Source organism: Teleopsis dalmanni, chromosome 2, assembly GCF_002237135.1.
Source record: "Teleopsis dalmanni isolate 2A chromosome 2, ASM223713v2, whole genome shotgun sequence".
Taxonomy (NCBI): Eukaryota; Metazoa; Arthropoda; class Insecta; order Diptera; family Diopsidae; genus Teleopsis; species Teleopsis dalmanni.
Window position 1 is genome coordinate 28,858,686 of NC_051847.1, and position 144,179 is coordinate 29,002,864.

General features: G+C 27.0%; 6 protein-coding genes and 1 non-coding gene across 9 annotated transcripts in view; 2 read left to right on the plus strand and 5 right to left on the minus strand.

The window, feature by feature from the left end:
- Window positions 1–2,402: 2,402 nt before the first annotated feature.
- On the minus strand, window positions 2,403–2,475 carry Trnak-cuu. Its single transcript has one exon. It is a non-coding gene; the product is annotated as a tRNA-Lys (tRNA).
- A 1,886-nt stretch (window positions 2,476–4,361) lies between these two features.
- Window positions 4,362–8,490, plus strand: LOC119674198 (acid-sensing ion channel 4-A). The gene is made up of 8 exons (XM_038085325.1): window positions 4,362–4,510; window positions 4,675–4,831; window positions 4,897–5,066; window positions 5,126–5,225; window positions 5,319–5,510; window positions 6,248–6,472; window positions 6,534–6,705; window positions 8,456–8,490. The coding sequence occupies exons 1-8, from the start codon at window positions 4,362–4,364 to the stop codon at window positions 8,488–8,490; spliced, it is 1,200 nt and encodes a 399-aa protein (XP_037941253.1).
- A 37,851-nt stretch (window positions 8,491–46,341) lies between these two features.
- On the minus strand, window positions 46,342–49,456 carry LOC119680596 (probable cytochrome P450 6u1). Its single transcript, XM_038093501.1, has 3 exons — window positions 49,309–49,456; window positions 46,864–48,154; window positions 46,342–46,796 (listed from the first exon to the last, which is right to left on the minus strand). Exons 2-3 carry the CDS (start codon window positions 47,936–47,938, stop codon window positions 46,372–46,374), a joined length of 1,500 nt encoding a protein of 499 aa, XP_037949429.1. The 5' UTR covers window positions 47,939–48,154; window positions 49,309–49,456; the 3' UTR covers window positions 46,342–46,371.
- On the minus strand, window positions 48,370–49,314 carry LOC119680598 (probable Ufm1-specific protease 1). Its single transcript, XM_038093502.1, has 3 exons — window positions 49,030–49,314; window positions 48,584–48,969; window positions 48,370–48,524 (listed from the first exon to the last, which is right to left on the minus strand). Exons 1-3 carry the CDS (start codon window positions 49,211–49,213, stop codon window positions 48,396–48,398), a joined length of 699 nt encoding a protein of 232 aa, XP_037949430.1. The 5' UTR covers window positions 49,214–49,314; the 3' UTR covers window positions 48,370–48,395.
- Window positions 49,457–54,357: 4,901 nt separating the features above from the next.
- On the minus strand, window positions 54,358–88,658 carry LOC119677154 (oxysterol-binding protein-related protein 9). Of its 2 annotated transcripts, XM_038088421.1 has the most exons (16): window positions 88,571–88,658; window positions 88,055–88,296; window positions 75,864–75,992; window positions 75,311–75,529; window positions 75,162–75,239; window positions 73,028–73,244; window positions 69,263–69,377; window positions 57,805–58,233; window positions 57,586–57,737; window positions 56,884–56,985; window positions 56,651–56,825; window positions 56,173–56,308; window positions 56,022–56,108; window positions 55,237–55,358; window positions 55,032–55,137; window positions 54,358–54,858 (listed from the first exon to the last, which is right to left on the minus strand). In XM_038088421.1, exons 2-16 carry the CDS (start codon window positions 88,175–88,177, stop codon window positions 54,772–54,774), a joined length of 2,277 nt encoding a protein of 758 aa, XP_037944349.1. In that variant the 5' UTR covers window positions 88,178–88,296; window positions 88,571–88,658; the 3' UTR covers window positions 54,358–54,771. The 2 variants fall into 2 exon arrangements, with proteins under 2 accessions (XP_037944349.1, XP_037944350.1); XM_038088422.1 differs by lacking the exons at window positions 69,263–69,377; window positions 73,028–73,244; window positions 75,162–75,239; ... (2 more) ...; window positions 88,055–88,296; window positions 88,571–88,658 and adding an exon at window positions 62,586–62,754 and having other exon boundaries at window positions 54,359–54,858.
- A 3,778-nt stretch (window positions 88,659–92,436) lies between these two features.
- On the minus strand, window positions 92,437–114,024 carry LOC119684927 (putative fatty acyl-CoA reductase CG5065). 2 transcript variants are annotated; one of them, XM_038099067.1, is made up of 7 exons: window positions 113,987–114,024; window positions 95,953–96,155; window positions 95,692–95,785; window positions 94,397–94,560; window positions 92,990–93,775; window positions 92,672–92,929; window positions 92,437–92,618 (listed from the first exon to the last, which is right to left on the minus strand). In XM_038099067.1, exons 2-7 carry the CDS (start codon window positions 96,117–96,119, stop codon window positions 92,492–92,494), a joined length of 1,596 nt encoding a protein of 531 aa, XP_037954995.1. In that variant the 5' UTR covers window positions 96,120–96,155; window positions 113,987–114,024; the 3' UTR covers window positions 92,437–92,491. The 2 variants fall into 2 exon arrangements, with proteins under 2 accessions (XP_037954995.1, XP_037954996.1); XM_038099068.1 differs by lacking the exons at window positions 95,953–96,155; window positions 113,987–114,024 and adding an exon at window positions 95,841–95,941 and having other exon boundaries at window positions 92,438–92,618.
- A 12,260-nt stretch (window positions 114,025–126,284) lies between these two features.
- Window positions 126,285–144,179, plus strand: part of LOC119679567 (FMRFamide-related peptides-like) — a 19,494-nt gene continuing 1,599 nt past the window's right edge. Inside the window, exon 1 of the mRNA XM_038092001.1 lies at window positions 126,285–126,315. The gene's annotated coding sequence lies outside the window, so the exon portion shown is untranslated. The remainder of the gene's footprint in view (window positions 126,316–144,179) is intronic.

Sequence of the window (144,179 nt, forward strand, 5' to 3'; positions counted from 1 at the left end):
AAAATTTGATAGACATTTTTGCATAGATGCCAAATATAACTAACAAGGTTTTATACAAATAGAAAGAAAACAACATTTCTTCCATCATATTATTTGATATGCTTTTAATTTAATAAAAAAAGAGCAATACACATATGACGGCAAAAGTATACATTTTGGAAAACTGCCCATTATACGACATAAAGATACACTTGATTAGCTAAGTACACATTTATTTTTTTTTGTACCACATATTTCAGTAATCTTTTTACTTAATTAGTCTACGTATTATAGAATGAGTAAAATCATGAAATCTACATATTATATCATGAGGAATAATAGTTTATATTCGAATATTTAGGTAAACACTCAACAAATAAACTTTAAGGAACATTTCATAAAGTTATTTAAAGAAATGAAATATTTCTGGTATAAATATATATATACCATTAAATATATTTATGCATTAAGTAATCGACATCCCCACCATGTCGATTACTTAATGCACTGTCAAATCAATCGTCTAACCATCGGAATGGTAGGCATGAGTCTTACTGTATAGTATACGAGCTAAAACACTCTCTCGTCTTAAATCCCATTTCATTCTTTTAGAACCGCTTTAGCATTACTTCGCGGAGAATCTCTTTTTTGGGACTCTATCTATACTGTTGGAATCTATCTAGTTGAAGAAATTGCATCTAAAATACTACTCCATTCATCATTATTTGATTTTATGAGTAGAATTCTTGCTCATGTATTTAGATTCCGCTATTGTAATTATTACTATATATTTTCTATATAGTAACAAATTCCGACCAAAGGAAATATTCATTAAGTTCTTTATTTTTAGTACACAGTATGTCTTTTATAAATGTGGAAATCAAATTTCAATTTTCGGCATTTTTTATTATTTTTAGAATGAAGTTTTCCATTACTAGTGATCCAACTCATCTCTAGACTACATTTCTTTTTCTGTTTATTCTCGACAGTTGAAGAAGGTATCATCCGCGCCGTTTATCAAACGCATTAAAAAAAATAACTGTGACTGTTGATGACGACATTTTTATTTAACTAGACCTTATATACTGTTTTTAAAAATGCAGTACCTTTTTTAACTTATTTATTTTAAATTATGTATTTCTCAATATTTTTTTTTTATTATTTATAATTTTTTTTAAAATTAAATTTATCTACTTTGGTCTGTTTTAAACCTAATTTGTTTGCAATTTCCTTTAATTGTTTTGGCCTTTGCCATATTTATAATTGGTTTTAATATCACATTTAATGTTTTTGGTTCTGTTTTGTTTACAGTTTAAATTGTTTGATACAAAAAAATTATTTAATAATAATGCCAATCATGTGTGGTTTGGTTTCATTACAAAGTAAGTTTTATGTTGACCAAAATTAAATGCGGCAAAAAAGTTATACTTAAACATCGTTTTCGGTTTTTTTGATTAAATCAAATTGTTTGACAAGAAAAACGTGCTTAGAATAATTTTAATTTGATATCCAACATATTGTTTTTTATACTACTTAAAATTTATGTATATATATATTATTAAATAAACCCAATAACATTTTTTTTTTGGTACGAAAATGGATATTGTTACAAAACCATTAATTGTTAATATTTTATAATAAAATAAAAAATATAATATTAATTATATACTAAGATTTTGGTATTGTTAAGAGAATCCCAAATAATAATAAAATAAAAATTTAATTATAGTATAATTATAATAAATATTATATAAAATATGCAATTGTATGTATATGGTAATACATAAATAACAGTAAAATATAAAAAATATAAAAAAAATATAATACAAAAAATAAAATATATTATATAAAATAAATATATATAGTAATATATATATAATATTAAATACATGATAATTATACAATAATAAAAATATAATAAAAAAATTAATTTTGTATAATTTATTATATTTAATCGACAGTTGATATAGACTATGTCATTTAATATTATATATACCTATGATTTAGAAAAGAAGTAACCTTTTCACGTAAGTATTAAACTCTTGTTTATAACATTATTTTTTTTTATGTTATCTACATTTTTTTCAAAAATAGAATTATATTTAATTGGAGAGCACACTATAATTAAGAAATAAAAAACCAAAAACCAAAAGGTCATTAAAGTTTAAATTATAACTTTAAAGATACTTAAAGAATAAAAATAAAATTAGCTTTATAATAGTTATGAAAACAAAATGTTAATAAACGTTAATGATGTTGAATTATATTTGCTTGCTCCATATTAAAGGTCATTTCTTTTCATTGTAAAATAAAATAAGCTACATTGCAAAATAAGATTCCACAATGAGTTCAAACTTCAATAGAAACTAACATTTCAAATGCAAATAGCAAAATAACACTACAATCAGAAGAAAAAATAATCACGCCCAACGTGGGGCTCGAACCCACGACCCTGAGATTAAGAGTCTCATGCTCTACCGACTGAGCTAGCCGGGCACGTTTGCATGTAAGCGCATAGAAATCTAAATTTACTATAATAAATTTGAAAGAAATCACATAACGTTGTATAAAAATTATATATAAAAAGTCTTCCATCCACACACTACATTATAAGATAATGTGAGCAGACGATTGAATATATTTAAAAAATATTCTATTTTTAATTCTTTGAGAACGAATTTTACGAATCATCTGTATCAAATGAATAGAATATATTAGTGTGCTACAATCCAAGAAAATTTTAAAAAAGCTTTAAATTTTGTATGAACCTAAGTGTTACATTAAAGATGATATTTAGAATAAATGAAAAAATTTAATTATTGAAATAAATTGTGTATAATGCTATGGTTAGATTATGGTATTTAAAGCAACAAAAGTGCAATTTTCATATAAAATCCACACCAAATCTGTAGAAATATATGCTTAAGACGTTCGATAAGTCCAAGCCTTACCGAATAATCCAGAGGATAAATCTAAATTACTATGGGACATTTTGAGTATAGCATAAAAAATTCTTTATTTACTGATAACTTCGAAGACCACAATATATAGGATATAAATATAGGTTCTTATGAAGAGACTTCTTTGATAGTTTATCAGACTGTTCATCAGTGAAGACGAAAGACATATTAAATGATCTAAATTCGGCGGAATCTCTATTCTTCTATACTAGGGTTCTTGTGAGGAATATGGTAGCAAAACGAGGAAAAATTGATAATTGAGGTATATGGAAGTTATCGGACTGCCAATGCAACCAACCAATCAACCACAATATATAGGGCATTACTATTAAGACCAATATTATCTTAAACAACTCCTTGAAGATTCATTTGCTAAAATAATGCATACTTAGAAACTATTTCTGGATAAATTTTGTTTGGCAATATAAAATAGTAATTACAGATAACAGATCGTTACAGATTTATGTGTATATTTACCATATTTACTTCTTTCGATAAATATGTTCTATACATATATAAGCACGTGCATATAAACTATTTATGAGAAATTTCGTAAAAATGAAATTTTATTAGAAAAAGTAACACCCACATTATTTCACCTGCTTGCCTATATAGCACTTATTATCCATCCGTGGGCATGATATAAAATTCAGTGGGCAATGTAAAGGGATTCGTTAATATAACAAAGAAAAATTTTCAAAAATTCCAATAACTTTTGTATTGTTAACTCTACAGTTAACAAACAGGGTTAATACAAATATGCAACAATTTTGTACAGTTTGAGTTATTAATTGTTGCTTGGTAAGATATCTAGGCAACGAAATTTATTGCCATTACTTTGTTACTGAAATACATATAAAATGTTCAAAGTTATTTAAAGAATTTTAAAAGTTATGCATAGTAAAATAAAATGCCAATACACGCTACATTCCACATTCCAGAAAATACATTTAGCAATTTTAATTCATTATTCATGTTGTACAAAATTACCATGAAAAAAAAAAATATTATTAATTTATATTACCAATTTAGGTAGATAAAAATGTTTCTATTATTTTAATTGTATATTATCACACAAAATAAATTATTTCAGCAAAACAGCAAAATGTCATTAATAAATAATATAATTTTTCGGACCCCAAAGTAAGCAGGATGAGCAGCCTATTACTATTAACTAACCAAAGCATGCATAACCGAATTACCAGAAGGCATTTAACATTTATAAATCATATCCTCGAGCTTATTTCAGACAGTCTCAATTTGAATTTTGCATAAATAATGAGTTTCAAGTATTTGGCAGAGAGAATTTGTACAGAGTCTAGTGTACATGGCTTACCGTACTTGGTCAAGAGGGAATTACATTGGACGGAACGTTTATTTTGGATTGCAGTTCTTATTTCAGCGACCTATTTCTCAATCAACATGTGCCTAAATCAATGGGAACGTTTTCGTGAAAATCCGATTGTTTATGCTATGGAATTAACTTGGGGCAAATCAGATTTTCCTTACGCTGGCATCACAATATGCTCTAATTATTACGATGAAGAAGCTTTCACGCGGCTAATTCAAGAGTTAATTAAATAATTTATTTCTATTTGCTTATTTATTTAATTTTAGCTTGTAATTTAAATTATAACAGATTGAATCAAATCCAATATTCTGTTAATGATTGATTTATAAGATTAATTATTATTATTTATTATTTATAGAAAATAAAATGTTTTTTTTCTTTCAGAAATTGGCAAGTTAAGCCAAATGATACTAAATACCAATACTATTGGCAGTTTTTGTCCGTTTTAAATAGTTTACATGTAGATAATTTAAAATCTTTAACGCCTTTTGCTAAAGACAAAAGCTTAAAGAAACTAAAATTATTAGATGTATTATTACAGGTAATTAATGTATCAAAGTTTTTATATACTTTCCTACTTTTTTAATGAAATATTTTAAATAAAAGTTGCATGCAAAACGATTCCCTACGCAATTGAATGATTCCGTTACCTTATCAAGTAGTTTGTTAATCGATCTTGACAATCGTTTCAATCTTTATGCTCCTGCTATCACAGAAGGAGGATTATGTAAAACAACATCTCAACTTTCCAAATACACAAATCCCTTTGGAAAACTGTAAGTACTTCAAGAAATTGCTCAGAAAATGTATAATGCAACTTATACAACAATTATAGTGTTTCTTTATCAGTGTCAAAAGTTATTTATTGTGGATTTCTTAATGAATGCAATACAAAAATATTGCCATTAGTTGACAGCAAAACAGACATTCGAATAGTAAGTTTATCAAATTATAATATTTTGATTTATACAATTAATTATGAAATAATTTGGTAGTAAAAAATACACAATTCTTTTTTTTAAATCCAGTATATACATAACGTATTTGATGTAGTCATGCCGGGCGATCGCAATACCATACTTCATGAAATAAAAGCTGATGGCTCTTTAACAATGGAATTACTTTTAAGTGCCACAACAGCAGAATCTGGGGTTAGAAATCTTCCCATTCAATATAGGAAATGCCGTTATCCCGATGAAAATGTTTTAAAATACTTTGAGGTATATATTGAACCAAAAACAATTTTTTTTTTAATATAAGTAAAATATTTTTATCAAAAAATTAGCCCTTATTAGCGATTAGAAATTATAAAAAAATAAAGAAATTATCGAAAAAATTGTTTTAAATAATACCAACAAATTGGTTAAAAACAAATAATATTATTTTACCATTCTTTCAATTATAAGAACTAATGATAGCGAAATTAAAATCCAAGATCCTATGTTGATCTTGACAATCGAATTATTCTTTATGCTCCTGCCGTCATAGAAGTGAATTGTGTAACACAATATATCAACTTTGCAAATACACAAATATAGTAAAATTAAACATTTAAAATAACATAACTCTTAAAAACTTTTTAAGAGTTTAATCTTAATACAATAGTTTCATATCACAACACACTTTTATAGATAAATTGCAGAAGTATGCTTAAAAACCTAATTTTACTGCTTATTATTACTTATATAAAGAAACAAAAACATAATAACCATTATTTATTAAAATTACACTACAGCTGTTATTGATATTTTATATATATGTTACTTTACGTATATATTGTTTTTAATTGTAATTTTATAAACCTTAAGTTAAGCTTTTTATTAAAAAATTAAGCACTGAAGATGTTCTAAAATAAAGAACGAAATATCTGCTTCTAAAATTTTTAAATAAAAGCGTTTTATTGTGGTTGGTCTGATAGCTGAAAAAATTTTTCAACTTAAATTGATATTTCTTCCAGATCTACAGACCAGGAGTTTGTCGTAGTGAATGTCGTATTGATGCCGCTCTTAGACTTTGTAAATGTAAGCCATATTTTTATGCTGTGGCACCGGAGGCACCGATTTGTGATGTGGATGGCATGTTGTGTTTAGATAGGAAAAATTGGACACAGACACCTTGTAATTGTGTTCCACTTTGCGAAGAGATAAACTACATTAACCTGCGCAGCACAATTCAAAAAGCTGTAATTATCTTTATCTTTAAATCAATTGTCTTAAAAATACAATTTACAAAAAATATTGCAGAAAACTTCTAAGTTCGAAAGTACAATCATCGTAATGCTAAATTTGCCCTCAATGGCTATTAAACGAAGAGTGGTTTTCAGTACAGATCAACTTGTTGTGTCTTTCGGTGGTGCTATAAATTTATTTTTGGGTGCAAGTTTTATAAGCGTTTTTAATGTTGTCTACATTTTTGGTAGGTTTGCGATATCAAAAATTCAGAATGCGTGCAAAAAAAATAATCCTCGGGTACGAATTATTACAGTAAAGAGCATTAACGTACATAAATAATTCTATAAACAAGAATATATTTGCAAATTAACAACACTTTATTTTAAAAATATATTATCTTTTGTTGCACTTTCAGCACAATAATAATTATTGCCTTATAAATGAAACTTATACCTTTTATAATGGTTTCAATATTTACTCAACTGTAAGAATTATTAACTAAAAAAGTTATAAGGCTCAATAAATATCATAAAACAAACGCAATCAATAAAAGGCTAAATTATAAAAATTATATTGAATAGTCACTCAATAGTTTCTAAAAGTCAATTTAAAAAATTTCATTCCCGTATTTCAAAGATTTATTTTGAAATAGACAGATATAAATGAATTTCTAAAATTCGATCAAATTGTTCGCTTTTTCCAGAATATGGAGATTGGACTTGATTGTGTCCAAATATTGCGATATCCACAATGTTTATATTATTGTTAGAAGAGCATACGATACATATACTTTATAGTCCTATAACTGCATTACAAACATCTCGAAAAATTTAACATATCTTCTGCCAATGAGTGAAGCGTATATTAAATATAGGAGTATAACATAAGCAACATCAATTAAAAAAGTTAGCTTTCAAAAACTTCAATATCTTTTATACATATAATTATATTGTAAACCAATTTACTCAAACAGATATACTACATTTATTATATTAAATGATATACTTCATTTTACTTTTAAATGGAGTTTTACTAAACTTTTAATTTATACATAATCACTACAGTAATTAAAAATAATTAAATGTTAACGTTTAAAGTAATAAGAATCTACATGAAAGTAAAACAGCAATTACACTACTCACTCGGACATACCTAGCTCCGATTTTATAAACCAAATCACATTTCATATAAAAGTAAATATAAACAAAATACAAAAGTTATATGTAGCATTAGGATACAATAATTTAATTAAATATTTTATATTTTTGAGTCGCAAACTTAAGTAAAAAATGAAGGAAAGAAATGATATTTTACCTTTCAAATAAAATATTATTTCATTAAATTTAAGAAAGATTATATAAAAACATGACAAGCGCAGTATTCACAACTAAAGCTATTATTATTACCAACGTTTAGCAACATTTTGGCTTTGAGGTTAGCTTTGACGAATAAATACGGATAAAGATACAAAACATTACACTTGTAAGGTACTTGGTGAGGAGTATTTTGTATGATGGTATCATAATCGTATTAAACCGTATATAATTACTGACAAAATTTGAAAGTACATTAATCAAATAATATAACTACAAGTAAGGTAAAAATAAAATGTATATATCAAATGAAGAAATAACCATTCGCACCGCCAAAAGGAAACCTACAAAGTGTTTGCCAACGAGTAGCGACAAAAAGTTTCACTTTTGCGGAAAATTATGATTTTTGCTGTAAAAGTGGTTAATCGTTTGCCTCATGCCAAGCTATTGTCATTATAGTTTTTTCTATTATTTTGTATTATTTTGTTATATTATATCTCCTAGTTAAAGTTTAAATGAAGCTTTAACAAGCAGAGCGTAAAGAAATGAAGTTAACAACCTTTTGCATTAATTCATTTTACTTTTTGTATCTTAAAATAAATCTTTGATTTTGGTTAACAAAAGTACGAGATTCTAATCTTATATTAATGTTCACACATAATATATAAAAAACATATACAGTGGACGCTCGCAAATTAGAACCACTTGGTTTTTAAGATAATTCTAATTTCTGAAAAATTCTAATTTCTGGACAATTTTTTTATTCGAATATAAATAAAAAATGTAGAAAACTTATTTAAAAAAATACAATAGATTTCTTTTTTCACTTTATTTTATTTATTAAAAATAAGAAAACGAAACTAAACAATCCCGGGGGAATACATATAACTTCTATTTTTTAACTATATGCAACAAAACATAAAGATTTACTTCGATTACATCACATGTACATATTATATTTTTTTAAATAAAAATGGATAATTAAGATAATGTTCAAAGCTAAGAAATTAATTCAAAGTTAATAGTTAACCGGCAAGTTTAAAACTAATCTTTCTGTGACATATGTTATATTCTCAGATATATTTGTTTACTTTTTTGGTTGTTTTCAATCTGAGGTAACTATATCATTGTGGAGAACTAGTAAATTGCTTATGTGCTTTGTGGAAAATAATTCACTATTGTTGCAAAATTTCGTTAAATTATAAACGTTCTCAATGGTTGTCGAGTTTGAAACAACTGTTAAGACTTCAACAATATCGCATTCGCTTCTATCTGAAGACTAAACAACACTACTGGGTTCATGTGTAGATCTTTCATCAAGCACATCTTCATTCCATCTTGCAATATGTTCTATACAGATGGTATTGTTCAGATCTATTTCTGCTAAAAGAACAGAAATAACATAGTTAAATCCATACAAAAAAAAAAAAGGCCCAAAAATTAGAATATTTAATTCTAATTTTAGAGCGTTGAATGCTTTACAAACTTCAATTCTAATTTTTGGAAGATTCGAATTTCAGAGAATTTTAATTTACAGGAGTAAATGATTTTTATTCGTGTCTTTCTTACATTCAGAAACAATTTTATTTAATAATACGAGTTATATTAGTCATATTAATATCAACTTTCACATATAATTAAACCAAATTAAGATATCGGGTGTTTTTCTAATAACTATTGATATATAAGAACTATCGATATCGATAACTATGGTTTGATAGCTGAGAATGTAAAACCTTTTTTATATTTCTGTTCAGTAACCTTTGGCGATTTATCATGAATTGTTAAACGCTTGAACAACACCTTCAAATTTGGTGGAAATTTACTTTTTGGTTAAATGGCTACGGCAATAAGCAAAATTTCCAAACCCGAATTGGATCAATCGAATCTTCGATAGCAAGTAAATTTTTAAGTTTCGATATATACAACTTTAAAGCAAAGTATGACTCGCCTTTAAAATCTTCATCCATTCCCTTAGAGGCGCATCATTTACCAACTCAAAACTCTAAAATTTTTTATTGGTGCTTTTGGCCCGCTATATTCCAGATAGTAGAGAAACCTAGTAGACTTGGATTTAGTAACCGTGGAGATCGAAAAAAAAATTTCTAACATTGTCTTTCAGCCATTAAACGAAACATGAACGCAATCAATATTGTCGTAAGTTTGAAATTGGTAACAGTTCAATAGGGCCACTTTATAGGATAATATTTAAAATTCTAAATAAAATTTTTTAAATAAATAAAAATAGAAAAGATTTTTACACTTAAATTTATTTTGAACATTCATTTAAAGAATTTTTTCTTGTTATACACTCACAGATTCTTCAAAGTTCAGTTATACATAAAAAATATATTTATGATGAACTTTTTTATATATTTAAACTCATTGTTTTAAGGCAACCTTAGGCAAACCTACAAAACTTGTTAACCTTTGAATACATTTTTTTAATTGTAAAACCACTTCAAAAAGTCTCTTAGGCGCAGACGCTCTAATATTTTGCTAACTTGCTAACTTGCTTCGTATTCGCAGTACACACAACACAATAAGGAGAAAATTTCTGCTCTAATTCCTACTAAGTCTCTATCTACCACAGCAGCGAACCAAACTAATTTCAAAGTATTTCTTTAGTAAATTTATATATGCATATGCATTTTAGTATCTTTTACTTTAGATAGATAACTAAACTGTATTGAAAAAAAAACTGTATCTTCAAGAACTTTTTAACTGGTTTTCTCGTAAATTAGCACAAAAGTTAACAGCCACGCTTTTAAAACTAGAAACTTAGAAACTGCTTAAGGCTTTATTATGGCCACATCAAACATTTTACTTTAAGTTGCAAAATGCCAAAATAGTTTTTCACCACAAACCCATGGAAAAGTTATAAATGTATATAATAAACTCTCATCTAATAAAACCAAAAATAAGATATGAACCTTTATAAATCTACTCGCAGCTTGCAGTGGGTTTCTTAAAATAGTTCTATTATAGCATGTGGTATGTTTGATAATTAATGTCTTTAAAATTTCTACTTTTAAAATTCTTTTTTTTTGTTTTTTTTTTGTTTTTTTTTTGTTTTTTTTTTTTTGTGAAATATATTTTCAGTTCTATTACTTAAATTTTCTTTTAATTTAGCACCTGCTTTACACATTTTTTCATGCAGTACACTGCAGAGCAGTAGGTTTGATGAATGCTAGAGCTAGCTGAATGCAGTCTACAGTCTCAATGTTGTTGTTGTGGAAAAGTGAGTGAATGATATATGCGTGACATTTAGGTTTAATAAGGATGTAACACATCATTTAAAACATATGTAAAATGTGATTAGTTGTTATAATAAATTATAAATATACAAGCGTAGATAAGCGCTTTGAAATTAAAACGACATTGAATTTGTTTTGGCTTTCTGTCTTTAAATCATGTCTTCATTAATTTATATGTAATTTATTTTTAACTTTAATATAGTTAAATCTGTTATATTATGTGAATATATTTTAATATGGATAAATTTCACTTAAATGAAAATCAAGGCTATCAAATTTTAAGCAAAAAGACACGATATGTTCAGTAACATAATAAATACATATGCAGAAAATAATGCATACATCATTTTTAATGAAGACCCGTTTGTAAATTTATTTAAAATGACATTTTTTTAATTATATGTTTTTTTCTTAATTATATGTTTTTTTTAATTGAGCACGTTTTTAAATTTTAAAATTTATCAAAATATTAATAAGTAAAAAAAATGTTTAAAAAATATAAAAACACAAGATTTTTATTGTAACTAAAAAAAAACGAAGCTTTAAATATACTGATAGTAATATTCAATATATATTAATTTAATAAATAAATTTCTTTGTAATACAACAAGTATAAAAACTAATAAAGCTATTAATACTACTACAAATAATGATATAAATTTTATTTATTAATAATATTGTTAAGAGCGAAGCCCTAGCAGTCAGTTTCTAATTTTTTTTCATTTTCTGCACACAAATTCATATTGTAAAAAATAATTTACTGTAAATAAAAAAAATAATTAATTAATTAATATATATAATTTAAATAAATTTTAATAATTATTCAAATCATTTTTATCATTCATAATTAAAATTATTTTTAATAATTATTTAAATCAGGGCTACCTAAAGCACGGCCCGCGGCTAATGTTTGTGTTGCCTGTGACATGTTTTAAATCTACTACAATTCCGTAAATTTTATTTTGATGCACTGGTAAAACTATATTATTTTATTTTTATAGCAAATAAATGAATTTAAATTAATAAATTTATAAAACTAAATTTAATATTATAACCATATATTTATTTTTGTCTAAAACAGTTATGAACGTATATATTTATTTCTGCGGCCCTCCAATCTGTGCAGTGGTTTCGATCGCAATTGGTTTGGACAGTCCTGATTTAAATCTTTTTAAATAAATATTACAATAGCATTATTATAAGAACAATAAAATCATTGATATAATAAATGACTACTGAGCAGAGTACAATCATAAATAATTTTTAAAATATATATGACAAATTTAATCTTATTTGTTAGTTAGTATTAAAATGCTATTAAAAAAATTTTCAATAATCCATTATTAGAAAAGTAAATAACATTTATTATACATAAAATATGTTTATTTTTAAAAACCTAATCTTCATTAATATATTTATCATATATATCAATAATTATTATTTATTTGTTTTTGTTTTTATTTAAAACTTGTTTAAAATAGAATTTTACTAACCTTACAAAATGATTGTTGTACTTTTTATTTTTAATTATTTTATTTAAAAATCTTGATAATAAAAAAAACATGAATTTACTTAAGGATGTTTATTAGTGTAATGCAACAGCAAAAATCTGCGCAATATTCTAGATTGCTGCAACACTTCTGTCAGCACTCAGAGAGAAAAAAGAAACTATACCATAACAGAATCTTTGAAAATAAGTTTACGTTAGCACCTGGAGATACATAAATAAATTAAATAAAAAAGAAATTAATGGTTTTCCTGTGCTACTTTGTAAATGCAAATCTTAAAGAAATAAAACTATATATTTTAATGTGTAAAAAACCATAATACCATAAATCTGTGAAGTCGGCCGATCGACCACACGCCTCAAAAACAACAAAAAAACTCAGCAAATTGAGTGAACAACAAGTCATGTCGACAATCAGAAACACTCTACACAATTGTTACTATTGTATAACTTCAATATGATTATATTATCATTTTACAAGTAAATATAATAACAAAAAAATTATTAAACAGGGGCGAACTCATTGACCAAGTAACGAAAAATAAAATCATATTTGTGCTAGGATAGTAAATTTAATATTAACTGAGATACAGGGTTTTAATACAAAAATTTCAAATAATACCTTCAGTTAAGAAACTCACTTTACCTCAGAAATGGTTAAACCATAAAATTTATTTCATACACCAATTTTTAATCTATTTTTTTTAATTTAATTTCTAATATGTTTGATATCGGATGAATAATTGTTATTTGTATATCATAACAAATTTATCCATTTTTGTGGAAAAGTATGTCATATGTGTAAACATATTAAACATATGCTAAACATATTAAAGTTGTATTTGATTATATTTCATATACTTATAATGTATATACTTTTAATTTTAGTAAATAATACATTTTTAATATAAAATATATCCAAATATTTACAAAAACGTATGTATCTAAAAGTTTCTACACTGAGGCAAACATCTATTTTCAACTTAAGAAAAACCTTCATAAATTTCATTTTATTTTTTCTATTTCAAGTCTAAATTATTTAATATCAAAATACCTTTTAGTAAACTAAAATATCTATAACACTCAACAGCAAATGTAGCTCAATGTAAACGCTGACGACAGCAGCACATCATTTACCTGTTAAACAAATAAATTTAAGTGATTATTTTTCGACAAAATGTCATACAATTTGCCTTAAGCGTAACATATCTTTTATCTGACATTTCAGTGTGTTGGAAATGGAAATGATATCATTTTATCTGTTGGTCTCAGGCACAGAAGCTGCTGCATCTCAAATATGCATCTGCAGATACACAACAAAACACGTTGTCATAGTGGAAGTTTAATTTAAAAAAGGCATTAAAATAATTTTGGTAACATGAAAACGTGTCTCACGTTTTGATAGACGTGCGGATGCATGTGATGTCTTTCTATTTTCACGGTTGAGATATACTATATGATATTTGACTTTAATTCTTAAGTTATTTTAGCTTTTAAGTAAAGTGGATCTACTTTTGGTATTGTTAAACAAAATACTCGTACAACACATACATTTAAATTTAGCTTATCAAAGATAAAATCTTTCAGTTCTCTTCAATTTAAAAATTGACTTAATAAAAAGATTTATGTGTTTTAGTGAATTTAGTAGAAAAAATAGCACACTAGTAATTTGAGTAGTAGAAAAAATCGTATAGCAAAATTAATTCTAACTATTACAAAATAAAAATGTATAGCCAAAGTGTAGTTAGTTTGAAAATTCATTGAAGGTCAAATGAACATAAATCAATTATTTCCAATTTATCAAACTGTGAGGAGCGAATTTAATATAACCCAATTAATGTTCGAACCCAACCATATGTTATTAATTAGACAATGATGTATGCCTAGCTATGCATAAAATCATATTATCAAAAATATGTTAATTAAAAGTTTCTTTGTTTTGTACTTAACTATAGAAGATGAAAGAAATTTGGTCAATAAGTATATGAAAATTGATATTCTGTTGTAAAATTAGCAGTGAGTTTTATATATCAAATCTTTTAACTCCTAGGAGGAACTTAGGGCCGCAGTAAGTTTTAGTATACTATAACTACGCTTGAATCCTGTTAAACATTGTCAATATAATATAGAGTGTTGTTTTAGCTGCATGAGAACTAACAATATCGATAATAATGGTCTGACAGCTGAGAATGTCAAACTATGTAGACATTTCTGTTCAGTAAGATTTGGCAATTCATCATGGTTTGTTTAACGCTAGAACAAAGCTTCCAAATTGTGGAACTTTAATTTGAAAAAAATAAATGTGATCGTGAAGTTCATAGAACAGTGAGCAAGCAATTCGTACAGTTATTGAACGTTTTTGCTCTTCTCGATTCAAAACCATCAAGCATTCATTAAAATTCATTGTTTGATGCGGTTTACACGCTAGCGGCATCCTCAGCATTTCTTTCAATCGAAATGAGAACGGAGCTGTCGTTTCGATGAATGGCGAGCGCTATCGAACCATGCTGACTAAATTTTTATTTTCAAAAATTAATCAGTTAAACATCGACGACATTTGGCATTTGGTTCCAGCAAGACGGCGTGGCGAAATCAATTTGTTTTAGCAGTTGCGCTAAAAGACTGCAATGCTTACAACCACTTTTCAAACACAACAATCTTAGCGTGAAGAACAGAAAACTGACCTATAGCCAGATAATTAGACCAGCATTACTTTATGGGTGTGTCGCGTATAGCAAAGCTGCCGACTCTACTATATAAAAGCTACAAGTCGCTCAAAGTCAGACTCTCCGAAGGCTCCTCAAAGTGCCTTGGTACATTCGAACAAACGACATGCTAAGAGACCTTAGAATAGACCCGATCAAAAAATACATAAGGGACAGAGCCCTGAAGTTATATGCGAAAATTGACAGGCTATTCTACTTACCACTATCTAATCTTAGAGTAATCACTCTCCGCACGGGGAGGTACGCTGATCTTAGATCAATCAGCATTGAAGCATTGGAAGCCAATGTTCATAACACTATTGATACCATACAGTCACATTTATTGCAAAAAAGAGTCTGATCTGAAAAATTGCAGCCGAACATAAGCCGGAAATCATATTCAAAAAATAAATGCCATTAAATTATCTACCAGATAATTATAAAAAACAATTTAATACCAACAATATTTTTGTCTTCTATTATCATTTTAAGTTCGCAAGCAGCTGAAAAAACCTCCTATACAATATTACTATTAAGGTTTAAAACATTACAGTTTGATGTAAACCAAACTTTATCTCCATCATAAGCAACTTTAGTATAATTTTCAACATTTATTATCTATAGATATTTTTCTTTTACAAACTGTCAAACAAACTTATTGATTCACGTGATAATATCGGTAAAAAGACTATTAAAGATCTAATATACAAGAAATATCAATTGTTTACTCTTATAGTACTAGTATAAATATAATTCTGAAAATCAAAAATATTGACAAAATAAAGAAAATATTAATAAAAACTTTTTAAAATAGATAGGCATGTTAAATTTTTTTATTTAGTACTTTATCTAAACAATTTTAGTTATTATCTGAGAACTTAAATTAAATTTACTTAATATTTGAAGCATTTTTTTATTGGTTGCCGAAAGTTTTGTTTACTCTTTAGTAAAATAGTAAAGGAATATTAAAGTTATATCTATTTTAATATAGATGTTTTTCGATTCGTTTTAAATATGCTTTATTAGGCAAAATCTGGAATCAGACTGGAATTTGTTAGAAATCTATTATTTTCATTACTAAACATTTTTTTGCAATTTTGTCAATATCTACGATTCTTACGTAAAAGTCTGAAATCCATTTTATTCATATAAATAAAAAAAAGCAAATATATTTATTTAAGCGCACGTCAAAAACAAAATAAACAAATGTGTCTGTGGAAGCAACTATTATTTATTTACTTTAGTGCATTTGCTTAATACAGTTTTTTTAGTCTGGTTATGTTTCAAGTTACGTTCTTTAAAACTCATATATTATTTATAATACAGAACATTGAAGTTTTTTTATTGTATCTGTGACCTTGCCTTTAATTATTATTTATATTGCTTTATATTCAGACATTGCTCAGCGCAGCGCAGTATGTGAGGTCTTGACATACTCAGAACGTTGGCTTTATTCTTTCTGTGCATCATAAATTTAATGGTCGTAAATTGGAAATTTGATATTTTTTAATTTAATTGCATGCTTCGTTTTACGCATGCGTAAATACTTCGCAGGCGTTTTCATGAAGTTTTTCAAGAAATATATTTCAGAAAAAAAGTATCTTTGATATACCATATTAGAAGCCTTTCGTTAGTAATAACAGGTGTTGTGTGAACATATTTAATTGTGACATCTGTTCAAACATAATATGTTTGTAAGCATACACATAATACATAATATGTTTGTTATAAATATACTTAGAACATTTTTAGGAGATTAAATAGATTGAATATTTAAATTTTTATTTAAAATTAAAGAAAACAACATTGCTCTGTTTTACCCTAATGTGACTATGCCGGAAGTGCACTAGTTATTTGGCGGTAGTCTTTTATATTTCTTTAATGTAAATTTCTTTATTGTTTTGATAAAAAAAAAATATAAGGAAGTCACAATAAATTTTGAAAAATATGTGGTTTATATAAAGAGGTAGTAAGTAAATGAAGTCTTCACTCAAATTTTTTTATTTTTTAAATTATTTTTTTTTAAAAATTGTACCACAAATTCATCTGCACTCTTATTCAATGGCACATTTACTTATGAAAAACAATAATAATTAATCAGCATAACACCATTAAATTACAAAGACGTGAAACACTTCACATAATTTGTCATTTCGTAATTACTTTGAGTATCAAAATATTAATTGAGTTGAAACAGAAATTTTCAAATCAACTGCAAAACAATAGCGCGTCTAGATAAACAAGGAAATACAGCGTTAGCTCTAAAATGTATCTGAGCTGTTTGTGGGAGAAGTCAATGACATTTGAGATAAGTGGAAACAACAATCGAACATCAATGCGGAGCGTGTTGTATGGAGAAATTGATATTAAATTTCGTATCATTCATAAAAAAGAAACAAGTATAAGTAATTCTTTTGATACATTCGAATTGAATTGAAATTCTAATTTCAATTTATAGTCTCTACAAATGATATGCCAAATGAAGTAAACAAAAACAATTGAGTTCAAATAAAATGCAAAAATACAAATGAAAAAAAAAGTAAGAAAAAATTAAAATGTTAAATTCTATGAATTTTAAAATTGGCACATTTTCTTAATAAAATTTTATTAATATTAATTATTAGTAATAAAATTGTAATCAAGTGTTTTTATTGCTTACCTTCATGTCATTGATGATCTGTTGAAAAAGACTGCCCAATGCAGAACTGTCACGTTCCAAACTCAAATCCATTTTGCCTATGTTTATTGTTTTGTTTTGTTGTTTTATAAATTAAATATTGGGTGGGTTATATATTGTATTGACAATTTTTATATTTTTTAAAACTGTGTGATATCATATACTATTTAATGTAAAATTTTATTTTATTTCGTTTATTTAAGATTCATTGATCACGAACATTTATTAATAAATGTTGTTAATATTCAAGGATTATTTTTTTTTGTTTCGTAGAAACTGTGCGTATGTATTGGAAGTAAAGATTTAGTATAAATTTATTATTTAAGTTACTTTTAAAATTAGAAATATTAAAAGAAATGTTAGTTTCTTTCGATTCGACATTTTTATTAGTGATTTTTAGTCAATTCGTTTATGTATATAGGTATTCGGCTTGTTTTTGTATATGTTTATAGGATACAAAACTTCAAAATTTATTTCTTGATTTTTATATTATTTTTCAATCGTTATTTCAATATTTGCCCTTCATATCTGAAAAGAAAGATAAAATGATCTAATATTAATAAAAGTGTATTTTTTATTAAAGATAAAAATCAAATGAATAATTTATTATACAAAGAACTTCCTAATACGATATTAAATTAATATAATAAAATATTATTGTTACAATACATAATTAGATAAATAAAACCGGCTGGACGTAACCACCCGTAGCGATACTAAATTAGGAGTTCTTTAAGGATATTACTGAACAACACTTAATATGTATGAGTCATAGTTTAATTATAGTTTTAAGAGATAAATCAACCCCGCATCAAAAACGAAATTAAGCAGTGTGATTTCGATTTCCCGGGTACGGTCATTTCATATCGGATTATAGGAAACTCTCAGCTGTTTCCAATAATTTTTTCTATATACACAATATGCCGATCTAGTTGACTTTTCGAGATAATGAGATTAAAAGTAATAAATTTATTTGCATATTATATACAACTTTTACGTTGATTACAAAAACAACTGATTTTATTGATGATAACTTCCATGTAAAAATGAGCAACTTTAAAATCTAATACTTTAAAAACAGAGAGACATCAACAGTATTGCTTTACTAATGGAAATCAACTCAATTGAGAATTCATTTCCATTATACTATTTTACACTCTTATTGTTGTAACCATTCTAGATGCTAAACAAGTACAAAACAACCCTAGCCTATCAAGTTAGACCGATCCCAAATGTGGTATTTGAGTATAAATGGTGGAATTTGTGGTAGGTTTGGAAAAAAATAAGCTGTTAAGTCTAACTTCTACATGGACCCACAGATCAATTGGTCTCAAGTTTGTGTATGCAGTGAACAAGTGCACGATATCATTAATGGAAAGCTTTATAGAAAAATGCCTATTAAATAACTATTTATCATGTGACTGAATTAAGTTGCCAGTATTGTTTTTATTAACATTTGTAGCCTCCTCTCCAAACTTATTTTATAAACCTATACAGTTGTTATAGTAAATGTCTGAAGAAGCTCTGTGAATAGGTTCTGTACTGAAACAATTTTGAACAGGTATCTACAAATTTTTTAATAAAATTAAATCAAATCAAGTAAATCCTGCTTGGAATGGCTATAACGTAGTATAGATAAATGGTTTCATGAATTAAAATGACAGTCCACTAAACTAAAACACTTCATAAATTCATGTTGCTCGGAATCCTATATAATCTAAACAAGATTGCATTTCGAAAACTAAACTTGAAGTTTATGACGTATTTTTACTTAACTTAAGATAAGAGTAGTTAAGAATTGCTACGTTTTAAAAACTATATGATTATGATAAAAGGCAGAATTGTTAATTAAAAATTGAATAGCTGCCACTACGAGTATATGCCATATAAGCACCACTTTGGACTAACTTCAATGAAGTTATATATATAAATATATATATAGGTATTGATATATAATAAATATCAAGTATTTGTCAATGCGACTGAAGTTATAAACTTCGAAAACCAACATTAAACTGCTACATACTTAGTTTCATAAATATTTATAGTTTTGTTTGCTTGTCAGTGGTAATGCATATATATACGTACATTATATTCAACACCCAATGCAATTAAACTGATTGAAAAGCAATTAATTGATTAATAATTCACAGCACTAATGACAGTATGAACATGTGTACTTGCGCATATGGCAGACACCAAAAGTAGCTGAGGAAGTGCAAGAGACTTCAAAGTTTTCCTAATATGTGGACACCAAATTAAAACTTATTTGACACATTTTGTTTATAGCTGTTATATATGAAAATATTATAAAAAAGTATGCAACAAATTAACATTTACACACCATAAAAGAAAATAATGTTTCAATAAAAAGTTTAGATGAAAAGCATAACGGGGAAATGCACAGTTTTCGAATGAAGTTAGAAATTCAAAATTGTTTGAGAAGTATCTGGAGTTTAATATAAAAATTGAACGATTTATGTCGAAATGAGAAACGTGTTGACCTATTTGCAATCTGAGCTTATCAACCAATATGGCAAAATAGTAATTTATTCTGGTCATAAAAAACCAATCTGTCGCGTCCAATTTTATGAGCAGTGATGTCACTGATAGTGCAAATGATAGTAGAGAGCTGCATAATTTTTAATTTGCTATGCAAAAGAAGCGTTTTATTCGATGGACAACTGATATAAAAATTAATTACCAAAGCGTTAGTAGCCCAAGTGATTATTGAAAAAAAAATTACTTGCTGATTTTAATTCACAAATGGTTTAGCTTTTAATTAAAAGTAAAATCAATTAAGCTTTAAAGGTATGTCAACAAGTAAAATATCTCCATAAATTTATTAATATATGATTTTTAATTAAATTTTTTTTTTATTTTAAAGTTAACATAAAAAAATATTGTGACAAAATCATTACAAAAAAAAATATTATTTTTTATATTTTAATTCAATTACAAAAATTTTTAAAATTAAAATTTTTGTTATTAACATTCATCTAAATATAAAAATTATACAGAAGTTGTGATTTCAACCTTCAACTTACAATGTTAAGTAAGTAAAAAAGGTGAAATAAAAGCTTTTAAGTGTTTTTAAGGCGTTAGATAATTCATTTAGGTTTTTATTTTAAAACAAAAAAGTAAAGAAAACAAACATACAAATATAAGGTAACCTAAGGTCATAAAAATGTGTCAAAATCAAAAATATCAAAATCTCTAAAATATAAAAAATTCTCGAAATTAGAGATCATTAATGTCAAAACTATTATATTTGATTTTTGTTTTTATTTATAACAAAAAAACAAAAAAAAAACTATTTCAGCCTTAATAAAAAAACCCACATACCTGACACACTATCTGAAAATATGTTACCAGTTCAGAATATACTTTATATTTGTTCAGCACTATAGATAAATTTGATTGAAATATGTGAATTTGTAAAAAACAATAAATATTTTGACAAGCAACGTTCAAGGAAAGTATTAAAAACATAATTTATTCATTAATAATCTATTGAATTTATTTATTAATAACTTAATTTATTAAATTTATTAAAATTTATTAAATCATCATTTTTATAAGTAATTTATTTTTTTATAATTTAATATATTTATTTATTTTTGCTGTTGTAGTTCACTACTATTCGAAAACCTCTTTATAAATATATTTTTTAAAAATTTATTATACTTTTTTGATAATAATTTATTTAAGTTATTTGCTAGTAATTCATTTTTTTTTATTTATAATTTTTTTTATTCACTTATCAACAATTTTTTCAATTATTTTTTGATGATATTATTATTTTTTTTATTATTAATTCGTTTCACACATTTTTAAAAAATTTAATTTATTTATTTATTTATAAATATTTTATTTAGTTTACTTATTAATAATTTATTTATTTTATATTTTAATAATCTCGTTAATTTACTTATTAAAAATTTGTTATTAATTTATTAATAATTTATTTAATTAATTTATTTATTAAACCGTAATATAATTTAATTATTAACAATTTACTAAACTTATTTATTAATAATTCATTAACTTTATTTATTAATAGTTTATATATTTAATTTTTTTTTTAATTTATTTATTATATTGTAATTTTTTTAAAAAATTATTCATGTGGTAAAAATTATTTTTTAGTTAATCACGTTTACAGTATATATATTCGTATATACTTGTTAAATAAGATATTGTTGTATAATACTACCCATAATAGTTACTGGACCCGGTAGTAACAAAACAAGAACTTCCAAGAATATTAATTCGTGAACGTGTTAGAGATAGTGTTGGAAAAATGGTTTCGATCATAATTTAGACGAACTTAAAAAAGTTTGATAAGTTTTTGGAATATTCAATTTTATTATCAAATCAAATCTAATTAAATTAAAAATTAATATTAAATTCAGAGCAGTTTTTGTTATCTTTACACATTCTATAAACTAGTATTATAAAATATTGTCTGCAATCAACTTTGTAATCCAACTTCAAAGTTCCTTGAATGTAGTTCTTCGTTCCCTAATGGTTTTTCATCTAGAGCAATGTTTTTAGTTTATATGAAAAATATAGGATAAAGTCAATCACTTATTGATCATTTACTATGTGTAAAGTCTAATAAATTTGAAACAAATTTTGTTAACCAAGATTACGTTCAAACTAAAACAAAGACAATATGATATAGCTACATCAGTTCTTTGCACTGATTTAATCAAACATATAATACTGTTATTTATTATATAGAGCAAAAGTTCCTTAACGGTGGTGTGAATCAAACTCAACACGTATGGATACATAACTTGTAGTTTGTCCACTGAGACCTAACAAAAAATTTTCAAGTAATTATATACCTATTTCAAAACCTATATAATGTACCTATGCACTTATACAATGCATTATACATTATAGCAGAGATGCACAAATCGTATTAAAATAATCATACAATTTATTACTCTCAAACTTTGTGGTCCCTACTAAAAATAAAAAAGGTTGGAAACCACTGCTATAGAGGGTCTTCAGTATCTTCTTCACGGTTTTACTCATAAATAAATTAACGTAATCCAATCTTTTCATTTAAGCTAACCTACTTAAAACTTTAATTGCAAGATATTAAATTTAACTGTTTATTTGTTACAAGTAAATTGTATTTAAGAATGTAAAACACTCTAAGTATTTCTCACACATCTATAGACTATTTGCAGTTAGAATTTGTTCACATAAACTAGCATTCACTGTATTATTATTTAGCTATTTTAGCTATTAGGTATGAAATATGTAGAATATACATATGAAGCATAAAAAGCAATGTCAGTTAAAGACAAGAGAACGCAATAAAGGAAAAAAGCTTGGTAATGGAAACAAACAAAAACTTAGCAAAAAAACTGAAGTCAACGTACAAAATAAAGTAACAAAAGCAAATGTAAACGACCTCTTGAGAAAAACTTTGCGTTCTGTTCAGGAACATAAAAATATAATAACAAAAATATAAACAGCAGCGAAAGCCACAACCGCAGAAAATATCTTAAAGTTACAGAAAAAAGTAGAATGGAAATGGAAATAGAAATAGGAAAGGAAAGGAAAAGAAAAGAAAAGAAAAGGAAAAACTCAATCATCATCATCAACAACAACTTCACACACAATAAATCATTATGCGCTACTGCAATTCTTCCTAAAAACCTGAAAGGTTTGTCTAGAAAGTGTGGAAAACTCTTCTAGAATAGAGAAGTGCATACAATTTCTTATATTCTTCAAATGTGTAAATATCAGAAGAGATCTTTTTATTAGCAATGAAACTAACACGGAAAATTAAGTAATGAATATATACCATAGGCACAAACCGCTTCCAAGATTTCGATAGAGTAAATGGTGCCAAGTGTTCCCATTAAAATAAAAATGTGTGCAATAAATTTCAAAATAGTAAATTTCTTAAAATTGCATTTTATATACATTTTAAATTAATTTTAATTACGCATGAGTTTTAAAAGTCAGCGACAAAAACAAAAACAAAAACAAAGAACTACGAATTGCAAAAATTTGATTTTTATTGACAAATTTATGGTCTACGGGTCTTATTAATTAAAATTTCACTTATTTTTAACTAATTTAGTAGAAAAATTGCTTTAAGAGAAACACTTTTTCTTTAAATTAATGAATTACAAAATTGATAAAGTCATATTGTTAAAGTTATAAATACGTAATTTGTATATCGAGAATGAACAAAATAAATCTATTCCAAAAAAATTATAAAAACACAACATTAAATCTACGTTGGATGGAAGGTTTCTTAATTGTATACGGATTTTTTTAATATATAATCTGCTATTAATTAGAGATACTTTCCTCAAAGATACTTTAATTTTTTTTAAACCACCTCCAGTTAGCGAATTTCTTTACACTTCTCAAAACATATATATTCTCTTCAATTTTTTATTTGGCAAAATTTTTTGCTCTTTGAACTAATCTTCTAAATATAGTAACAAAACATTATATTTGGGTTCCAGTTCTGCCCTAAAACATATTAAACAATTTAAACCGACTGTACACAACAACAACAAGCACCAATGCCACAATGACAATATTAGGTCTACAAAGCAATACGAAGTATTTACTGTTATTTACCACTTATTAAATAAGATTTTAAGCTCACATTTTTGATGATTTCAATATAAAGACCCAATGACAGACCTGTATGCCATGTGTGTTGATCTGTTAGCTAGTTTAAAATATTATATCTTTATACATTTATACATGTATTTATATAATTATATATTGGTAATTATCTTATGTTTACTACCTTACAATACAAAAAAGGGACGACTGCTCAATTAATTCAAAGAATAATTTATAGATTTTATCCATAGCAAAATATGAGCTATGTTCATAAAATCAAAAAATATTTGTTATAAAGCACATGCGTTTATATAAAGGAACAAAATTTTTAAACATAAAAAATTAATCTCTATATAGTTAAAGTCGGTCGATGAAAAATTTTATTAAAAATAATTTTTACTATAAAATGTTATAGTTGCATTTTTAGCATTGTTTATGGAAAAAATATTTTAGCCGTGAAGAAGCAATTACATTTTCATCTTTGCGCACAACCTACGTATTTTATAGTGCGTTCGAGCATGACAAAGTTTTGATAACACTACTCACATATATGGATTTTAAAAACTAATTTCAAATTTATTAGAAAAATAATATTATTTAGTTTTATACTGTTATGAATGCATTAAACTCTAGTTACTTATCTTAAATTTATACACTTATATACATTCTTCAAAAAGCATAACTGTTCATGTTAGTTCATGTATTTCAGTACATAGCAAGCATATCGGTTTATTGAACTCAACAAACAAATACAATTATCTGAGATATAAAGTATATCTTTTTGTTTTACTTGTAGAAAAATCTTACATTTATAAATAATAAAAAAATAATAATAATAATTAGTCAATAAGCTTTTAAAAAATATGTATATAAATCATCTATGTATGTGCTATATATAAATGCTTGAGTTAAACTAAGATTGCGTGCATTTCATATGCTTATCAGCGCATAAATACAAATTTTATACAAACATGAAAAGCAGATGCAGATATCATCTTATGTTTTGTATCTACGAGAACTGAAAATAATACTGAAGTTAAACTTAAAAAAAGATATAAACACGTTCACAAAATTTAGCTAATAAATGTAGGTTATTGCCATTATTTTCACGCTTCTGGCTAAAGTCAGTCTTTTTTTTTTAATATTATAAATTGCTGGTGAATGTGGAGAATATTTTCGGCACATAAAATATGATAGAATCAGAATAAAAAAAATTGTTGAAAAAATTGTACAAGTTTAATAAAAAAATACTTTTTGTTATAAACTCAGTTGTAGATACAGTTTCCTCACATATATATATGTGTATACTGATATTATCATAAAATTGTTAAAAAACCAAAAAAAAAAAAAACAAGGCAATAAAAAACAATAATAAATAAATATAAAAAAAATAAAAAAATTAAATCTATATAAAGAATTATATAAGAATTTAAAAAGAATATTAAACAAAAATATGAAAATTGTTTTTAATATTTATTTAAAAAGTTTTTCTACTTTTGGTATTATCCCTGTTGTGCATGGTTAACGACGCTTAGTCATCAGAATGAATGGGAATGAATGACTCCGGGACCTGGTCGGTTATGGAAACTTTTATGCTGATAAAATTTTTAAAATTAAAATTGTATGGTCCATATAATAATTTATCAATATTCTAATCAACCGACACATTTATGTAAACAACACTTCGACTATAAATGTATTATATTAAGAGTGTAATGTTATATTACACTGTGAATAGATTTTTTTTATTTTTATTTGTTAAGAGACATACAATATATATATTTATACATCTAAATAATACTACCAATTAGTAAAATGGGTTCTTCAAGTTTTTGACCGACTAATATATTTACTTTTGTAATTTTTGCTAACTAACGGATGTTTTCTTAGCTGCATGAGAACTTAAAATAATAGTACAAGACAGTTATATTATTGGAATGAAATTAAAACTCATTATATTCTGATAGATTATTATTATTATTGAAAAAAAGGGATCGTGCACTGCAACCTAAAAGATCTATTGTGCCCCTTAGTCGGATAAGAGTGTTTCTTCAAGTCCGTTTTCTATCTTTCCGAGTTTCCTAGTATGAAATACTCTCCTAGATGTTTCTTCCGCTTGTGCATCAGTACTGGGCACACTCCAAGCACATGGTATGCAGTTTCTCCCTCTTCGCTACAGTATCTGCAGTCTGAGTTGGATTGAATGCCAAACTTCCATAGGTGATTATTCAATCTACAGTGACCGGCCAATAATCCCGCAATAATACTTAGGTTATTTTTTGATTGTGCTGTGTAATCTTTGAATCGTTTTAGGTTGTACGTTCCTAAAAGCATTTTTGATTGTAATAGTCTTGGTAGCTTTTCTCAATAGAGTACTCTTTTTGCCTAGACCACAGAAGGGTTCTGGGCCTATCATTCTCGAAACCGCGTATCTTCTTGCAAGTTTGTCTGCTATTTCATTGTCTTGGATGTCAGCATGTTCCGGAATCCATATTAGGTGCATCTGATTTTTCCAGCCGAGTATGTTAAGCTTGTTAATGCACTCATACCAATTTGAATAGATAATTTCATGGCATTTATTCATGGCTACGAATTACAAGTTCGATCAGTCCAATTTTTGACTATTTTTTGCAATAAATGTGGCTGTATGGAGTCAATGGCGATACAATCCATATTTTTCAAAACAACTGTGATACAAAGTTATAATAATCTCCAGTAAATATAAAACAAAATTTGTGTAACAATTAGTTAACAAGGTAAAACAAAATAATCTGTAAAAGCTTCGCTACTCTAACAAGATTTTAAAAGAAAACTTAAAACATGCAAAAATTTAAATTCGAAGTTACTAAAAAGCGATAAAACGCATTTTAAAGGACTATCTATGCAGGAATGCATGCAAGTATCTTTCAAGTTATCTGTTGTACAGCTTGAAATCTGGAGCAAATTTAATTGATCTATTAATCAACACAGTGTAAGCTGTTAACTAAATATCGAGAGGAGTATAAAAAGAGCACTTCACATGCCACATAGCGTTGAAAATATCATGTAGATACATTTAAATTGGTGTATATTTAGTTTTATGCTTACACAAAAAAATCCTGTTTGAAGGAAATTATTTTAAATTGATTAGGAATAAAGCATTTTTGCAATTCAATTTCTGAACAATTTGTTTTTAATAGTAAACATGCATATCCGGCGTTCAGTCAAATAGTAAAATAAATGAAATATCAAGCACGACCACGACCAAGAGGCAAAACTGAATTCCATTTTATCGTATTCAACCGGAAATTATAGTAAAACTCATACATATAACTTGAGCTTAAGATACAAGAAAATTGAAATAATATAAGAAGCAATCGTGAAATATGTACATTCAATTTACTTAAATATACTGAATAAGAAATGAGTAAATAGAAATCAGTAGCAATGAAAAAGTAATACAATATAATATATCATAAAATGGAGAGGAAAAAATTTTGTCGCCTTGTAACGATTCACATTTTCCAATGCAAATTATAGAAACTGCAAAAAATTACTGAAAATATTCCATTACAAAACTGAAATGAAGCGAAAGAAGAGTTCACAGGGCTACAACAAACAGCGTATGGTTTGCAGCTGAAGCAGTAGAAGAAGATGCCTAAAGGGGTACTCCAACCATCATAGTAAGTCGGGCAACTTCACTTCACAGCGTTGAACTAATTGCAAATATTTTTCCGTTTCTATTATGAGGTCACGTAGTAAGTCGTGATGTATTTCTTAGGAGCAAAACAGATTCACACAATGAAAACTAAAACACGTTCGAAAGCGCAAGAAACTGTAGCGAAATACTAAATTTAGGTTTCAAAGGTAAGATATACAAATAGTCAAAATATATATATGAGTAAATTTCAATCGTGAAGTAACTACCATTAAATTTGTAATATGACGACAGAAGGAAGTATATATAATAAAGATAAAAAAACAAATACGTAAGCAAATTATGGATCAAAGTTTTGGTATAAATAGATTAAGATAAAAAACTAAAGATTGAAACACAAAGTTCTTAAATATTTTCGCTTTTTTAACATTTGAAAAGATAAGAGTTTTTAAAACGAAAGTGCGAAGTTTAATTTTTTCACCCTTAAGTATAAAATTCACATACGTGACAAATTAAACTGGATTTTATAGTTTAAATTTACGCAGCAGACATCCAATGTTAATCCTAAAATATTTTACGAAAAATTTTGTAGGAAATTAAACTTTAACATTTACTTCATTTTCTTTGTCGGAAGTGGTTAATGGAGACAAATGTGTATGCCTGCCTATGGGAGCTCAAATATCTGCAGCACAATTAAAAGGGTTTCCTCTTGTGGTTTGGAAAATTTGTTCAAATAGCGCGTAATAATTTGTAAAGATATGTAGACTTCATAAAAGTAAACTTTATGATAACAAGATTATAGTAAAACTTTTATTATGATTATTATAATAAATGTGTATAATCTTTCTGGTGGCACAAAAAGGAAGAGGAAGTTTATTTAGATATAAACTTATATTTTGATTAATAATATTAATAAGGATAAAAATTCGCACAATAAATACAGCTACATACCTAATAGATGACTATATATAGTTTATTTAACATAATAGATAGCATAAACATATAAAACACATAGTACGTTAAGAAAAGTCAAATATGGTATAACAGATAATCAATCTCTATAGTATATTATATACAAAGTGTAGTATATTTATAGTATATTAATATTTAGAGTTGTGATAGATTACCAGAGTATCACTTAAAATTTAAAAATGTTATTTTAAATTTATCACTGCTAAACATTTTTTAAACAATCCCATCTTGAATGTATCTAAATAATAAGAATATCAGTAAAGTACATAAAATAAAAGTTAAAATTTAAAACCATTATGTAATTTTAGAAGGGTTCGAACAGTAATGAGAAAACAACAACAAAAATTTGTTTAATTTATTAAAATTTGGCTGACCATACAACGCTGTTTTGATTACTACCAAGATCATCATCAATGATCTTAGAAAATATTCGAGTATTTATTTAATTAATTTATAGTACATATATGATTTGTTGGACTCCAAGTGCCAGGCTTAGAACTTCTGCCTATCAAATTATAAACGATGACTAATCGTGTTGCCAATGCTGCATAAACTTTCAATGCTCAAGTTCCAAAGTTAGTGTCACTTTATTTGTGACACTAACTAAAGCACTTATCTGATTTTTACTAGAAACATTTATTTTGATATTAAGACAGGGAATCTAATTGTTGTAAGCCATTCGATGAAATATTATCGCCCAAAAAACATTGCTAAATTTGTTTTCTTTTGCTATTAGAAGTTAATCGTAAAATACTTTTAGAAAGTTTATAGTTTGAAAAAATGTTAAGGGCTTTTTAATTTTTAAGATATTTCAAAACAAGTAGATTATTATCTCTAGCAATCATATACATTTATATGTGTATATCAAATCAGCTATGCAGTTGAGTAAAGATAGTTCATCTTTAACAGACAGTAAGGGCTAACTTCCACTAAAATAAAATCAAATTGACCTACTAAAAAATCTATATAATATTTTGAAGCCCAAAAACTCACAACTGAGGGTAAAAACAAAAATCGTTTAATCATTAACTATGCCAAATAAATAAGTGACCATTATCATAGCAAAAACTCATCACAACATGACATGTTATTGAAACAGTCAGACATTATTTTAAAATAAAATTTTTTATTGTAAACTTTTACAATATAGCTATTCAAAATGCATAAAGTCAATGTAAAAATATTGTTAATGATGCATTATTATCAAATGTCAATATTAAGTGGAACAAAAGTAAAAAAGTTCAAATAATTTACATAAAGCAACAAATAACAAACACCTTTTATTGTAATTTTTGTTTCCATATAAAATTGATATGTGAAGCCTCTCACATTTTGTACATATAGATTTTATACACATATATGTATACATATATATATATATATATTTATGTTTAAAATATTGACACTTGATTGGAAAAAAAATTTTGAGATAATAGCTTACACTTTCACCGCAATTTAAAAAGAAGTAGAGAGAGCATATAAATAATGCATCACTCAAAATGTTCTTAAAAGAAAAGAAAAATCATGAATGGATTATATATTTCTACTTAGAAGAAAATAATTAAATTCAATTACTGATAGATGATATTTGCATTAAAACATATACTTGAATTTTTTTTAGATTCTGCTACAACAATAGAAGATACTAGAATTGTATGGACCTATCAAAAGAAAAACTAAGAATAATCTTAAGAATCTTAACAGGACACTGTAAACTAAAACACCACTTTACGAGACTAGGTATATATAAAGTCTGCAAATTCTAGATTCTGCGAAGAGAATGAAAAGTCGTCCAAACAATAAAACTAAAGTAGTAAAGTAGGTTCTATACTACATTTTATCGATGCAACAGGACTTGGCTTGGCTTAGACCCTTACTCTAAATCAAAAAGGGGGCACAATAGACCCGATGGTCGGATTGCCACATCCTATGTCAATAATAACCATAATAATATACTTAAAATTTAATAGAAAATATTATTATAAAGAATAAATTAAATAAATTTAAAAAAATATTAACTTAGATTTTTTCCTAAGCATCGCAAACTTTACTAAAAACAAGCAAACTCATATATTAGAGTGAAAAACTTAATACCTCTGGACACCCAAAGTACAACAAAACGGCTATAGTAATATATATCAATATATTATCAATTGTTTATATGAGTTAAATAAAATTTGTTGAACATAAAGAATTTTTTAATAGAAAGTCAAAATAATGAATAATCTTAACTTTATAACTATTATTTGTTATAATGGATCACTACTATGTTCTATCTAATATGTTTAGCCAATTTTATCCAATTGTTGCTCTTCGATAAACCCAAAAACCCACAGATTTCTTAATCGATATCCACGCATTTTAACAAGACTGAACTAAATTAGCATCTACAAAATATACTCTCAGTTTAAGAAGTGGCCGGAATTATTAATTTAGGCAACGTATACTTGAGATGTATTTCAATTAAAGAGAATGTCAGTTAATAAACCGACGAGGCTAAATGAATTTGTGTTGTCCTGCTAATCAACAATAGAACCCGATATTTCCTTTGCTATCTGTATAACATATTGACAAAATTAGTATTAGTATTAAAATTAGTAGCAAGTAGTATTAGTAAAATTTCATACTTGTGTGAAGTTTATAACAATTTAAATAAATTAATATAATTTATATAAAAAATGTTTCACTTTGAATAGAGATTTCAATACAAGTGCAAAAAAATGTCTATTAATACAAATAGTAGAAAGCTGTCATGATAATACTTAAATACTTAGGCTACTCAATTAAATTATTTATTTAGTGTAGATTCCATTAAAGCATTTTATAAATAGCTTATTGTACAATTTGTTGTATTTTCTTGCTTCTTGTTTGCAGACCAGTGTAAAAGATTGAATAGACTATAACAAAGAGAGCACTCCCGGAATAGAATACTAATCGATAATTATTATGCTGTTATCTTATCAATAATAATAGAACTATAACTAAAACTAAAAACAGGGTAAATGCGTTGTACGAGTAGTTTACATATTACAAATCGATACATATTGAAAATATTTTATCTTATCTTCAAGTAATTTATATGGTAAATGTGGAACAAACTATATTTCGCAATTTAATTGTTACAAAATAGCACGTTTCTATAAAATTTAGATTTCATACCATTTACAAAACCATTTGTTTAGAATTACCAAATTTGTGATTTTCAATTTTTCTCACACTTGTTTAATCAACAAATTTTTGGGTTAACAAAGATAGATACAAAGATACAGAGAAAAATATGAACTGTGAAATGCGTTGTTGATTTAACCACAGTCAGAAGCCCAAAACACTTTGACGTTATCGTTTCGACTTGCTAATTTGCTATGCATTAAATAAGCATAAACAATACAAATGTGTACATAATTAGATAGTTAAATAAAGATGTAGGTTAGTGAGTGTATTGTATCTGAGAGATATGTATGTGAAATTTATTCATGTATATTGACGTTATACCATATCTATTCGTATTCTACATTCTAGCATATTGAACACATTGTTCTCATACACACAATAGAGAACCTAATACGATTATTCGCCAAAAATATACGTGCCTTGTTATGCCGGCAACTGAAGTATATACGATTGTGCTATATATTATGGTTTTGCAAATTATATATTCTTTCCATATATATGTACATGTGTGTAATTATATACAATACTTATCATATACATTTAACGAATTAATATACTTTTATATGCATATCATGCTTATACTTACATGAAGTGTAAATTTATTTTTACACATTTCAGATAAGTAGGCCTTTTGTTGGTTAAAAGGTTCAAAAGAATGATTATGAATGATAGGTTACAGAGCTTTTAAAACTTGGTAAAAAAAATTTAAAAGAAATTTAATAAATGGTTTTGTTATTTACTTTAAATGTGATAATAAACAACTAATTTAAGTAAATGCATATAAAAAATATTTACTAAGCTCATATATCATTCATTATATTATAGATACTATGTTATTGTATATTATATTATTTACATAAAAAGGTAAAATTTTAATATATGGAATAATAGTAACAACACTCACATATTTATATTGCATTTCAAATATAGTCCTTATTTATTTGTCATTCGAAGACCCTTGAGATGACTTAAAAAATAATAAAAATAACAAAAAATAACAAAAAATAACTGGCAGTAGTGATCAGATCCAAATTGATTAAAATATACTTACTGCATTTAACAAACTATATTCAAAAATTGTGTAAAGTGTGAACTAATATTGTGCATATTAAGCCAAAATGCAATTTATAGAAATAAAGTAGTGAATAAACCAATTCAAAAAGGCATTTAAAACAGCAAGTTTTGTTTCAAAAGCATTTTGTGAAATCAGCAAGGAATTAATAATAAAACTATTTTTAAAATTATATATTACAATGATAGATTAAACCAAGTCTAAGTCAACTGGATTCATTATTCAGTACATTATAAACTGGACACTCATAAAGAATTTATAAAAAATTCTAATTTACTTATTCTATTATAATAATAAGACACTTTATAATCCGAGCTTGTCCAGATGCCGATATTATCGTTCCTGTTTTTGACTAACAGGAAATGCCGCAATGGGTACAAATAGAACTGAGTGATTTAGTATATGCTTATTAGAACCAAAAGGGTGCACAGACGTAAACAACTAAGAGTTAGCTAAGTTTTATTAATAGACTAAATTGAGATATGGAACTTTGAGCAATAATTTATAGGTTTAAATTAAAAGCAATAAAAATCAAACCATATGTTGTTTATTTAAATCATAATACTCTGATATGACGGATTCTGACAGAAACTATGACAGAATATATACAGGCGCTACTGATTACATATACTGATTATAACCGCAAAAGCATATAGGCGTCAACAATTGAATGGATGGATTTGGTTAAAAATATTGAACTAAAACCTATTCTGTACATACAATGAACAGTCAAATATAGTTTCAATTCCAAAGCAAAACTGATGTGTGATTCAAAATTTTTTGATGTAGTGAATCAGAGTACAGACCTACAGTATTATTTTTAACTTTTAATTCTAGTATTTAAATGAAAATTTATGTAAATAAAAATGGCACGAATTAAAATTGTTTGCACACATAATATAATAATAATATACTCAAAGCTAAAGAAAAGTACATTATAATTAGTAGTAGTAGAAAAAGTGGAGGAAATATAATACTTCAATCTCACCAATTTTCTAGAGAATATAATTAGTAATAAAATAAATTATCCGGTTCTATATATAAAAATAGTAAGTAGGCTTATTTGACTCTTATATTATGAATAATATGCGTGATGGAAGAAAAATTATTTAGCAAAAAGTATTCATAAGGTAATAATATATCGATGTTCTAAAAATTAAAACAATAAAATTTATAAAAATATTGAGGTCACTGAGGTTTTTAGCAGAAATGATTGAATGATTTTTGAAGTACATTTTCTTTTTTACAACTTATATGTCTTATAACTTATATCTTGGTAAATATTGAATAAATGATTTTTTCATTTATTATGTCAAGAAATCGTCACCGGATTTTATAAAACATTTCTAAGAAACACCCTATCTGAATTTGTATATTTGTGTATCCAAACCGCCTTCATCGTGTCCGGCTATTGTCATTACGCAATACAGCGTGGGCATAGGTCGATAACCGTGAAAACCGGAGCTATGACAAAGCTCCAGTTAGTAGATAACTGGAGGTTTGGACACACAAATTCAGATACATATAATTAATAGATATTACTTTTACTAAATTCCATTAAAATTATTTAAATATAACTGTCATATATACTGATGGTTGAGATTTAAATATTATTATAATAAATTTTTCAATTTGTTAATACATTTTTTACAAATTCGGTTGCTGGACAAGTTTAACTATAATCACAATATGAAAAAAATACACACATATTTTCAAAAATTATTTATTAATCAAAATTATTTCATCTCACATAAGATAAATAGATAGATTTTAAACGGGTTAGAAACTTGTCACCAAATCACTGCATCCTTTGAGGATTATTGTGACAAACCCACTCTAGTTTCATAGACAAGTAGCAGTTAAAAACGCCATTATGTCCTTTGGAAAGATGTTGCCTAATCACCTCATATAATCTTGACAAAATATTAAACATTTTTCTAAATAAATAGATTAATAGATAGATAGATTTTAAACGGGTTAGAAACTAGTCACCAAGTCACTGCATCCATTGAGGATTATTGTGACAAATCCACTTAAGTTCTATAGACAAGTAGCAATTAAAAAATGCTATTATGTCCTTTGTAGAGATGTTGCTTAATCACATCATATAATCTTGACAAAATCTTAAATATTTTTCTATATTTCTACCTTATTTACCTTAAGTAAATCACATTTGAGTTTAAAACAATTAGACATATAAAAACATACCCAAATAATCTATTATTTAAATAACAAAGGCGCTAAAAATATTCATGAATATTATTATCACAATTTGTAAATAAGAAAACAAAACGAACATATTAATTAAATTACCAAATTTTCATACTTTTTGGAGATAAAAATATGTAAATTAACTTGAATTAAAAGCAGACAAAAATACGTAATTAAAATGCAAATCACATCAAATATGAAAACATAAAAGAATAATGAATATTTCTAATTTCATAATGAAGCACAGAATCATTTCTATGTATAAATGAAATAAATAAAAAAACATAAATAAAAATACAGAAAATTTAGAAGAGATAACAAAATAATAATATTAAAGATGTATTTTTTATTATTTTTTTTTTTTATTGGGGCAAAAAGATTTTTATTTAGCGCGCGAGACAAACAAAATCTATATTGAAAAGAACGCTGAATGCTGAAATAAAAACGAAAGTTAATTTCAGATACAGAAAAGCTTTAGTAAACAAAACGGCAGATATACAAAATATATAAACATATGTAGATATATATGTGCTTGTATGAATGTGCATATTACGCATATTAAAAAAAAAAAATATGTATAAATCTCATTTAAAAATGATTGCAGCTTTACGTTCATATAGTATAGCAGCAGTGCCAGCAAAACCCATGATATAAAAGATGAAATAATTTTAAAGTGGGTGCCAATGGCAGACTAAACAGAATGCAGAGGAAAATCAGTGATAAATCCACCGACCCAACGACTAATCGGACGCTTGCCAGATACTTTTTGACAGATCGACATAGATTTTTTAACACAATACTACTTCAACTTTTAAAACTTATATAGTGCTTTTTTTACATTTTCGTATATATCATATACATATACACATATACATATATATATATATATGAGTATATATGATACACAGCTGTTTGAGTTTTATTTTTATTTTTCGAAAAAGTGGGCGGACATGGTTTGTTTGGGTTATATTGGGTGCGTTTCGTCAGTTAGGGAATTTGCATTTTTATACACTTTTCATAACACATTTTGGTTTTTGATGCTCAGAACAAAAAGATAAATTTGTTAGCAAAATATTTTAGTAAAAATACTAAAAAATTTTATTTTGTTTATACATAGCCAATAACATATAAACTATATACTTACGAGTATATTTTTAGATAAACACATGAAAGGAATACACTGACAGGTGCTTAAATTTCAGGACTTTGCACACAAATCAAAATTTTTGTCAGGTATTAACATATTTATAACTTAACAGAAAGCCGAAAAATGCCACTGCGGTATGTGTCAAAAGTTTTAGATAAAGTTAGAAAGTTTTACAACACGCAATAATCTTTTTTATGTAGACAAAACGAGAGGATTACCTTTCACCTTGAGTAAGAGATAAGACCAATATAAAAACAATGTAAAATTCTTTAGTTTTTTAAACACAAAATATTAAAAAAAAAAATATTTTTAAATATCTTTTATATATATATTTGATATAAAAAAAAATTTGATTTACATTATATAAACATAAAAAATTAATTTTAATTTATGTATACCTGAACTTAAACTTTAGATTATTACAGGCGGAGATAAATACATATAAATGCATTATTATGATTAAATTATGATTACAAAAAGTTACAATTTTCATAGATTAAACGATGGATAACAGTTGGTAAATTGGTATAATCTGTAAAAATTTAAATAAAATAACTTTATCAAGAGCACTTTTCTAAATTCACATAAAAAATAATATTTGTTAAGTTTAACATATTGAACAGAAACTATATATATATATACAGTGCCGAACATAATTATTGGCACAGCAAACATATTGAACTTAAGCACTGTTAGCCAATAATTTTGTTCAGCCTAATTTAGTACTTTTAATTGATTTTTTAATTGTAAGAAATTAAATATTAGACATAATATAATGAAATAAACTGAAAATAATAGTATATTAAGCATTTTATCTAAAAAAAATTTTTGTTGATTAAAAATTGCATCATCAACACGTTAAAAACAATGCTAAAATTTAATATGGTTCTGTGCCAATAATTATATTCAGCACTGTATATATGTATATATAATAAAAATTATATAATAAAAATTATTAACTAAGAAGTCGTGGTTTTTTTTCTTAATTTTTATTTTTAACAACAATAAAATATTTGACCAATTAACCTGTAAAATCACTATATTCAAATACAGGAATATAAACGCTTGATTATTTTTAACAAGTTATTTTTGACATAATAAATAATGCTCTATATAGGAACGCTGTATATTAGTATAGTGCCAAGTATAGAACCCAAATCAGATTTTATTTTATAGAGATTTTACTACAATCCTACTTATAGCTCTGCAGATTCTACCGATGTCAACGTTAACCAACTACCGCATACTAAATCTATACAGATTTTATTGTTCACTTGGAACTTGATTATTATGAGTTTTTAAAACTCGATAATACTTTAACAATACTTTATCGGTAAGTATCATTAAAATTAAAAAAGAAAGAAATAAATACTTCTACTTAACATAAATTAAATTTAGAAGTTTTTGAAGTAAGAACATTTTATATGACTTATATGTTATAAGTCATGAGAAGTGAGGTGATACTATTTTATTTTTGATGTCTCCTTTTCAACACATTTTAAATTTACTTTGTTAGAACACTAATTAATTGCGCTTTTTTTACTATTAGTTATCTCTTAATTATATTTTAAACAAATATTTTTTTAAGTACTAAACTAATAGTTTGTAGACAGTTCTACTACGAGTAAGTATATTAATCATTAAAAAAAACATTTTAAACAAATATAAATCAGATAAGAATATATGTATAGTAAGTACATAGTGTATTTTAAGAAGTTCACTTGCAAATTTCAAAAAATAATTCAAAATATATTTTATTTATATATTAAAAAAAAAAAACTGAGGACTGACAACTGCTAGGTAACAGTAGGGTACATTATATGAAGCCTTATCAAAACCCCTTCTCTAACTAAAACAAAATCACGTGTCTACATTTGGCTTTTCATGTGATTGCATATTGTTGTTTAATTTCAAATTTTCCCTTATAAATACAATTTAATAATACTTCTTGATTATATTATATATAGTATAATATAACGCAACAAAATATAAGTCAATGAACTGGTAAATTTGCGCCAAGGGAGTTTTGTACGTACTTCCTATTTAGACATTATTTCTATTTTGATTTCACATTTTTACATTCATATTTGTACACATGCCCTGTGTATCTTTCGTATTATTTGCCTTTCCCTTTGAGATTTTCACGATTTTTCGTTATTTATTTGTATTTTTTATACCGCGTGAGCGACTTTTTTACTTATACATTATACGACGTGTAAATGTCGCTTAGAAGGGGAGGCTCACTAATTTGATATTCGAAATGGGAGCATACACACCCCAAAAGAAAAGTAAAAACTAATTTTGTAAAAGTTTTTCCTTTGAAATATGAAAATATTTTTAACTTAAAAACATAAACAAAACGCTTATACATCCTCTGACAAGTATATTTTTGTATTACTAATAAAATATTATATTCTTTACTTTAAAAGTCGCGATCTAATTTATATAACATACCCATATATCTATTCAAACGAAATTGTTAACAAAACTTTTTTTAAAAAAATCATATTAAACTAATAATTAAAATAATTAGTAAAAAAGCTATAGTTATCAATAATCTACTCAGATTCATCTGATTTCTTCTCAAAACACAGGAACAAAGTTTTGGAAAGTTTACAAATATGGCATGAGTATTGAGTTCTTGAACATTGGAATATCAAAGGGAACAAACTAGCAGATGAGATAACCAGTAGATGTGCTGAAATGAATATACACGCGGCTAACACCTCAATTGAAATTCCAAACTGTGTAGAAACATTGATGAAATCACCATTGCGGTGACGAACAACTTATGGTATAATCGTGTATACTGTGAGTTCGCTAGAATCTGCATAATCTGCAGAACCTGCATATTATATGCTTACTGGAGTAGTAAGAAGTTGCTGTGATATTGCGACAATGGTTTGTAGTTGACGCATTTCAACAATTAGATTGTGCAAAGATTAACCCGGTGAAGAGGAAGTTTAATCTCTCAATTGCTTTCTATATCTATGCCCGGAACTATAGACAAAGCAGCTTCAATTGGTAGGACAACAAAAAAAAAAGACATCGGACTTGTTTAATTTAATGTGAAAAATCAAATGGCTTAACAAAGAGAACGCAAAGTGCCTGTTGATAACAATGGTCAATTGTTATCTCCAAGTTTAACTGTTGATATTCTATTCTATTTTACCGATTTCTCAGTACTTACTCAGTACTCAGACTGCAAACAGCTGATTCAACTATCTGAAGGATATTACTAAACACGTTAAATTAAATAATAACCGATTTTTAATAAAAATTTAAGAGAATATTTCTACCCATTTATGTAGAAAAACTGTACATTCTTGTCAACACTTATGGAAGAATTTAAGGATATTTAGAAGAACATTAAAGAAGTGAGGAATTTTCTTACCTTAGCTTGATGAAGAATTACCCTGCTTTGACTAATAGAAGAAACAGGCTTTTAAAGAGGTGCTATTTCAACAATCTGTCATCAGGTGAAAAACAATCTAACTATAAAAAAAATAAATAACTATACTAAAAAAATCTAACTATATTAAAGGTTATATGGGATAAACAAATAAATTTATAATGAATATTTTTAATATTTAAAATGTAGATTTAAAATGAAACTAATATTTTGTTTCTAAATATCTGAGTATATAGAAGAGACAAAAAAGTTTTAATGTAAGAAAATATACTTAGATCTTACTTAGGAATTAAATTTTTTGGTTTTTTTTTCTAATATAGAAAAACTTTAATATGTCCCCTTAAGTGAATTACAATTTCAAACCAAACAAAAATAATACAATAAAAATTTATTTAATGAAAACACCCAAAACACTGCACTTGCGCATACAAAAACTCCACTTCAGCATAGACGAAGAGAAGTTTTCAAACAAACAAAAATCTGATGAAAGGGAGTAGTAACTTCCTGATTGGAAATGTTTGGAATAAAATTGAAGTTGAAGTTGAAGTTTACGTTCACATTTTTTTATTTGTTTGTTATGCTTTTTTATACTGGAATTGGTTATATAAAATATTGAAACTAAAACGGAAATCGAATATTTGTTAAAAAATAGAAAGGACAGATTTATTTAAAAGTAGGAAGACAAAATGATATATATACTATACCCACCATAAAAACAATTAAACTGTACGTAATAATAAATATCTCTGATAATTTATTAAAGTAAAAAAGAATTAAATTGATATTTATACAAGTTTAAAAGATTTATAAATGTATACATGTACGAGCTAAAAAATGAATTTCTGAAATCGGTTGCTTTTATAATAATTAATGAAACTATTATATATACTTAGAATAAGAAACTGTATGTTTGTAGTTCTATATTTACTTTATAAATATTTTAAAGATTTTACGATGATCATGACTAAGTAAGTTCATTGTATACACTGAGGAATATATGTAGAGTAGATATTGGGTAAAACAGCCTGTTTAAGTCTCTAGGTCATAACCAATAAGATAGGAAATCTTCATACCGCCAGTTCGACAAAATCTATTAAAGTGTGCTTTAACATTTTTACACTAACTACAAGAAGATAACTAAGAACATGTACCTTGCTATATAAATATTTCTCTATAAGATATATTTCAGAAAATTTTCAAGTATAGTTACCCTGCTAAAGCAATGGAGCTAACTTTGAGTCAGAAAAAAAATTTATGATAAAAGCTCTGTTTAAGCTATGGAGCCGAATGATAGGGATGAAAGCATTAAAAGTTCATATTGCCAAATTAAACATATCACAAATTTTGTATCAATCAAACAAAATTTAATGAAAGAAAATTTATATTTCAAAAAAAAAGTTATGGTTTTAGAAATAACTGGACCTGTATCCTGAAACCAGTCATTAATAACAACCACGTGCCATGCACAATTCTAGTTGATACTTCAACGTCTTCAATAAAAATACACAAAAAACAAAGGAACTACTTTAAGCAACGACCTCGGTTACTAAAATAAGAAGATTCAATAGTTTGAAGACAAAATAGGCATTAATTATTTTAAAAAAGTTCTTTCAGTAAAAAGAACATGGATTTGTCTTTTAAACAACTTATTGGAACGTTCCAAAAAAAGGTCATTATCTTAAAGATAAAACTAACACTATAGATCAGCAATTATATATCCCACCAGTAATATCCCGCTAATATAGTAAGCTATATTAGAACAACAGCATACAAATCTATTAATCTTTAGTAAATATTCTGTACACAAAAGCCCTACTCCAACCTAAACTAGTAATAGTTCTAAGAAAACGAAAAACTGTAATCCATAGAGAGATATTAGAAACTAAATTATATACTGAAACCGGATCTAGTATCGTGCAAAATTTTACTTAAAAATTTTAAAAGACTTATGTTATATCTTTAAAATATATAATATTTATCATATATTTTTTTATTAATTAATTTTTTATTAATTGATTTGATATAATAAACAATAAATTTTACTTAAAAGGCTTTCAAAAGAATTAAAAATCCAAAAAATGTAAAGGTAATCTGAGAAAAATATCTTCAAAATATTTAGTTAATCACATTTAAAACAACTGTCCTTAATCAATTATACTTTGCATATCCTTTAAGCATATTTTCTCAGAAACAAATAAGAAAAAAACATGCTATAATTAGCCCACTTAGCTTAAGCGTTTTTTGTATAAAAGCCGACAAAACGAAGTTTAAAGCATACTTACGTGCAGCACTTTTTGACAGTTGTCAATTCCTCTTCGCTCTTCCAAAGGTGAAAAAAAATACAAAACACAAAATAAACGCAATCAATCCACGAGCAAAAATGCAACGGCTGCAATAGAATTGAGTGTTTCTTCTTCCCTTTTTACCGTTTGCCGCTTATCGTTTCCAAGCTAGTCAACGCAATTCATATATTCCAGGCGGCAAAAGGACACAAAGGAGCTACAACAGCAACGGGGGGACAGCACTCAAAGCAAACGTATGAAAACAACCCTGAATGCTGTGACTACTACTATATGCCAGTTAGTTCTCCCGCCGTACTGTTTCGCCACTGAATTGTTTTGTTGTTGATGCTGAATGTTGTTTTTTCAAAGGCGAAGGTAAGAAATATTGTGAAAAAAAAACAACAACAATGCTACACAAAGCCAAAGAACGTAAACTAGAGGTCGGTCCAACTCCTTTAGCTTGCTTTTGTTGTGATGTGATGTGTTGTTTCTATTGCAGACATAGGCGCAGAATTAAAAATGAAAAATGCGGAAAATTTGTTGTTTGCAGAAAACTTGATTATCAAAGTCTAGAGTTTTTGTTATTAATATGATATGCTTTTATTTATTTATTTTGATTATATGATAAACACTTTATAATAAAATTAAACTCTTTTATGTAAAAGTAAGCTTTTTAATAAGAATTTTTGTTTATACGGTAATAATTTTTTTAGAATTTTTTATTACGGCAATTTTTCTTATTTTATTTTCATATATTTATTCTTTTATATACCATATAATATATGTTTACAGCTATGTATAACCGTATAATTGTAATTAAATTTTCTTGTTAGAAAAATTTTGGATTATTTCCATTCAACTTCACACAATTTGGCCGCAGATTTGAAAATTTGCTTTTAGCACAGTTACAGACGCTTTTTGTAATCACCTTCGTTAGACTTTTTGTTTTATTTAAATTTCGGTATTTCGAAACACTTATTAAATTTAATTTTAAAACAATGCAACTTGGAATTAAAAAAAATTCTGTTTTCTCAGTTGCAATTTTTTTTTATGATCACACAAAAACTCGTTTGGCATCACAAACTCAAAAACTTTATAACTTAATTTGTATCTTCACTTTTTTTCAAAGAAAATTAATGCGCGTTAACCGACATCCCATCACCACGGCAAATAACGAAATGATTTTAAAGAGAGAAATAATATGGAAGTGGTGTGTTGAGTTACTTTAACAGTGTTAGAAATCGTATGAATTTAGATTGTTTTAATAAAGAGCAAACTTTTATTATCCTTTAGCACATTCAAATAGAAATTTGTAACATAACAAATGTGATTTAATTTCATAGAATTTGATATGATATAAATTGCATAAATTCAAAGAAAATGTTATTGTAATCAAATAACAATACTAGATATATTGCAAACGTGCAGTTGTATTCGGGTTTTGCATTAGAATTCTTCTTGATTTACATATAAGATAAATTAATTTTGGTCATGTGTAGTTTATCATAAAAACATAACTTATATTATATATATATGCACAATATTTATAAATATATAATATAAATATTAATAATAAATCAAATGATCGCCATATCTATGAAAATAGTTAACTCAGTTTAATTTTGTATGATAAGAAACCATCTTCGACAATTAATTCAAATTAAATTAAAATATAAATTAATAGTTGAAACTATTAATATAATTTTAAATACCTGGTAATAGCGCCGCTCTTGTGCTTACATAAAGATGATCATTACATAAATATAAGAAGAAAAAGGTCGAACACTTATCATGGGTGACAGAAATATATTATTACTGGGTAACAGTAAAAGCTTTTGATATGTGAAACGGCTTTAAAAATATGGTTTCAAAAAAATTTTTAAGAGGTTTTAGCTAATATTAGATAAGAATAATGATTTTTCCGTAATCTGTTTCAAATGCAATTTATTGCATCGCATTTTTTTGGAAGTACCTCCGTGTACTGAGAATTCTAACAAGTTAATGTAATACTAATGAAGATATATCATGTGGTAATACCTTGCATACAATACTACAGATGCAGTTATCACCGAACTGAATAAACAGATAGCAGTGTTGAATTTAGTGCCTGCGTGCCTTTTTTAAGAACAGAATACACAGGAATTTAAGAATTAGCAAAATTCCAACAGTAAATAATAATTAATAAGATTGAGCGAATAAAAAATATCCCATACTTTCATGAAAATACGCAATTCTTCATTCGGAAAGATGCTTTACATAAATCAAAAACAATATAAAATACATTAAGAAACATTTATTTTCAATTATATATATTATATCATATATTTATTCAATATATATGTACTCATAACATAGGATATGATCGAGTATAATAAATTATATATATAAAGCTATAAAAAGCAATTGAAATAAAATAAGAAAGCTTTAACGTTTTAACCAATTGCTGGCCACCGAAGGGTTAATGCGAATGTTTAAACACTGATGAATAAAATATTTATACCTATACCAAATGTGATGGTAAGATAATATATAACATAATAAAAATTGTTTAGTTCAAATTGCAATGAACTATTAATAATATTAGCACTAATATTTTAATATTTCAGAATAAATAATTTAATATTAAGAAGTTATGCTGTACTCTTCGTGGTGAATTTTATTGTGATTGAACATACGTTAAAGTTTAGGTAGTGTTGTACAGTGTTTAAATTATGTGATATTTAAATTTAATTTATAACGAATGGTTATTGTTAATAGACCAAGCAACATTTAATAATGATTTTAAGTTTAACTTATTTAATTTCATAGTTTTGTCTATAATGAAAAAGGGACAGCATACACTTACCAAATGATATCTTATAACTTCATTTCCTTATCGGAGAATACGAAATATAATTATCACACATATTATAGTATAAGTATAGCGTCATCCGATTAAATTGAGGGAATACAAAGAATATACATATATACTTACTCAATCAAGTGACTAGTCTTGCTCGTCACTCACTGTCCATTATCATTGTGGTTTTTATTGCGCATACATGTCGAACAGTTAAGTGCTCTTATCAATACCTACTACCATAACTGTAGCTTATATGGAAACTATAATCCTTATTTTTACATACATTTACTTAATGTCTGTGCGATATTACCACTTTAAACATTAAATACATTATCAGTTTAATTCAAATAACACAGCGAGATTTCCTTCATCACAATAAGAATATCTACTGTGCAACTATACTTCCTTAAAGGCACTAGCTTTTCCAAAACCGTGTTATCACAATTGACTTACTTTTTAGGGCCCAAGTAAAGCACACCCCTTGAGAGTAGATACACAGGTATCTACTATTACTATTTCTATACCTTCATATATAGCTCGTTAAAGCTAATAGGAAATCGTAGTATTACGATAGGCTTACTTTGTAGAGCCTTAGTAAGGATCGCATCTTAAGAGATATGCTGTCACTGATATCTATTATTAACTATATAGCTTCTATTTAAATAATTAATTCTGCTTTAATTATATTATTATAATTTTTATGCTAATTTTTTTAACAAAAAATATTAATAAAAACAATTTCAATATAATTGCAGAAAAATAGTTTATTGTTTCAAAATAAAAAAAAAAAATCTTACTTTTAATAAAATCTTTTTGTATGCCATATAATTTCCCTATACTTCATAGAATATAATAATAAAGTGCATACCTTTCTTAGTCGATAAACTCCAAGTGACGATAATTAAAATAATATATAAGTTTTATCACAATACATATATACATTGACACATATTTGGATGTCTTAACAAAAACTATAAAAATATCTTAAACATTTATATTTGTACATTTGCAAAATACGTTAAATAATAAAAATACAAAACCAATCAACAACAAAAAACAAAACAATATATATAAAATAATTGTAAGAAGTAAATTAATGTTCTACTCTCTCTACACATAAGTTTATATCTAACTTAGGACGTAGAATAAATAAATTTGTATTGTCATAATCAATCGGTGTGAATACTTCAGTACTCGAACTATATTTGTAGTCTTGCAGAAGTGTTATCAGACCCACAAGAATCTGTATTTTCGCAAATTCCTGAGCGATACACTCTCTAGGACCAAAACCAAATGGTATCCAAGTAAATGGATGTCGTTTTTGTACTTCACTTGGTAAAAAGCGATCCGGATCAAATCTACCAGGTTCTGGATATATGTCTGGATCATGATGTATAGCTGAAATAGGTACGACTAAATAGTTGTCTTCTTTGAACATAAAAACCGAATCAGGGATTTCATAGTCTTTTGTAGTTTTGCGTAGAAGGAATGGATAGGGACTATGTTTGCGTAGAGTTTCTGCAAATTAACAAAAAATAAAATTTTATTATTCAATTACAAATGAAATGTATTGTAGAAAACTTACCGCAAACAATTTGATTAAGATATTGCATATCAGAAATACTTTTCATGTTTATTTGGTTGTTGTGTTTTTTAAGTACATCGTTAATTTCTGCTCTTGCCTTGTCTTGCATTTGTGGATGCACTGAGAGTTCATAGAGACAATAGATCATAGTGGTATTACAAGTCTGTAGACCGGCTAGCACAAATGAAAAGGCTTGCGCTGTTAATTCATTAAAGCTGAAGCCACCTTGTGAGTTGTCTTCATATTTTAATTTAGCAAATATTTCTAAGAAATCGTTATGTGGTTGCGAGTGTTGTTTTTTGCGTTCTATTACTTTATTTTTTACCAAATTGCAATAATAATTTGTGACTAATTCATCATAGCTACGGTATCCTAAAATACGTGCTATTATTGGAAAATACGTAGCTAAATAAGCTTTGATCATACTAAAGCTCTTCATGTACGTTTGCGTCATTGCACGAAACTCGGTGTTGGGATGCAGCAGAGAGTCACTATTCATATTAAACACTAAATTTGCAATCACATCTACATTAAAGGAGTCCACTAGATCATTTATTACAAATATCTTGCGCGAACTTAGTCTCTCATTTAAGGAACGTTTAAAAACTGTTGAAATATTTAGCAAAGCTGGTACGATTGATTCCAATTTTTCTTTTGAAAATACTATGCGAAGTTTGTTGTGTAATTCTTCCCATTTGTGTCCATCTAATTGAAAGAGATTTTGAGACAACGGATCGCTTTCCACGTTATTATACAAGCCTCGTGCTTTAAATATGTGTGCATCAGTTTGGAGTACATATTTTATAACATCCAAATCAAGTAGTAGAATTACAGGCTTTACATAAGCATAGAAACCGATGAATGGCGCTTTCGCTTTATATTTATTGTAGTGCTCTTGCAGTGCAGTTTGTATGTGTTTCTTGCTGCCCACACCTTTCAGGTTACCCCATAAAAATTTAGGTTTCTCATGTAATATGCCACGCTTCTTCCAATGCGACAAACTGTACTTTACCAAGAGATAAAAGATTGACAATGCACCTATTGTAGTGTACAGCAGACGGTGCAACAAATCCATTGTTGTATATTTTAAAAATAATTTTATTTCTTTACTTTCTAATGCGATCAACTATTTTTGCCATAACATTTTTGTCTTCACGCTTTCTGCATTAAAGTTTACCCGCACTGTCTTCGAACACTTTGAACTCTAATCGATTTTAACACTACTGGCAGCACACGGCTTATCAACAATTTTCCATTGATAACGAAATTTTTTATCGTTTGTAAAAATTTTCTATAGAAAAAAATAACACAAATTATAAATACAAACAATATTATTAAATATAATCAATATGTAATAAAACTGTTAATAGCCCCTTCTACTGTGTAAAATTGTAGTTTCAGATTAGCAATGAAATTATTTTTTTTTCCATATAAAATGAAATCCACAAATAAGTTAATTATAAGTGCAATTAATTGTGTATTATTATTTCATTTAAATAAATGTACTGCTTGAATATTTATTAACACTTTTTTTATTTTAACTGTGGTAAACACAAATTATAAAAGGAACTATCAACAAATTCAGTTGTCTTTTTCCATGATATATATCCACAATCAACGAGTTCTTTTATCGATATCGGAATGCCAACAAAGTGTGGATCCTATAAAAATACATTAATAACATACTACACATTTTAATATAATTAAATGAACCACTTACAATCACTAATAAATAAACATCTTCTTTAGCGATATGTATACCAGCTATTCCTTTAGAAGCAGCATCCATATCCCCACCCATCATTACAAAACCGCCAATGTTTTCAAAATAATCTTTTAGCGCGCACATATGATTTTTAAATTCATCACGACTTGGTATATGTAATATTTTGCAAGAAACATCATATAAATCATTTACAACATAAAAAACTTCTAAAGCACCAATCCAAGCGCGAGACCCTATGAAATCCTTTGGTTTATCTTCAATTCTTACAAGTGTTTCCTGTATCTCACGTAAACCAGGCACGTGCAATGTGCCCACTTTATCTTGTTTATATAAAATCCATGTGCACATAGACTGCAGAGTGCGATATGCACAACCCCAACCTTAAAGGTGTAAAAAAAATATTATAACTAATAGTTACAATTTAATTGCAAGCTACCTACCTTGGTCGTTGAAGCCATCACAGCCGTAGTGAAAATATTGAAAATCACCACGGGTCAGAAACGTTGTACCTGGACATGGTGGCTTTAAGCCCAGTATATTGGTCAATAATTTATATTTGTATACCTTTGAAGTAATTGCTAACGCTGATACCGAGTCTGGTGCTTCATAATTTTGATTTTTCATGATATTTTAATTAAGTTTGACTTTTGAAAACTTTGGCGGTTTGCAAAAAAAATATACTTAACGAAAAATGTATAAAAATTATATAATAAATTTACGGTCGATTGCTGCAAAATTCCAGAGCTGTTGCACAAGTGAATTATGTAGTGCAATTAAAACAAGAGTGAAATTGCAGCTTGAATTGTTTACTGAAATCGCAGTGCGTATAATTGCGTCAAAACAACCAACAACCTTCGGAGTTGCCAACGATGCTAAAAATAACCTTGTTCTATATACAAAAATAATTCATTATAAATTGTGATAATTTGTGTTTTTAACTTAATAACCGTTTAATATGTTCTTTGTTTGATTAACAAATCTTTTACGTCTTTTCAAAGATAATTTTTTATAAATATATATACATTAATAACAGGTGCGAAATTCACAAATATAAGCTGTGTACTGGCCTTGCAGTGTACAGTATAAAAAAAAATTATACACAATAATTTGATATGTACTATACAGCGTTGTTTAAAAATGTTTAAATGTTTAAATACTACAAAGTTGGAATACATATATGTATGCATATTTTAGTTTATATTATAAACTACATTTTTTTACAATATGTGAAAATAATATTGACTATACGTGTAATATAAATATTTTAATGTAATTATATTTTATTTATGTTATTTTATAGCAGTAAAATTACGTATCAACAAACAGCTTTGATGAAGCAATAAAAGCGTGGTTAACTAGCAGTTATACTGATGTGCTGTCTGGTTCAATGTGGAACATATATGCTAAATAAAAGTAGAACATTATTAATAGAAAATTTCACTGACAATGAAACTTTTTAATATAATTACGTACAAAAACAATAAAAAGCATGCAAAAATACATATTATAGAGTCACAAACAAATAAATAAAACCACATTTTATAAACAAATTAACAGCAAGTATGTGTAATGCGTTGCCAATTATTTTCATTTGTCATCCGTACCATACAGCAGTGATGACCTATATCATCATTTACTGAAACATTTACTGTCGGCATTTTCTAATGTTTACCTAATTATTTTATTTAACTGTAATATACAGTAGAAATATTTTTTTTGTTGTAATTTAACGTCAGTTATGACGGAAGTGACTATTTTACTTAATAGAAACTATTGTATTTGGTTTTTTATATTAAAACCAAATTAAATTATTTTTATATTATTTAAATTAATTGAACTTTTAGCTGATCATATTGTAGAAATATTCAAAAAAAAAAAAATTGAAACAGAGAAAACAGTTGTTTATTATAAATTAACTTAAATAGCTTTTTAATATAATTTTAAATCGCTTCAACTTATAGAAATAACTCTGGCTTCGTATTTTTTAAATATAAATTTAATTCATTAATTGTTAGAAAAAAACAGTTAAGAATCATTCGTCAATATATTTAAAAGCATGCATTAAATAAAACTGCTGATAAATATTGTCTAGTGTTGCCAATTAACATAATAAATAAATGAATTTTATAAATGAACAGGCTGTTATCCATATTGGTTCCGATCTTTGCTAAAAAGTTGTGCAAACATTTATTTTACAATATACGATAAACAGTTGTGTGATAATTTAAATTTTGTAGCTTTTAATAATGTTATCCAAAGTAATAATGTGTTAATGCATTTTTTAAAAGAAAACAAGTTTTTGAAATTTTATATTAGCGGCTTTTAATCTTTTTAAAGTATTTTCCATGGCTCCTTATATACCACTACTTAAAATTTTGAATGAAATCAGTTTCTTGACTTTTATACGGAACAAAATCGTTGCTTTACAGCTACGATCATTTATAATTTTTGGCTTTAAAAACTGCTAAACATTTCTTAATTTATAAATATATAATTTATATATAATTTTCTTCCTTACATTCTTCCTAACATTACAGCCTTCCGTCTTACTAGAACGTCTTTCACAATTACTAGTCTTTTTAATAACAGTCATGGAACTAAACTTAACTCTTACCATATTATTTGAATCTATACATATCCTTCCTAATTTAATATTCACTTCATCTCTTCATATTTATAGGTTCGTTGAAAAATATCAAGAGTTGCAATAACAAAAATGGTATATGATTTGGACCTAAGAATATTGCTCATCAATAATTATGATTTTTTTTTAGAAATTGCGACATAGATTCTGTATGTTACGAAGTATTATTTTCTCTTTTATAATAATATATACAGTTCTATACATCTCTCCTTCTTCCGCACTGTGAACTGCCTTCATGTTTGCGTTTGATATGCTGATGTAATCTTCCAGGTAATCATATAAGGATTTTAAATACTCACACATAGATAATTGTATTCACATTTTGTTTGTTAATAACCTTCTACCTATGATATTTCAAGAGAGAAAACGTCTATATAATGTTACCTCACCATAGGTCTTTAATTGCATTCACTTTTGGTTTGATTGGTTTCTTGGTGACTGTATAGATCGCAACACATCTGTTTTTTTTTAAAACATATCATATTAAAGTAGGATTGGTGGATAGAACGGCTCATATATAACTTATAAGCATTTCTTTTGTTACGAAAAAAGTAAATATTTTCAGTAAACTGCATTTATTTAATTTTTTTAAAGTATATAATAAAATATACTTTTATATATATAATATAATATATATATGTACATGATATTTTTATTTTAACCTGACTCAAAATTTGTGTAATTTTTAATAGTGCAATTAATAATAAATTTGCAAAAAAAAATATTTTTAATTTAATTTCGTTTTATTTATTTTCTAAATAAATATTATTATTAATTAAATTATTTAAATGATTGCAAGATTTGACTTATTTTTCATTTCTGCCAGTAACAAAATTGCAAAAGATTTTTATACTTTCCACAAACATTTCAATTTTAATTTTGTCTTTATTGATCGAATATTAATTTTAATTATATTTTGTTTTTAATATAAATAGTACATATATGTTTGTTTAATATATTTTTAGTAGGTTGTTAATTTTTAATTATTTTTGGATATAGTTTTTTTTTTGTTATTAATATTTATATATTTTTTCTAAAAGAAATAATATAAAATTTTTTTTAAAGTAAGGTTATAAATGTTTAGATTTATATGTTTATATTTTTAATTGCATTGTATAAATTTAAAATTGTGTATAATTTGCAGTATTTTTATAATATACATATTTGTCCTATTTGTGTCTTTTTCTTTTAATTTTATAAATATTGATTGGTGTTAGTTGGCATTTATAAGTTCCAGTTTCAGTAACAAAATTATAAATAAGCATATAGCAACTTTTGGTGGTAAGAAGTATACGTTAACTTTATTATAATATGAAATTTATTTAACATAAAAAGATACATTTCGAATGCTTATGAATATGTAAATTATATTTATCATTTTAAAATTTATATTAAAAAAATTTGGTAATTGCACCATTAAGTTTCAATAAAATTCAAATACCTTAGGTAAAGAGTATACATAAGTTAAATTAATTATAATTGTTTCAATCTAATTTTATAGCACTACATATTGTTTAAAATATATTTTACTTAATTTATTTGTTGCAAATCGGCTTTTCTAGTTTTGTCTTTTAAGTTAAACACGACATTCAAAGAATATTAAAAATATATACAAAAAAAATACTATATTAAATGTTGTTAAAACATGCATTTATAAAATTAGTAGGTTTTAATATAAAATTTATTGCTTTCGTTAATTTAATTTTAGAACTATAATTTAAATAATTTATTGTTATAATGACCAAATATTTTTAATTATAATTTTTAAAATTTCAAAATTTATTTTTTAAATAAACAATATTAAAATTAATCAATAATATTTTTAAAATGATCAATAATAATCATTAAAATAAATAAAAGAAATTTTTTAACTTAATATTTACATAATACATAATATTTATTCAAAAGATATATTTTTAATAAAAATATGTTCAAACAAAAATATGTTAGAAGTTGAAAAACTAAATTATGCAAAATATTGTTAAATAATTTATATTAATTGATTTAATAAACATTAAATTTATTTTATTAAAATTCAAATATAAACTTTTTATAAGTTATAAAAACAATAAAAAGTAATTCAAATTTTTAATTCAATTAATTTTAATATTATTAAACTTGAAAATAATTATTAATTATAATTTAATTTAATGCTGGGACGCTTCTTCTTTTTTATATGTTCAATTTTTTTTTTCGAAATGTATTAACAATAAAAATAATATAATATTTAAATAATTATGAAATATATTGATATATAATATAATTAATGAAAAATTAAAAAGCAATAAAGAAAAATGTATTATGGGAAACTAATTAATTTTCTACTGCATGCAACCTATTAATTTTATTTAGTTATAAAATTATCATAGTATAATTTTAATATAAATGTTTAAAAATTAAATAAACAATAATTAAAATAAATCCTTCATTTAAAGAAGCATATTAGAGTCAGTGTTGTAATATGTTGGCTTATAATTTATAATTTCAAGACAATATATTATAATAAATAACAGTTAAATTTAAAATAATAATAACAATTGTAGTGCTTAAATGTTTATTGTATATAAATTTAAAAAAATATAAAAAAAAATCCGAATTTAATTACAACTTTTAAAGCTTTCATATGTGCATGTATTTGTTATATGTAATATATATTTTTTAAAAAATTAAATAATAAAATATATATTAGCATAAAATTTAAAGCTTCATATTTGTGACAAATTTTTATTTTAAAAAACAAAAAAACATAATAAAGAATTTAGTTTATATTTTGTTTTTTATTGTTAGTTATATCACTGAACCTTAATAAGAAACATATACATATAAGCATAATACAATAAAATTAATTTTTAAAATAACGATATTTATTTTTCAAAGCTATATTAAATAAATCATAAAAAAATTTAACAAAATTTAATATATATATGCATAACTATAATAAAACATAAGTTTACTATAAATTTAATTAAATTATATTAATAAAGGTTATTTGCTTATTAAAAGTACAATAAAATGATTAGTAAATATTAATATTTTTTTGCTATAATTAAGCATTGATAGTTTTATGAAAAATATATATCTTTCTTAGTTTACTACTTAATAGTATCTCGTCAATTAGAGTATAATATACTTAAATATTTATATGTTTTAAATATTTTAAATATTCTGTGAACTATATTTTATCGATTGCATTTGAAACTCTAGAATATAAACTATTGTGAATCTTATTAAAACTTGTGTTATTACATATATGCAAATTGCTTTCGATATTTATTTTATAATACATTATTAATTTATTGCCTAACCCACATATTTTACTTAGTTTTATACACATAACTCCATTTCAACTATATAAGAACTTTTGTTTTTGTTATTTTAGTATTGAAAGTGTTAAAGTAATTCTACTATTAAAATTTCTATAGTAAGTTTCGTTCGTTTAATTTTTATCGTCATGCTTTGATATTGTGCACCGTTAAAGTAATAGCAGGCATTTCGATTTTTTCACATAAAGTCCAAGGATATATAGCAGTTTTTTTTATTATCTTTTGTTTTCCTTATCTTGTTGATAAACACGATTGCAGAGTGGAGTTTTATAAATCCAATTTTCAGCGACTGGTTTAAAATACTATTTATTAAAAAAAAAATATGTATTAATATTAAATATGTAATTTTATTTATTTATTATGTATATTATTTTTAATATGAAAATATGTTATATGTAATTTTATATATATGCAGTAAGATATACATTTAACTACTATATGTGCGAAATCAAAAGAAGTAGATAAGCTCACATACCTTATGTTCCCATTGTTGGTCCATTTCCTTACGCGCCTTTGCCTGTTCACGTTGTTTCTGCTCTATTTCACACTTTGCATTTGTTGCCTTTTCGATATCATTAAATCTAACAAAATATGTAATATATTAGTGAATTATAAAATATAAATATAAAAACAAATTTTAATTCAATTTATTTAGCAAAAAACAATTAATAATTTTTTACTTGAGTCCTGCAGTTACTTCCTTCCAAACGCGTCTTGATTCATGTTCTTCTTGTTCAATGATTGGTCTTACTTGTTTCTTAAATATTGGAATACGATTTACGTCGACGAATACCTCAGTTTTCTAGAAAATTAAAAATGACACAAATTCTTTCATTTAATGAATTATTATACTACATTATAAAGCGATAGTACAAATGCTACACACAAGCAAACATCAACATTTACATTTTATTTAAACAAAATATATATATATTATTATATTTAATTTTCTAGATAAACAAAGTAAACAGAAATTTATCCAAAATATTTAAGAGATAAGTACTGCAATCGTTAACCGACGATCAGGTTAGACAGTCAATATCGATCACGATTACGATTACGATTACGATTACGACAGTAAAAAAAGAGTGTAGTATAAGCTTATTTTATATATTTAAGCAGATCGTATAAAGTATAGTAGGAGTGTTTAGGAGACATTTATTAGATGTAATAGCAAATATAGTGTACATCATCGTTTCAGTTGTAGTAATGTTTATGGTTTATGAAGGATGGGAATAAAGTTGGCATTGCATGTGTAGTAAAGTTGGCATTTAAAATATAGTAAACATATAGTATATATATATCAAACATTAATTAATATAATATATGTAACAATAATATATAATAAAATATGGAAAATTAAATTTACTGAAACATAAAATAGCATTACGTTAACAATATTAATACAAAAACACAATTATTACATAAAAAAATATTTGAATATAATTAGAATTATTGAAATTACATTTTTATCATGCCATTTAGCTTCCATAAGTCCACTCCATTCGCCAGCGATAGAGAGAAAAGGTTTCTTTTCGTTTGGTGCATAAATCTAATAAAAATAAATTTTGTTAATAAATATTTTGATTTTGTTTATAACAATTTTAAATATTTACTTCGGCTGTTACTTTATTCCTTTTGCCACCATAAAATGGTTTTGTTAAAAACTCAACATTAGCATAGTAATTGGTTTGTGGACAACGTATTTCAACAGAGCCACCTAGCTCAATCCAAGGTACTGTTAATATGGATCTAGAAACGTAGACATTTATTATTTTTAAAATGATTCCAATTTTAGGATTAAGGAAAAAAAGGAACACTTTTGGTACACTGTGACCAATGAAATATTTTGTCGTATTTCTGGAGACAAAATCGTAGGGCATTTTATGAGTATTATAAATCTAACAATATATCTTGGTTGAAAAACCTTGACTTCATTCGTTTCAACGGAAACTATATAGAGGTATTGGACTCGTTTACTGACAGAATAACTTGTCAAGTTATTATTATTTATAGTTACAGTTATTATTATTTATTACCATTAAATAAATAAAAATCAGCTAAAAACTTTTATCATTCGTATCCATTTTTTACCTGCCGTATCCATTTGGAAAGTTAACATAATACTGTTCGCTACGTTCTATTAAGGTAACAATACCTTCACCAATGTTATGTACACCAACCGATAGTCCCAAAAATTTCGACTTTGTCCATACGTGCGCACAAAACTGTATTTTTTTGTTGACATGCTCAGCATAGAAAGCAGATACTGTAAAAAATAACAAAATAATTTTAAAAATTATTTATGTAACTTATTAATGACATACTTGGAGGATGATGCGAAACTTGCTCAGCCAGAAAAGTCAATTGATTTTGACGACACCACGGTACAGGCCCATCCGATACTTCTGTACATTCTGTAGACTCACCTATATGAATATTAAAACGATTATTATTATTATTTTATAAAAAGCGTGTGATAAACATTTTTAAGATATATTTATAACAGAAATACAGATAATGTCTGCTTAACCTAAGATAATAGCCGTACTCGTGTAAAGACCGCGTCTGTCAACTCTAATACGTGAACTTCTTACTCATTTGTGATGTAAATTATTTTACAATATTAATATCAGTTATATTAACTACACCATTTCGATACGCGATATTACTTATTCGTACGCGAATTTATTTATAAAATTTATTTGGATAGATCTAAGTAAGATATTACAGATACCATTTTGATATATGGATACATTAAAACTAATTTCAATAAATATAAATAAGTTGAAATATTTTGAAAGGCAATGTTGGAAATATGTTACAGATACGTATCCGATATGTGTTCTTGATTACTTTTACTTTTATTTAAGTAGATATAATAAGTTTCCATTCAGGCTTTCTTTGCCAACACATAATTCATGACTTATTAGTACGTATTAGCATTATTAAATGAGATATAGTTTTGTAAGGTTCCCTAACTGAATAACTAAATATTTATACAACAATTTAAAGTATATCTGTCATACCTGGTATATCCCAATAGCATTGAAAGATTTCTCCTAAAATTGGATTGTAAGGTTTCTTTGCTACCGCACTCTTGCGGCCGGCATGATAGGCACTCAAATACCAACGGCAAACTTGTACTATACGATCGCGCGGACTATCAAGTTCCGCAATTCTGTAAGTTAACAAAATTTCAATTAAAACCATACCAAAAACACAACTCATTTAAGATAAAGCCTTACTTTAAGAATAAATCAGGATGTGCAAAATAATCGGCATACATTTCCAGTAATGAACGTCGTTCCAATATAAAAGTTGGCAATACTACTTTTGTTAAATCCATGCCAATTTTTACCTGAGACAATAAATGAGAAATCATAGAACCATGCGCCTCCATACTAATGCTAGTATCCTCCTCCTCTTCATATAGTGCATCATAATCTATCGAACCATCATAACTACGATATGCTCTACTTTCACTCGTGCGTGGGGAGTCAAAATCATTTTGATAGTTTGACAAAGTGCTCGAAGCAGTTTGAAACTCATCGATTTCACTTAAAGCTGGCGGAACTTTTTTGTTTACCGTTGCTGTGGCTGTAGTTGTGGTCATCTGCGATTCTGGTGGATTTTCATTTGTGGGTGATGTCTCCACTGAGAAGCCACGCGTTGCGCTGGAAGCACACAATAATACAATTACATAAATTATGATAAATGCGTTAATAGATAAAATCTGATCTGTATGACGATGTTAATAACTATGTACGCAACAGGAAACGGAAAGTGATGTGCTAATAGCTGGTATCTAGTAACACATTAGCAAATACCATTTATACTTGTTATAGCCACACAATATTCATAACAATTTCCTTGCTTTTGTCATTTTTTTTTTTTTGTTGACTTCTCTGAGGGCTTCTCTATGTAAAGTAGGACAAAATCTGTGCAAAATATGAACAACGCATCAAACTACTGAGAGGGCGCGATTGTGGGAAGTGTAGGGGCTTGCATATGAAATTAGGTGGTACGCATGAAAATGTTGTTAATAATCCTAGGCGATCCAGCAGCAAACGCACATGGATTTACATAGATTTCATATCTAATTTGCATAAAAGGCTTACAATGAATTTCTTGGACAGAAACTTTGATTGCTGAGGGCATTGCTTTGGATAGTTTTAGTTGGATTTGCTGGCAAGTAGGCACTTGCTTTATATTTCTCCCAAAACGGATTATGAATTTTAAACAAATCTACAATTCTTTTTTGTTCAACTTTTCTGAGCTTCCTTCCACAGTTCAAGTGAAATGAATTTTTTATCTTTCTTAAATGCTTGAAGTGAGTGTGAGCTGTATTATGAATGCGGGTTAAACTACACATTTCTATTTAGAAAAATTATGAAATGCCGACACGCTTAAACAAAAGCAAAATAGTGCCATTAGTGTTCAAGGCTTTCAGGACGGCACAAAAGAATTATGTGATGCTGCAGCAGCGCCATGGGAATTGTAAATTAGGATGTGTCATAAAAAGTCAATGAGATGGAGATGGAGAGTTTGTTTGCTAGTTTAACCGCCTATCCGTCTTCTCGTCTATTCTGTACGTAATATATTATAGTATATTGTGTATGAGTATGAACGATGGGAGAATGCGTTGAAATACTTGAAGTGGCAAGGGTGCAGTTGAGGTTACACCTATTTTTCTATCTATCATGATTTTAAATGGTACACATTTTTTTCAAACTTTAAAAATAATTATATAAATTTATTTTTGTGTTTTTTCTCTTAAATTTTACACAAAATTGTGCACACTTTTTAAAATTAAATAAATATTTACTTATATACATTTTTATTTATAAATAAATGTATATGTTCTTCTATATAAACATTTATGTAAATACTTTTTATTTTAATATAATGAGGATGTATCAATTAATAGAGTAATTAAGCAACTAATACCTAAGCACATAAAGATTATAAAATATTTTATTTAATCATTTATATATAAATAAATTTGTTCGGTTAGGGTCAGATGTAGCACAAAAGATCAATCTGGTGGCAGTGGTCTGCTCCGGTCGGAGCTAGTACCATGTTTATTTTTATTTTATCTTTAAATAAATATGTTTGTTCTTTATATATATTCATTTATTTTTATATATTGAATATATATTTTAATTACTTGAACATTAATAGAGTAATAAACAATATAATACCTAAAGTTTAATTAAACTTTTTAATATAAATTTTTATTTAATCATTTATATATTTATTTATTAATAAAAGTGTAAAGTCTTATATGTATAAAGTCATAAAGCCATATATGTATATATATTTATATATATAGTCCCCATATAACGCGATAGATTGGTTCCGCGTTATAGGAAAACGCGTTATAGGGGTATTCCCGTATACCCCTTATACAAACACGTGCAAAGGTATGCGAACCTAATTATGAACTGTACAAATCCCCGCGTTACATGAGGGAATGCCTTGTTCAACTGGGGATTGAAATCGCGTAATATGAAAACGCTTTATAAGGGTATCGCGTTATAGAGGGGATTACTGTATATTCATTGTGTTTACTATAATGAATAAATATTAAATTGTAAATGAATAGAGTAATATAACGTAAAGCCTGATACCTAAACGTTAAACTAAATTTATTTGTATAATTTTTTATTTAATCAACTGTCAAAACAAAGTATTGGGTTTATTATAAGTAATACATTCATAATGTACATTAAGACTGAAAAGTTTTCGGAAATTCTCATTTAAAATTCGCGCGCTGTATATTTTTCGATATTTTAAGTTTATGTAGTTTGGCAGCAATTAAGGACAATTACTATGCCAAAAATGAGCGCGATCTGTCAGACAGTTCGTTTACGGCAGCTGTTGAAACCAGTTCACCTCAGTAGTGCGTTGCGAAATGTCTTCGACGGTCGTACGACCGTCCTGAAAGGCTTTGTACCACTCATAAACTTGAGTTTTCGATAAAACTGATTCCCCATAAGCCTTTTGTAGCATTCGCAACGATTCTGCACACGAAATTTCGTTCGAAACACAAAATTTGATGCAAACTCTTTGTTCAATATTTTTTTCCATTGTTTTTTTCGCAACGCACTACTGAGGTGAACTGGTTTCAACAGCTGCCGTAAACGAACTGTCTGACAGATCGCGCTCATTTTTGGCATAGTAATTAAGGACAGTGCTGCCAAACTACATAAACTTAAAATATCGAAAAATATACAGCGCGCGAATTTTAAATGAGAATTTCCGAAAACTTTTCGGTCTTAATGTATGTAAACGTCTATTATTTGAATTATTAACTAGTAAAAGGTAACGAGTTGGAATCACAATAATATTTAAATATTACAATAATATAATATTTAACAATATTACAATAATAATAATAATTACAATAATATTTAAAGTTCATATTAATGATTCATATTAATAGAGATTAAGATATATTGCGACAAAATAGATTTCCTGTGACGACATTTTCTCAGATATATTTCGATGGTGATCTATCATGGAAATTGATTTAATATAAAACAAAAAAACAAATATTTTATATAGAATTATCTGCGAAGCTGATTTCAGAAAGCAGCTATATAAATAGTATTGTAAACTATTTATAGCTTTCAGATTAAAAATAATAGATAACTCACTACCTATACTTATTTTTAATAATTGATTTCAGTTCAGTGTTGGCATAAATCAGAATTTATATATTTTTTGAATGAAAGACTGCGAAAAGTGATCTTCATTATTGATTTTTAAAATTATCTAATACCATAAGTCAAGTTTTAAGTCAAGTCATAATGACAAACATCTTTTTTTATCAATTCTGGTCTAGGTGACTGTTGGTTATAACAAATGATACCAAACAAGATATATAAGCCCAGTCAGGGACAGCTTGTCTTAAGCTATCAAAGATGTGTGTGGTTTAGTATTGCGATGGAAGACCAAATGGTTTAACAAGGTTAACAAAGGTTAGCAACTCTCATCTACCGCATAATTTTTGAGGGCATCACAATGGACAATATATATTTCCGAGTGGAAATACTGACAAATGTCAGTCTTTTAAACCTAACTTAATCTAGTATTGTGATGATGAAATACAACAGCTCTCGCATTTAGCAATCCGGTCGATGTTAGTTGTCGTTTACAACAAATGATATCCTTACAATCTCATCAAACAGTATGTTTATTTGTAGATTGTCACATATAAGTTTAGCAGAGATATTGGTAGGCCTCACTCCTTACCAAGGAGGAAATTATGTACAAAACACATAACTTCATTGGAACTGGCGGAAATTCATTAGAATTTTCAATGGGTCGTTTATCGGCGCATTATCTTGATATATGTGTTCGTAGAGGTCTTAAGCCTTCATGGCAGGTACCCACGATAAACAACACTGTTATTGTCACATATAAGTAGTATTATTAAATATAATGAGTTTAATTAATGTAAGATTATTAAGGATCAAAATAATGAATGTATATGCTATTCAAGCACAATTGGGTGTTCACCTTAGTACATTTTAACTCTTACCGACTTACAGATGATGATATTTTATTTTTGAAGTTATGGATTAAATTTTTGTTTTGCTTAAGTCTCATATTTAAAATGTTTAACCTTTAACTGTTTTAATTAATTAATTGTGTTGTATATTAAAACTTGTACTAAATAAATTTTCATAAATAAATTTTTAAAATTCAATTGAAAGTTAAATCATAGCAAATGTTGAATGTGTACATGATTGATTGAATCTAACTTTCGCTTCACTAATACATCGAAGTGAAAGCACATACTCGTATAAAAACGAAAGTATCTTAGATTAAAAGTTACACAAATAGCAAACTATTTAAGTGCCAAAGGACATAGTGCTTAATATCTAGATTGCTCTGCGTTCAGATGCTGATCCTTGTTCTTACAAATGTCAAGCAAACGCTGCACAAAACAAAAACTCAAATACTTACGCACACTTAAAATCAATTTATGAACTGAGGTTCTACTTGAAGTGGTGCTTACCTTAAACTTACACGACGTACCCATTTCTTAAACATTTTTAAACTTAAATTCGTATTTCTACTTGAACGGGTAGAAGGCAGAAATGTGTGTAGCTTTGACTACACGAGGATACGAGGATATATTGAATTCAATATACAGCAGCCGGTTGGACACACATTTAATCAAATAAAATTGAAAATCGAAAATCGAATTTAATTAAAAAGTTGGCATCCTAGAAATTTATATACTTCAATTTAAGTTATGAAATGAATTTTTTAATTGCAGAAATGCTTTCGTGGCCACTCATACCAGCGATCCGCAATCGACAATAGAAGATACTTTTGCATAATTTTCGGTAAAGCAATTGAAATTTTTAATGCGGCAGAATGATTAAATATTAAAAAAGATTGGCAGTAGTCCGGGTTGCCTGACAGCGTGGAGGACGGGAGCATGTCACACGAGACGTCATAGGTTACTGCGTCACAACACAACAAAATCAAACGATGAAACTCGTGGAAGTTTGTAACTTTAAAGATATTTATAATTTTCAACTTCACCGTAAACTCAAAATATTATTTTATAGCATCGATTTTATTAGATTATTTTTCTATTTAAATTGCCGTAAAAACGTGGGTATATTTATTAAAATGGAAGCACTTTATTGCACTACAAATATTTATATGCATTTTACGTATATATTCGAATTAAATCAAAACCGAAACTGTCAGGCGATGTTTGAAGAATGCACTGCAGGATTTCACTCTTGGTTACAAGTAAACATTATTCTAAATTATTTGCATATTTTAGGGAGCAGAGATGGAAAAATGAGTAACCGCATTTATTGACTGCTTTTAAGAGAACTGGTGTTGTGCACTACTTTCGGTATTTAAGTTTTCACAAAACACTATTACATCTAGACAGGGTTTTAAATAGGAAATTTTTTCGAAACGGTTAAAGTTAAAAAAAATATAATGGAACGGTTCCGGTTTTGCACTACTTTCGGTATTTGTGTTATTACAAAACATTATTACATTTAGACAGGGTTTTAAATCGGAAATTTTTTTGTTACGATTAAAGTAAAAAAAAAATATAATGGAAAAAATATTACAAAACATTATTACATCAAAATAGGGTCTTGAATCGGATCGGCTAAAGCGAAATAAACCGATATACTTTTATGTGTCGGTTCTAGTTTTAACTTTCATTTATTAAAATTTAAATAACAGATGAAAATAATTTCTAGGTGCAGTGCCAAACTGTCTGTATAAGATGACATTGAATTATCTGTATCTATGCTTAGGCTTTGAAAAAAATGTTCAGACAATATTCTCGTCAAGAAAAGAATGGAAAAGAATAAACTTTCAAACAAATTACAATATCTTAATCTATACGAATGGCTAAGAAATGAATTACGGAATAACAGCGTAGCAGTACTGTGGCAGCACCATAAACGAATTAAGCGACAAATATGACAAAATAATAAAGATAATTAGTAAAATATTATTTTAAAGAAAGATATAAATAAAGACGCTAGTTTCTGTATACATTAAGACTGAAAAGTTTTCGGAAATTCTCATTTAAAATTCGCGCGCTGTATATTTTTCGATATTTTAAGTTTATGTAGTTTGGCAGCACTGTCATTAATTACTATGCCAAAAATGAGCGCGATCTGTCAGACAGTTCGTTTACGGCAGCTGTTGAAACCAGTTCACCTCAGTAGTGCGTTGCGAAATGTCTTCGACGGTCGTACGACCGTCCTGAAAAGGCTTTGTACCACTCATAAACTTGAGTTTTCGATAAAACTGATTCCCCATAAGCCTTTTGTAGCATTCGCAACGATTCTGCACACGAAATTTCGTTCGAAACACAAAATTTGATGCAAACTCTTTGTTCAATATTTTTTTCCATTGTTTTTTCGCAACGCACTACTGAGGTGAACTGGTTTCAACAGCTGCCGTAAACGAACTGTCTGACAGATCGCTCTCATTTTTTGCATAGTAATTGTCCTTAATTGCTGCCAAACTACATAAACTTAAAATATCGAAAAATATACAGCGCGCGAATTTTAAATGAGAATTTCCGAAAACTTTTCGGTCTTAATGTATAAAAGTGTTTTATTTTGCTTTATTTATGAATTGCAATTAAAAATAACGCTTATAGTACCACAAGAGTAGGAATTTTCGCACCATAAAGAGACCACGGTTTTTAATATATAAAAATATAAAGAATATAAATATAAAGAATTAATCGACGAGAAAATATCGCCTTTATATGGGTTCCTGGACATAGGAACATCGAAGGGAACGAGAAAGCTGGCTCTGACCCGCTCTGGTGCTTCTCTGAATGCGTCTCAAGCGGTACCGATTTATGTTACCCTTGAGACCATTAAGAGAAGTACTTACCTCTATTTTCTTTAGCTTGCCAATAACAAATGAAAGGCACTAACTACAAGTGCAACTTTGCGATTAATATGGCCCACCTATAATAAAACTGCATCTCGGGAACTCATCAAAAGGGATAACTTTTGATGAGTTATCCATTTACTGCAGTTCCCTCTGGTCATTGGTGTAAAGGAATCCACGCAGAAAATTTGCGCATTCCTAAAAATACTTACTGCAAAAGTTGTGAAAACCTGCAGGAAAAATAAACCATTAAACACTTTTTCTGTGGATGCCCTGCTTTGGCTTTCAGAAGAAATAGATTTTTAGGAAGTTATTTCTTTCACAGCTGATATCAGACTGTTCATCGATAAGGAGGAAAGATCTATTAAATTATCTAAATTCGGGATGGATTTAATCTATATTCTCTTATCTTAGAGGTTTTTGCGAATAATGTGGTAACAAAACGATAAAAAATCGCTAATTGAGGTACATGGAAAGTTATTTGATAGCCTGCTACTGCAACCAACCAATGAGGAATTCACGTGAATAAACAAATATAGAACTACAGGGTTGTAAACCTAAATAAATCGATATATTGTTTTTGTTCGATGCCGTTTTTACTCTAACAAAGTGATCGGTTTTTTTTCGGTTTTCGGCTTACGGTTCAGTCTAGTTTAAAATCCCCATTTCTTAGTATAAGCATATAGATGTGTAGATTCAGTTTAATGATTAACTCACTTAGTAAGTTCCATGAAAATTTACTTATTGAATTATTATTCAATATATAAACTTATTGCTGATTAAGATTAAAAGGTATCTAATAAATAGCTTAATAAGGAGAGTAAATAAAGAAAGAGAGCAAAATCCGTTTTGGTAATTTGTGAGTATTTCGAATTGGAAGTATACAAGAAATTTTCACATTTGCAGAGGACTTATTCCACACTGAAAGGTATTATTATATACAGACACTGCATCGGTGTGGAGTGCCCATCTGTTTTCTTGCCCCAACACACACAAGAATTTAAGTCCAATCGACCTTTGGACTCGTCCCCTTGAAGTGGCTAGGTTTCTTCGACTGGATCCTGGTTAGTTTCAAATTACTCCCACCCCTCCCCTTTCCCTCATCCCAACACTCACTCCCACCTTTTCCATTAATTATCCCATGTATTCGTCTTGTAATCCTTTCATGTTATCTGCTTTCAGGTCCCGGCGGGTTACAACAACAACATTATATACAGATATTAGGCGGGGCTTTAATTAAGTTAATAACAATTCAGCAACACGATGTCCGCTTTGTAAATAGTCTTTCAAATGGCTTAATGCCCATTTGCCTTCGGAATAATGACTTCTTTTGAACATTCAGAGCATTCAATGTCAACGATTTCTATTCAATAATGTTTAAATTTAGTTTACAAATAAATAATAACTTGATTTTGATGAAGAAGGGTTTCTATAAAATTTATCAAGCTATACTTTGACTTCAAAAACAAATGTTTCTAAGAAAACTGAAAGTTAAATAGTTAACTCAAATATTAATAGCTTTTCATAATCACTAATACATATCAATTAAAAAATATCTTATGAACTTTGGAACTCTGAAACGTCATAATTACCTATACTCGAGTATATTCGAACACTTTGAAGCACTATATTATATAGTGTACCATATACTTTTTAACGGTTAAGTATTGTATATCCTTATTTGCTAAAACTAACATTATACATCGCTAGCAAATTATACATTCTCTAGAGCATTGAAAGCATCCTTTGAGAATTTTAATTTTATTTTGAAAGATATAAAAATTTTTAATTAGCATGACATGACGCGTAATGTTATATATAAAAAAGCCGATAGTAAATATTGAAGATCATTATACGTTAGAACAACTAATTATTAACATAAGCAAAATAAAATATATAATAATATTTCTATTATACCATATATAAAAATAATTCAAATTATTATGAAATGAATGAACCTTCTGTTATTTTTATAGCTCAGTAAAGAGAAATATACTCTTTATAAGTATCTTGAAGGCGCATGTCTATTTCACGCAAAATACAAATCAACAAAGAAGACTCTTAGACTCTTAAAGTAGGAAAATGTGCAAATTATTCCATAAAAGCCGCAAATAATCCAAAACAAAACAATATTTTTTTAAGGAACAAAACAGATGGAAACATTGTCGTATGCTTTTCAGTTTACGTTGTTTACAATTTCTTCCTAAGTTGAGATAAAAATTAGCCGGCAGTGTTGTCTAACATGTGTAGGTGTTCGACAATAATGAGGAGTAATTTTTATATTAAAGTCCCATCAAGCATGAATCCAAAGGACAATGAAACATAATAGGAATTCGTATGAGGCATGGGCTTTTGTTATTTCGATTAATTTTATGACATGGCAATGTTAAACGCGCTGACGACGTTCTTCTCTCAATGTATGTCATATATAATTTATGACTCAAGTGCCACTTTCACAAAATGAAATTTAATTTATTTAATTGACATTAGAATCACACAAAAATAACAAATATTTTTTATCTTTAGGATAAATTTTTATATACATACAGTCAGTATTGCAGCAAATTTAGTTGAATTTTGCTTTAACAACGAATTACTTTAAGATAACACCACTTTAAGTAATATTACTTTTTAAATTATTTAATTAATTATTTAAATTTCATGAAAGAAATTAAATAAATTTTGGCAACCGCACACTTTCATTTAAATATTTATGAAATGGTGAGAAATTTGCGACGCACTAGAAAATTTTATTTCACATATTCAGCATTAAAATGGATTGAAAACATCTTTTCAAAACCCCACATGAGAGCATAGAAAGACGAAAACTAATTTTAGAATTAATAATAAAGAAAAGAATAAAGAATTAATAAAGAAAATATCGTAAAAATTGAAAAATTAAACATATTTGTATATAATTCTAAATATAAATCGAAACGTAAAGTATAGAAAAATATTAAACAATAACAGTGCACATACCGAATCATACAGGTTGGATTGTAAGTTTTGTTGTTAAAACAATCGCATATGGAAAGTGATGGTGAGTAGGTAAAGAATACTCCCCATAGCAGGTGAACCTACTTATGAGGTGTCCACTTATCAGATTGATTTAGTGTTTAGAAATATCAATCATAAGCTGTTGGAGAAGACAGTCCAAAAGCTCATACGATTCATTAACAAATATGTTAGGTTTTTAATCTTAACAGATTAGAACTCAGATTAATCACTGATTTCTTAACTGGATATGATCTTGTTCTTTAAAGATGGTGTACCAGTCCCTAAGATTCTGCGAAAAGAAAAGTAAAACTTTCGCACACCATATTTGCTCATACCTTGCGATTGCTCGAAAACGAAATAAGTACCTCAATTCAACTTAGAATATACCGAATGATGTCTCGAATGTGGAACATTGCTAAGTTTAGCAATAGTCTTGATTTATCCAGACTAGATCACAAAACTCTCTAGAGACAGCACAATGGATTGAAGTGAACCGTTGTTGCTTTTAATAATAACAAAATGTAAAAGTATACGAATATTAAGCATCTAGGTCTAGGTAAAGGGGTTAAGTTTGAGTGTGCTGACAGATTTATTTATGGATCAAAAGTAAATGCTTAACACGTGACTATAATATGCAGATCCAAACTTGGTTTTGCCAATACTTGATGCACGATGAAAAGTTTTCTAGAAGATTTTAAGCAAAGATCTGATAAAAATTTTGTAGTAAACCAACTTTTTTAAGAGGTTGTAAGAATTGCCGGGTTTGGCCCCCAGAACCGCTCGTTTTCACAGACGATTAAGCGCCGTTCACCTCTCTGAACATGTATAGAAACATGTTGAGGAGTTAACGTGGTTGTCACATAGTTATATGTATTAGAAGACATTTTGCTTCCCTTACCGTGAAAACATGTAAAAAGTATTAGTAAAATCTGCAAAAAACTTAATACTTAATTTGACAGAAACTAATATCTCTTAAATATGTACATTATCATGTCAGAAATATATTTAATTCTATTTTAATTAAGATAAACAAAATTGGATTTTAAGAGTTCTGTTTGTTTTCTGTTTAAAGTTAACAAAACTGAGATAAAATAGTATTTCGAGATGATTACAGGAGCAGTCGAAAGTGTGTTCTACTACTGATTGTAGGTCCGTTCACCAATGCCAACCCATGTTAATAACAAAAGCAACTATTGGATTATAGGATAGAAATAATACATTAAATATATTATAAATTTATAATATATGTATATCAAATTCAATGATTTAACTCTTCAAAATTTATAAAAAAATACTTACCAGCTAACAGGCGAATTTGTGAATGGATCATCGTTTGCATCGTAAAAGTCGTCCTCGCCTTCACTGCTGGAATAAGATGTTTCTGGTACCACAAATGCAAGGGGTGCTGTCGTAACTAAATAAGAAAAACATTAATGTGTTAATTATATGTATTTAATTTAATTTAAAACAATAAAATTAATATAAGAAATATATAAAATATTAAGAATAAATGAAATAAAAATAACTAAAACGTGAAATTTGAATTAGTAACTGTTAAAATTGAGATTATAATTACAGATAATTTTATTTAATTTAGAATATTTATTATACATATTGAAGATATAAGAAATAGATTTAATTTTTAAGTAAAAGATATTTTAGATTTTCTCATTAAGCCTAGAATTAACATCAATTTCGCACGAAAAATTGATATAAAATACCATGACATGAGTGTCATGTCAATTTTTCGTGCAAAATGAATGTTAGTCCTGATTTTTAAGTTAAATAAAAAAAAAAACTAATTGGATTTATATACATATATATGTACTTTATGTACGCATTATTAATTTCTAAAACATGGATACTAATTAAATTGATTATTATTGCATAGATTTGAAATTGGAATATTGCTCACATCTAGAGAGACCTGAACTACGATACGAACGATATTTACGACCTCAGCTATTATTCGTGGATAGTCATTTTTCGTGAATTCCAAAAAACTGTAAGAAACTGATGTGAAATGTTTAACAAACATATATTACAAACACCAGATAGGAAAATTAAATCACTAAGAGAAGGGAAATCTCAAAAAAAAATTGTTAGGGTAACGATATTCTCAAACCTTGCCATTTTATTAGGAAACTAGGCGTTATCGTTAGGTAAAGCTAAAGAGCAATTGGGTTAAGAATACTGCTCGTAGTATGAACATAAAAATAATTTCAAAAATTGAGGATATCTTAATGATTGGAGTTGAAGTTTTCGACAAGTTTGAAATAGGTGAATGTTTGCATTATAAACTGAAGATTTTTCAACTCTTCAACATGTAACGGAACCATGCCTTTAGTAAGGTATATACCTATAGTTTTTGCTGTTCTAAGTTTTTGTTCGCAGACTTTATTAGAAGAGAATAGCTATAAAAATGCCGTCGAGAACAGAATCATGAAACAATGAATATTGAAGGTTCTTATTGTATGTTATTAGCGTTTAAAAACGCGATTTGAAACATAATCGGTATCACTATGAGTATGTAGTAAGCCAGGCTGCTCTTAAAGCTCTTTCTTCTTGAAGTTTCAAATCAAAACAGGTCCTAGAGTGTTACGAGCTTCTGCAATCACTTGCAGCTCGGAATAATGTAAGCCTTTACTGGGTTCCGGGCCAGAAGAGAGTTTTGGGAAATGAAAAAGTTGATGAGCTAGCCAGAACTGCATCAAAAACTGTTTTTATAGGCCCTCAATCCTTTTGTGGAATAAACTGGGCCAGTACAAAACAGATTATCAAGGAAATGGAAAATCATATGCGGCTGGAGTACTGTGTAAACTTTCCAGGACTCAGGTAAAGCAAAGCACTGATAACACCGTACTCCTACAAAGACATTTTTAAATTCTCAAAATGTAATTTAAGGTTGATAACGGGTTTCATTACAGGTCATTATGGTTTGAAATATCACCTTCATAAACTATAATTATCTGTTAACTCGGAATGCAGATTATGCCTCAAAGATGAGAAACGACCATGCACATTCTTTGTGACTATCCAGCTTTAATAACGCACAGAAGAAACCTGTTTCATAAAGAATTTCTATCACCAGAGCAGATTAAGAACTCTTCTCTAGATTTAGTTCTAGACTTTATACACAAAGCTTTAAGGGGCTTTGTTTAATCAATAGTGAAACTGGTACAATAGGACTCTTCTGGCCGCAGTACCGGCTGTTGGGCAAGTTTCACGTCTATTCTTTATTATTATTATGCAGGAGTGAAGGTGCTTATCGCAAGTTAATACTGCCGAAAAATTCCGCTAATTATTTAGGAAGCGAGGCCCAACCAGTTCCATATTTAGCTATCATACAAGTTAGGTTCTAGGAAAGAAAATTGAGTTATTATCAAAATATTTGCATTGAAAAGGGACTAAACTAATTGAACTATAAATTACAACTAACATTTTTCAATTGAACTATATATTACAATCTACATTTTTTGGTTTTAAAGTAGATAACATTTAGGCTAGTCTATTTTTTTACTCGAAATCATAAAGTTAAAATTATAATTAAATAATACTAACTACTTGGTATTAGTTGTATATGAGGTAAATCTAACATATTTATTTTTCTTTTAGTTAGTGATTAACTTCAAATATTTTTTACTAAAAGTATAAATCTGTTTTTCTCATACTTTTAATGCAGCATATATACAACAATAGTGTATTATTTTTTTATAAATTCAATGATATTCAATTTCTTATCAATTTTTTATTGCAAATCTTGATGCAAAACACTACAACCACCTAATGTTACCTACTTACCATCGGATATGATAGATGGTAAGTGTCTAAGGTCTTCGAATTGAACTATTTCGACATCACAAACAATGCCATATTCAATACCGTCCATTACAGAATCGAAAACATCTTCATAAGTTGACTGAATATCTTTGAAGTTTAGAGAGTTTTTTATTAATAAAACATTGACTTCGAAAAATAAGTGGGCATAAGAATATAACATTTCAATGATGTTGTACAAGCGGATATTTTGAGAAAAAATAATAAATAAATAAAAAGAGTTATTAAAAATACTTACAAAAAATAAAAATTACAAAAAATAATTTAAGCAGTGAAAAACTATCATTTTGAAGCTTTGTGCATATGAAAGTATAAGTTCAAAATTATTTTTATCTATTTATGAAATAGCAACAATTTTACTGATAAAGTAATTTTTTATGTTTAATTTATTTCATTATTTAAGTTCGTTTTAATGCATTATATATACACCACATTATATGAACTGTTTAAGCAGATTTAACAAGACAGCAGAACTAAAATATTCTTCATTTTTATTTTATACGATAAAGCATATATATGTATTTAAACTGTAATTTTAGAACACCACGCCTTTAGACGAGTACAGGTATGTTAAATAAACTACTTATATGAAGTTATATATAATGATATAAGATAATGAATATAACAATTATTCATAATTACCATTATTATAATAATAATTCATAACTATTATTATAATAATAATAATTATTATTATATTATTACTATAGATTATTATATATATATATATATATTATTATTATTATTATTATTATTATTATTATTATTATAGATTATTATATATATGTATATATATGTATATATTATTATTATTATTATTATTATTATTATTATTATTATTATTATTATTATTTGTTATTATTGTTATAATAATTAATTATTATTATTATTATAATTTAGAACTCATAATTATTATTATTAGAATAATAATTCTTAACTATTATTATTATAATAATATAAAAGTAATAATATATATAATAATGAATTACAGAATAAAATATACAGTGAAAGTTTTCTTAAGTGGAAACTGACGGGAGTATCATTTCCTCTGGTTAAGAGAACTCACCGTTTAAAATTACGTACATATACATACTACACAAAATGAAATCTGGACACTAACAATATTGCACGATTAAGAGAGATCTTTGTTTATGAAAGTGTCTATTTACCAGAGCTTTTAATATACTATGATTATAATTAATTACATATGTTTTCAAGTTAGTTTACCGTTTTCCGTTGTTGAGTCTTCTTCATCGTCACAAATATTTTCCAATTTTAAACTTTTGATTTTTGTTGGTGTTTGTGGTAAAATTGTCGTTGAAGATGATATTGTTGGCAAGTTTGTCGTATTGATAGGACCATTGTAGATCCCATTGATTGGATGTGCCATATTTTTGGCAATTTGTAAATTGACAATTGAATGTTTGATATGATCTAACATAGCCTGAAATAAAAGAAATTAGAGTTTATTTTCAGTATGACAAAATATAATAATTATTTGTATTAACAATATTTAATAAATAAAAAACAAAAGTCAATGAGGAATGATTTTAGCACGAGATTCGGCCGATTCTACTATTACGACTCTATTGTGACTAAATGATACATTCAACGTTTCTGAATGCTAGTAATGTTTGTATATATAACTGTATTTATGTGGATTATGTTTGTTATAATGTTTTATATTGTACGTATGCAATTCCGGTTACTTATTATTTCTTTAGAAGAATATTAACTATTTAATGCTAGTATAAAAGCAATTTTTATTTAAAATACATGTGTAAAAATTCACAATTTTTTATTAAGTATCTGAAGTTATTTTCCATCATATGGGCCTTAATTATTTTATATTTTATAAATAAAAATGTGTTACTTAACTTTTGTTTAGTAATATAATTTAACATAATTTTTACTTAAAAATAATATTGTTAAGAAAATAACTTTATCCGCAATGGTTGTTAATTTATGAACGGTAAAAAATGATATATTACTTCAATAGGTTTAAATTTGTTTCCGAACTAAATGAATACTTAAGTGTTTAATTTATTGATTGTTTTGTGTAAAAATGCAAAAGTTAAAAACTTGTTTTTGCATTTGTTGTCCCCAAAGAAGTTCCCAGCACAACACAATACTAATGTTTTTTACCTGGGCTCACCTGGGCTATTAATGGACGTCAAATGTATTCACGCTTACAGGTGTCATGACTCACAAAATGACAATTTTTCGACGCCCATTTTTTACTCAATTTTCATTTACTTATACCGGTCTTTAAGGAATTTAAGTTTCCGTATTATTTTTAACAAGCTCACACGTGTGACATTGAAAAAGTAAATAAAATATATATAGTACAACCCTGAACTTGAAATTCCATTGGAAACAATTTTGCGCAATTTTAAACTTTAAAAATATAATTATAAAAAATTGCTTAATCCGCACAGTATTTTATAACGTTAGTATGTTATTAATCTTAAGAAATTACTAAAACATTTTAATTATTTAACTAATTAATTTATTATTAACTACAATTATTGATTATAAAATTGATAAAGTATAATTATAACTATACAATTTTTGAGGTTTCAACAAATCATTATATAAGAAAGGCGCTGTGGATATGTCATCATACAGGAATATACGAGGTCATATATCATATAGGATATATATATATATAGGATAAAAAAATATTGATAAGTCAAATGCGGCTACAATAAGTTGTTTATATATGCCAAACCAAACAAAGCCACATTTTTTAGCCCGCATATTACATGGTGATATAGTACATAATCAAATAAAGAATATATATTATATATATTATTAATATATAGATTTTCGTCATCTGACATATACTATTAATTTATATGTAATATTTTATTTATACTTATATGTGAAATATTCTTTATATAAGTGATTTATATATGTGATTATTTTACACGATTTAAGATTTTTATGCGATACTTATTGGATTTTATAATAAACTTTAGTTTTGATGTGAAAAGGAATTTTGTACTAATATTAAAATAAAAATCATATATTATAGAATAAAAATTAGAATAATTAACACATATATACACTTATAAAAAAGAAAAAAAATGTCTAAAAGAATTTAAATATTATGAAACAAATATATTTATAATATAGAAGGGGTCGAATAGAAAAGAAAAGACAAGAACACAAATTTAGTTAATTTATTGGAATTTGGCTGACCATACAACCAAAAAAAAAAAAATAAATAAATAGTTTTTTTTTTTCGTCTTAAGAAGTGTAGCTTTCGGCAAAAAAAATTAACTTTATATTTATAATAATCTAATTTAAAAGTAAAAAAATAATCAAAAAAAAAAAAATTATAAGATAAGAAACTTACACTTGTGCTATCCTGTAGCGCTTTACATTTCTCCTTTTCATCTGGATCACTAATATTTGATATACGCTCATCTATTTTCTATATATTTCAAAAAAATATTTGATTATTAACACAAAAACTTTATTAATAAATAATAAATAAAAAGTTACATTTGTTTGGTCGATTATTAATTGCAAGTAAGCATCTGCTTCTGATATGCGCCGACCTAATAGTTCCAGATGGTTTGCGCGTTTGTTGCTTAAATCCCTGTTGTAACCGCTGAGGTAAAATATGCTTTGATTATCCATAAAACGTGAGCGATTTGCATGGCGACGAATTGTGTCCTCAAGCCGTCTCACCCATTTTTCGCGCTCTTCGCTATGTTGTGCCTGTGAGTAATTTTATTATTAACTTGAATGCAAAAAATGGAGAAATTGCATATGCAACTACTATAAATACTATGGGAACAGAATTTTTTTTATAAAATTTTGAATAAAAGAGAAATTTTTTACATTATTTTTTTGGTGGTTGTTTGAAGAATTCGTTTTTAATATTTTACATTTGACATGCAAACTTTCGTAATTATTATTCTTGGTAAGTAAATTGCATGATTAATTGTATAATTTGCATAACAAATGTAAAGAGGTAAAAAATTATATATAAAAACTGAAAACTATGACGTCATTTGTAAATAGATAAAATCATTTTTATATTTTAGCCCACCTGAAAGTGAAATGTTTTATGGTCCACTGTAATTGTAAAAGTGTTATCCTCCTGATCATCAATACCAATTACAGCATCTTTCAGTCGTACACAACCTCGTCGTACACCTTTCATCATTTTTTCCTTCGACTGCAAGTAAAAAAAATTTATTATTGTTATGAATAAAATAATTCCCAAGTTTTTATTTAGAAAAGATTCATTTTCTTGGAAAGTTTTCCTTAAATATATACAAGTATGTATCCATGTACATACCATACATGTTAAATGAAAATGAATTGCTAATATCATATAAATTAGAAAATAAAATATAGTGTAACTACTTCTATAACTATCAAATATATATATGAATAAATCAGGTTTCCCCAAATTAATATATCCTTATAGAAGTCCTTTATCAATATTACCGAGCACCAACTGTTATGATTGCCAAATGGAATATTTTACTCTCTATACATTTTTATCGCTGACCAGGAATTATGCAGCGAGGAATAAAAAAATATATTTTTTTCGATTAGGTTTAGTAGAAATAATGAATATTTTGTTATAATCACTCGATCGAACCCTAGACCATCTATGAGGGCTATAATTGGCATTACAAAGTCAACGCACCTAAAATAAATGTTTTAAATTCTTTAAGATAATTAAAATTCTTTAAGATAAAATTAGCTAATATCGTTTTTGTTACTGCCATCCTTAGGAACTAAAATAATTCACTTTTATTTCTTTTAAATACTTACTATTTTCTTGACCTGAGTTATATATAGTCACTAATCTGCTAGGCCCATTTTAAATGAACAGACAAAAGTTAAGTGGAATTTTTAAAGTGAGAAATCTAGGTAATAGGTAGAAATTGTGATGGGAAATTAAGTTAGTAAGAAAGGAATGGAGTGTGGGGAATGTTAGGATTTAAAGTAAACATTTACCTAAATTCGGTCAACCATCAAATTGGGGTGAGGCATGAGATAATAGAACGGTTGGACAACATAAGTGGTTGTACTTCAGGAATGAAAGGAATAAATCGTGAGAAGTAACTTTTTAACATCTGATTATATATGTTAAACTAAATTGAGTCGGATTACTGAAGATTTAGACTTTAAGTAATACTACATCAATCTGAATAGTAGATCTGAAAGCTTTCGCCAATAGTAAACGTCAGTAATGGTTTCACTATTATGCGAAAATGTTTAATTTATTTAGGTTTTGCATATGTGGATTGACGCATTTGACAGGCTAAGGAATTATTTGATTGGATCATGCATTATATATGATTTCTAGTGCTAGTGCTAGTGGTGGAGAAATGTATGGAATTAAAAAAGAACTAAGGAATGCTGGCTTTATGTATTGCTTTGAAAATATAAATAATATTAACATTATCAACATAAAAACAAAATATATAAATTTCAAAATAGTCCCGTTATATCTAAACTGTAACGATTGGGAAAATAATTTCCAACAACTGGCAAATCATCTGGTGGAGGAAAACGTTGAAAATACAATTTTAATTGGCGATTTAAATGTCAGAATAGGAAATATACAGCAAAACATTGAAGAAATATTTTTAAATGAATTTAAATCAGGCGTTGAGTGTAGACAATCAAAAGACGTAGTCGCTAACAGCAGAGGAAAAAAGTTTATTGAGCTGTGCTGTGATTATGGCCAAATAGTGCTTAATGGAAGAACGGCAGGAGACATAGAAGGCAACGTCACATATATAAGTAGTAATGGTTCTGCGGTAAATGATTTATGCACAGTTTCACAAGAAATGCTGACATATGTAGAAACCTTTACGGTAGAAGAAAGAGAATGGTCCGATCATATGCCTTTGGTGATAAGTTTAAAATTGCAATGTGAAATACAACAAAACACGGAACGAAAACTGCTTCCGACCCTCAAATGGAAAGATGCAAATAGGGTTCAATATAGCAAAAAACTTAAGGAAAATATAAGGACAAAGCTGCAAAATAAAACACATCTAGACTTATCAGATTTAACTGATGTTATACTAAAATCTACTCCCAAAATACGAAAATGTAAGGGATTCTATACCAAAAAATCAAAATGGTATAACTTCCGATGCTTTGTCGCGAAGAAAAAAGCTAAACACTTGTTGAGAAAATATAGAAGAACAGAGAGCAGCGCTACTAGAGCAAATTACTTAGAAGCAAATAAGAAATATAAAGATGTATGTCTGAAAAGTAAAGCTGAATATTATAGAAATCTAGAGACACGTATAAACACAATTAAAAATGGCAAAGAATGGTGGAAGCTAGTTAAAGAGCTAAGAAATAGGCCTTTAATAAATGAGGTACGAATTGCACCAAATGAGTTTAAGACACACTTTGAAAATCTTCTTAATCACACGCAAACGGCGAAAGATGTGCATTATGCTCCAAACTTTATAGAAATAGACGAGCTCGACAAACCTATAATGGTGGGTGAGATATTGCAGGTCTTGAAAAAAGCGAAAGACGGAAAAGCACCAGGTTTAGATAGAATCCCTTACGAATTTTACAAAAATGCAAATACGGAATTTTTAGAGCAACTCGCGAAGGCATACAACCAGATGTACGACTCAGGAAGGGCAGATTCAAGTTCTGAACCGAGTATAATATTTCCAATACACAAGAAGGGAGATAGTTCAGTTGTAACCAATTATAGGGGTGTGGCATTTATGAACACAAAAGCAAAAATATTGATGGGTGTGCTCAATGAAAGATTATCCAGTTGGGTTGAAAACAATAACATCATGTCTGAATACCAAGCAGGATTTCGTAAAAACTATTCCACGGTTGACAACCTATACAATCTAACATCCATCGTAAAGTTGAAATTTAATGAAAAAAAGAAAGTATACGCTGTGTTTATAGATCTAAAGGCGGCTTTTGATAAAATCGCTAGAAAATTACTTATGTACAAACTGAGGAGCATAGGCGTTTCAAGCAAATTTGTAGATTTTATTGAGCAGATTTACGAGACGACAAATTCGGTAGTTTGGAACGGAAGCGAAGTATCTGACAGTTTTAGCACAATTTCTGGTGTCAAACAAGGTTGTTTGCTTTCCCCCCTTCTGTTTGCGTTATATCTCAACGACTTACACGATTATTTGGACGGTGGTTTGCAGGTGGAAGAACTGAATATAAGGCTGTTGTTATATGCAGATGATATAGTCATCTTGTCCGATGATGCAGAAACGCTACAGAAAATGATATGGAATCTTGAAACATACTGCGACAGTTGGAATTTAGAGGTAAATTTAGCCAAATCGGCAGTCATGGTGTTTAGAAAAGGCGGTAGGCTGTCTAGTAGAGAAAGGTGGACATACAAAGGGGAAGTGCTTAAAATAGTCGCTGAATATACATATTTAGGGGTAACGCTCACGCCAAAAATGATATTTAAAAAACACCTGGAAAACAGGAATATATCTGCAAAATCAAGCATAAATGCCACTTGGAGTACGTATTTAAATAACGATAAAATTTCAATCAGGGCAAAGTGGCAAATGTTCAATGCTATTTGTAGAGCCATACAAGGCTATGCGGCGCAAATTTGGGGGAGTGACATGTTTAGCGAAATAGACAAATTACAATGCTACTTCTTCAAAAGAATTTACAGGCTTCCCAATTTCACTCCAACCTACGCCATAATGCTGGAATCAAATATGGAAAGCGGGCATTTGTACACAATGGACTTGCATTTAAGATACGTCTACAAGACTTTGTTTGAATATAATGAAAGGAGATTGGCAAGAATATTGTCACAAAAAGTTCTGCAAAAAAATGTATTTTGGGCAGAGAGACTAAACGTTTTGGGAAATGAGTCAAGCCTAGTTTGGAATGATGAAACAACAAGCCAAGAATGGAAGAACAATAATTTCGTATTATTAAATCACTTAAAAGTGGAAAACAGAGTAAAAATGTGGCGAAAAGCATTGAGAAGTGAAAGCCGAATTTATAAGTACCTAGACCATAACTTGGGGGCTCAATATTTTACAGAAAGCTTCAGTCGTGCGCACATAATGTGGATTTTTAAGGCGAGATGCGACTTAATTCATTTAGATGGCAAATACAATAGAAACTGTACACTGTGCAATCTCAATGAAACGGAAAGCATACAGCACTTCTTAGGCCGCTGTCCTATATTAAGGCCGTTTAGACGAATTTGTTTTGAGAGAGAAACGTTAGTGGAAGAGGAAGTAATCAATGTGCTTAATGGGGAAAATGATCCTAACTGGAAAAAATTGATTAACTATATTACTAGTGCTTTAAAATACAGAAAACTAATTATAAATGAATTTAATACTTTTTAATTAATATTTAAAAGCATATACAATTAATTTAAATTCTGTATAATTCCTTTTTGTATTGTAAATATAAATTAAGTTTGTAAATTTAAATTTTGTAAATTCTTAATTTTAATTTTGTAAATTTTAAATTTTAATTTTCTAAACGTTATGCAAGAAAGTAAATTTATTTTAAACCAACATCTCCGACAGACGACTATAAGTCATTGTCGTATTCTTTGTTTGTTCAATTCAATATTTTTAAGTAACTATAATGTTTTTAGACTTAAGGCTTATTACTTATTTATGTTAAAAAATTTTTTTTTGAAATTGAATAATAAAGAATCTAATCTAATCTAATCTAATATGATTTCATTGAAATTATTATTGTGTGCATATTATATAGGTGATAATGTATATGGTAAATATGCGCTAGAAATTATCTACCATATAAATACAGCAAAGTTATTAATAGAATTCTTAATTATATAAGTTTTTTTTTCTTGATACATCGATCATCAACTGTGTATTAAGAAACAAACTTCGATGTTAAATGATCGTAGAAGGGATATACAATACTGGAAATGAAAGATAATAAAGAAGAAAATACTCTTGAGTAATTTTATGTCTTAAAATGTTCCTGCAGTTATAATTATTACTTATTTTAATATAACTAGAATTAAGATATAAATATATATTAGAGTAGTGTTAATTTAAACTGTTTTAATAAATAATAATGAAGAAACAGCAGAGGAATGTTTTGCGTCATAAAGATACAATGTAAGGTGCTTTCTATTACATTTTCAAATCTATGCTGATAATAAATTAAGCTTCGTTTATTAAAATATACAGATATATATACAAAATTATGTGCATTAATTATTTTTTTAATTTCATTTTCAATAATTGAAAGCGTTACTTTTTAATCGATTTCAAAAAAATAATTGAGAAAACTTTAGAAGAGAGCTTTGTTAATACTGAGTTTTGTTATGTTTTAGTTTTCCATAAAAATTAAATCAACTTCTATTTATTGTATACGTGAGTATATAATTTAAATTTATATATTTAAGTTTAAAAGCTATTATATTAACATAAGTGACAATTTAAAAGTTTTGTTTTTAATCGAGTCAGTGAGTTCCTCGTGTGCTGTTCTATCATTCCCCAATCGGTTCTTGCGGGATAAAATAAATATATTAAAGATCGAGTGGTGTCTCCATTAAATCCTGTTTAAAATGGAGAACTTTGATTACAGCAAAACATGTTAGTGTTAATATATATTTTATTAATATTATAACCTTCGTTATTTAATTTGTATAATGGCATCTTGTAGCGACGGAACTTAAGGACTGGTTTGGAGTACAAAATGTATACTTTGTGTTAACAGTTATTATTTTATATTTATTGACTGTTTTAAAAATTTTGCCAAGGTAAGGATATATGTTTCAATTATAGTCAAATATTTGAAAACTTAAAATATAGTAGTGAAATGTATATATAGTTTAGGATAAACATATACACAATAATAATATAAACAAGATTTATATGGTTTATTATTTCTGAACTTATTAAAATTATAACCATGATTTCAATGATGCAGACTTATCTTAATGTAATAATAATCTTAAAATTATCAAAAGATGATGTTAATAATTTTCGCCATTAAAGGAAACAATTTTTTTTTATTATAAATCTCTAATTTGAACATAGGTAAGCTTGGGGTGAACTTAGGCTTGGTTAATATAACTCCTTTATAATCCTCTATCTTTGGCAGTATTTATATAGTTTTTCTTATACTCCACTGATCATTAAAAATTGAGACCACTTATAAGAGACAATCTTTCGCTTCAATCTTTTATGCTCTCAAAGTTCGACATTTCCAACACTCCGTCAAATTTCGAATGATCAACGTCTTCGGTGTTTGAATTAACTAAGCATAGAAAACTGGGATAAGAAGATAACAGAAATAGAAGAAGAATCATTGGCATTGTTAATATTTCCGACAAATAGTTAATCTTCAAGAAATATTTCACATAATTTATAAGTGATTGAATGTTAAAACAAAGTTTACGACGACAGATTTATTCAAATTTGGCAGATCAAGACCATGGAGTAGTTCTGTTTATGAAAAACATCGCATCAAATTATTCATTTCCATTTTAATATATTTTTTATTTAAATCAGTGTTTTTCATAAGCTATCTGAAAACTTTGATATATACGCCATTCTAGAAAACTTTATTTTAAAAATATTTCATAAGATATCAATGGCATGTCCAAACAGAATGGGGGGTCTATGGAGAGGATTTCCCATTAAAAATATAATCTAGTACACTGTCAAAAAATATTTTCTAGTAATTCATACCCACCTAGACACAATCCTGTCTATGTAACTGATTAATATAATCAAATTATAAGTACATATAATATAAGTTTATAAAGTATTTAGTATTTCATTACCATATGAACTCTAATTTGATTTTTAATGAACCTTTTATGGTTTCTAATTCATTGAAAATTTTTTCGAAATAATTAACCCGAAAGTTAAAAATTTGTAGAAAAAAACAAAAATTAGTATTTCAAAGAGATTTTTTTTCGAGTGAAAGCCACAATTTATATATATCCATAAATATGTATAATACATACATATGAATAGAATGGAAATGTTAGAAACTATGAATTGTTGGGTAACATTGACCTATTAAATAAAAACAAGAAATATAATTAGTTCTGATTTTTTTCAAAACTTTAATACCTTTCACAATAATAATTTTGTAGTAAATTAATTTGAACTATATAAATATTAATTGAAATGTTTTCTTTTTATTATTCATACAAATATTTTGACGTAAAGGCCAATGTATGAAAATAATTTAAACCATAAGTTCATTTTGCGAAATATTTTATATGATAAAAACATGATCTACTTTGATTCATAAGAAGTCCATAGAGAAATTTCCATTCAATTAGATAAAGGAAAACATTTGTACACTCACATTAAGAAACAGGCAAACGAAAAGACGGTGTAGGACATATACTAACATTATCAAAATTATTAATTTTATAATATTGATTAATTTTAATTTTTGATCATTAATGTCAGTTAAAACTAAAATCAAACAATTAAAAACAACTATAAATAATTAACTAAATTATTCTTTAGCTAATTTATGATAACACAAAAAAAGTTAGTAAATACAAGTCCAGTCAGTTGGCTAATGAACACTGACTCTGAACAATAAATTTGGCAGGGTAGAAGTTCAATACTTAGTACTTGTAGTTTAAAAACATATTTACGAATAATGAAATAAAAAAAATATTTCCAAAAATATCACTGATCATGGATATTTGGCAATACTCAAAATAGCTGTATGGTCAGTCAAAAATTCAATTAAATAAAAAATAATAAAATTTTGTTGTTGCGATTCACTACTGCCCGAAAATTCCCGTATACCATATACATATACTTTCATTAAATATTTGTTAGAGATATAAGCATTTTAACATAAGTTTTATTTTATTAAAAGTATTTATATAATTCATATATATTTTATTTATTCTTACAGTTATATGAAAAACAGAGATGCTTATAAACTGAAGATATTTATAACAATCTACAATGTATCCCAATTAATAGCATGTGCTTACGTTATTAAAATGGTAAGCATTCGGTGAAAATTATAAATTGATAAAAATTTTTACTCAATTCCTAATTCCTCTTAAATTATTAACTTTTTTTAAATATTAATACAGAAATAATAAATTTTTAACATTAAATAAATTTATACAGTTATTTCCTAATAAAGTTTTCGTGAATTTATTACGTTATTTAGTGCAGTTAGCTGATACTTTGGTTACGGTATTGGCGTTCAAGTTTTAATGGCTCTAAAACAATTTATAAATACATTGACGCATACCTGCTTTCTCAGTTTTCAAGTAAGCTACGGAATACATGTATCCGTCCCAATGCGTTAATATACTATATACACTTAAGTTCAGTTGAGCACTAACTGCTTGCGTGAGTGAAGTCAATCACTTAATAATTAAGTTTTTAAATTAAGTTTATTTAAAAGTAATCAGAACATTTGGAATGTCTGATTTAATTGCTATAAATCCTCTATGATGTTGAGAAATTGTTTTTTAATTACTAACTTTACAGAAGTAATAACAGTTAAGATTAAATAGACATTTTATTTTGAATTAAAACATTTCTTTTCAGTCTTACGAAATAACATCATTTAAAATTTATCAATTTTGGGAATGTATGTCAGTTCCATCGAATAGTCCCAAAGAGTATGCATTTAATCGTCTTATGTATTTTGTATTTTGGCTTAAAATTTGTGAACTATCAGAAACGATCGTTTTTGTTCTACGTAAAAACCAGAGACAAGTATCATTTTTGCATGTTTTTCACCATTGCAATACAGTCTCCTTGATATATGTGCTGATTGCGTATTATAGAGGTGAGTACGAATTATTAAGAATAAAAGGGAATTTTATAAGAAAATTTTTATTTTTCAGGTGTATCCGCATTATATCCTATTTTCTTGAATTCTCATGTCCATATTTTAATGTACACGTATTATTTAGCATCTGCATTATGTAGTAAAGATATTGTAAAACTTTTATTGCCATTCAAAAAATTCATTACAATAACTCAAATGGTGCAATTTACATTAATTTTAATGCAGGTTGTAGTTTTATATTATAAATGTCAAATACATCCTATAATTGTTGGCTATTATACAATTGTAGTAATTGTAATATATCACGGTTTCTATAATTTCTATAAAAAATCTTATAATAAAAAATGATATCACATCAATGTATAAGAATATATAACATATATAATTATTGAGAATTAAAATTTAGTATTAAATTTGTTATAAATAAAAACTAATTTTAAAATTCTAAATAAATATTATTTCAAGAAATATAATTTATATTTAGAAGGGTTCGAATAGAAATGAAAAGACAACAACAAAAATTTTAGTTATATTATTTAAATTTCGCTGGTCATACAACGCTGTGTTGAGTATTGCTAAGTACTCATCATCAGTGGTCTTAGGAAACATTCAAATTTTTTTTAATTAGTTTTTAGTCCGTATATAATTTGTTTGGACTGCAAGGCACTATACTCGTGTTTTTCCACAAATAGTCAAGTCAAGACTGCTTTCAATACTCAAATTCAAAATTTTTTATCACTCTTTTTTTATTTTTTAAGTGGCACTAATCAAAGCACTTATCGTGCTTTAAATTAGATCGAGCTTATAAACCAGATCTTTACACGGAAACACAAGTTCAACGAATTAAAAGTTAATTCTTGAGGTTGCCTATTTTTATTTCAAAGCTATTCTTTTTTCAGATACATCTGTTCTAATTTTTAAATAGTTTTTTTTCGCGTCACTTTCGACGAAAAAACTGACATTACAGTTTATATTGTTTTGCTTTTAGTTCTAAAAAAAACTTAACTAAAACAAGCATATATATGACAAAGCTTTAACTTACTATATCGTACGATCCTACTGAAAACTTATATATTATTAGTCACCAATTTAATGATGGAATAAAACCTTTATACGACTTATTCATTTTTGTACGACTTAATTAACATATTCAGAGTTTTTCGTCTGTAAAATTATTTAGTAGACTTTTCTTTGAGGTCCAGTATATAGGTATGTATTCCATTGTAAGATAGACGTAAGAAATCTATTTCGCTCAGTAGAACTTCATATTATTCAGATAATAAGGAATGAGATCCGCGTTAATGTTGAGGAAAGAAGAGAAATGGGTTAAGTGATTATTTTTTTTCGAACACGATACGATTTTTTGTCCATTAGTTTTGAAGACGACACTATTTTACTTAAACTGTATAAGGTATTAGAGATATTGTTAGGTTTCTCGATAAACTTAAACTATCCGTGTTCGGTTAGACACTCTCTTCAGGGAGAACACATTACCTCTCTTAAGTCGCAGTGTCCCATTATTGATTCTAACATATATTCATGCACATTGAATGAATTTTTAACCCCTGCAAAATTTTTCGAAATCTAAGTAATTAGACTTCGACCGTTTTAGGTGCAAATGATGACGAAGATTTAAAGATATTTACAGAATTGCAACTATTAAGTGTTTTTATTTGGATATGAATTAATTTATATTACGAAAGTCTGGTTTACAAACCAGACGACTATTAATTAAGAAATTAAATAAATAGAAACTAAACGAATATATTGTCATCAGCTAAAGGTCTCTGTTGTTCTTATATGCCAATAATATAGTGTTTTTTTAGCTGCATGATAATTATCAATATTGATAACTATGGTTTGACAGCTGAGAATGTTAAACTGTGTCGACATTTCTGTAAAGTAAGGTTTGCCAATTCATTATGAATCATTTAATGTTAGAACAACGCTTTCAAATTTTGGAAATTTATTTTGAAAAAAAATTAATCTGTTCGCGAAGATTATAGAGCACTTCTTCGAAGAATTGTGTTTACTGATAAAGCTCGTTTGTGATTAAATGGCTATGTCAATAAACAAAATTGCCATATATGGGTTGAAGATAATCCTCAAGCCGTTAACGATTACCATGACATCTATTAAAATTGTTTTTTTCAAGTGATTTACACGCTGGCAGCAGCATCGGTCCTTATTTCTTTCGAAATGAGGAAAGAGCTGCCGTTATGATGAATTGCGTGCGCTATCGAGCTATGATGACTGAATTTTTGTTTTCTAAAATTAAGCAGTTAAATATCGACGATATTTAGTTCCAACAAAACGGTGCAACATACTATACAGCGCACTTAACATTCGATTTATTGCAAAATCAATTTGATAAGAACTTTATTTACAGAAGTGGTCCTGTTAACTGGTCTCTTCGCATTGATTTGTACGATTTAACACCTCTCGATTACTTTTTATGGGCTTATAACATATATAATATAAATCGCATTTAATATTGGAAAGAGGCTTGGAGAGGCAAAATTGTATAAGCAATTCAAAAATTGCACGAAGTTTTGTATTTAAGTTAAGCTTTAAAGCACTGACGTATACTATGATTTTTTATATAAGATTCACTTTCTGATTAGAGGTCAATACTACCAAAAAACGATATCATAGCAAATGATTAAATTATTTTGTATTAAAATTGTGTACACCACAAATTTTTTATCTGCTTGTCTATTTTAAAATTAAATTTCCTTTCTATTTAATAATATTTGGAAGAACTTAATCCCGTTTGAACGAAGGCCTGCATTAAATGAAAAAAAGTTGACTTGCAATTATTGTGCGCTTAAGACATTTTTACTGTCTTGTGTAGAAACTTAATCTAATTAGCAAAAATAAAATGAATAATTTGATACTAAAATAATTTGAATTTAAATAAAAGAAATAAAACACAAGTCATAAGAAAGAAGAAACGAAGTATCTCATGAAGCATATTTTTTTCCAGGGACAGATAAATAAACAAATGTGATAATTGATATCAGTTTTTGGTTGACGAATATTTTAAAAATAATTTCAGTTTTCTTTTATAGATAAGAAAATATTGCAGAACTGAATATTCATTCGTTTGTGTAATTAAAGAAAGAATATGTTTGTTCTATATAATTATAAGATGATTATTTACAGAGTCTCAGATGATTACTAAATAAGATTGAAACTTTTTTTAAGACTACGAGTCGAATTTTTTTAAAGTACACGAGAATTAGAATTTTTATTGTAAATTATATAAATAAACAATTTGTTTCATATATAAAAAACAAAAAATGAATTTTATTCACATTTGAAGATACTAATTTGTTAGAAAAACGACAATACAATAGTTTGATATTAGTTTGTTGTGTAGTGTAAAAAGGTTAATAAAACATAGGCAATGTTAAAGCAATTGGAAAGAAGTTTTCAAGGTCAACTTACCGTATAGTACGACAACAATCCGGCATTCTCATCCAAGACGAAGAACCGATATTGCCAACCTTTCATGACATTGGTCCACTTGCTCAGTGTACCCTCCAATGTACCAGCACCCATGGTAGCCATGTTTTTTAATTAATTGTAATATTAATGATATTGATATTTGTGTAAAATAATTGCTTGATTTATTTTAACGTTTTCGTTGGGCGATTAAAACGCATATAAACTTCTATTTTATTTTTTTTCTGAAATTTAAAATTATATCAACTACAAAAAAATCAGATAATTTACACCGAAATTTCCTAATAAAATTCGAACATACGAAAACAATATTTTGTTATAAAAAAAAAATTTATTTAAACGCTTCTAAATGAAATTAAAGTTATATATGCCGCATACTCATTTCTTATTAATTTTGCACATAAATTAGTTTAAATATAAATTTTATTCACATAATTTTTGCACGCGATATTTTCGTTGTTTTTTAAAGTTTCTACTTATAATGCTATTTAAACCCACATGTTGATTTGTTTTTATTTAATTTGTATTAAAAGATATAATCATTTTCATAACTATAATTTTGTCTTCTGAAAGATCAAAAGAATAAAATAATTTTCTAGTCTTTCACAGTTTTTTGATTAAATGATTTTATTTTCTTTTTTGCAAACAGATGAGTGTCATATTTTTGTAGTAGATTAGCAGGCAGTTTGACATTTTGAAATGTTCGTAAATTTTGTAAGAAGAAGACAGCAATGCAAATTTTAAACATTATTCTTCGAAAGTTAAATTTTAATATTCTTTAAAGATTTTTTAAAAAATTATTATATACAATCAAATAACTTAATTTCTGTGTTTTTAGTTATTTTTAATAAATAAATTTAAAATGCATAAGCTGAATTATAATGCAACAAATAAAATAACATACATTACTATCTTGAAAGGGGTTAGAGAGGTCAAAGGGGATAGGCGTATTTCATTATTATTATATAATAATGATATAATATATAATAATTATATAATAAAAAATATATAAATATAAAATATATAATAATTATATACAATCAAATAACTTAATTTCTGTGTTTTTAGTTATTTTTAATAAATAAATTTAAAATGTATATGCTGAATTATAATGCAACAAATAAAATAACATACATTACTATCTTGAAAAGGGTTAGAGAGGTCAAAGGGGATAGGCGTATTTCATTATTTCATTAAAAAGTCAACAATAGCTGAAAATGATTTATGTTTTAAATCAATTTCATTAAACATTTCTTGTTTAAGCTTATGTTAAAATTTTATTAATATGTTATATATGCAATAAAAAAAAATTAATTTTTATTTTAAAAATTTCTTGTCGGCTATTAAATCAATTTTATTTTTATTTTAAAAACTAAACAGTTTGGTTTTATTGTTTATAACCTAAAAATCAAACAATATTTTCGTTATATACGAATTAATATACGAATTATTTAAAAATATATAACTTTTGTATAACATTACCAACTTTTTCAAATTTTTGCTGTGACCCCGCATTAAAAAATAAAAGAATGCTGTACAGTCTAATAGTATGATAAAACTATTGTAATTAAAATTTATTTAGTTAATTATTTAAAAATTAATTATTTAATTTTTTTATTAATTTTGAATATTTTGAAAAAAATTAGTTTCAATTTTTATACAAAAATGTTAGAAATAATTGTGTTCAAACCTCACATATATTGACTAAGCAATTATGTGTGTGGGTTAATTTAATTTAACAGTAGTTTAATTTGACAGTTAATTTGATCTGGTTGATCAATTTAGACTTCGCGGGTCTGTTGTGATACCAGAGCTTAACTAAGCAAACAAATACTAATCAAAATATGTCGAAAATATAATTGTATTGAATATAAAATTTTAAATAATATATAATATAATACACTTTTGGAAACAATGAAAAATATTAAATAATTCTATTTTTAGAATTAGATTTAATTTAATATTGTATTTAATAATATGTTTGTAATATTTAATATTATATATTATTTTTTTAAAAACTTATTTCAATTAATTTATATCTTACTTACAATTTTTTTGTAATATATTAGAAACTGTTTTTTGTTTCTTAACATTTTGAGTTGTTTCATAATTTATTGCCTTTTGTAAACGCATCGTTTTTAATTGTGCAATTATTATTAATTGAGCTCAATTTATTATGAAGCTTAACTAACACAACTATTATAAAAACTATCAAGCTTTTTGAAATTGAAATAAATTATTTCTGTTTATATAACGCTTCTAACATTTAGAATAATTATGAGGTTAAATGGCTTTCAGGTCAAAGCCTTTTATGGATGCATTGCGTTTCATAAAGCAGCGGAAATCAGTCTCAATGGCATAATAACGGTCAATTGGTATTTCAGAAATAATGACGATGGCGAAGAGTAAAGAAAACAATCTATCATAAAATACATAAAGGATAGATCTACGAAACTATTTACTAAAATATATTAATATAGCAACCTATTAGATTTACTTAAGATTTAAAGGATTTCATTGAAAGAAGATAGATAGTCTCATTTGCAAGACCTCATGGTGTGAAGCTAGAAAAATTGATAGACCCAAGTGATAGCAGTGACGTTATCACGCACAGACTGGATTAAAATTGTTGAATGACACCAAATTTATGATGGAATTACACATACATACTTCGCGTTCCTTATTAATAAGATGTTGATCTATCTAGATGTTTTGCCTTTAATAAAGCGATGGATAAAATTAATATAATATTAGTATTAATAATAATATGTTTAATATGTATAAAAACTACTTGGTATATAAGAAATAGTTTTTTTTACTTTACAATAATTTATTGAATATTTCAATTATAAACTGACAATAATTTTTAAAGTGTTTTAACTAACATATGGTTTTCAACTCAAAGAAATCGCTAGTAGGGCGACATTTTAGGTAATCGTCAGGTTAAAGAACTGATTCATCCATACAGTTGCGATAAGGTATCCTACTTCAGCAGAACAGAGTTGAGGTTGCTGGCGGGATATTTAACGGGTCACCATGGACTGCGTTATCGCCTTAACAAAATGGGTCTGCACGAAGAGATAGATTATTCACTTTGCTTAGAAGCAGACAAGATTTCCAGTCATATACACTCTGACTGTCCAGCCTTGACCTGGCCCAGGAGGAGACCACTGGGTCGAGAATTACTTTCCTCTTCTAATATTAAGAGGTCTTCAACGGCTGAGATTTTGTCTTTTATTCGATTAGCGGAATGTTTTCTGTTCGGTTAGGGTCTGTAGCAGCACAAAAAATCAACTATGATCACGGTGCTCCACCCTGCAAGAAGACGGCACATTGTTTATTTCTATTCTATTCTAACATATTATTTATTTTCTGTTCCTTAAGTTAAATATATATTAGTAATGTTCTTTATAAGATTGACAACTTTTCAACTTGATTGTTGAAATAAGAATAGATTTATTATTTTAAATTATTATTACAATACGTGTATTTTACAAGAAAATCAGGGCACTTTACTGTTTCTATAAATTTGGAGTAAACTAGCACCAACAATTTAAAGGGCGATGGGTTGATCATGCCATTTAACTGTTTCTCCAAATTTCTAGAAGCAGTATACAATTCTTGCATATAGACGGGGGCAGATTCATATGATTATGTTACTGGTGTTAATAAAGTAATTAAACAATTTGCTTAAATAGATGGTTTTAGTAATCTCTAATTAGGTTTAACAAAAACTCAAAGGACTTCATTTAAAAAGGAACGTATGCTCACGTACAAAACCTTAAAACATTAAGCTAGATAGAATGACGGTATAGGGTAATACTGCAGTACGGTACCATATACAGCATAAAGATAAACTGCTGAAATCTACTTCCTTATTCTGGAAAAGCACTAACTGTCAGTCAAAGTTTGTTTGTCGTCATTGTGCTACGACGTGTCTACCTCCATGAAGAAGCCATGTATCTGATAAAAACAAGCTGGATAGGTAGACGTCAATGGTAAATCACATATAGTCTACTGCCAATTCTTTATTTATTATGTTGTGTCACGTGTATAAATACCGATTAAAACAATAAAATTTTACCTCCAAACAATATTTATTTCTACAATATATATAAATAAGAAAAATTTACATAGAAATTTAGATCACACTATAATTTTTAGAGATGCCCTCGTACATATTAGGACGTCACAATATTGCAATAAAATTGTATTAAACTAAAGTACAGTGAGTATCTTTACTGTTACGTATGCTATGCTTTGGATCGAAAAACTTTGAATTATGTATAATTACACTATGTACAATTTTCAATTAAATACAATTAAAATTTACAACTAATTTAAATACAAAGTATGTACAAAAGTAAATACTTATATTAGAGTTTATCAATATATATACATTATCTGCCATTTAATAGATTATAGATTATCTATAGATTTTGCAATTGTTGTGTGACCAACGAAATGGATTAGAAAATATTTATAAATTAGGTATCCTAGTCCAAATAGCCACAAGAATTTGACGAATTTATCAACAGCATACATTCTATAAATAAATATAATATAATTAAATATTATTTCATCCTAACAATTACTTACACTTTCATATGTCTTTTTGCTGCTGGTATAGTGTCGTCCGTTTCCTTTAAAATAATTCGCCTCGAGCAAAGAATAGAATGCGTAAAATAATCAATCAGATCAAGATCAATTTTCTCAATAATATAATTAAAACGTTCCGTTTTATTCATCACTTTTCGAATATTCACCGCTACCGAATTATCAAAATTCCATACATTATTTGCGTAATATTCAAAGACCTCGAAACCTTTTGTAATACGTTTTTGTACATGACATAGACTGCAAAAATAATCATTTTAATTAAATTGATTCGAAAATTTGATAAATTATAAATCTTACACTGGTGGATAACGAAATATCCAGAGTAGGGCATCAACAAATAAAGCAGGCAGCCAATGGAATAGTAACATACAGACGAAATGCACATAATAATTTGATTTCATAGAACCACCAGGATACCAAGCAACACCATTAAATGGCACTTTATTCTCAATAACCCAGCGCCCCAATTCGATTATCTCTTGCCAAGACACCTTAATGTCATTTGAGCTTGTCATATGTATTACCCGTACCAATTGTTCATTAAATTTATTTAAATTATACCAACTCGACACCAAAAGTCCATTAACTGCAATATCGACTGGTAAAAAGTCACCATTACCATTTGATTTACAGTACATTGTACGTAGTACACCTTTTCCGGCACCAATAAGTAAGCCGGTTGGTCCGTTAATATTATCAGTCCAACCGGGTAAAGGTTCTTTCCATATTGGTATAACAATTGATGGTCTCAGTATAATTGCGGGTAGTTCGTTAAATTTCTCTACCACTAAAGCTTCGGCTAATGATTTGGTATAAGCATATGTGTTCGGTATATCACCTAAAATTTTCTTCTCAATTAATTCTACATCTTCATCTTTTAACCATTCACAGGCCTTTATTACACTATGAGGGTCTGCAGGTGGATCATAGGGTTTTTCATACAGTGTTTTTACATGTAAGTGACAATATGATGTTGAGATGTAGGCAAATAAATCTAAGTGTTTAAATGTAACAGCGATATCTAACATATATTTAGTTCCACGGGTATTAATGAATACCGCTTTACGTAGAGGTTCGTCGAAACTTTTGAAATTAAAAAAAAAATTTAAAAATTTTAATCACTATTTAATCGAAATATTGATGCGAATCTAATTTAACGAGCACGTCGACTTTACAACGGATTGTAGTAAAGTCAGCCTTTTTGAACAACATTTTCCACTATAATATATGCCGATATGGCTACTTTTAGAGGTATTAAAACGTAAGTTTCTTAAATTGCTTACATTAAAAAAATACACTCATCATTTAGGACGTGTGCGAGTTAGGCTAAATTGATGCTAAATCAAATGGGAGATTTTTTGGGACTTTTTGCACTGCACACATTTAGCCATTTATCAACACGTATCGACACATCACTACATTATCGGCACAACTTAGAATTCCCTCATTTAGAACGCCACTTAGCCTAACTCGCACACGTCCCTAGCGTTAAATAGTAATTGCAATTTTAACATTAGTCGCACTGGGTTGTATACTTTTTGTTACCGATATCTATTTTGAACCTAAAAACTCGATATATCGACATATAAGCTTATTGATATAAACATAGTGGAAAAAATTTCTCAAAATTGCTGTCCATTATCAAATGGGCGTGCCCAGAAAATCGAGATCTAGTCGAGGTTTTATGTCAATATAACTACTTACCGTATTGTTGCGGCACAATGATAAATTATAGAAACTTCATTTTGTAACAACTCCAAATCTTTTTCGGAAATGCCTAAATTAGGCATTAATACATCACCATAAACCGCCTGTACTTGGTTATAAATGAACTGCTCCCCACGCTGCTCCTTAACTTTATCAAAAAGCTGCAAATTTAGAAAAAAAGTAACAAATAAACACATTTCTTTATAATTTAACTTGATAAAAAAAATATTGTGCAGTGGGTTGTATGAAAAGTATTAAGCGATTTTTCGTAGGTAGTCTAATAGAAAATTACGATTATAATTCAAAAAATTGCTGCAAATAGAAGGCTCTCAAGGACTAAGAGAATAAAAAAATTTATTCCAAAGAATATTTTGATTTTTAATCAAAACTATTTCTGTGAAATGTCTTTTGATATATCGAAATAATGGAAAAATTAGTTACATACATTGAATTAAGTATTGTACGGTCGAAAATATTAGTTTAAATTTAAAACTCATATATTTTTATATGTTTTTATATTTATCCAACTTGAATGAGTTAACTAGACTCTAGGGTCTAAAAACTCAACCTTAATGGCTTTAAAATAAAACTTGCGGATTATATTATCAATTAATGTATTTTATTTTCTACGATTTAAATTTTAAAGTTTAAGCTTTCAACTCCGAGAATTTACTTTCGTATATATTACGGATTATCAACTTCAGTGGCTTTAAAAACCTCAACCTCAGAGTTTAAAACTCCGATTTAGGGTTCAGAATTTAAACTAAAATTTCCGTCCGCAAAATAATGGTTAAAAGCAATGTAGTGGTTTACACCCACTCTGCACCATAACAGTCAGACAATATTTTTGTTATGGGTTACGATTCCACAGTCTCAACTTAATCTTAACACTGACTTAAGTTATACTTAAGTTTTCAAATTTGCTGACCAAATACACACTTAAGTTTACTTGGAGACTTAAGTTGCGAATGTGAAATCGGCCCTAGTCTAATTTAAAATATAGGATTGATTGCTTTGGCTGTTAGTGTTTACTTATTTATAATATAGAATTATAAATATTAATATTGCAAATAAATAATAAAAAATGTTTTTATTTGTTTTAAAATAGAATATTTTTTCCCGTAGGTGTTACATTGTGATAAGATCTCATAAAATAAATGTTACTTTAGTTTTATGGAAATGTTCATATTTGGTATGAAAAAGCATATGCTATAATTTATCACACGTTAAACTAATTTATCTTCATGCATAGTTCCATTGCCAGCACAACCACGCAACAATAATGAACTCACCACATTGCTGAGCATATCCTTGATGCGCTCCTCCGGGCTTTTTCCCTTTTTCGGTCTTATTAATAGGTAAATTTTTTTCAATTCGAAACATGATCTGCAAAGAAAAATTGTTTAAATGTAAGCAGTAAGCAGTAGTAAATAAACTGAACCGTTAAATTGCAATTAATTGTTTGCACGTAGTCATAATCATTACTAACTGCTTTGTGTAACGTACAAGGGATGGCAGCAAAGTTTTTTTTTTTTTTTGCAATACTGACGTACCTTAGTAGTTTCTCAACAAGTACTTTGCCTAAAAATCCTGTACCTCCAGTAATGAAGAAACTGCGTCCTGCAAAACACTTCGCTATGCGGTCCTCTTCGTTTTCATCCTCCTTAGCAATGATGACGAGGGGGTCCTTTTCAAAGTCACATTTTGGAGTGGCAGTCATACTGAATTCAATGTGTTTAAATTTGGCGCTGCAAACCTTACAAATTAAATAAAAAGAATTAAATTTGCTTATTATGTTAATTTGTTAAGAAGTTGCATGAAAAGTTTGAATAAAAAATTTAAAAAATTTTTTTTTATATAAATCAATTAAATATTCACAGATTTGTAGTTGTATTTTAATGTATGTCTGTGTAAATGGAGGCTTATAAAAAAAACCAATATTTATTTCATCTTATCGATCTGAACTATTTCGTACTGAACTCTTACATATAATTAAATATTGTTAACTCATTAGCAATACTTACTTAATTACTTAATAGAATTAAATACATACATTAAGCACATTAAGTGTTAAGGGAACAGGTTTAATTTTATTTTTTAATTATTAGATTTATTTTATTGTTCAATTAAATGGAAAGAATAAAGTTAGGTTTCATGCCGGTTTAGAAAATTATCGCCCTTATATTTTGACTAAATAGAATAGAACTTCGAAATTTCTACAATGCGTCACAACTCTTCGTTTCTTTTACCCTTAAGATGTTAGGGTAAAATTTTAAATAATTATAGATATATGTTTATATTATTGACTCTGTGTATCAATTTTTGGCATTCTTTACCTGTCATACCTTTAACACGGTTGTCAAATCAACTTTGTTCTACAGATGCGAAACTTGGAAAAACGTGGCTTCTATTCAATCGCACATCCAAGTATTCATAAACTAATGCTTAAAAAGAATACTGAAAATATACTAATCTATGGGACCTAAGAAATAAATACAAGCTGCCACTGAAATCAAAAGAAGAAAATTGAAGTGGGTTGGCCACACACTTAGGAAGCAGCATTCCGTATAACAAACAAGCACTACGGTGAAATTTACAAGGTAGCCATCGGTGTAGAGTTCCAACTAAGACATGACGAAAAACCTAGACCAGGAACTTAAAGACAGTACTCTTGGAATAAAACTACAAGAGAAGCAGGCAACAGAATAAGTTTTAGAGGAATCGCTGATGCCCTATGCTCCACTAGTAGAGAAGGACATCAGTAAATAAGTAAATAATTATTTGAAAAGTTTTACCTCTTCTCGGAATTTCAATTATAGTGGTTGTATCACATTATTGTATAGAGCAATCTTGTTAGAATGTCTATAGTTTCAGTTTGTGATTCTATAATTATTAATAATAATGAATAATAACTAATTTCTTTTAAAAAGATTGTTGAACTGTTTAACTTTAATTTACAGTGCCTTTATACTATGATAATTTACTCGACTAATGTCCAACAAAAAAGTGCTAATATGTTGAGTGTCCGGATATGTGCACTTATTGAACTAGCTGATTGAACTATTAAGTGTTCACAAAATACCATTCATATAATACCGGGATCGTCAGCAATGCCAAAGTAAAAGTTTGCTTTAGAGCGCCCCTTCACTCATAGCTTTACCATGGGTCTTTGAAATATGAAGTATTAAATAGTCGCTGGTACAAGAACTTCTAGTTCGAACATACAAGCCAATTACTACTTTTGGTCAGGTACGGCTTTGGGTTACTTAACACTGACTCTGAGCTTCAAATTTGGCAGAGCATGAGTTCGATTCCTGGTACTTGCAGTCTCAAAAAATTAATAACGAATAATTAAATAATTTTGACTAATTAGTATATCTAAAATGACACTTAATTGATTGATAAAGATCATTATTAGTGATTAATGATTACTAAAATAAACTTCGAATTTTTTTCTTATACTAAACATTAAATAATTGGAATATTTTAAAATATATTATTTCTATATTGGTATTTAAGAAAACTGACAGGCTTACCAAAACCGCGTTATTGAATCTTAGAATGATTACAGGCTCCTCGAGGAGGTATGCAGATCTGAGGTCAGTTATTGCTTAGTTGTATGAAGTGATAAACAATCTATGTATTGTAATTTGTTTTAAATTATATATACCAACCTTTAATTATTTTAAATAATTATTGTTTTTCATATATATTTAATATTTTCGTAAAAGTAGTTTTCCGATATCCGATGTAACCTTCCAGAAACTAAAAACTTGATAATAGTAATTTAGAGACTCATTACCACTAAACTACACTATATTGCTCAATCTATCCTCCATATATGCTATAATTTAAATATATTTAAGAAATGTTACTAAATACCAAAAATATTTAATTACTATAATTAAGGAATTAAATTGAAATTATTACACGCCACTTGATTAATAATAATAATTATGTTAATTCAAGCCTCTGCAAATTGTACAGTTTAGTCAGTACGAGTAGCTAAGATATCAGTGAAGTGTATCTGGTCATAAAAACTATTTTCACAGTCAATGCAGTTATATTTAAATTAAATGCTAAATACTTTTCAGATACGTGCTCCACTATTATTACAACTAAGCATTCACGCGTGGACATATTTTGTAACGGCACTTTTAATACCTATAATTATATCTAAAATTTTACAAATACTGTAAATACTGTAATATTTTTTGCATCCTTGAAAGTCAAGGAATAGTTTCGAAATATTGAAAAAAAAAAACAAAATTATTTAATTTTGGTTGATTGCATATATGATAACCACTGCATACTCGTTTAATCTAAGTTCAAATCAAATTATTTTACCAGTTCAGTGTTTCAAGAGTAAACCAATCATATTTTTCAAAATCGGCCTTTAGTAATACGCGCTGATTTTGAACTGATTTTTAGCTGTTAAACTAGTTGTGGAAATGTTTCGGATGTTAGCTTTTAGTGCTCGTGGTTACTTAGTCTTTCATGTGTCAACAGACTTGAGCTTGGACTTGTCTTAAGTAACTATTTTTTAATTAAGCCTTGCGCGACCAGTTGACTTAATGCGTACTCTATTACAAAATTTTTTGAAATTAACTACATATTTTAAAAATTAAAATAATTGAAAAAAATGTTAAAACTATTTAAGTAGGTTAAAAGTAGCATTGTTTTTAAAACACGTCTTTAGGTTAAGCACTTCTGACTTTATAATAATTGCTCATAGATGTCTCAATTTTTTAAGAAAAACTATATTTTTTATTTTATTTCGTTATAATACCTACATATGTCACTTTTTAAATTTTTTAAATATTAAACATTAAAATGCAGTGATTAAGCTATTAAAACTTAAATATTATTCAATTAAATTCAGTTAAGAGTGTTATTAATGTGAGAAAAAAACCAGTTGACACTTATACTTTATTATACATGAAGCAATTTATGTTAATACATATTTCTGGTAAAAATATTTATTGAAAATAATTATATGAATAAATTATTTTTTTATAAATACATTTTTTCCTACACCCATGATCACTAATATTAAGTTATGCATTTCATAGTTCTCATTAGGCAGTACTGCTTCAGTGACATATACAATATAGAATTGGGTCTCAAACCACAATAGGTTTAAAATAACTCTTATTTAAAGTTAAGATTTAAAAACGCTATGTATCACTTAATAACTACTGTATGAGTGAGAACTCAAGTTGTGAGATCTCAAGATCTCAATTTGTGAGATCTCAAGATCTCAATTTGTGAGATCTCAAGATCTCAATTTGTGAGATCTCAAGATCTCAAGTTGTGAGATCTCAAGATCCCAAATTGTGAGATCTCAAGATCTCAAATTGTGAGATCTCAAGATCTCAAATTGTGAGATCTCAAGATGTCAAGTTGTGAGATCTCAAGACCTCAAGTTGTGAGATCTCAAGTTGTGAGATGTCACTAGAGAAATGATGATTTTGTAGAATGTATATATTGCATCAAGTTGTCTTCAATAATGAGATTGATTTTTTTCTCAATAAATGTTAACAACAAACAAAATTGTCAGATCTGGGAAAATAAGATTTTAAAAGTAATAATTAAAAGACAACTAAATTGACAAAATATCACTGAGTGATCTGACATTTGGTAAGTAGGGGTATCAAATTATAATTGTATAATGGTTGGATATTATTTGTTAATGTTTGTTAATATTTAGTTAATATTGAGCTTGATAACAGTATTAGAATAGACACTTGTACCCATGACCTATAAAATCGATTATTAACAGTCGTTTGATTCTCTACTTTCTCCAGCATTAGAACACTTTATTTAATTGCTTCGAAATATGTAGACATAAGTTTTTCTAAGTGCGTAAACGAAATTTGATAGATCAGTTTTATGAATTTTGAATTATAACTATTTTACACTGTATGGCCAGTTTAAAATTTAAATTCTAGACCACACTTAAAAAAATCGATTTATTTCGTTAAACCTATTATTTCTGGCAGCTGGATCTGGAGGTATATTACACTTTTATCAAAAATGATAACAAGAAAAACAACGATCAAAATGAGAAAAGAGTGATACAAACAGTTAATTCTTCACTACAACAACAGAATTAACAATTTTTCTTTAACAAAAATTAAAGATATATTTAGATATGATAGATTTGTGGTTCTTCAAGAATAGTTCAACAAACTATACAATAACTACTGCTTTAGCATCGTTGTGCGCGAAATTACCAGGCTTTGTAATTTCAGGTCCTAGCAAAGTCATTCGACTTGAAATCGTTAGTCTGATCTATAAGGCTATACAAAGGATTGTGTTAGCACAATCTCCATACTCTCCACACTCTCAATACTCTCCACACTTTGAAAACGAACATCTGTTATGTTTCGAAGGCTTCATTTGGATGTTCCGTAGTGATCAAATGAATAATGACGTATTTTATAGCTAAAATAACAAACTCTAAATACAATATTTAAATATTTAATGAAAATTTCATCAAAATCTAAATAATAAGTGTGTTTTATTTATGTTTATTTTCGGAACTAAGAAATAACTAACACTTTACACAAATCAATTGATAAGGGAATAAAAAAATGATTCCTTTTTAAATTATTTCTTTTCTAAGATCATGATCGAAAATATGGCAAAACAAGATATTGAAGTTTGCTAAAAAATTCAACTCTCATATACCAAATAGTAGTTGTTCTATAAATAAATAATTAATTATATTTCATTTATCAAATACTTAACATAATTTACAAAATTCCATACTGAATACTATTCCTTTTAATAGTAAAACTAAAGCATAGACACCATTTAAAGATATTGCGCCAGAACCAGAAATGATCGAAAAATACAGATATGGTTTTGGGAAACCGTTTGTTGACCAAAAGAGTAGCAGTTGTAGGCAACTCATTAGGTGTAGTGAATAATATTTTATGTCAAGTTTTTGGATTTTATAAAACTGTATATACTCGTACATTGAATATCTCATACTTGTGGGCATATTGTGTTGCTGATTATAGTCAACAACTGCTGACCACATCTATAGCATTTCAGAAAGCATAAAGACGATTTCATCACTATAGACGAGTTTTATGTTTGCTACTATGATCTTGACGTAAGACAAATGTAGCACAAAAGTGTTAGCATTCATTTTCTGGAATGCAAAAAAAATTTTATTGATAGACTAACTCCAAACTGGTAAATCAATAAACCCAAGTTATTATTGCCTACTTTTATGCCAATTGGATGGATACCAAAATTGATTAAAAAATTTACTTTGCAGAAAAAAAAAATTATTTTCCAAAAAGATATTCTGCTTAATTAGCTTAGCGAATAAAAACATGAATTTTTGAAATAACAATCTAATTCATTAGTTCTCTATGACTTCTACCACTTCTCACATATCAACAAATTCTTTTGTACAAAAGGATTATCGTTAAATGAAGAGATAATCTTTAAAAAGTTGCGCTAAAAACACTGAATAAATGTATGAATTTTTGCAATAAATAGATGATTCATTAGATTTAGTTCTCTCTGACTTGTATCTCTTCTCACATATCAACAAATTCTTTTGTATAAAAGGATTCTCATCAAATGAAGAGATTATCTTATAGCGTTTTCAATTGGTAAATCTGGAGTAACTTTTTTAATCAAGGTTCAAGAAATCAAAAAAATTTTCATTTCATTTTCATAAATTTCTAGCGAAATGTAGGTATAGCACTCGAGATTAATTTATAACACTCTAGATATTTTGTAAGATTATAAGACCCCCATGAAATTAATAGTTGTTTTATATGATTTGACTGATACGATTTGTTTTGATTCGATTACGATTAATTACGATTACTCTAAAAATGTTTGATTGAACAACAAAATTTGGCAGATCTAGTGTAAATCTAGATTGAATCTAGACTTATCAATCACTTGCCAATGCTTTTCAGACCTTCCGAAAAATCAGAAGATATATAGAAATCATCATATGTACATCCGAAAATCGTTGAAATAAATGTATTGAAATTGAACAAGATAATATTGAAAAATAATCTGCTTATTCTGACTAAAAGGCCATTCTGAATTCGAATTTTCTAAAGCCGAACTTCCTCTATCTTCTGATAAATCCATGAAAACCATGACAATTTTTCATTATGTGTAGTTGCGAAACTTGAGAGTATCTTACAGTTGCATTACTCATGCTATGAATTGAGACATACTTTATGTTTATGATTTTATTAACATTGCGATCAAAATCGAGAGTAAACGTCTTTTCACAAAAATCTGGTAATGGCACAAATGCTATGTATAGTATATTAACTTGACTTGCGGCATAAGTTAGACGACATGAGACTTCTTATTTGATTTTAGATTTCTTGCGGCAACATTGATTGCGACTGAAGTTGTTGCAAAAATTTGAAAAAAAGTTTCATATATAAATTACATGATAAAAACGAGTGATTTATTAAATTTTTTAAACCAATCATGCACAAATTTTAAAACGTTGCAATAGACAGATATTAATTTACTTTAAATTAATATTTCAATTTTCATTTTCATTCAATGAAAATAAATTGAATGCGAAATGAAGGAAATTGAGCATGTTAAAATTAAATTAAATTAAGAAACAGTTAAATTAAGAGTTATGAGTTATGAGTTTATGAGTCATAAATAGCAAATTAAATTAAAAAAATGTCTATTTCAATTAAGAAGTAGCTATTTTTTTATACGTATTCATTATATGGATGTTTTTTCAGCTGCTTGAGAACTATCGATATCGATAACTATGGTTTGAAAACTAAGAATGTCAAACTGTGTTGATATTTCTGTTCTATATGAATCGTTTAATGCTTGAACAATGCTTTCAAATTGTGGAAATTAACTTTTAAAAAAATATATCTGTTCTCAAAATTCATAGAGTATTTAGTGATGAAGTGACGCAGATCACTTCTTGTCACTTCTTGTTTCCGTATATGGACCAAAAACAATCCTCAAGCCAGTATCGAATCACTATTACATCCATTAAAATTGACTGTTTGATGTGGTTTACGCGTTGGCGCCACCAACGGTCCTTATTTCTTTCGAAATACAGAAGGAGCTGTCGTTACGTTGAATGGCAAGTGCTATCGAGCCATACTGACTGAATTTTTGTTTCCAAAAATTAATCAATTAAACAACGACTACATTTGGTTCCCACAAATTGATTAATTGTGAAATCAATTTGCTTATAATTTTATTTTGAGAAGTGGTCCTGTTAACTGGCCTCCTCGCTCTGGTTTGCGTGATTTAACGCCTCTCGTTTACTTATTATGGGGCTATGTTAAGTCATTGGTTTATGCCGACAAACCAGCAATTCTTGTAATATTTACAGTCAATGTTCATGACACCATGGCGTCAACATACTGCCACATTCATTGCAAAAAATATTTTGACTATTTTTAAAAAATGCTAAAAATAGGCAAAAATTTGACTTATAGAATGAACCGTGTAACTCGTAGCCGCGACGGACATATGCCGGAAATCATATTCAAGAAATAAAGGCCATGAAATTATCTACCAGATTATAATAAAAAAAAATTTCATTCCAATAATATAACTGTTTGGTATTATCATTTTAAGTACTCATGCAGATATAATATGCGATATAAAAAATATCCTATATTAGCATAGCAAATTGATCTGCAACACATCGTTTTGCTACAGTCACAAGTGGGATGTTTTTATAGGTAGTATAATTGGCTAATTATTTGGAATTTTATTATAATACTTTTTAATCTTTCAAGTGCATTCGGAAGATATTAAAATTTTATCACCTACTAAAAACAACAAAGTAATACTACAACATATAAAATGCCAATAAATGTGTGGCTACTAAAATTTATGGTTCTTTGACGTTTGCATCTATTAACTTTGTAAACCGTGAGTTCACGATTATTCCACATTTTAAACAAATACTCGTTTTTATAAAGCAAAAATTTAAAAAAAAAATTTAAATAAAACAACAAACAAGTAAAAAACAAACTTATGCAATAAAATGCATTTATAGGTAAAAAACAACAACAACAACAACAACAACAACAATCGTATCTGCAATTGAAACAAGTAACGAGAAAAGCATTTGTCTGGTCTTTGCAAAGTGACAATGCCTTAAAGATAATCATTAAATTTGCGGTGGCTGGTTATTTTTTGGATATTATTTTTAATACCATAAAATTTTTATTTAAATACACGTTTGTTACTCTTTTTAGTTTTGCTACTTTGCTACTATTGAACTTTTAATAATTAACTGTCTAATAATAAAAATATTTAACTAAAAAAACTTAAATGTATCTGAAAGGAAAATAAAAGATACAAATATAAGTAATTGCAAAATATCTACTATTGAATTTTTTATTGAAAAGTATAAATAAATTTAGAATGTTGATTAACACATTATAATTAGTTTTAATAAATGCATTAATTATTAAACCGATTTAATCTATCATACTACTGTATATATTATAAATATAGGGTTATCTCTTTCCGGGTTCTGGAAGTATATGTAAATAAAATACACTTGTAATTAAATTTTCATTTGTTATTTAAAAATATTATGAGGACCTTTCTAGTAAAACTAAAATACAACATCATTTAAATACCATCTATGGGGCAATTTAAAGTACTGGATGCTTTAGAAGTAATCTTTAATGTCTTTGATTTAAGCACATAGCTAAGAATAGCTCATTCCTTATTTCATGGTTGTACAATTTTAAAACATTGAGAGTTTGTTAATTGTTCATAAAACATAAAATAAATCCAATGGTGAAAAATAGTATAATACTAGTATTGATGGATAATACATAACATTGATGGGATCCTATAAACCAAAATGGATTCGAACCCTATTTAAAAGTACAATAAGATCTGCATAATACGAATAGTATTATGTACCTTCTGCTCAAAAAGTATTTTTTTGTTTGTAAACTACTCCTTAAGTAATAGACCTTTTTCAAAATTTTTTTTTTGTTATGGTACATCCTTTCTAGACATATGATACAAATTTGAGCGCCATCTGTCAATTAGTTTGTTTACAGCAGCTGTTAATGTGAGAATACGTCAAGTGCATTTAGTGACTTTAACTATGGAAAATTCTTGTTGTACGCGATTTTTTGACCAAACATGGCATCACTGTCATCGCTCAGGCACCATATTCGCCAGATCTGGATCTTTACGACTTTTTCCTGTTCCCGAAACTCAAATTGCCCCTTCGTGGGAAGCGTTTTGAGTCAATTGAATCGGTAAAAGAGAATTCGCTTAAGGAACTAAAAGCCATACCTACACGGGCCTACGAAAAGTGTATGAAAGATTGGGTTAAGATTGGGTTTGAAGGAGATAAAATAAATTTGGAATAAAATTTAAATTTATGTGTTTTATTTACAAAATCCGTGTACTTTTTGAGCAGAAGGTATTTTTGTTACCTAGCTACGGAATATGAAAATAAGTTTCTCTTTTAATGGTCACTGAGAAATATATACCACTACCATTAAAGAGACGTTCTTGAAAGCACCAATCGTGTTAAATCATATGCGTTAGGGAGAGTGATATGCATAAGTTGATATCACTCACCGTTTTATGCGTTACATTCTTTGACTAGTTTTGATTAAATCGTGAAGGCTTGAAGAGCTTTAAATGCAGCTTGGCGGTCAATTAAGAAATAATGTAAACATAAATCTTATAATAGATTTAGATTTTAAATAAAAAAAACATTTAATAAAACGTTTTTTTTAAAAATCGAAATAAATTCTTTAGATGCAGATAAATAACAAAAATTAATCTTAATGTCCATTGCAGTTGCAAAGATCGTATATTAAAAATATGCCTTTTTAAAATTAGATTATTAAAAGTAGTTGGTTGTCCCTAATAGTTACAATTTTAATATGTAAGAATTTCTTTTTATTTAAGAAATCTTGTAAACCTTATTATTAGCCAAAATAGCCTAATGGTTCTTGTATGTTTATGTTGAGTAATTCGGTTAACTGCGATAAGATTCATTTAGACAAGATACCTGACGAAACGATATAGAATAAATTTATTCTTTATACTTATAAATTCGGCTGTAATTCGGCTGGCGTATTACAGCGTATTGTGCCATAAAACCTCAGTTATTTTTATATAGAAAAAAAACATTATTGTTTAAAGTATCTTGTATCTGGAACTACAATTTTTTCTCACTTCACAAACAGCATGCTAAATCCGTTTCAAAAAAAATTGCCATTAATCAACTTCTTCAAAATAACTAAACCGTTCCCCGTGTAGTACAAGTGGTTTTATTGATTGGTACAAGTGGAAATCTTATGAAGCAATGTCTAGAGAATAAAATAAGTGTAATACTCATACTGAGTGTAGAGTTTCTTAATGTATTTTGGATTAAATAATTTTTAACGTTGTGCTCTGACGGTATGAGGTTAAAAGGTTAATTTATTATGCCCCTTTTCATGTTCCTATTGCACAATTGAATTTAATTGAATTGCAATTGATAGTCGTAGTCAGTTATAAAAGCGAAACTTTTTGACTTTTTGATTCTTATTATACAGTCATGGGTGTAGAAGGACACAGTATGTGTTAGATATGGCCTATTTAATTTCAATGTTTGTCTCTACATACTGAACTGACCATTTCACTAATAATATTTTAGAAATATGCTTCTTTGAAAATTTCTTTTAGCATTAATATATGATAAGTACTAATATAATTATAAATATTCTTATATCTTATGACTTGCAAACAGATTTCCATAGTCTTAAGCAATAGATCAGAATCATGTTGCTATATCAATTGGGGTAAAAAAATATTTACCAATATTATGCATACTATTATTTCATCTATGGATTATAATAAATAATTTAATAACTTTTCTTATTAAAAATAATTCCTATCCCCGCTTGTTAATTAATGTAAAAATTAATTTTCATTTTTTGTTAGATTAGTTAAACACACTTCCCTTTTATGCTTATAAACAATTTAAAACATCATGTCTTTAAGATTTTTCTCATAATATTATAAAAACAAGTTTTAGATTAAAATCGTGCAAAATTTAAAATCAATATTAAAATCAAGCAACTAATGTGACCATCCATGGATGTGCAGTCCATCTAGTAATCTGGACAAAGAGAATTCAAACTAATTTTTTAATTAAAATGTTTTCGTTAAATATGCAATTAATCAATTTTTCACATACTATTTTTTAAATTTTTCTAATAATATTAAAAAAACAAGTTTTAAATTAAAATCGTGCAAAATTGATTAAAACCAAGCATCTTATGTGACAATCCATTCGATGGACCCATTAGCTTAGCTAGTAGAATTCAAACTATGTTTTTAATGAAAATATTTTCGTTAAATAAACGTTACTAAGTTTTAATAATAATAACAAGAAGTCCTAAAAAAAGATTCAGTCATCAAATTCTTTTTTTTATTTTCACTGTTTTGATATCACTTACTCACAAAAAAGTCTTGCCCGTTTACCCCCCTCGTTGACGCGTGTGAATAATACTAACTAAGCTCAACTTAGTGCAATTATAGATACAACATAGTTTTAATATATGCATATTTCGCACATTAATCATTTAGTTGCAAATGCACTATGCAATTAATATGTTTTTCAAATAAATTATTAATCCTGCTACACTTGAACGTTTAGTTTTTAAGAGATTTACTAAAAGCTTAATTTTTTGATTTATTTACATACAATATTTACATATCAAATAAAAAAAGTAGCAATATTTATGTAGCAACTTTAAAAAGTTGCTCTATTTGTTAATTCATACATGAAATAAAAAAGCAATTTTCAAGTTTCAGTTTAAATTGATTTAACTATCCGTTAAAATGATTTGTCAACATTTAAGTTTATTATTAAATCATCCAATATTTATGATTAATCATATTTATTTGATAATCGATTAATCAATAAAATCATTAAAAATATGGTTAAATATTTTCATTACATGTTACAAAATTTTTGCAATTAATTTTTAAATAATTAATAACTATTTATAATTTAATAGCTTAAATTGCTATAAGGACAATAGGAGAAAAAGAGGATAACAGAAGAAGAAGAATAAGGACAATAGGACTATAATAAATAATTTCCATAGAAGTTCATCTAAAGCTATTAAATTAAATTTATTCAATCACTTCAAATAAAATAATTGTTATTGTTATAATTGTTATAATTTTTCTCTACCATTCTGTTCTAAATTTGGAAATGTTATAAAAATATAGGTTATTAGACTTTTCATCGGCGAAGACGAAAGACCTATTAAAATATCTAAATTCGGCGGAATGGATTTAGTCTCTACTATACTCTACTTTCGGTAGCTCAAACGGAAAAAAATCCATCATTGCGATACATGGAAGTTATCTAATCGTTTACCACTGCAACTAACCAAATAACCATCATATTTCAAATTACGAATAAATTATAATTTATTACCAATATATTATAATCTATATTTATTAGTAGTTATTAATTTGTTATGCCTAATTAATCTCATAGTAAATTAGATTTATTATTACAAACAATTATTAATTTATTACGAATAAATAACCTACTAAAAATTGATTAAAATCATTATAATCTATTAAAAATAGATTGTTGTCTGCTATTAATAATTTATTTATAATATATTGTAATAATTAAAAACAATTTAACTATCCTTATAAAATCTATTCGTAATATATTATAATCTATAATATTTAATAATATTTTAATTATATTTTGCAGTATTCAAAGCAAATATTGCAATACCAGAAAAATTATAATTAAGTAGATGACTTCAAATCTAAAATCCATCAATTTTTGTCGGATCCTGATGATGTATGTAGCCGACCCTCATGAAATACTACATATTTGTTTTTTTAATAATTTTAATTTTTTTTTTTTTTAGAGTAATGGCTGTCAGAGCAAGAAATCAATTTTTTAGCCATGCGATAGTAGTTGACAGTAGATAACTCCTTTGAAACTTTGCCAATCGTACAACAAAACCTTCCATATAGTCAACCGGTATATTAAAATTTACTACGTATATTTTTTCACTATTGAGATTAATTGATATAACATGCTAAAGAATTCATGACAAATCGCTCAAAAGCCAAAACTTGGCAGCTGCTAATGCTGAACAGGAAAGTCATTCGACTTATCACAGGGCTCCTCACTGGATATTGTGGAGTTAAGAAGCATCTATCGAATCTAGGTATCATAAAAGATAATAGCTGCAAACTTTGTCATGATTTAGAGGAAACAGCAGAATACATTCTACGTCACTGTGAAAGTCTCGTTAGACTTTGACTTCGGCACTTATCAACTACCTATTCACTTGTTACAGCAATGGGCAACATTCCTCCAAGGCATATACATAATTGCATTTTTATCTGCTATGCGCCTATGGAACTAAAATAGGTATGTTGCAATAATCCTCAAAGATGCAGTGACGTAGTAATCCAATCTAATTTAATCTACCACATGCAATTTCGATCAATTTTTATAATAATTCCCGGAAAAAAATTTGACCTATTAAATTATTACCTATTCACTTAATTCAAAGTGATCTTAAGTACTAAGCATCGAGTTTCAAAATATTTTAGCTGCAGTTTCTTAATGATGTTGCCACTATTTAGAACGGACATTTTAAAGTAATTGTAGATTACAGTGAGATGTATCCTTTAAATTTTGTGCCAGTTAAATACCATAGTTTATCTTCACTTTAATGTTATCAATCTTTCACGTGTTATCGTAAAATAGTAAATATTTTTTAAAATATATATATATAATATTGCATACATTTTTTTTTTGCAATAACTTTCAACACTTAAATCTCAATGAAATATTTAAGGAAAATACACTAAACTGTCAACTGTCAAATAAAAAAAATAACAAATTGCCCAATGCATTAACTTTTTCAAAATCATAGTAATTTAAAGTTGCAGTTTATTACAGTGCAGCAACCAGAAAAACTTTAAATATTTTCTCCTTAATTTACATAATTATATTATTAAGTAAGCTGCAAGCATAAGTAGTGTTCCATTGCATTTAAAATGAAAAAAGAAATTATGCTTTATCTGTATTTAACAAGAAAATATGGCAATGTGTCAAATCTATGTTTGGCTTAAAAGCTAAGCTAAAATAAATTTGAAGTAATCGAATTTTATCACTTGTAAACCCTAATGGCTTACTTGTTGTTGCGTGTCTATGTTGAATAATTCACTTGACCGATATAAAATTCGTCTTGCCGATATTATTGACCAATAGCCCGCAGGAATTGTAAACGATATAATTGTAAACTCAACGATATAATTATAAACTCAACGATATAATTATGTAGTTTATATTATGATGATATTTTTATGTCTGTCTATTTTAATGTCTCTATTTTTGATATAAACATGACTAATAGCAAAATAATTTGATGATAGATAATAAAAAAATTTAATTTTTTATTTAACGAATTTTTTACTAATATAAAGTACCTGATATATATTATGTATATATTATATGTTATATATTATTAACCTTATGATAAGTATTATACTTTACTTATCATTATCCATTATCAGTAGTCTTTAAAAGAACTAGTTGGTTTTATAAATTATTTCTGTTATACATTTAAAGAAATAAATACTACATATATATATACTAGGTTACTACATGCAATAATAAAAATAAAATTAAAATAAAGACTTTATCTTTTATAGATTAACTTTAATAAATATAATGTAATTTGGTATAAATTTGATTTTTTAATTTAAAAAAAGCAATATTAATTCTCTGACAAATTGTGTTAGAATAGAAATAAAATTTTATATAAATGTTTTTATATTTATAATAGAAATAATTTTATAATATTTAACATAATCAGTTATGATCAGTTATTGATATTTTTACCACTAAAAAGTTATTATTATAATAAGTTATTATTATAAAATTTAATTTTTATGTTTCATTTTAATTTTTTATAGAAATACTTTTATTGATTTTTAAACATTATTATAATTATATTTTATCAATATTCAAATATATACTTATAGATGTTTATAGGTTTGATACTTGGCTCTTATTAATTTTAGTTGCTATTTTATTTTATTTATTTATTTGTGAGTTACATTAAAATTAATTTTACAGTTAACTAAGAATAAGGGACTGGACTACCAGGTCCTTCGCCCTATAGCTGTTTTATTACGTAGCTGACAACTGTCTTTTTATTTAAATATTTTATATTTGTTATAAATTTATGATAATTTTTGCATAAGTATTTTGTTGTGTAATGGTTATAAACGTATATATGTTTAAAAATTTAACCCCATAGGTCCATACATATATCTCCTAGAAAAAAATTCCAAAATTTTTTCCTGAGATAGGGGCCTTGTTATTTTATGAAAGAAAAAAATATAAAAAAATTTCAACCAAATCAGACGTGATGAGGTCATTTTTTTGCCAAAATCCATCCGATTTGTAAAAGAATGTCCGATATATATTAACGGTAATTGTATACACTGATAATAATACGTGATAATATGTACATAGCATTTTGCTACTTATTTAAATGTATTAATTATATTGTTATATTTGGTAGTTATATTATATTATTATTATATATTTATTATATGTTATATGTATATATTATATGTTATATAAGCTCTTTTTTATTTAATTATTTTCTTAAAATAAATATTATTTATGAAAAATAAATATATATTTATTTTTAAATTTGAAATTATTATTGCATATGTGTTTTGTTTTTAATGATATAATTTTTTAATATATATATTAGTATTCTAAGTAGATTTGTGTTTATTTTTATTTATTTATTACGTAATAACTTTTATTTTTTATAAATTAAAAAGACATATATATACATTTTCATTTTAGAAATCATTATTGCAATTATACTATATTTTTTAATGATATAATTTCATAATACGGCAATGTTGTTTTGGTTTGTTTTTAAAACGATTTACTCATAAATAAAAGACTAAGTATATATGGAAAAAAGCATATATATATACTTTTTTTTTAGATTACTAATTTTCTCCTCATTAATATTTTTTTTTTGTTTTAATGCATATAAATTTTAACATTTTTCTCTACACTCGTTCATTCATAAAAGTACTTATGTTATTTAAATTTTGTCTCAAATTTCCAAAATTAAGTTTACTCGAATGTAGTAAGAGTATTCAATGTAGCGTTTCAATGGAAGCAAATAAAATTTAATTATAAAAACGAAAATAATTTTAGTATTACGAAAAGCTTTTGAACCTGTTTATATGTACAAGTTTACAGAAAGTAGCACATGCAAGATTGTAAAACAATATTTAAACATTTCATTACAAAAACTCCAAAAAAATTTTTTTTGTCAAATACTAAAAAAAGACAAATTCGACTTTTAAAATGAACCATTCGACATATATAAGCGAATGTATATAAAAATATGTATATATGTATCTCAGGCATTAAGCCAGGTTGTAAATAGCAAAAATTGTAATTATTCTTAGAATGGAATTAATTAATATTATTTGCATTAAAAATAGTCCACGTACAGACAAAGAGATAACAGTGAATTTTAGTAGGTTTCCAGTCGATTTAAGCATTGCAGTCTACAGTAGTAAATTTTGTTCTACTCCACAAATACCAACTGTGGTGACTGAAGTGAGTTATACTAATAGTTGCATACATAATGGGAGCGGCTGCTGATTGTGGATAGATACACTACGATTTAGGCATATCCTTCATACTGTTGTGCTAATGGTATCGGTGGTAATTTAAGTGAGACTGCGGTCAAAGTAGGTGTTTTGTATTATTTCAACGGTAGTAACACTCGTATTTAAAATCAGTGGTACTAAGAGATGTACATATACATAACAGGAGCAGCTTCTTTTAGTGAATCGGTACACTAAGAATACTACTGTACCTATTTTTTGTATTATTTCACTGAAAGTAACACTAGTAATAAAAATTAATGTCACTAGTTGTGTAGACACTTAACAGAGACATATAGTCTTAGTTGATCAGTGCACCGCAATCACAGTAGGTCTTTTGTATTATTTCACTAACATTAGTAATTAATTTCCCTAACTAACACTAGTAATTAAAATTAATGTCACTAGTAGTGTAGAAACTTAATAGAGGCATATGATCCTAGTTGATCGGTACACTGTAAACACTAGTAATTAAAATTAGCTTCGCTAACAGATACATACTTAACAGAGCATTTGGTCCTTTCGATCAAGGTACACTGTGATCCCAGTAGATCTTCTACGCTATTCCACTGATAAGGACACTTGCAATTAAAATGAGGCTCATCAACAAATAAATACATAAGAGTAGGAGCTGTTCTTAGTAGATTTTTTGTATTATTTCAGCAATAGTAACACTAGCAAATAAAATGAGGATAATTTTGCTATCCATGCATTCACATAGAAGAGCTCACTATTGATCTCTAATACATAATTCACTGAATTCAGAATTTTTATACAAACTTTCAATATTTATTGTAATATAATTATTTTTAAAATGTCTTTTATATTAAATATGAGATTAAAATAATTAATATTTACCTGAAAGGAATTGTATTATTAATTTTAGTATTTTATTTATTTTATTGCACAGTTTTTCGATCGTGAAAATGTAGTTACAAAATTTATTTTTAAATATTTTTAAAAGTAAAGAAAAATTTATATAATTCTTTAATTTTTAGATGGAAGGGTTGAAAGGTTTATTTGTTCATAAATTTTTCTGTTAATAAAATATGATTTATCTCATAACAATATATATAAACTAAACTTTATTTTTATATTAATTATAAAAAATTTGTAGCAAATTATACATTTCTAAAATTTTTGATTTAATTTTTATTATATTGAAAATAAAAAATAAAAAATTAAAATAAAATTTTCTGTTAATAAAATATGATTAGAATATTTATCTCATATTATGTAGACAATTAAAAATATATATAAATTAAATTTTATTTTTTTATTAATTATAAAAAATTTATAGCAAATTATAAATTTATAAAATTTTTGATTTAATTTTTATTATATTGATTATTCGCGCTAAAATTGATCGAATTAAAATTTTTAAAATTTTTTAAATTAAATTTCAAAATATTTAAACATTGCATATGCAACTAAAAACACTCTTACTTTTTTCTTAATATATTTTTTTCTTAATAATATATTTATTTTATTATTTTGATTTCAGTTTTTAAAAAATATTTAACATCCTTTATTAATTAAAAAAAAAAAGAAAAAAATAGGCGAAATCAAAATTTGTTTGAAAGATCGATGCTAACAAAGTATTTCCGCACGCAACAAAGGTTTATTTGAAACTGAGTTAAGCAAATTTGCCGACACATCTGAACAAACGAAATAAAGCTGCGGTTCAGTTTCAGTTTCCGTTCCAACTAACAAGCGTTAAAAGATTTTGGCTTGAATGGAGAAGGAGCACGTGCAAATACTGAAGCAGACGTAGACTCATATATAATCTGAACTCTGGAACTATTGAGGTGACGACATCGTTTGAGTTCACTCGCAAGTCAAAACAAAAAATTTCTATGGTCTTGGAGAAATACAGTGGAACGGACGTATGCACATGGATAAACAGCTCTTACCAAATGTTGTTGTTTTTTTTGTGTTTTAATTTTTGCAATCAATTGGTTTTTACTTAGCAGTTTATCTAGTTAGTAAGTTGACTACTAGTATCTACTCTTGCTATCTGAAAATAAAAAAACAACTGAGCATTTATTGCAGATGCATATGCGTTTCGCTCTTTTAATTTTATAGTTTCATTTCATATATTATTTTAATACAATCTAAATATAATTTTCAATTCTATACATCAAGGTGGATATTTTGTAATTGATGTTTACTTCAAGTACTGCTTTAAATTAATCTTTCCGTATTAGATATTATTATTTTGAGACGCAAATTAGGTATTTCGAAAAATAAGTACAGTAAAGTCACTATTATTTTATTATTTGCTTAAATCATCAATTGCTTAAAGTTTATTTTTAAAAGAAGTCATTATTTTTGTTATTTAGTAATCGAGCTTATAAGTATGAAAAACAAATAATTTTCAATGAATTTGTATTCAATTTAAGCATTCATATAAAGAGATTTTTTTACATGGTATTTTTCAGCATATAAAAATATTCATGATTAAAATTATATATATAATAGAACAGGACTGTCCAAAGCACGGCCCGCGGGTCGCATGTTAATACTCGTGCGACCCACAATATGTTTTTAATCTACTACAATTACGCAAATTATCTTTTGGCGTACTGTTAAAACCACATTATTTATTTTTATGGCATACCCAATAAATTAATTTATATTGATAAATTAATAAAACTAAATTTAACATTATAACCGTATTTTTATTTTTGTCGAAAACAACTATGTATGTAGTTGTTTCTGCGGCCCTTCAATCTGTACAGTGATTTATATTGACCCGCGATCGCATCTGATCTGAACAGAAATATTTTTTTAAAATTGTTTAAAAATATATCATTATATACGATTTGACATTTGAATTTAAAAGTTTAATTTTGATTCTTGGAAAATACCTTGAAAAGTCCGCTTGGAAAGTATGGTAAATAGATTTTGTAATTTAGATATACCTATAAACAAAATTTTTGGCACAGCAGACAGTCAATATAGACCCAATATCATTTGGGTACTTTAGAGAAAACGTTGATTACATTGCCATTGACAGGCTAGATAGGCAAAAAATAATGCCACAATATTTTAATATTATACAGCATTTTAGATAGAACTTTGATGACAAACGGTCACATTTGTGAAAACCCATTTCATAGATTTATGCATCAAAATCTTAAGCCATGTACAACCACTTATGCAGCACAATGTATAGGATCATCTCGGTATTAACTCAATATAAGCTTTAAAACTTTTATTGTGTATTTTACTTAATGTTAGAACATATATCTTAATCATATATCTTATATCTTAATAAAAAAAAATTTAAATAAGGCAAAATAAAATAAAATAAATGAGACAAAATTAAATAAAATAAAATAAAGTAAAATAAAATAAGATAAAGTAAAGTAAAATAAAATAAAATAAAATAAAATAAACTAAAATATAATAAAATAATATAAAATAAAATTAAAATAAAACAATTCACATAAGACAGTCCTATTATTTGGATTTAGTACTTATTTAATCTTTATTTGGTAATAGTTTAAACCTTTCAACGATAGCAATAATTATAGCAGAACCTTAACATATAACCAAATTATAAACTGTTATCAATTTTATTTAAATTTTAATATATATTTTTAGCCGATTCATAAAATCTGTACACTTTTCAGCGAATGCCTTTAAATGCAGAAGAAGTAAAATTATTTCATGTTCAACTATATGAGTTTGCACTGTACCTACAAAACTTAATCTATTTTAATAGATTTCAAGAGAATTTAACGTCAACGTTTAATAGTTAAAATTGACGGATCTTTTTGAGAGGTCAACGCTAATACACAAGTTCAGTCTTATCAAAATAAGTTAAAAACAATATAATTATACTAAAAATTTTATATAATATAAAACACTAAAGGTAATCTCTTTTTAATAAAATGGCTTAAAATACGGAATACAATTGTTAAAATATGAAATTAATAAATAAAATAAAAATAAGATAAATTCATGGTATCAAGTTTATGATTAAGATTAGATTCCTTTTAGGAATAATGAATTTATAAAATAGGAAATATTACCTATTATAGGAAATTATATAATATATATTATATATATTACTATATATATATATATATAATATATATAGGAAATATAAGAACTATAGGAAATATTCCTATAAAATAGAAAATGTTACCTATTTTATGTTATATATAAAATTAAATAATATATACTATATTTTATTATATATACATAATATAATAATTATAATATTATAATAATTATAATTATAATAACTATAATATTATAATAAAATTATAATTATTATTAATTATAATTTTATTAATATTATTAATTATAATATAATGATTATATATATTAATATATATATAATAATATGTAATTACAATAATAATAACATAAATAATAATGTGTTGACTATATTAAAGATTATGTTTCTGATACTACATAGTTATATGATTAAATTTATTTATTTTTTAAATTAATTTTACAAATAAACACAAACGTATAATCAAAAGTTAGGTGTAGAGTAAAAAAGTTTGATATATCAGCAACTTAACCATACTATTGTCTTTTCCTTAAACCGCATTGCTGCTGTTTAATTCGTTGTTAAGCGTGTAATATTCACGAGCCCACCTAGACGCCTACTGATCTTAATTCGATTAAAACTTTATGGGTGGATGCAAAACGTGCAGTATAAGTTAAAACCACAAGATAAAATGATGCTTAATAAAAATGATTAAAAACAAGAAATCAATGAATGAAGTGTCAGAAAATGATCAGCTTTGAGTCAAAACGTTGGGTAAACCTAATTGCCAATAAATAAGTAACCGCTAGCAAATGCAGACTCGATAGTATCTACTATAATTATTTAATAAAATGGTTATTTTTTTAAATTAATAAAGTTTCAGCAATTTTGATTTTTTATGTTACATTCTATTAACGATGGCAAAATTTTGATTATATTAATTTTATTTTTTATTTAAATAAAAGTGTTTTAAGACAGATTCGATTTTATTTAATTTATTGAAATTTGGCTGACCATACAACGCCAAATTTTAATAAATTAAATAAAATTTTTGTGCTTGTATTTTCTTTACTATTCAAATCCCTATAACTTTTAAATAATTTCTTTTCGTCATAAAGACGCGTCACTCTCTGCCAAAAAAAAATTAACAAAAGTGTTTTAATTTAAAACTTAAACTGATTTAAGTAGCTATATTTTTAATATATAAAACACACTAAAATATTTTATCACCACCCAAAAATAGATGTGTTCAAACATTTTTCAACTAAGTCAAAATCAGTAACTTAATTAAACGATGTTTAAGATTTTTTAAAAAATAGATGTATACTTTATTCAACAAATGTCGATTTTTTTACCTAACACTACATAACCCAATATATATCTTATTTATTGTAGTTTTTTAGCGTGTAAAGTAATATGATACCTTTATTAAAATTTTCTATTAATAAATACATATATATGTATATTAGAGGTAATCCGACAAACGTTGTTCTGCCATATAAATTATTTCTAATGATTATTTTTTTTTATATAAAAGATAACGAATGTTTTGTAAGTGTGTAGGAATGGGTTCTATGATAGAAAGCGGAATTGAGCGCTGTAGACTATGACCGCCGATAAAAACAAAAAAAAACACCGTCTATTCGTTTTCTTAATTCAATCTATTTCATTAAAGTAACGGTCTTTAAGGAGGAGTTTAAACACGAAGGAGGAGTTTAAACACGAATTTTAGATTTTTTTATATTAAATTAATATCTATAAATATATATTAATACATAATATGTGCATATACTATATATTGTATTAATATATATATTGCATTTAAATAAAATAGAAAATTTAATATCTTATCGCAAGAAATTTTCTTCAAATACAAAATAGGGTAATACTGAGGATATATTCAATTCCTAAATAAAAAATTTCGATTAGATGAATTCTTTTAAGTGAAGTTTTATATTGTTATTCAAACAATATAAATTTTTATATTATCATATGTGTTAAAATATAAAAGTATTAACCTGTGGTATTACCAACTACCATCTGTTGACTGCTGAATTGGTGCAAGAATATTATAGATCAAGTTGGCAAAGCAAATTTATCTTAATTTAAAAATATTTATTTGCCAATCTTTTTGATCGAAAAATAAAATTTTTTGAAGTTTATTCGATAATGCTGCGAAAACCGGGCTAAGTTTATACGGACTGAAAGATTAAAATGACCGATAATAAATAAACCTCATGAGAACTGAGAAATTGCATTTTCATTGCTCAAAACTTTTTGGTATCAACATCCTAATTTTATCTGTAGAATAACAATCTTTACAATTTATATGATATTGTAAGAAATTTTTTTTAAGAATAATTGAGTAGGTATGCAGGTCTGAGGTCGCTTATTGCTTAGTCTGATGTAGTGATTAACAATAATCCAGTCAAGGCGTAGAGATGGGTTATGAAAAAACCTCGCAGTTAATAGAGAGTAAAAATGCTTAAGTACACTGACTCATTTAGCCTCAACTAGCCTCAACATAATAATAATATTAAAAAATAAAATATTCACAATATCTGTATATTTATTCTGGAATCTTGTAACTTTTTTCTAAGATTTAAATTAAAAAAATTTTTCAAGAGAAAATTAAAAAGAAGGTTAGTAACATGTTTGCATAACTGTCTGTCTGTCTGGCTGTATCTTATATTTAACCGAAAAGTCAAAGCTTTTTACAACTTCATCATCAACGTTTCTTTGTTTACACTTCGACAATTTTAGTGATTTCAGTTGGTTTTGGGCCATAGCCGCTGTTTTTGTATAAGGAGTTTTCACCTAAAACCGTGAAATATTTACGAAACACGATGACGGAGCGGCATGTTATCACCTGGCGGACCGCGAACAGCACACATTAATCATTCATGCATTTTTCGTAAGTGTAAAATTGTTGTTTACATTATTTTTCAAACCTCTTCTTGGTCAGAGACCTATTCAAATAAAATGGCTATAAAATAAATACAACATAGTTTTTTAGCTAAAATTAAATTTTATTGTTACTAAAAAAGAACTTACTCAGATATTTATAATTATATATGGCGAAGGCTTTGCTTCAGTTTTATTTATTATTTATTATACAAAATAATAAATCGTATCTTTGAAATATATTATAGTGAAATCATATAAATTATGGACTTAATAATATATAAATACATATAAAAAATAATAAATATATAAATATATATACATATATATATATATTACTTATTTTTTTTTACTAATTCAGTTAAATTAATTCAATAATTATCATAAAAATTTTTCATATTACCATTTGTTAATTTATAATGCAATTAACAAATAAATTATTTCTAAAAAATAAAAAAATAATCACTGTAAATTCTGTAAATTGTAAATTGTAAATTAACAATGGTGACTCTAGTATCATTTAATTTGACACTTGATGTTATATATTGTAACTAAATATAATAGATAAATTAAATATATATATATTATGTATTATATATATTGTGAAAGACTATAACCTTTTATTATTAATTGCAACGTTCGATTCGTCAAATTTATACATGCTTCAAAAAACTATAACTCCTTGAATCTTTAGAAAGTTCTTTAGAAATTAAAGTAAAGTGTATGCAGCAAGTATTAATTGACTTACATTTTATTTAAAATTAAAATGTTAAATTTAATACGCATGTAACACGAAAACCTGGGAATGATATCTTGGCTAAGGAGATAAACCAATATAATACTGGGTTTAAACATAGCCATAATGGCTTAGTTGATATTACATGCTTATGTTAAATAATTCGTCCATCCAATCATAATTGAATCATTGCGTAATAGTGACTATATCTGATATCTATTGTTATTTTTTCTTATATTAAAACAAACATTTAATAAAATGCAAACATTACATGACCCTTTACACCCCTCATCCTTTTCTTTAACCATTCTCCTTACTTCATTATTGATTACTTTTTGCATAATTAATATACCTAATCTTGCAATATATTAAGCCTCTCCAACTCTCTCTCTCCCTCTCTCCCTTCCTGTATCTATCCACGGTTGCCACTTGAAAATTTTTTTCTGTACCAAAATTGGTTTAAAAAGGTACCATTTCTGTAAAAAAAGGTCCAAAATTTTTTTGGACCTTTTTGATTTCTCGTTCTGTGTTTTTTATAGTGTTATAAATGAACAAAATATAAAATAGTGCAAAGTTGCATTTATAAAAAAAATTAATTGGAAATATCCACAATAAAGTTGGGTCGTCAAAAATGTACCAGTTTTTGAACATGAGTACCAAAAACGAAAAAACGAAAAAAAAAGTACCAATTTTGGTACTAAAGTACCATAAGTGGCAACCGTGCCTCTAACTCACACTCACTCTCCCTTGCTCTCTTTCTTTCTCAATTTTTTTCTCTCTCTCTCTTTGTGTTTTTGGATAGGTAATGCAAACATCATGAATCTCTTCTCCAAACCCATCCCTGACGTCTTTTTTAATGAAGTAAAAACTCAAACAACTAAAAAATTAATAAAATAATTGCAAATCCTTGGTAAAAACTATTTGTCTTAACTTTGAAAAGGTTATTTTTCCAACTTTTTAGTGCTGTTATTTGTTTTATTTACCATATTTGGTGTTATTAGCTGACACTTCTTTTATTTTCGCTGTTAGCTGACATTTTTAATTTTTGCATACATGGGTGAAAAGGTTTAGGTAAGATTAGATTAGCAGCGCACGCGATATTATCGTACTGTAGTGATTTTAATATTTCCACTTGAAAACAAATACTGCCTACTGTTATAATTTCAAATTTTGCAAGGGAGAGCCAACCTATGGAAAAATTTTTTTTTTAATTATAACTTTTTGTACTCTGACTATTACATTATTTGATCTCTTATATGACTTTAAGCTAATAATTCTAGTTTCGTAAATTCTACTAGGTTAGTGAATAAAAGACCTTTTAAATATTGAAAACGCTTAATCTATAGTCGTAGCCAAAGACACAGGAAGTGATTAAGTACAGGGGCTTATTACTTAGTTGATGTAAATCCATTCTGTAGAGCAATACATAACATATGCAGTAGGCAATTTTCAATGTATGACTTAAATACTTTAATAAGGCAATACTTAAATATTAAATACTTAAGTAAACGATATTGAGAAGTTTTAACTGTATTAAAATGTCTATATATTAAACAATTAACATAAGTTTGGGTTAACTTTTATTACTTAAAGGTGATTTGAGAAAATTACTCCAATAATCAATTAGTAGTTGATTATTATTGCAACGTGTTATTCGATAAACATATAATAAAAAAAAATTTTGTTACTATAACTAAGGTATTAGCGTTAAATAAATAATAATAAACTTTAAACGTTGAGTTTAAAGTTTAATTATTATTCAATTAAATTTGGATCAAATATCTAATTTAGTATAGTTAGTAATGAAACGTTAAACCAATATATGAACTTTATTAGTCTTAATTATGTATTCTCATATTTAAAGGTTAAACGGATATTAAAAATTGTTTAGTAATTATTAAATATTAAAGCATTTTGTAGTAAATAATAAAGCATTAAATAGTAAATATAAACAATTATTTTATTTAAAAGAATTTACCTTTCTTAAGCAGTTCAAGAACAGCATTTTTATGATTGGTTCTAAGAGCCTAATATTTCTAAGTAAATAATTTAATTTTTATAAAAAATATAAATGCTATTTAAAATTTTATTTTAATTTGTAACAAAATTAAAGAATAGAAAATAATTACAGAGTATTTAAAATTCACTATAGAAAAAATACCATTTTGCAAATTTTATGCAGTCGCAATTATAAATAAAAATAACTGCGATGAGATAAATTTGTGATCAACCCTCAAGGATAAAAGTGTGAAAGAAAGGAGTTCCTTGAAAATTACGTTCGCATAGACATTTAAAGTTACAACATAATATTAAAGGCGACAATATGTATCCGATTTCGAGTCTATAAAAGTCCATAAATGTTGTGCTAACGTAAACTTGAGTGAAGAAAAGTTTCAAAACCACAAATTATATAAACAAACGCACACAGTCACACAAATAGCTGAAGCACTGAGCATTGAGGTTCTCACGTAGGCAGTAACTAGCCATCCAACTAATTTAGCGAAGAGGACACCACTTTACAAGGAAACTCATTATTAAATATAAGTTAAGAATTTTCAAAAAGTAACACAAAAAATAAGCACTAAAATGGGCGGTATTTATTGTTGTCAATTAGCATATTACCATTGCAAGTATAGCAATGTGGCGTCATAATGTTGCCAAGCATTCAGCAACTTGTTGCGTATGCTCAACCTTTTGAGCAACATTAACCAATTTAAAATATCTTGTGTAGAAGGTAAAATTGCAAACGTGATGCAGTTTTCTTACGTTTTTTGAATTTTTTTTTTACTCAACTTTTTTCTATGCATAATTTTTGTCTTAGAAAAAATAAATAACAGAGAAAATTATTTTGTGGCCATGTTGTATTTATTTATGATGACAAAATGTACTTGTCACTCATTGTTACACGCGTTCCTATTCTTCTGTTAGGATTCCTTTTGTATGTGGTTTCCTAATAAAACCTACATACGTGCACTTTTGCAATTTCTGTCATGCATTTCTGTTGGCATGTAATGCTTTTCTTTATTTAATTTTTTTTTTTTTGTTTTATTAGAAAAATATATGAAAGTATATGAATTTGAGTGATTCAATTTTCAAACTCATATATTTCTTCTTTATGCACCTATGTGCTGAATATAAAGATTTGTAAAAATTATTGTAAGATATATTTAGTTTATTAAACATTAGACAAAACAATGCACTGATAAAATCGTACCCCTATAAAAACATTCTTCATTTCTCAAACTGTAATTCAAGGTTGATAACAGGTTTTATTACAGGTCATTATGGTCTGAAATATCACCTTCATAAACTACAATTATCTGCTAATTCGAGGCAGATTATGCCTCGAAGATGAGGAAACTACTATGGATATTCTTTGTGACTGTCGAGCTTTAATAACGCACAGAAGATACTTGTTTTATAAAGCTTTGAAGGGCTATGTGTAATAAATAGTGAAATTGGTACAATAGGACTCTTCTGGCCGTAGTACCAGCTGTTGGGCGTATTCGCATCAAAGCTTTAATAATAATACAAATAAAGAGTTATCCATTCCGTGGCTCCATAAAGAGTTATCCATTCTGTTTTATATGTCAAACACCACTGTGTTCCAACAGTACTGTATGTTTAGTTTAGAGCCACTTTTGTGTATTATTTTAAATACGAGTATAATTTTTGGCTCACATACCTTAATACATAACGAAAAAAACTAGCAGAACATTTACTTTCATATCTCTTCGTTTGGAAAACCGATGAGTGAGATTTCCAATCACCTCTTAATTTCAAAATACACATTACATCACGAAGCAAGACCATGTAAACTGCTACTTTTGTTCCCATATAAAAATGTTGGATATATAATAAGTACTGGTTTTATACCAAAAATGCTGCAACAAACATAAAAATAAATTTTTCCCGCCATATCTTTTACCAATGCGTTCTTAAATGCAAGGGAACTACTGACTTATTGGAGTATGAAAATATGTTTTATGTATTCTGTGTTCCCGGTTACAGACGTGTAAAGGTGAATAAGCTATTAAATGAGGTAGTTAAGATGGGAGCACGTCTCTTACTAGACAATCAAAATGTCATTGACATGCCAATCCTCATAGACTCTAATCTCTGTAGAGTATAAAAAAACAAATAAATAATTATTAACAAGGAAAGATTATTTTGGTCTTGAGTCTTAATTCATTTTTCTTTACTTTAATAATTATCGATATATTTTCATAATAAGAGTAATTAATTAAATAATGGCAAAGAGACTAAAAACTAAACTTTTATAATATATAGCTATAACAAAAGGTGAGTAAAACTTACACTTTGGTTGATTAGTTAGTCAGCTAGCTTGCAAGGTCCTTTAGCTTCAAATGTAATGGAATCAATGGAAAATATTTTGATTGTCTTTTGAAGCGTTTGTAATAGTCCATTTCTTTTAGGAAATATAAAGTCCACCAAATAGCAACAATTTATATATTACAAAAAATGCTGATAATTGTTGCTTCACTGTCTTTCTATAATGAAATTTACTACTATAGTACTAGTGATATCTGAAATCTTAGTGATTTCTTTCTTAATTAGGAGGAGTACTATGTTAATTTGATTTTATAATTTTATTAATTATATAATTTTAATAAGATAATATATGTAATTAAATCTTAATGAGAAACTATAATATTAAATACTATTATAATAGTTATTATTAGTCATAAATATATGTAATTATGTATTTAATTTTATCATAGTTTTAGTGCCTTCTTACATTAAGAGGAGTACTATGTTAATTTCAATTTATAATTTTATTAATTTTATAGTTTTAATAAGTTTATATATGTAATTAAATCTTAATAAAATAATATAATATGAAATACATCTATAATAGTTATTATTAGTTCATTATTCATTTAAGCATATAAAAAATACTTCTAATAAACGTTTTTTCCGTATAAAAATGTAGTTTTTTCGACCATAATCCGCAACATGTTGGTAAGTATGAAATATTCAAAGTTAATCTGCATCATTTACACCAACACATTCACATGTTAGCTTTTCAATATGTTGCTTGATAAACTGTTGCTTCCCACTAGCAGTTCAGCTTATGACGCATCCTTAAACATAACTGCTTAAGCTACAATGTTCTTTTGTTCCTGTTACTGCTGCTGCTCCTACTGTTCACTGTTCACTGTTGCTGTTGCTGTTGCTTTTTTTCATTGCCATTGAAACATTGGTCCATGGCGAAGGATGCTGCATATAAAACACGAAGTTACAACCACGTAGCAAACAGAAGTGTAGTGATCCTAAAACGTGCAGCAAGTGATAAAGAAAATATTTTGTTAATAAAATAAATAAAATAAAAATTATATTCGAAAAAGTTTAAATATATTTGGAATTTATTTTGCTTATGAAATTTATAGATTTGGTTTCTTAACTTAACATTATAAAATGTCTAAATAAAATATGAAAATTCATTGAATTAAAATTAAAATTCTAACTAAATTAAGTTGTTTGAAAAAGGATTTAATAAATTTTAATAATTAAAAGGTGAGTTTAAAGTGTTTGGAAAATTAATATTAAAATACAATAAAAAATTGATAGAATTTTATATTTAAATAAAAAATAATTAGTTTATAAGTATCAGTAAATAAATAAATTATATAGAAATATTTGTAATTAATAGTTAAAATTCAATCTTGCGAAAAAAAATTTTGTTCTTGGTATAATTGAACAAATTAAATATAGTTTTCAGCAATTAAATTGTTTATAAATATATTTTTTATACATTAATTTTTATGTATATGAAACTTGGAAATTACGAATTCTTTTTGTGAAAAATACAATTTAAAAAAATAATATGAAATAGTTCAAAATCTTAAGATAATTATATTAATATATATACATTAAAAAATTATTTTATAATTAACAATAAATAAACTGTTGAGAAAAAGAATAATAATAATTAAAAAAAATATGAATTATGAAATATAATATGATTATAATATATAATTTAATAAAAATTAATAAAAATTTATAATTATCAAATATAATATAATTAGAATCATAATAATAAAATTAATTACTAATAAATCATATATATGTAGTTAGTAGAAAGTGAAAAAAAAATATTCCTATAATACTGATTTCTTATAAGAGACTTTTATTTTAAAAGTGATCCAAGTCCACTTCATTTTAAATTGAAATATTTAAGGGTCTCCATCCTAATAAAATTAAAAATACAGGTGATTGAAAACATAGTAGGGTTTAACTTCTAGTTGGAACTCTTCTATTGTGACATTTATTAATCTAGTTAGCATAAATAACGTTATTTAAGAAATATATATTTAATGAACATAAATGAACCACGCCACTTTCTTTGTTAAAAAATTAGTCGGCGTGACTCCATTTTAATTAAAATCACTTATTTTACGCAATTCTTCCTACCACGCTTTATGCCTATGTGGGTTACTTCAAGAGCTATATGATACATGCTTGATATTGTGAACTTACTTTTTCGATAACACTAACGAACTAACGATATATGCCAACTAACGACAAGTAGTAAACTCAATTGATTAGATGTACAATTGGTTATAAGTTAACGTATACTTGTTATTCGTGATTTCCATGTAAAAAGGTCCAATATTAAAAAGGAATTCTATATCCAACCAATATCGCAATCTATTGCTCATAACGTTCAGTATGTTTGAAAAAATATGAGCCAATAATTTCAGCAGGTCATAAAGCATATCAAATTCAATTGGTGCTGAATATAAATCAGACACGGAAAATAAAGGTGTCAACTTTCACATATAGATATAATATATATTCACAAATAGATATTTAAGAATATATATTTAGAACAGTGGTGTAGCCAAGATTGCGCCAAGGGGCATATAAAATATATATAGATATATATTTTTTAACAATATTTTTGCAATTCATTTGCATTGAAATTTAATATTATTTATTAAATTTTCAATGCGCCACTGATATAAAATGTTATAATAACAAAATAGTTTTTAATTATATGCTATTAAAAATTAATTAGTCATTAACACTTAGTGACATGTGAAGCACCTTTAAAATATTAATAATTGCATATATTTTAAAATATATATATAGTATTAATTTAAATATTTTAATAATAATAGTTGATAACGTGATAGTTGTTTATAGTTCGAATAGGAGAGGTTAAGTTAGGTTAGGGGAAGTAGTGGGAGAAACAAAACATTTTCAATTAGCTAAAAAAGGTGTTTTGATTCCACAATTCATCGTAATAATGGGTAGAATAATGGTCATGACAGGACCAGCTGGAAGCAGTGATAAATGCGAGTGTCATATTTTGCCTATTCTTTATAATTTACATAAATGAATTATTAAATCTTTATTTATTGGTACTTTTTTTGAAAACTTAAAACTTTCTGCAACTGAAAAAATAAATATTTTGTCGCATAAATTACGTTCAATTATAAATTTTCTTCGAAATTTTTAATTAGCCGTCACGAATATAATTGCATTTATATTGTAGTTTACTACACTAATAATTTTAACTTTTTATTTCGTATAAATAGAATAGTTATGACCCTTCGGTAAATACAAATCATCAAATTTTTTTATCTGAATTTGTTATGAAACAATTGTTTATTTATATGAAATAGAATTAATAAATATAATGAAAATAGGAATGAGATAATTATAAAAAGTACAATTATAAATAAATAAGTGACACATTTTACTGCAACAAATATAAACAGTAAATTACAGCGGTGGGAAGACGTAGACTCGATTACCTTGGTAGCGGGATCCTGGTCCCAAATCAAATAGGTAAAATTAAGCCCACTGCAATTATTAGATTTATAAATAGTCTAAAATTGTCCTAGTTGGGCCTATAGGCGCACAATAGATCTTTTAGGTCGGGGTGCACAAATAGCCTATTTAAAAAAAAAAAAATAGTAAATTATTGAAAAAATCCTAACAACCATACTTATACAACTTTATATATAACACTTTTTAATATTTAATGGAATGAGTAATAAAACAATAACCTTATTCAGGAACATAGTCCTCTTCAAGAGTACCACATTCATTTCAATACTTCTGCAACATTTCTCCTAATATTTCTTGTGGAATGATTTAACATCAAAAAACGTTGCTTCAGTTTCTGCAATCGTTTCTTCAATGCAGCTAAATCACTTAATCTCTATTTTTTGTGTAGGTCTCCAATCAGATAATAGTCAGTTGGAACTAAATCCAGAGAATATGGAAAAGCAACTCAAAGTACACATTATTATTTATTGAGACAAAAATAAATTAAGATACGAAAATCTTGATGGAAGAGGGTTTTTTCAGCGTCATTTCTTTAATGTCTTTTTCCAAATACACTAATATGCCACATAATATTGGCTGTTGATTGTTTCTTCTCACTCAAAGTAATTAATGGATAGATTATTGTGCGCATATCAAAATATGAAAACCGAAGTCTTACCAGTGTAAATTTACGTTTCGGTTGTTCTACGATGCTTTCATTGATTGCTATTAATTCTGCTAACTGCCAATTTATCTTTAGAGTCGAGTTGTTGACCTATATGTCATCCATTATTAACATCTTCATGTAAAAATCCTACATGTACATTTACTGTATAGTCGCGGTTCTAAACAGAGCATGGAATTTGTTGTTTGGCGACATTTCGTCCACTGTGACCAAATGTGATACTTTCCATTTGCATTATCGAATATTCGTGTGAAATAAAACTAACACTTAGCTCTGAAACAATATCATTAAGATATCTTCTATTTCCTCAAACCGTAACTATCTTTTAGTAGTTAAATAGAATTATATCGACTTCTTTGATGTTTTCTGGTAAAGTAACTGAATTTAAGCGTGTTTAGCATTATCAGCCCCCAACTGGAGATTTATCAACAAACTTTCCATAAATAATTGATTTCCATAGAGCAGGGTCTTTATAAAACTTTTCAACTCAGTCAGTATTTGTTTCTTTTTAAAAGTAACTTAGTAAACTTAATATCATTGCTTAGTATTCATACTGTTAACTAAACATCAAATTGTAGTAAAATTTTGATGAATACCTTTTGAAGATTATCACTTTCCAAGAAAAATTAATGAAATAATAAAGACATCATTTATATGTTTTCGTTTCCAAACCTTTTTTTAATTTTTTTAATAATTTTTTTAATAATTTTTTTAATAATTTTTTTAATAATTAACCCAAATGACACATAGTACAGTAACTTTTTGGGAATACAATAGTCTTTCGTTAGTTTTTTGTACATTTTCACTGTCCAAAATGCCACAATTTGGGATAACCAAATGTAATTGCTATATAATCATTATTTTTACAGTTAAATTCTATAAAACATTATATGGACCCCACTTGCAAATGAGCTAATATTAGTGAGGTCGAATACAGACATGGATTCATAGCCCTCCGCACAGATACAGTATTCTCTTAGAGACCTATGACTTACAACAAGGTTTTCAATAGAACTCCGCCTAATATCTCCTAGGAAGAACGGCGTCTTTCCTGTGCAGCACGAACTGTTCTATCTTGATATCAAGGTATAGGCAAGTGTTAAACATTTACTAGTCACGCATAAGCATGTCTATTCCTTATATGTGCCCAAACTGCAGCTCTACCCTTCATTATTTCGCCCATTTCCTTTTGTCCCTTTTCGTATACAAAGCATAGTCAAATTGACATTTGGACCTACTTTCCTGAAGTAGTCAGGCTTTTTCAACTGGATCCAGGTTGATCCAGGAAAAGTAACATTCTTCGTAAGATATTTAAAACTAAATTTAGGTGTTCGGTATGCATTTAAAGTTGATTTAAATTAAAATTAAATTTTAATAATGCACAAAAAAATAAAATAGAAGCAGTTGTGAACTAAAGAAATAATATTTTAACACTTTTTAACAATTTTGTTTTTCTCTTAATAACTTTTATTTCAGTTAATAAATGAAATGATTATGCAAAATAATAACATTTTTGTTCATACGCTCAAGGGCCCACACGTACACCACACACGCCTATTTGAGCCCATCAATTATGTAATTTTATTTTATGTTAACACCTTCGTCGTGTTAAAAATTCATTTAAGCCAAATTTTTTCAGATTTGTATACCAAATCTGTTGACTTTGTGCTGCTCACTTTACTTAATATTCATGTTTCGCCATTAAAACCACATTTTTATCAGTTAATTGAGGCTGCGGCATCCTCATAAAAACGCTCGGTTGTGGCTGGATGAAAGCAAATTGCTGGTAATTGCTGTTTACTTGCTGTGTTTATTGCAGTCTTTTTAGTTTTTAATTTGATATTGTTTTTTAATCGCTACTATTTACGGTTTTTCCAATATATAACATCTCAAACATTATTGATTCACATTTAATATAATTACTTAAGAATAAATAATTATATAGCCAGTCATGATAGTAATTTTTTTTTTTTAATAAATTTAAATAATTTTAATAAGAATTTTACTAAAAAAACAATAAACTTGAAGTATCAAAGACAGAATAAATAAATTTCACTAATTAATGTTAATAAATACAAATATAATACATTAGAGATATAGATTCGCATCCATTATCGGTAAGAATACCGGGCTTGCCACCGTGCCAAGTAATATCAGCGCACACCTCACATAAAATTAGGATACGTATCAATTGAGTTATCTTTATAAATATATCACTAGATTGCTCTTTTGTTATTTAAACAATTAATGATTTATTTTTGTTCATAAGATCAGGACGTAATAGAGTAATTTCCCTGATTGAAACATTTTTTATAACACTTTTGTAACAGTTTAGGTAATTTTAAGGACTTAACGGATCTGGACGATGATAAATCAATACATGTACAAATTTTATCTTCATTCATTTTTTACATACATTTTTATTTTCGCACCCACCTTACACTACTCTTAACACGATTCTTGATAAATTTTAATTTAGCGTACCCTTTAGCAAAAATTGATCTACCAAGAACAAATGTGAAACATTTAGTTATACTGGTTGCAATGGCAGGCCATTAGATAACTTCCATGTACCTCAATTAGAGATTTTTTGCCGTTTTGCTATTATATTCCTCGCAAGAATCTCTAGTATAAAAGAGTAGAGACTAAATCCACTATATCAATTGATTGTTCTGATAGTGTGAGGCATCTGTACCAGAACCATGCCATGTAAGATCTATGTTTAAATCTAATTTAAGTGTAAGATATGCTTTAAAACAAATCTTTTAAAGAAGTTTGGAAACTGTGTCTAAAGAAAAGAGGTTAAAGTACTCCCTAAATTTCTAAAAACTCCGCATAGGATATAGTCACAAATCTCACTGAAGTTTAGGTCTCGCTTTAAAAGAAGTCTTTAAAAAAAGTGAGTTTCAAAAAGTCCTTAATTTTTCAAAAACGCTTACTATTAAATTTACATAGATTTTTAATACAGCTATTGTCGGTACGGGACAATAGGTCTTAAACTAAATTGTGCGAATAGATAAAAACAGTTGTTGTCGTCTTAAATTTAATATAAACTTCCATAGAAAAAGAGACAAAATAATTACCAACAAAATGATTATAATCACTAAAATTATATATAATCCTAAATCAATTCACTGAAGATCAATCGATGGGACATTGGATAATGAGAGCACATCCCATATATATACATACACATGTATTCGCTTCTGCCGCACACAAATTTGAAGCTCCAAAAATCATTAACCCGATTATAATGAATAGGCAGAACTTATCGCTAATGACTGATTTTGTTCTGGATTTCTGAATACTCTTCATGTTCATGGAAAAACTTTAGAGGTCACTAACAATCATTAAAATCATAAATAATCCGAAACCAATTCTCACGGAAACAATTAAATAAACAATAAATAGCATTAATTAAATTAAAATTTAATTAAAATCTAATTAAATCATTTTAGTAAACCTAGTTGCATTAATAGAAATATTATTACCGCGTACTTACGTTTAAATATACATATCCGACTAAACCCCACACAAATTTGGAGCCACCCAAGAACACCATTAAAGGTCACTAACAATACGCGGTTATAATGGCCAAGTACAAGTACAACAACTAAAAATAATTCGTGTTCATTTAACAATTTGACTACAACAATCTATAACAATTATTTAAACTATAAATAACTGCAATTATTCCTTCACAGTGCAATGATTTTGTTTTTTCAATAATAATTTTGTTTTTTAACGTCCTAATGGGTCAGTATTTAAATCATACACTTTTTTTGGAGGAGGTTAAAAAAGGGGTTGTGGCTTAATCAAGACGGATCTAGATTCTGCTACATGACACCAATACTAGACTTCAAAATGAGAATTCCTATACTCTATCTAACCAGAGATAGCTGAAAAGCCTTTAGGGCTTCAGCAAACCTGCAGTTCAAATACTTACTGGAATATGGTACTAACGGGGTACTATGCCAATGCGGCTATGCTTCAACGGCGGCAAGTTCCACCAAAAGAATTATGTAGGAGGAGGAGGAGGAGAATGAAGAGGAGGTAGAATCTGGCGATCACTTCCTGTATTTCTGTCCAGGACCGCAGACAAGGCGATTTCAATGACTTGTGGATCGCTTTTCCACTGGCCTGGAATAGATAACGAAAGCAAATTGATCGGATCTCCTCAACTTCATCTAGAAAACATAATTGGTTTAACGAGGATAGTACACGAAGATAATAAAGGTTAACAACTCGCCTCTCGGCAAAATCTTTGAGGGCATCACATTGCACAATGTATACCTCCGAGGAAAAGTGCTGATAACTGTCAGCACGCGCCTTCTTAATCTAACCTAACCTGACACTAGTATAACGGAATTTCATTTACGCAGATATATCTGTCTAAGCCACACCAAAATCTGAAGTCCCCTAAAAACACTATCGACAATGACCGATTATAACATATACATAACAGAACTGTATCTATGTTTTGGAAACTTAAAAGTTCTATATAGCTAAAAACATTCCAATGTTATAAGAAACCAAATACGTTAAATAAATTAAAAAATTATATATAGCAAAATTTTATTACTAAAATACATTAGCTAAGCTTATTATTAATTTCTTATTAAAAACTATTTATTCTAAAATTACTTATAATAATATAAGAATTTCGGAATTATTTTTAAGTTTATTTTTGAAATAATACGAAACCAAATGTTGTGTTTTAGCTTCAATAGAAAAGTATTAGTTACATTTAATACCTACAAGCAAGATTAAAAGCTTAAAATATTAACTTAAATTTTGGTTAAACAAAATTTATTTCATTCAAGCTAATAATGCAACTAAGTGCAGAAACCTCCCACCTGATGTTGAACCAAAACCTATTTTGTATATTAAGAATAACAATTTTTGCAAACCACAAAAACTCATAGCGCTTCGCACATTCACCTGTGCATTCAGGCGTAAATATCTTTTTTTTTTTTTTAATGAGTATGTGGCGTTGTGGCATTTATGCAGACAATATATGAATGTGCAAATTTTTGAATGATTGTTGAAACATCAACACTACATCACGGTTATGATGCAACAGGCATAAGGGGAGTAAATCAAAATGCCACACGGCAAATAAACTTCAAACTTTTGTTAGAGAAGCGACCATAAATGACTTTTGCGGTTTAGCTTATAACGAACAATAAATTGTTACTGGATTTTTTTTTCTTCTGATATAAATTAGTTTAGTCAACAGAAACTAAATTTAATAAAAAAAGTCTTGGTTGCAGTGGCAGGCCATTAGATAACTTCCATGTACCTCAATTAGCGATTTTTCGCCGTTTCGCTACCACATTCCTCGCAAGAACCGCTAGTATAGAAGAGTAGAGACTAAATCCAACCCGTCGAACTTAAATAATTTAATAGGTCTTTTGTTTTCAGCGATGAACAGTCTGATAAACTATCAAAGAAGTGTCTTCGTAAGAACCTATATCTTCTGGAAGCTAAAACCGGGCATTCACAGAGAAAATGTGATATGGTTTGTTATGCCTGCGGGCTTCTACAACTTCTGCAGTGAGGAGTATTAGGAATGCGCAGTTTCTCTGCATGGGTTCCTATACACCAATGACCATTAAGAACTGCAGTAAGCCTTATAGTGTTCACGCGGTCTCTTTTGATGAGTTCCGAGAATCTATTTTTATTATAGGTGGGACTTAGTTTTCTAGTCATAGTAAGTCTTAGTATTTTTATTTAATTTTGAAAATATATTGTTTTTAACAATGCCTTAATATAATGGCTGTGTACGAATTCAAGTAAATTGTTGATAAATTAAAGGAAATAGTAAATTATGTCGGTATGGCAGCAAATGTTGGTATTTAACAAAATTTTGAGTCGAGTAAATAAGATAAAAAATTAAGTAAATTATGTGTTAACATTGTGAAAATTTTATAAAATGTGTAATAAATAAATTTTAAAACTTTTAACCTGAAATAATGAATAAGTGCAATAAATAAATAAATAAATAAATATTTACATATTAGCAGTGCAAAAAATCCCTAGAAAATTTTAATTTACCTTACTTAAATTTTAATTTACTCGAACTCGCACAAGGCCTAAATTTACTATTATATTTTATTTAAGATTTTATTGCAAATTCATTTTAGAAACCAATTTATAGCAATGTATCTCAACAAAAAATGTTGCTGCAACAAAATGAATGACTGGTCAAAATGTTTCAGCAACACTTCAATGTCTTGCAATTGCATTAATAGTGTTTGCTAAGATCTTCAATGTATAGCAAAGGTTAATTATTTAATTATTGAATATTAAGACAAAATATTTCTATGGAATATAGAATTTTATATACATGATTGCATTATTGCTTAATTTGATTTTTGTATCCACTTAATTAACTTTTCTTACTCAATACTTTGTACTTTCAAAATCTAATTGATTAAAAAAAATATTGCATATTTTTTCATATATAATTAAATTGTGTAATATTATTCTAACCAATTAAACAAAATACAAAAAACTACACACATATTAGTCAAATGAAGCAACATTCACCAAAAAATTTGCTACATCACTCATACGCCACACTTCTGTTTTGTCTTGCAAGACATTGAGGGCCATCGGAGAAGCAAAACACTACAGTTATCGTGTTTGGCTTAAATTTAGATGTTAGATGTTAGCTAAATGATTTGTTAAATAAATGAATGGATAAGTGAGTGGACTTTATGATTGCTTTAACAGATTTTAATCCACAAATTGAAAAAAACATTTTGTTTGACTATTTGTTTAATACTAATATTTAATGAATTGATGGAGAAGCTTAAGTGTTGCTTTGATTGTTGTGACAACTGTTAGTACCAAACAACTAAACAGAAATAAAATCAGTTATACAAACAACTAAAAAATATAAAGTTGCAGAATTATTGTACTCTACACCACCATATATATATTTTAAAAAAAAAACTAATCTTAAATTATTTTTTTTTTTTGGTTCCATGTAAAAAAATCTATTTTAAACAAGTTTTTAATTTCAACCAAGTAAATTTCTAGACTAACCATACAGCTGTTTCGTATATCTCTAAATGATTTTGGAAATATCTAGTGGTTTAATGCTCTTTATATACCTTTTAGACTGCAAGTGACAGGAATGAAACACTGTCAAATTTGAAGTGTGAACCCTCGTGAACCAGGACATGATTTTGTAAGATCGTGTATTGACCAAGAGAGATCTTGCAAGACATAAAAAGAAATATTTTATGACAGCAATAATCACTCACTTCTGCTCAGAGTAAGTTCATATCCAGTGTACTAGTCTTTTTGATATGCAGAAGAAGTTTACTTACAAACTAACAAACTCAGGTTGGTTACTTGAATAATTTAGTGATTCTATTCTAGACAACACGATTATATCTATCTGTGTATTAGTTTAAGAACCTCTGAAGTAATTTAATATTTAATGGAGCTACCTCCACAATACTATAAACTCAGCTTAGGTTAGGTTGGATAAGGAGTAAATCAAAATACCACACGACAATTAAACTTCAAAGTTTTGTTAGAAAAGCGACCATAAATTACCATCTCCCGAATGCTTTAAACTTAAGTTAGATTAGGTTGGACAAGGTTGTAGTAGCAGTCTTGAGCACCAAAGCCCATGATACCACGGATGAGCCACACTACATCTGCCAAACCTAAAAGACCACCTTTAACATAAAAGTCTGAAAGTATCTAGCGCACAAATAACGTCTCTTTAAGAAAGCTTGACGCTAATCGAGTAGAAGTAAACCAAACTGACAAGTCTACAAATTTAGTTGGGTAAATCAATTTTAAATGAAAATAGGTCAGAAAAAAAGCTCCAAAGATTTTGAAACATCTTTCTGAAACCAGCGTGGACACATGAGATGAAGTACGGTTTCTGTCTTATACGCAGAGCCACAACTCCGACAAGAGTCAATAAAAAATAGACCTTAAGAGCTATAGAAAATAGTTACGAAGTCTGATTGAAAAAAGATTCTTAAGCCTATAATAATAATGTACATTCCAATATTTATGAAATCAACTTGAGAGTTTTTTTAATCATCATATATGTACAAGAGTATACACTCAGAAAAATATGCTCAAACCACATACTAATATAGTTAAATTGACTTGATCATTTTGTTGGACAAATTTCAGCTCATCTGGTAAAGAATATATTAAAACCAACATATGGTATGGTTGAACTAATATAATGCTTCGAGTAAAAATATTTTGACCTGAGGTGTAGTTACTCTGTTTAAATCAACCAAATTATTTTTTTGAGTGTAGTTTCGAGCAAGATAGAGCTTCAAATATGTTTATAGTATATCTTTTTTTTTAAATTTTAGAGTTTTAATTATTTTCAGTAGTGGCGTTTATGTACAAAGTAATTGAAAGTTTTTTTATGACGTTTTATGTCTTTATGTAAATTTGTATTTATTATGACACACTTATCACGACTTTTGTTTATTAAACTTTTAGGTTTATTAAAAACCTAAAACAGAAAGGTCAATACTTGTCAAGATTTTATTAATATTTTTTATTTCTATCTTTAATAATAGTAGCTTGAGTTTTGTTTTCGAAAATTGCTGTATCTGATGATCTGAGTTACCAAATATACGACATGCATCTATAAATTTTATTATTGCCATTGTATTAACTAAAAGTCAGTTTCATAACTTCGTACTTCAAACTTTAAAGAAATTATTTCCACATTGCAACACTAAAGCTAACTAAAGTTAATTAAAGTACATTAATTTTTGTAGTAAAATCAAAAAATCTAAGAGAAAAAAATAAAAAAGAAAATTTTCAAATTAATATATTTTATTTATTTTTTGTTTATTTAAATTTTAAGTTGCTTGCTTCAAGAGAACAATAAATTTTAATAAATATTATTGTAGAACTCATTATTTTATATTTTTCATCACTGATCTTGGAAATAATTATTGTATTTAATTATTCGTAAATAGTTTTTTGAGACTGCAAGTACCAGGAATCGAACTCATGCCCTGCCAAATTTGAAGCTTAGAGTCAGCGCACCTTAATCAACTGACCCAAAGCCGCACTTGATATTTATGTTCGCACATTTTTCTGCAGTTTTGTTACTTTACTGTGAAAGGTTTATGTTAAAAAAATAGTAAATAATAATAAAGAGTAATAATAGAGTAATCACAACAATAAATCTTAAATTTAAATAAATCTTAAATTTAAAAAAATAAAGAATTAAATTTAAAACTAAATTTAAATGAAATTTGAAATTAAATTTAAATTGTAATAGTTTTAAACTTATGGTGACATAAGTTTATAAATTTAAATAAACATTATTGCAGATATAATTATTTTGTCTATTTAGGTTGTGACTATTGATTTATATTTTAAAATAATAAAATATTTACATTTTAATAAATAATATATTAAGCAGTTTTTAATTGAAGGACAAATTACAAGTAAATGTCTGGTATTCTGTAAATATTTATCTAGAATTAAAAAATAAATTATATATTAAGAATAACATTTTAATTTTACTAAAGGAAATTTAAATAATATCTTTTAACAACATATATTTATATACCTTGAATATACATATACAAGTATTTCATTAAATTATTTTTAAACTCTTTTAATTGTATGTTATTGATTAAATCATAAAACAGTGGAGAAAAAATGCCAATTTTCTGTAATTAATTGTGATTAAAGACAATTCACATAACAAGGCTCTACAGTATTTGATTACTACAATTAATCTAAAAAGTTATTTAAATCGCCTTCTTTTATATATAACGAGTTTAAAAATATTATATAAAAATTTAATTCTAACCTGAAATACTAGTAATAAATTGATTCACTATAAACTGGTCGTTCTAACCTCAAAGATTTTTAATGAATTGTTAACTAAAGATCAGCTTTTCTGATCCCAAATATTATACAAAGATTTGCTTAATATAGACTGACCTCTCTGATCTAAAATATAATTATTATATTGTATAATATTATATTATAGAGAGATTTGCGTTATATATACTGGTCTCTCTGATCCCAAATATTATTGAAAAATTTGTTTAATATAGACTGATCTCAATGATCCCAAATATTATTAAAAAATTTGTCTTATACAGACTGGTGTCTCAGATCCTAAATCCTAATTGAAAGATTTGTTTAATATAGACTGGTTTTCTTGATCCCAAGTATTATTACTGCTGATGACTTTGTAATTTGGCCAACAATTCTTTAAGAATTTTTGTAGTACCCCAATGTAAGTTCACTAAATGATCGCTGGTAAGAAACAATCTATAGGTTATTATAACTAAATGAGCAATGAATTGATATAGTTGCTTAATTAGCATTATTCTTAAAATATCCACCAACATAATAATAATATCATTAGATTTTGGACACAATAGATCTCTTGATCGCAGTGCTAAAGTTTTCAATATAATAATAACAATAGTATATAATCTTCACCTACAAACACTTACTAGAAACAATAAAATTGTAATTCATTTCTATACCTGGATCTAAAATAGTGCTATATAAACGATAATAGTTATTCATTATATTGTGTTAAATTGTCGGACCCAACAGACTTTGCTCTTAGTATATTACTTGTTTTATATGGTATAATACGGCACTTAAAAGATTCATAACTGCAATATTTTAAAAAAAAACTTTTACTGCTCTATTTAAAATAGACTAAAAAGTTGAAAGGTCTGTCAATTTCATAAGTTTTTAATTTTTTTATGTTTCTAAAATAAAATGCAATGAAATAAAATAAAATAAAATAACATAAAAAACAATTTTCAGATTACTAATCGAATTAAGCAATAATAATAACATATAATATATATAATAATTGTTATTATTAAATCTCTATTCATATCTATAGAGTTATAATCGAATTATAATAGAGTTATAATAGTTATCTATATATAACTATTATTAATAATTTTACTATGAAATTATCATTATTTTTGAAAAATTTCTATTTAAATTTAAATTATTTAAATTTATTATAATATATGAAAAATAAAATTTTGATAATATAAATTTTCTAAAAGAAAATAGTTCTAAGTGATCTATTGTGCCCTATAATTAGTGGGTTTTTTTTAATTCTATGTCTTTAATATATTGTTTGACACACTTTCTTTCCTTTAATTTCTTCAACCGATTCAAATATTTCCGTTAGTATTAGTACCTGTCGTAAGAGGCGACCAAAATCCTGGTGCTAGGCCGACACTTGTGCAGGAAGTGTGCATCGTAGTAAGTGCTCCACTTGCGCCACTTGACCAGAAGTGTAAATCTGGTCAGTGATCCCCAGCTTCGGTTGTGCTGACCAGTTGAGGTTAGACTCGTTGTGGCTATGGTTAATATCTAAACTTACGCGGGAAAAATGATCAGGCATTTGTTTATCATTCAATCGGCGTAGAGTTGCGCATACACCACCGGGTGTTATGACCCAAAGATCAGCAGAGGTTGTAGGGAGGCCTCGCATCAAACCAAGATCGAAGTTATGTCTTGCACATATTTCTTTATTGATATCGACGGAAATTCTTTGAACTTCCAATGGGGCGTTGATTAAAGCCTTGGATTAATACGTGTTATCTCTACGTGTTAAACACCGTAGAGATCTAACCTTCCAAATTAAAATGTTTATGATTATGAACTATTTTATTAGAATTAGAACTACATTAAATCTTCGAAAATTATTTTAGCATCCATAAAATTTAAAAAATTAAATATACTATAAACTCCCAACCCTAATTTACCCTTGTGTATCTCTCATACATATAGAACCTAATTCTTACTTATTACCAAAATTAAAAAATTCCTTATATTATATATTATTGTGCTGCAATAAGTCACTTTAATTGCAGCAAGGATAAGACATATTTTGTTGCCACTTTAACATGGGTATAAAAAAATGATATGGAAGACTGGAATGCTTATTTTAAAATTTACTTTTATTTATATTTATTTTTTTGTGCTTTCATTACAATGATATCTACACTAATAACAACATAACATCAAAGGTTCAAGTAAATATTGTATGAATGTATGATATCCTGCGTATTGTTCCCGGGAACAATTCAATTAGTTTGCACAGAAGTTTGGTTGTTACTTCGGAAGCGATATTTGATATTTTTGATACTCGTATCAGGCAGTTTTGTTGTAATATGTGAGATAAAAATAACACATTTCAATCAGGCTACAAAATTTGCATAATCATGTGATATTTAATATTTGAAATTATCACACGTGTCGATATATGAGTATTTGAAGGAATCCCACAAAAAATACTTTGCATGTGGGCTGTTCACAAATTTTTTTCTGGTCTAAAAGTTTACTTATTTGTCTGAATATTTTTTGTTATTTTTTGATATTTAAATCTATGCATTAACATAAATCTATACACATTATCATAAAAGTAACAAGCATTTTTAGCTGTGGAGAGCCAACGTAAAAGAGTTGACAAAATCATAAAAACACAAACTCAATCCTCGGAGAAATCACAGCAGTAAAATGCGTTTTGTTGACACCACAAGCACATTAAAAATGCCATTACTTCGGTGTTTCAATTACCTTTGATGCCTTTGATGATGCACAGCTCTGGAGTTATGATCCGCCTAATGTCATGCTGCAGAATTATGTTAACAAATTCATAAATATTTACTTCGCACAATGTTATCTACAGAGCTTCTGTATATTCATGTGGCGGGTACATATTTCCAAACCATGTGAACGCAAGATGCAGTGCCTCCGAAGAGTATCACAGCACCACAGCACATAAATTAGTGTTATAGTAATATGAAGCTTTATAGTGTACGCTATGCAGAAATTAGCCAATAAAATGATTTTAATAATACCTTTGTGGCGGTTATGAGTAATACGAGGTATGCTTCATAATTTCTGTTATGCTTGAAAACTTTCAGGAAAGACTATTATATTGCAATATTTCTGAATTAGTTAAAAATTAGTTAAAAATATTTGAGTCTATGGTCCTTGAAGGATCAATGTTATCCAATAAATTAAGATTATTATTAGTTACGTCTATAGTAACGTCAGTAGCAACCATTTTTCTCTTTAAATGGAAAGTATCGAAAGCTACAGTGTGAGAATTAAATCCACTAAACCCACTTCTAAAGAGTTAATTAAAAAGATTTCAGTCTATGGTCCGTGAAAGATCAATGTTATCCAATAAATTAAGATTATTATTAGTTAAGTGTATAGTAACGTCAATAGCATCCTTTTTTTTCTCTCTAGATGTAAAGTATCGAAAGCCACATAGTTAAAAAGATTTCAGCCTATGGTCCGTGAAAAGTTAATGTCATCCAATAAATTAAGATTATTATTAGTTAAGTCTATAGTAACATCAGTAGCAACCTTTTTTCTCTCTAGATGGAAAATATCGAAAGCCACAGTGCGACAATTAAATCCACTAAACTCACTTCTAAAGAGTTAGTTAAAAAGATTTCAGCCTGTGATCCGTGAAGGATCATGGGCATACAATAAATTACAATTATATTAGTGAATTTTAATTAATATTTCAAAAAATTTAGATATAGGTTTATTTCATCATTAGTATCAGTTAGTACATTTTGTTATTAAATTAAACTCCAAATCGGAAATCATTAATCGATATTAAGCAGATATACAATTGAAATATAATGGAATATAAATAATTCAAAAATAGATCATACTAAGTTTCCATTTGTCTCATATATGCAATTTTGCGCATTTCTTCTTTGTTCCATTAACTCCCAGTGGAGCATAGGGCCTCAACAATTCCTCTGGAACGTGTTATATTTGGAGCTGCCGTGCAGATGTTGTTCTATGAGTAGCGTGCTGATGTTAGTTCTACATCAATTGTCCTTAACTATGTTCTTGAAGGAACGCCAGGCCGGAGCATTAAAGCCATTAAATCCTAATAATAATTTACCATATAAAGAGCTTTCATATAAATGTGTTCATTATAAATAAATCTACTGATTTAAGGTAAAAAATGTAGTATGCAACCCTTAATAACAAATGTCCCACAAGGGAAATTAACAAAATTTGAATAATTTGAATAATTTCATTAAGATAAGTAGTTAATAGTTAAGTAGTTTTAGCTGTAGTGGAAACATGATATTAGAAATACATTAGAAATAAAATAAAAATAAAATAGAAATGTAATAGAAAATAAAATAGAATTGGGCCTTATGTGGCCAATTCTATGTAGAAATAAAATAGTATTAAAATAAAAATGAAAAGAAAATGGAATGAAAATAGAAATAGAATGCAAATTGAATAGAAATATAATAAAAATTTTAAAGTAAATCTTAAACAGTTACATCATTGGTACTTGTAACATAAATTTTGATTATCAAATATGTTATTTAGAATAAAATTAACTCTAGTCACCCGTAAACTATTTTTAATCTACCCCATATACATACTGTATATATATTTAGAAAACTATTTTTTGAAAATTTATTTCATTATTTTTCTCAACTTATCAATGCTCCCTCGTATGAGTTTCTACATAGTGGCACATGCAAAATAAAATGCATTTATGCACTTCGTTAACTTCGCACATACGCCGCTTTTCTTAACCGAGAAAATGATGGGTTTAATAATTTATCGGTTAATTAGCGAACACACGCGCGGTGCATAACGGCTCCTCGTGTTTCATCTTAGCCACAACTTCATCTCAAATTAACGTTGGTGGAACTTGAAATTGTGCCGCCACTGCTTGCCGTTTTGCGATTATTGTGGTGAGCACGTTTATGGGTTTTCTTGATTTCGTTGAAGTTGCTGAAGTGGCTGGAGTCGTTATAGTTGTTGGTTTGATTAACTTTTTCATGTTTTTTCATAATTTTTATTGGTTTTAACAATCACCTGTAAATTAAAAGCTGTAGTTTGGCGCGAA

What these genes read in the sequence shown, in the direction of transcription:
- LOC119674198 (XM_038085325.1), top strand. Translation starts at nt 4,362, where the DNA reads ATGTGCCTAAATCAATGGGAACGTTTTCGTGAAAATCCGATTGTTTAT. An exon ending in TTCACGCGGCTAATTCAAGA is followed by an intron (nt 4,511 to 4,674) that starts GTTAATTAAATA and finishes TTTTTCTTTCAG; the next exon opens with AAATTGGCAAGTTAAGCCAA. An exon ending in TATTAGATGTATTATTACAG is followed by an intron (nt 4,832 to 4,896) that starts GTAATTAATGTA and finishes TTTAAATAAAAG; the next exon opens with TTGCATGCAAAACGATTCCC.
- LOC119680596 (XM_038093501.1), bottom strand. Translation starts at nt 47,938, where the DNA reads ATGGATTTGTTGCACCGTCTGCTGTACACTACAATAGGTGCATTGTCA. An exon ending in TCTTAATCAAATTGTTTGCG is followed by an intron (nt 46,797 to 46,863) that starts GTAAGTTTTCTA and finishes GTTAATTTGCAG; the next exon opens with AAACTCTACGCAAACATAGT.
- LOC119684927 (XM_038099067.1), bottom strand. Translation starts at nt 96,119, where the DNA reads ATGACTGCCACTCCAAAATGTGACTTTGAAAAGGACCCCCTCGTCATC. An exon ending in AGGATATGCTCAGCAATGTG is followed by an intron (nt 94,561 to 95,691) that starts GTGAGTTCATTA and finishes CTAAATTTGCAG; the next exon opens with CTTTTTGATAAAGTTAAGGA. An exon ending in CATTGTGCCGCAACAATACG is followed by an intron (nt 93,776 to 94,396) that starts GTAAGTAGTTAT and finishes TAATTTCAAAAG; the next exon opens with TTTCGACGAACCTCTACGTA.
- LOC119677154 (XM_038088421.1), bottom strand. Translation starts at nt 88,177, where the DNA reads ATGGCTACCATGGGTGCTGGTACATTGGAGGGTACACTGAGCAAGTGG. An exon ending in TAATAATCGACCAAACAAAT is followed by an intron (nt 75,240 to 75,310) that starts GTAACTTTTTAT and finishes TGAAATATATAG; the next exon opens with AAAATAGATGAGCGTATATC. An exon ending in GAAGTAACTGCAGGACTCAA is followed by an intron (nt 55,138 to 55,236) that starts GTAAAAAATTAT and finishes ATATTTTGTTAG; the next exon opens with ATTTAATGATATCGAAAAGG.
- LOC119680598 (XM_038093502.1), bottom strand. Translation starts at nt 49,213, where the DNA reads ATGAAAAATCAAAATTATGAAGCACCAGACTCGGTATCAGCGTTAGCA. An exon ending in TGATGGCTTCAACGACCAAG is followed by an intron (nt 48,970 to 49,029) that starts GTAGGTAGCTTG and finishes TACACCTTTAAG; the next exon opens with GTTGGGGTTGTGCATATCGC. An exon ending in ATGTTTATTTATTAGTGATT is followed by an intron (nt 48,525 to 48,583) that starts GTAAGTGGTTCA and finishes GTATTTTTATAG; the next exon opens with GATCCACACTTTGTTGGCAT.